The 144,179-nt window shown below is 43.9% G+C and overlaps 2 protein-coding genes and 2 pseudogenes across 4 annotated transcripts; 2 read left to right on the top strand and 2 right to left on the bottom strand.

The window, feature by feature from the left end:
- Positions 1-36,106: 36,106 nt before the first annotated feature.
- On the top strand, positions 36,107-105,985 carry SNX6 (sorting nexin 6). The gene is given in 15 exon segments (XM_084874905.1): positions 36,107-36,138; positions 36,140-36,179; positions 36,181-36,237; positions 48,103-48,207; positions 53,934-54,044; positions 55,631-55,752; positions 59,090-59,213; positions 68,291-68,386; positions 70,483-70,588; positions 82,315-82,390; positions 87,236-87,275; positions 88,961-89,047; positions 98,451-98,610; positions 98,690-98,775; positions 105,291-105,985. Coding segments are annotated over 15 exon segments (1,281 nt in total). The 5' UTR covers positions 36,107-36,121; the 3' UTR covers positions 105,345-105,985.
- Positions 95,917-97,605, top strand: LOC311625320 (transcription factor BTF3 homolog 4-like; annotated as a pseudogene). Its single transcript has 2 exons — positions 95,917-96,210; positions 96,446-97,605. The product of its transcript is annotated as a transcription factor BTF3 homolog 4-like (transcript).
- Positions 105,986-132,294: 26,309 nt separating the features above from the next.
- On the bottom strand, positions 132,295-134,170 carry LOC311623689 (CYFIP-related Rac1 interactor B-like). The gene has a single exon (XM_084886065.1). The coding sequence runs from the start codon at positions 133,922-133,924 to the stop codon at positions 133,010-133,012; it is 915 nt and encodes a 304-aa protein (XP_084742191.1). The 5' UTR covers positions 133,925-134,170; the 3' UTR covers positions 132,295-133,009.
- A 2,368-nt stretch (positions 134,171-136,538) lies between these two features.
- Positions 136,539-137,330, bottom strand: LOC311612118 (DNA-directed RNA polymerase II subunit RPB3-like; annotated as a pseudogene). The gene has a single exon. The product of its transcript is annotated as a DNA-directed RNA polymerase II subunit RPB3-like (transcript).
- Positions 137,331-144,179: the final 6,849 nt, after the last annotated feature.

The following is a 144,179-nucleotide window of genomic DNA, read 5'->3' as shown; positions in this document are numbered from 1 at the left end:
TAAACTAGCCAAGATTTGGGCATGATGTTCCAGTCAGGGCAGTGTGGAGAATCAAGCCCACAACCTTGGCATATCTGGATGACGCTCTAACCAACTGAGCTACTCAGCCTGGAGTCATCTTCATTACTGACCCGTGTGCTAAGAAAAAAAAAAAGAAAGAAAGAAAAAAAGAAAAAGAAAAAAGAAAGAAAGAAAAGTGGTTTATATTAAATATAATCCCACCATGTTTCAGTTCTTAGCTTTAAACCATATTTAAACAGAATAACAAATGTTAACAGCATCTACACGATAGGTCTGGGCAGGGGAGGAACAGGGCATTCAGTTTGGGGCACATTCAAGTCACAATAATGACAGATATTCAGGTGACAAGACAATAGGTCTTGATTGAAGATGGGAACTGAATCTCTCCCTAGGTCCTAAGGTAAAGAAAGTCCCCTATGGAGGGGGACCCACAGAAGGGCGACTTTCCTAAGGGAGGGGCTGTTCTTCGAGAAGAGTCAGTCTGAACCTTGGGAGACCTCAGGCCAGAGCGGGAGGAGCAGGGTGCGCTGGAGACCCTGAAGATCCAGGGGAGTGCAGTGTCCTGGGAGGCAAAGAGGGAGAGAGGTGCACAGGGAACGAGGAAGCAACAAAGAATCTCACCCTGAGCCACTTATGGTTTTTAGTTCCAGATGCAGATTAATTCTCAGGGCCAGCCCAGGAGAGGGGCCCTCGGGCCGAGAGCGATGACAGCTGGAGTCAGATCCTCCTTCCTGAGGGGCAGGTGGAGGCCAGGCTAGAGGCACAAGGCCTCCACTCAGGTCTCCGGAGGCCAAATCCTTCAGACAGCACTGAGACAGGGTCCAAGAATAATCACCAGGAAGAGAAGTTGCTGAGGAGACCGTGAAGGGACACGCTGGGGGACAAAAGCCGAGCCAGCTAGGGCGGCCAGGGACCAAGTGGAAGAATCTGTGTCCTTGATAATATGGAGCCACTGAGTTAACCAGCTCCAAAACTGCCCACCTTCGGACTTCTTGTCACGTGACATAATAAACTTCTGTGCCAGTAAAAAGCAAGAGGCAACCTAAATCGATGAATTAAGAAAGTTTCTGAAAAGCATATTTACCAAGAACTTTTAGGAACCAAGAGAATTAAATAAAAATATCAAATAGGCGAATATAACGTAGCCACAATGACTGCAACAAACTCACTAAGCTCGTTAAATGGATCTCACACAGAGGATTATATTTGGAAGTTTACGGAGAATAAGCCTGTGAGCCAGTAACTCGGTGATTATAAAAGAGCAAAGAGAAAAACCAGAAAGGCAGGCAAAGGAAAATCTGCCATATAGGCCCTCCGTTTCTAAAGACAAGACATATAGCCGAAAACGGTTTGGCTCAGTGGATAGAGCGTCGATCTGCGGACTGAAAGGTCCCAGGTTTGATTCCGGTCAAAGGCATGTACATTGGTTGTGGGCACATCCTCAGTGGGGAGTGTGCAGCTGGTCGATGTTTCTCTCTCATCGATGTTTCTAGCTCTCTATCACTCTCCCTCTCTGTAAAAAGTAAATTATATATATATATATATATATATATATATATATATATATATATATATATTTTTTTTATTTTTTTTTTAATTATTTTTTTTTTTAAGAATATGACTATCGCTGAAACCAGTTTGGCTCAGTGGTAGAGCATCAGTCTGCAGACTGAAAGGTCCCAGGTTCGATTCCAGTCAAGGGCATATACCTTGGTTGCGGGCACATCCCCGGTAGGGGGTGTGCAAGAGGCAGCTGATCGATGACTCTCTCTCATCAATGTTTCTAGCTCTCTCTCTCTCTCCCTTCCTCTCTGTAAAAAATCAATAAAATAAAATAAAAAAAGAATATGACTATCTACCCTTATAGAATGTTTTAGCTCTCTATCCCTCTTCCTTCCTCTCTCTGGAAAATCAATAAAATATATTTTAAAAAATAAAAAATAAAGACAAGACATATAAATACATGCACACATATACATATTATTGCATGTGTATATTTGCACGAATGTGTATATACATGTGTATATGCAGTTTTGCACACATATATAGAAATATACATCTATATACATGCTATGTGTATGTGTGTATACACAAAATTTGTCCCGCATAGGAAGCACTGATGAACATATAAGCATTTCTTTTTTTTTTCTTTTTTTTTAAATATATATTTTATTGATTTTGAACAGAGAGGAAGGGAGAGAGATAAGAGAGTTAGAAACATCGATGAGAGAGAGTCATCAATCAGCTGCCTCTTGCACACCCCCTACTGGGGATGTGCCTGCAACCAAGGTATTGTACATGCCCTTGACCGGAATCGAACCCGGGACCCTTCAGTCCCCAAGCCGACGCTCTATCCATTGAGCCAAACCGGTCCCGGCAAGCATTTCTTATTACTCAGGTGGTGCACACCAGAAAAAGCAGGGTCCAGGCCACTAAAGACTAAAAAGAAGTTCGAGGTGCTCTTACCACCTAACCAGGGAACTGTTGCCACAGTAACTAGAATTAAATAGGCTTTCACAACGCACCCGTTTTCATAAGGCTTCAGGCAGTGTGAGTAACGGAGGGGAGTGCCGTAACACCGTCCCCACTGCCGTGCTTCTCTGCGTGAACTTCCCGGCAGAAGCTGCATCATCAGGGGGGGATAACTAAACCCTTTCTGTGTCTGAGAAAGGAACCCACGCACTTCAGCTCACTTCTTCAAGCCTTACCTTAGAGCTGTCTATGGACCGAGAATGGACCTACGCTCTCGTTTGCAAATTCAACTCAAACTTTCCAACTCCTTTGCTTATATTCTGTCATGACAATAGTAAACTCTGTGCTGGAGTTATGAGGAAGAAAGGGGGCCTGTTTTCCCTCCCAGATCAATAATCCGACGGTGGCCATGAAGCAGCCGGGCTCCTTCGGAGGCTGCGGCCGGGCTGCCGCGCTCCTGCGCTCGGGCCGCACGGGGCGGTGCCGGGGAGAGGAACAGCTGCACATTTCCAGCATAGTATTCCCTACATGGCGTCCAGGGACTGGGAATGGAGTTCTGGGCCTGGATGATTTATCCATTTAGTCATCGTCGTTCCATGAGAGGAAACAATAATAGGCTTTTGTTTGTGTTTCTGTGTGGAGGGTGTGAGGGGGAAAGAGGAGAAAATAGCTAAATAATGAAACCTTGGTCCTCTTTTTTCCCCCTCCCTCAAAAGAGGTCTTTATCTTCAAATTGCTATAAATATATCATGAAATAGAATATACACTGCATTGTGGCTGCTTCTAAATTATTTTTTTCACATGTTTCTGAAAAGCTTCTTTTTTCCTTCTCTATAAAAAAAAAGGTAATACATGAATATGTTCTGGTCATAAAATATTCAAGCATTACAGAAGTATGCAGATTGCAAACAAAAGCCTCCCTTCACTGCCTGGCCCAACGCCTTTCTCCCACCATTCAGGCCCTTTTGTGTAAAAAAAATTTTTAAAAAAATAAGTTCTTTTCTTGTTTTAAACTTCTATTATCCTGCTTCAGGGCAGTTTCATAACAACAGATGGCACATGGCAAGCAACAGTCAATTCAAAAATACAGACAATGCAGCAACCAGTTTGGCTCAGTGGATAGAGAGTCGGTCTGCGGACTGAAAGGTCCCAGGTTCGATTCCGGTCAAGGGCATGTACCTTGGTTGCGGGCACATCCCCAGTAGGGGGTGTGCAGGAGGCAGCTGGTCGATGTTTCTCTCTCATCGACGTTTCTATCTCTCTATCCCTCTCTCCTCCTCTCTGTAAAAAATCAATAAAATATATATATATATTTTTTTAAAATACAGACAATCAGGAACCACTGGACATGACCCTCACGGAGGTGTGTAGTCCCAGAGAGAGCCAGGAAAAACCTTACAGGGTGACTGAACCCCGGCCAGAGCAGCTCTCCTGAAAAAAGAGCACACAAAGCCGGAAATACCTGTGTCTGCTTCCACCCTGCCCCTAGCTAGTTGTCCGTGGGCAGCTTTAGTTTCCCCTGCTGTGGTGGAGGCATGATAATGGGAGCATGAGATGCCGTTCTGTGTACGAAACACCTCGCGAGCGCCTGACTCATGCTGGGTCTTTGGCAAATGTCAGTGTTCCTCCCACTTCCAGAGGAGCTTAGTTGCATCTGAAACACTTTGGTTTGTTTCTGGGGAGGGTCTAGCCGAGCCTGCGTCTCTATGGGAACATCTAGACCTCTGTTTTGCACATCGTGAAAAAGAGCATGCCTGCTCTCCCGCCAAGCTCCTCAGAACATGTCAGTGTATTACAGGTTAATTCAAGGACGATTAGAAATAGATCTGCATCGCGTTTGGTTCAGGCAGTGTACAGGGGTGGACAAAGGTAGGTTTACAGTTGTAATACAAATAATACAATAAGTAGTGATACAAGAACAAACTCTGTGTTTCACATACTCACAACTGTAAACCTACTTTTACCCACCCCGCGTATGGATTCAAGCAAGAGTGTTCAGGGTTAAGAAATCCTGATCATTCTGGGTGTCTTACTTGCCAGAATTCTGAATCATTAAATGACTGATCCAAAGAAACAAGTTGAATAGTTTGCGAACACTGGTACAAGAACATTGGGTTATTTTGTGGAATATTATTAACATGACTATTTGGGAGTTCAGATATTTTGGTTTTCATCACCAAGAAACTATTCTGCAATCACCCAATAGACAAGCCCTTAATAAGGTTAAAGTGTCTTGCAGGAGGGGAAAGATTAAGGCTTCTGGAGGAAAACAAGAGCGTTCTTCCGCGCCTATGAAGCCTAGGGTGCCCTCTACTGGTTGTCTTGCAGAAAGAAAGGTAGTTAGTGGTTTCACAGAGGACTCAAAGTTTTGAAACTGTGAATAAGAACAGACCCAGAGAGAAGGAGCCATGGGTCAGACTGTTGGACCTCAAAGGGAGGGTGGGGATGAAACGGAGAGATCAACCAAAGGACGTAAGTGCACACATATGTCCAGTGGTCAAGACAATAGGGGGTGGGGCAGGAGTGGGGTGGTGGTGGGGGATTGGAATGAGGGGTTGAGAACAAATATGTGATACCTTAATCAATAAATAAATAAATAAATAAATAAATTTTTAAGAAACTAAATACAATCTTTTTTCTCTCTCTGTACCTTCCCTATTGAGTGACCCTCTTCTGAAGGCTTATTGTTTGAAAGAGAGATCAGTGACTTTTTTTGTACCAACTTGATTCCTTAATCAGAGTGTGTCTGAGATACCATTTTAAATGGGATCAACTATGTCTGTTGTATCCTGGGTTCTAAAGTAATCTGCACTTCAGAGAATAATTGAATGGGATAAAATGGCCCAAAAATATTTAACTTGATTTTACCTTTTAAAAATATATATTTTTTGTAGCCTGAACTCGTTTCTCTTTACTAGTTTTTTATTGTTTTAATATGCCTTTATTGACCTTAGAGATAGAGAAAGGAAGAGACAGAGAGAGATCAATGTGAAGGAAATATCGATTGATTGCCTCCCACACACTCCGACTGGGGGTCAAGCCCGCAACCTGGGCATGTGCCCTGCCCTGGAATAGAACCAGCAGCCTCTTGGTTCCTGGATCAATGCTCAATCACTGAGTCACACCAGCCGGACTGTACTAGTTTTTTTAAAGTTCCTGTGAATCTAAAATAATTTCAAAACAAAAAGTTGGTTTTTTTATTCAGAGACTTTACTTTGCAACTTTAAATCATTTAATTATTTCTTTGAGCTAGTTGAACCATAAAGGAAAGAAAATGCCAATGACAAAGACAGAGAAATGTGCATCACTTGAAATTTCTCTTCTTTCTCTTTCCCTGCTTCTCCTTTTCTGGTAGCCAGGAGCCCTTCCTGATCACCCCGGAGGGAGCTGCAAGGAGCCAGCAGGAGCAGGTTTGCCACATGCACAGGCAATCGGAGCCAACTGGACTTCCAATGTGGACCACTCACTGCTTTTCGCCCATGTGCTAAAAGGCAGATCCTTATCTTTTAAAGGAATGCTACCCAGAATTCGTTTATTTTTCATGTGTCCGTGCATTCATTTACTCCAGTTATTGAGCACAATTCTGTGCTACACACTGTCTGTATGTCATGAATGTGTCACTTCTACCAGAAAGTTCTAAAATATAAATTACATTCCTTTTAACATTCTCTCTCTCTCTCTCTCCCTCTCCCTCTCTCTCTCTCTCTCTCTCTCTCTCTCTCTCTCTCTCTCTCTCTCTCTTTCTCTCTCTCTCTGTCTCCCTCTCTCTCTCCTTTCCCTCCACAGAATTCCTCTCTGTAATAAATCATAAACTCCAGAGAGCAGACTGAGGCTAGGACCCAGTCCTTCTCTTGGCTTCGCTACTGGTCCCTGAATGAAGTATGGGAACTTAGATTTCAACTTCTTTCTATTGCCCTTGATTTTCCCCCGCCACAGACACCTGCAATGGGAACTAGAAGCGGGAGGGTAGTGTCCTTCCCCACCCAGTGCTAATGCACACAAAGGGCTCTGTAAACACACACACAGCCCAGGACCCACTCTCCCTTGCCCACTGGCAGCTAGAATACCCCATCTTGCACCCATGACCTGAGAAATCTCTAAAATAAAGTAGCCTGGCCTTGATTTGACTCCTGGGCCACACCCTTGGTTATCTTGTTCCATATAAAGCAGCCAGAGAGCTTGAAACAGGGATGGGGTCTATCTCATTCCTCCTGTCCTTTCTTTCCATCTCTCCCCTTCCAGGTTGGTGGAACTGTGGGGGTTTGTGTACTACAGATTGAAAGCCACGGTTCTATTTTAAAATGCTTATTTGACAGATGAGGCTCAGAGGGGTTGTAAACTGCTGATCTGAAACTTGATGGGGACGGGGATAGTTCCCTCCCTCTGTCCTTCTTTAGTTCTTAAGGCTGGACTAATAATAAAACGCTAAAAACCGACACAAGCCTAGATTAACAGGAGAAAAACTAATTTAATGTATATACACAGGGGAATTACAATATGATGCTCAGATCATAAAACAAAGCTCAAATAAATAATCAAATCAGGCACCTCTTTAAATGTTAGGCAATGAAACAATAAATTTTTAAAAAATATATTTTATTGATTTTTTACAGAGAGGAAGAGAGAGGGATAGAGAGTTAAAAACATCGATGAGAGAGAATCATCGATCAGCTGCCTCTTGCACACCCCCTATTGGGGATGTGCCGTAACCAAGGTACATGCCCTTGACCGGAATCGAACCCGGGACCTTTCAGTCCGCAAACCGACGCTCTATCCACTGAGCCAAACCGGTTTTGGCGAAACAATAAATTTTTAAGAAATCAACAGGACAAAGACAGTCTCATTAGACTCCTTCCAATGCAATCTAGGCATAGTTTGGGTATTTGTTTCTAAGGAATCTAAACAAATTTTTGGCTTACGGGTAAGTTAGCAAAGGCAGTACAAGGTTTGCTTACATAAGCTTTGTACTCTAGATTCTTTTAACTCCGGTAATTAGGTGTCTCTGGGCCTTCAGGAGCAGGAAGGGCACCAGTCGCTTGGGGGATTCACCTCCTGGTCAGGGGACAGTGAGGTCAGGGTTTCTTCTTGCATGGGCAGTTTCTTAAGTAACTTCAATTCAAAGTGATCAATGTGACCTTGGGTCACTCCTTTGTCAGTAGAATCCCTTTCTCAGCATCACAGTTTAGTTTGACAGGATTTGAATCTTCTTTATTTTTTTTTTTTTAAATCCTATCTAATAAAAGGATAATATGCAAATTAACTGTCACTCCATCACAAAGATGGCAGCACCCATAGCCACAAGCTGGTGGTGCCCAGTCTTCTCAAACCCACCAGAGTCCCCCAGTCTCAGGAGGGCAGCACTGGGAGCCAGCAGCATGAATGGCCCGGTGGGGCCTCTGGGCCGAGAAGAGCCTCTGGGCAGCAGTCGCGGAGTGGCCAGGCCCCACACGGAGCTGCTGGCACATGGATTCCTGCGCAGGGCTACTAGTAAACAAATAAAAAACATGGTGGGTTAAGAATATCGTGCTACACCGAAACCGGTTTGGCTCAGTGGATAGAGCATCAGCCTGCGGAATGAAGGGTCCCAGGTTTGATTCCAGTCAGGGGCATGTACCTTGGTTGAGGGCACATCCCCAGTGCGCAGGAGGCAGCTCATCAATGTTTCTCTCTCATCAATGTTTCTCACTCTATATCTCTCCCTTCCTCTCTGTAAAAGATCAATAAAATATATTATTAAAAAAAAAAAAGAATATCATGCTAAGTGAAATAAGTCAGACAGAAAAAGTCAAGAACCATGTGATATCACTTGTGCCAGCCCTCAAACTCCATTAGGACAGAAGCTCTTTTGTTCAAGATCTTTTTAAATATCCTTTGTAATAAACTGGTAATCTAGTGAGTAAACCAGTTTTCTGAATTCTGTGAGCCACCTTTGCAAATTAATTGAACCCAAGAAGAGGTCATGGAAACCTCTGACTTATAGCCAGATGGTCAGAAGAACAGGTAACAACCTGGTTTTGCAATTGGCATCTGAAGTGTGAGCAGTCTTACAGGACTGAGCCCTTAACCTGTGAGATCTGATACTAACTCTAAATACACAGTGTCAGAATTGATCCTATTCTAGGACACCCAGCTGGTGTTGAAGAACTGCTTGGTGTAGAAAGAATTGGTGACAGAATCATACTCATCTAAGGATTGCATTGACATAAGAAGTATCCAAACTATAGAGAATGTTTATAAGTTTATTTGAACCAAAATAATGACAACTGCCAGGAAGCAAGATCTCAACAGATTGCGAAAATACTCCCAAGAAAGGCACTTTTGCAGCTTATTTTACACATTAGAATAAAAGGAGAAGATGTAAGGGAGGTTACGTGAAATCTGTTGGTGGTAGGTTAAGGGGCAGGAGAAAGCAAAGGGAGGGGGAATCCCTGAGAATGGATAAAAAGCAAAATGGAGAAACACGCTTCTTTTACACTGGTGGGTACAGGACAGTTAACAATTAACTTTTACAGCACATAGAGATAGTGTGCAGGCAAGAAGAAAACTGTGAAGGATTCTGTGATCTTTTGCTCTGGAATCAGCAGTTGTGCCCTGGGTTCTGGCCAAGATTACTCTGGCATTTCAAAGGTATGTTATCTTAGATGCAAAAAGCCAGTAGACACTTGAGGTAAAGGTTGACGTTTGTCAAGGAAGCTGCCGGCCTAGGATGTGACCACCTGCCATGACCCACACGGTCACTTGTGGTCTCTGAGTTTCTAAAGCCCACCGTGCAGCCTCCCCGGAGCTTGTCAGGGTTAGTATGTGGCCTCTTTTTTGTCCACAGCGGGGTCTCAGGTTCTGAGAGAAAACAAAGGACAAGATCTCTTTGGAAAGAGCTTTCCCAAATACCCTCAACTCAACACAGCCAATCCTGGAATTAATGTTACTGTGACCTGTAGCCCTATACATTTTTGACACAACTCAGATACAGGGATTTTTACATGAGAAAGTGTTATAATTTCTGAAGTCCACACAGATGGCTGGGAAATCCCTCAAAGCACTGCCCACGCAAAGAGGGAGAGCCTGGCTTAGAGTCAAAGACATAATGGGGGTCCAGAGCCATGCATTCGTTCCCAGGGGAGAGCTGAGGTAAAATGGAAGGAATTAGCGAACTTCAGATAAATATTTTTTTGAGGTAAGAACTTGTAATTCCCATAAAATTTCTCCAAAGTAAAAAAATGTTTTAAAAATAAAAAACTTAGGAGATTAATGCTACTGTTTTTTCTTGACTAATGGGTATATGTTTCAGTTTTGATTGAGTTTAAGTAAATCAGCTCTTTAAAACCAGATTACGTAACCAATGTCTTAAAAAATATTATTTACTATATGTTCATGTTGACCAAGTCACCTCAATAAAATTTAATAAAATTAAAAAATGGAAAAATATTGTTTAGATAGTTTAAACGAATGTTTAAAATGCAAACTACATTTTTAGCTTTTCTTTAAATAAATCAATAGAAGGGGGCTGGTATGAAAAAATCTTAAAGAACAAAATATTTTTAAAAGCATTTATTTTAATAAAACACCCACCCACCCATAAAATATGGGAAGATATAGTTATAGCTCATACATATTATAACTCCACAAAGTCCAACTAGGTAAATAAGTTTATCTTGAATAGGAGTGAGACCTTCAAATGGAGATATCTCAGCTGTGATGGACAAGTAGAATGGGAATTGGACTGAGTCTTTTGTAACAAGTAGTCAAAGCTGGGAAACCTATACATACAGCACGATTCTAAAAAAGAAAGGGGGAAAAAAGAAAGAACAAAGAAATAATTTTAGTCTCTAACTTTCCTACCACAGCCAATCTAGTCCCTTAATGGAGGTAGTGCTATCTTTTATACACTTACTAGAGGCCCAGTGCACAAAATTCATGCATGGGGAATGGGGTGTGTCCCTCAGCCCAGCCTGCACCCTCTCCAATCTGGGATCCCTCTCACAATCCAGGACTGCTGGCTCCCAAACTCTCACCTGCTTGCCTGCCTAATTGCCCCTAACCACTTCTGCCTGCCAGCCTGATCACCCCTTAACCACTCCCCTGCTAGCCTGATTGACACCAACTGACCTCCCCTGCTGGCCTGATCACCCTTAGCTGCCCTCCCCTGCTGGCCTGATCACCCCTAAATACCCTCCCATGCTGGCCTGGTCATCCCTGACTGCCCTCCCCTGCTTCTCTGGTCACCCCTAACTGCCCACAACTGCCTTCCTCTGCAGGCCTGGTCACCTCCAACTGCCCTCTCCTGCAGACCTGGTTGCCCCCAACTGCCCTCCCCTGTAGGCCTGGTCCCCCCGCCCCAACTGTCCTTCCCTGCAGGCCTGATCACCCCCAACTGCCCTCTCTTCCAGGCCTGGTCCCTCCCAACTGCCCTCACCTGCCCTCACCATCTTATGGCAGCCATCTTGTGTGTTGGAGGGATGGTCCATTTGCATATTAACTCTTTATTATATAGGATTGGTTTATTTCTTTTACCTCCAATTTGATTGCCACTCAGGTTTGCTCCATACCACATCATACCTGGATAGTGTGATAGCTTCCTAATTACTATCCTGCCTTTAATTCCCAGCTTCCACCACATTCATCCAACTTCCACACCACAGGTGGAATTATTCCCAAGATGCAGACTGACCATTTACTTCTCTGTTTAATATCCTCCAATGATTTAACATCCTTCAATACACCCCGTGTCAATCACAGATTATTCTAAAACATAGTGTCTTAAAACAATAATCACATATTTTTTCTCATGACTTCTATGGGTCAGGTATTTGAAAAGGGCTTGGCCAGGAAGTTCTTGCTTACGCTCTTTCCTAAGGATGCAATCAGACTTTGACTGGGGCTGCGGTTATCCTAGGCCAGGATCACAGGAGGCCCTCTGCCCATCATACAGTCTTGGATATCGGCTCATCTCAGAGTGTCCTACCAGGCTATGCATCCTTGCTGTCAGGAACAAGGACCTGCATGTCCAAGTTTTCTATTTCAGAAGTAAGAGGCAGTTTTTTATTTATATTCTCCTAAGGCCCAATAATTAGAGGTTTATAAAAACATAGCTTATCATTGGTGTGAACATTTAATAACACTGCATTTTTTGTTTCCCCCAAATGCTGCTGGTGCATCTTAGAGTTGAGAAAATACCTTATGTCAAACATATGCTCATGTCTCCTGCTTCCCATGGTCTGGTAAAGAATGTGATGACAATACATCTGCTTTTTAAAGCTGGGCTGACATCCTATTGTCTTCCAGGAACTTGTTGGCTTCCTGCTATACATACACATTTACAAAATGCATCTGCAGAGTTAAGCATTTTTAACTTTGAGAGCTTAAAGCACTTTAAGACTATGATTTCTGTAGGAAACGGATATAATATGTAATCTCTTACATGTCAAAGAAATGACCATTGATTTTTCTGGAAGAGATCATTTTTCTCTTTATATAATAACTTAAGCATATTTACTTAAGGGCTATTGTCAATCTTCATCATTACCATCATTATCATCATCAGTCAGCGGTTACAGAGTCTGCCTGTGGACTTAGGAGTCATGGGTTCAATTCCCGGTCAAGGCATGTACCTGAGTTACAGATTGGATCCCAGAATGTCTCTCTCTCTCTCTCTCTCTCTCTCTCTCTCTCTCTCTCTCTATATATATATATATATATATATATATATATATATATATCCCTCCTCCTTCCCTCTCCCCCCCCCCTTCTCTTCCCCCATCCCTCTATCTCTTCCACTTTCTCTAAAAATCAATGGAAAAAATATCCTCAAGTGAGGATTAACCAACAAACAAACAAACAAAAAAAGTCTTATTATTTGAGGAAGTGAGGACAAGAAGTTAACTAACTTGCTCAAGGAAAAACAGCACATCTGTTATTAAAATATGGTTCCTGGGACTTCTGCTTTCTGCACGATAAAGTAACAGGAACTAAATTTGCTGCCTTCCTTAAAAAACTATAAAACTGGAGAAAATGTTTGAAACAGCAGTTTCAGACATTGGACAGCAGGCAGCATAGGACTGTGATCCTTGAAGGGAAACAAAGGAGATACGCTCCTTGGCTGCCTGGAAAGAATTTCCTGGCAGCAGCACAGAGAGGGCTCCTTGAGGCAGAGCCCTGAGGTCTCCCTGAGTTGAGGAGACAGAGTTGGAAATCTGAGAAAATTCAGTGAGTAGAATTTGCAGAGCAGAGTACTAGAGAGATTAATTCGGGCTGGAGTGGGGTGGAGGGAGAGAGAGAGAGAGAGAGAGATCTAAATATCTGAAGAGGGTTCCCCTTAAGTATTCATCTTCGTACTGCTACTGGAGAAAGAACTACCAAAAAAAATCATTGCAGGAGCTCATACAGGACTAATAATGATATATTCTCAAAAACCAAACTGGAGAAACCTCGTAATCAGGTTATCAGAGTACTCAAAAGCCTGTTTATTGCCTCAGTAATAATGAGATCATTGAACCTTAAATTAAAGGCTGCTTTGGCAAAGCTTAAAAACAAGCCCCTAATGAACCAAGTTAGTTATTTAACTGTGTACCCAAACAAAGCTCAAACATATTTAAAGAAACACAAAAAAAAGTTCAGCACAGCCCAGACGATGTGGCTCAGAACCAAAAGTTCACCAATTTGATTCTGGGTCAGGGCACATGCTGGGGCTGCAGACTCAGTCCACATTAATGGGCAGCCAATCCATGTTAAGAGGCAGCCAATCAATGATTCTCACTCATCATTGTTGATTCTATCTCTTTATCCCTCTCCTCTCTTTCTAAAGTCAATAAAAACATAATTTTAAGTAAGCCCAGCACCCAGTAATATAAAATTTCACAATGTTTGCTATCTAACCAAAGCATGCAAAGAAGAAAATATAACATATTGAAGAGAAAAATCAATCAATAGAAAGAAATCCAGAAATTAAATAGATGATGTAATTAGTATATAGGGACATTAAAACATCTATACTAATAAAAGCCTAGGTCGTTCTCGTGCCCTCATGCAACACCCTCACATCATCACAAGATGGCTGCCCACATGTCATCACAAGATGGCCACCACAAGATGGCTGGCAGGGGAGGGCAGTTGAGGGCAATTGGGCCAGCAGGGAAGCAGTTTAGGTGTCAATCAGGCCAGCAGGGGAGCAGTTAGGGGGCGACCAGGCAGGCAGACAGGCGAGTGGTTAGGAGCCAGCAGTCCCAGATTGTGAGAGGGATGCCTAATTGCTGGTTTAGGCCCAGCAGTTGGACATCTCCTCAGAGGCACCAGATTGGAGAGGGTGGAAGCTGGGATGAGAGACACAACCCCAACCCCGTGCATGAATTCCATGCATCAGGCTTCTAGTCTATTATAAATATAAAGTTACTCCTTGAATTACAATGGGGTTACATCCTGATAAATCCATCATAAGTTGAAAATATTTTAAGTCAAAAATGCATTTAATACACCTAACCTACCAAATATCATAGCTTAGCCTAGCCTACCTTAAACATGTTCAGAACAATTAAATTAGCCTTAGTCCGCCAAAATGATCCAACACAATGAATATACTGTAGAGTATTGGTTATTTACCCTCATGATGGTGTGGCTGACTGAGAGCTGAAGCTCCCTGCCACTGCCTAGCATCATGAGAGTGTTATACCACCTTTCACTAGCCCAGGAAAAGATATAGTTTCTAGTGAATGTGTGTCACTTTCATATCATCATAAAGCTAGAAAATCGTAAGTTAAACCATCATGAGTCAGGGACATCTGTACTCTATATTTTCAAAATGGTAGAGAAAAGATGAGTATGATAAGGAGAGACATGGAAGATATAAAAAAGATTCAAATCTAACCTCTACAAATGGAAAACACACACACAATATTTGAGATAAAAAATACACTGGATGGTTTTACTGCAGACTATGCACTGAAGAAGAAAAAAATTGGTGAATTTGAAGACGTAGCAAAAGAAACTATCCAAGCCCTAGCTGCTCTGGCTCAGCTGATAGAGTCGTAGCCCACAGACTGAAGGGTCCCAGGTTCAATTGCAGTCAAGGGCATGTACCTCTGTTTCAGGCTTGATCCCTGGCCCTGATTGGGGTGTGTGGCGGGGGAGGCAACCAACCCATGTGTCTCTCTCACATCCTTGTTTTTTTCTCTTTCTCTCTGCTGTCTTCCTCCCTTCCACTCTCTCTAAAAATCAATGGAAAAATATACTTGGGTAAGGATTAACAGGAAAAAACAACAAAGAAACCATCCAAAATGAAATATATAGAAGAAAAAAGACTGAAAAAAATTGAACAGACCATTAGTGAGCTATGAAACACCTTTCAGGAAGCCCAATATACATTAGATCCTAATCCCAAAAGGAGGGGGAAAACTGAAAAATATTTGGCTAAATATCTGAAGAATTTCTAAATTTTATGAGCTCTATAGATCTTATGTAATAGGCTCAAAAAAATCAAGCCTAACAAACATGAAACTACACCAAAGTGTATCATAATCAATGTGTTAAAAACAATGATTTATAAAAATCTTAAAACCAGAGAGAAAAACATTTTATACAGAGAAACAAATATAAGAATGACTATATATGCCGAAACCGGTTTGGCTCAGTGGTAGAGCGTCGGTCTGCGGACTGAAAGGTCCCAGGTTTGATTCTGGTCAAGGGCATGTACATTGGTTGCAGGCACATCTCCGGTTGGGGGTGTGTAAGAGGCGGCTGGTCGATGTTTCTCTCTCGTTGACGTTTCTAGCTCTCTATCTCTCTCCCTTCCTCTCTGTAAAAAAATCAATAAAATATATTTAAAAAAGAAAAAGAAAAAAAAGAATGACTATACACTTCTCTTAAGAAACAATACAGTTGAGAAGTCAGTGGAACAATATCTTTAAATGAATGAAAGGGAAAAACACTATCAACCTAAAATACTATAATCAGCAAAAATATCTTTTAGTAACAGAGTTTTGAAATACATGAAGCCAAAAACTGAGAAAACTACAATGAGAAATAAATACAGAATTATAGTAAGATATTTCAATATCTCTCAATAATTGATGGAACAAGTAAACAAAAAGATTATGAAGGCTAGAAAGATTTGAACAACACTATTATCAATAAGACCTAGTTCACACTAACACTCTACCCAACCAAAGCAGAATACACATCGTGTCTTAAGGACACACTAGAACATTTATCAAAATAGACCATATTCTAGGCCATAAAACAAGTCTCAATATATTTTAAAAGTCAATAATGCCAGTTATGTTCTATAACCATAATAAAATTAAATTAGTAGTTAACAACAACAAAATAATTGAAAAATGTCCAAATATTTGAAACCAATCAACACACTTCTAAATAACTCATGTGTCAAAGAGGAAATCAGAGAGAAATTATAACATGTGGCTCCTTAATCTACATTTCAATTTAGTAAAACAAACTTACCCCTCAAATGCTAATTCATTACATTTCTTCAAATCCCTTCTATTTTTTCTGTCCAATCATCATGCAAGAGTAATCTTGTCATGACATATTAAGGTTTACATATGTGTTTTATTTCTGGAGACCTGTTTCATTCTTCCTAATGAGAAGTACTATGTTATAATGAGTCACCTTTGTAAACTGAATTGCAGGAGAGGAAACCCAACTCAAACTAACTTAAGTAAAAAGGATTTGTTAGAAGGATCCTGGAATAGCTCACAGAATTGAGAAATACCATGTACTTTCGTTTCCTATTGCTGCTGCACCAAATTACCACAAATATAGTGGCTTAAAATAATGTATTTTATTTTACAGTTTTGTAGGTCAGAAGTGAAGTAGAGTTTCATGGTGCTAAAATCAAGGTGGCCCAGTGTTGCGCTCCTTAGAGACTGTAGGGGAGTACATATTTTCTTGCCTTTTCCAGTTTCTAGAGGCTGGTCACATGCCTTGGCTTGTGACCTTCTTCTAGAGTCTCGCACTATCTCACGCAATTCACAATAATCTTTTCATCTCAGAATCAACTGATGAACAAACTAAATTCCGTCTACAAACTTAATTTCCCTTTGCCATGTAAGGGATGAAGACACAGATCTCTGTGGGGTCTATTTGGGGAGCATTATTCTGCCCACCGCACCATGTAGACCACTTGGAATTAGAAATGTATCATCTGTAATGAGGACAGGAAGCCTTGGGCAACCTCGCTGGAAAATGAATTTTATATGTGTAGGTGTCTTTAAAGCTGCAGGAAAAAGTAAGTTCGTGAGCACCTCCAGATCCTTTGTAGGTGCACTCAAACAAAAGGCCCATGTATCCTAGGATTGTCTTGTTATCAGTAAACTTAAATTCTACAATGGACATTCTATTTCTCATCCCTTTAAAATTTATGAAACAATGAAATGAGCCAATTGGTTCAAAGGCAATTATCAAAAACTGTGAAGACACTTTTTCAGGGGCATTTAATTTGGGCCTTGTTGAGGTACCTAGCCAGGGCCATAGTTCTTTGATTCACTCAACAGAAGCTTCAGTATAGACTCACAACATCTATGGTTTAATAGAGCCTTCCCATCCCCACTGTCTTTCTTCTCTTCTGGGGGATGAATCAGACAGCTGAGATCAAAGACAACTTATTTCCAAGGAAAGATCTCACCTCCCAACTGCTACTTCACCTTTCCCTTGTTTCCATACCGGAGGAATTAGGAGGAGGTCTCCCATGCTTACTTACTATTCACAGGGTCATTCCAGCAATTTTAAATTTTCTTTCCAAAGTTACCTGAGGTTTAGCTTTCCAATCTCAAGACCAGTTCCTCTATTCAGTGGTGGCTCAGACTTGTAATCTTCCACTCCAACTCAAGTTCTGTCATTATCTTTGATCTGCTCTTCTCCAGTGACCTTCTCCATTCAGTTTTATCTACTCTCTTCCAAGATTACTCCTGGGACCTTGCTGTCACCGGGAACGGCTACCCCACTGGAATAATAGATTCCAGCTCCCCACAGTGTTCCATTCTCCCGGCTCCCTCACTCACTCTTCCAGACCCTGTTTTAGTCTAACTGCTGTAATAAACAAATTAAAATCTCAGTATTTATATTAGTTAGCCATTGCTATCTAGTAAATCACCCAAAAGTTTATTAGGTTAAAATAACATTCGTTATGCCCTGCCAGTATGGCTCAATGGCTAAGCATTGACCTGTAAACCAGGAGATTGAAGTTTGATCCCCAGTCAGGGCATATTCCTGGGTTTCAGGCTCCATCCCCAGTGCGGGGTGTGCAGGAGACAGCCAATCAATGATTCTCTCTCATCATTGATGTTTCTATCTCTCTCTCCCTCTCCCTTACTCTCTGAAATAAATAAAAATATATTTGAGCCGAAACCGGTATGGCTCAGTGGATAGAGCGTCAGCCTGTGGACTGAAAGGTCCCAGGTTCGATTCCGGTCAAGGGCATGTACCTTGGTTGCAGGCACATCCCCAGTAGGGTGTGTGCAGGAGGCAGCTGATCGATGTTTCTGACTCTCTGTCCCTCTCCCTTCCTCTCTGTAAAAATTCAATAAAATATGTTTATATATATATATATATATATATATATATATATATATATATTAAAATCTCAGTATTTATATTAGTTAGCCATTGCTATCTAGTAAATCACCCAAATATATATATATATATATATATATATATATATATATATATTAAAATCTCAGTATTTATATTAGTTAGCCATTGCTATCTAGTAAATCACCCAAATATATATATATATATATATATATATATATATTAAAATCTCAGTATTTATATTAGTTAGCCCAGCGTTTTTCAACCACTGTTCTAGTGTGCCGCGAGATGTTGCCTGGTGTGCCGTAGGTGCAGACAAGACAAGAATTTTATAATTTTTCACTATTTTGTTTACTTAATATTTCATAATAAAGTAATTATAAAATACTTTCTTTGTGTTTATTTGATTCCTATTTAAGAGAATTACTTTATATATAGTCAATATAGGCACAGAGTTAAATTTTTTTACATTTTCTAATGGTGGTGTGCCTCGTGATTTTTTTCATGAAACAAGTGTGCCTTTGCCCAAAAAAGGTTGAAAAACACTGCCTTAGTGGTATGATTGAGGCCCAGAAGTTTCCCCAACCTTAAGCTCTTCCTCAAAGCCAAAAGCCAGCAGGTCTTCCAGGTGTAAGGCACCTAGCAGATATTGCCAGCTATGTAGAGATGTTTTGGGGTCTCATACAAAAATTTGAAAAGGTCTATACAACTTTCTCCATGCCTACTGATCTTGGAACAGAACAGATCATACTCCCTAGCCCATCTTCCTGTGTTCACTCCTCCCAGTCTCCTCCCCACCTCCACCCTTGCCTTCTCAGAAGTAGAGAATTGGGCCAAATTACCTCTTTTTAAAAAAGTATATATTTTATTGATTTTTTTTATAGAGAGGAAGAGAGAGGGATAGAGAGCTAGAAACATCGATGAGAGAGAAACATCTACCAGCTGCCTCCTGCATTGAACTGAATCGGGACCTTGTACAAACTTGATATGGGAGGGTCTCAGAAATTTGGATTAAAACTACCATCACCTGCTACAGGATTCACTGCAAGACTGAGGTTGCAGTAACTGTTCAGGCCTGGTGTGGGACAGGAGCAGGAGCTCTTGGCGTGCTGAAAGATGATCTGTGGACTGGTGGGACCCATGGTTTGGAAGCTTCTGTGAAGAGCTGTGGAGGAGACTGGCTGGACACTCAGCAATGGCGCGCCTTTTTTTTGGTCCTGGCCAGTTAGAGAGACCGCATTCCTCAGATCTTGTAAAGATAGACGTGGCTATACGACTAACTTCAACGGGATGTGAGCGAAAAGGATGCACACATGAAGACATCCTATGTTCACGGATTAGAAATCTTAATGTTGTTAGATGTCAATATTACCTAAAGCAATTTACAGATCCAACACCGCCCCTATCTAACTTCCAACAGAGTTTTTGCAGAAACAAAAAAAGATCCTAAAATTTATATGAGATCTAAATGGACCCTGACTAGCCCAAACAGTTTTGAAATAGAAGAGCAAAATTGGAGAATGCTCACCTCCTAATTTCAAGACATATTACCAGGCTACAGCAAACAAAGCACTGTGGCACTGGCATAAAGACAGACACATAGACCAATGAAACAGAAGATAGAGCACAGAAATAACCCTTCTGTGTATGGGTCAATGATTTTCAACAAAGATGCCAAGACCACTCAATGGTGAAAGGACTGGCTCTTCAACAAATGTTTTCCAGGTGAAAAAGAATGAAGTTGGACCCTTATCTTACACCATATACCAAAAACAAGCAAACAAAACAACCTCAAATTAATGAAAGACCTAAATATAAGACCTCAAACTATAAAACTCCTGCATGGGAACTGCTCTAGCTGACTTGGCTCAGTGGATAGAGCATCAGCCTGGGGACTGAAGGGTCCAGGTTCGATTCTGGACAAGGGCACATGCCTGGCTTGTGGGCTTGATCCCCAGTAGGGGGCGTGCAGGAGGCAGCCAATCAATGATTCTCTCTCATCATTGATGTTTTTATCTCTTTTTCTCTCTTCCTTCCTCTCTGAAATCAATAAAGACATATTAAAAACAGCAACAAAAACAACAACAAAAAACACCTTATGTAATTGCACTAGTTTCCTATTGCTTCTGTAACAAATTACCACAAACTTAGTTGCTTAAAAAACACAATTCATTCACTTGTTTCTCGAGGCCATCAGTCAGGGTGTTAGCAGAGCTGGTTCCTCCTGGAGACTCCAGCGGGAAATCCATTTCCTTGCCTTTTTCGCTTCAGGAGGCCACTTGCATTCCTTGGTTCACGTCTTCTTCTTCACATCACTCCACCATCTTTAATCTTCATATCTCCTACTTCCTTCTTCCTTCTTTGACCTTTTTGCCTCCCTCTTATATGAGAACTCTGGTGATTACATTTAGAACCCAGCCAGATAATCCAGGATAATCTTCCCATCTCAAGACTCTTAACTTAATTACATCTGCAAAGTTCTTTTTGCAATATAACACTCAGGTTCTGGAGATTAGAACTTGGATATCGTTGGGGGCCATTAGTCAGCAGGCTGTAGGGAGCCTACACACTTTGTCTCTCTTTTTCATATTTTCAGAGAATGATAAAGCCAAAGGAGATGGGAGACACACAATAGAAGGAAGCTGGGTCACTGAATGACTGGGTACAGCCGAGTTTCCCTACTGACCACAGTGGACTGTGAAACGAGGGAGAAAAATCTTACATTGTATTAAGCCACTGTGGTTGATTGAATTATTGCCTCAGTGCTTCCATACTCCCTGTGTCCACACTTTTGCCAAGGCCCCTTGTACTTCCTGGCCCCCTGGCTTTGGGTTTGACCATGTGACTTGCTTTGGCCAATAGCATGTGAGTGTGAGTGACAGTGTGCCTTAAGACATCACTGCACTTCTTTTGACTGCACTCATGTGTCTCTGCCATCCCAACGAGCCCAGTCTAGGTCAGCCAAACTCCAAATGATCTACAAATCTGTGCTTCATAATGAATGTTATTTTTTTTCCAAAAATAAAAATTAAAAAAAAAAATATATATATATATATATATATATATATATATATATATATATATATATATATTTGACTGGGTACAGCCGAGTTTCCCTACTGACCAAATAACAGTTTCCCTACTGTTATTTTAACCTAATAAACTTTTGGGTGATTTACTAGATAGCAATGGCTAACTCAGTGTTTTTCAACCTTTTTTGGGCAAAGGCACACTTGTTTCATGAAAAAAATCACGAGGCACACCACCATTAGAAAATGTTAAAAAATTTAACTCTGTGCCTATATTGACTATATATAAAGTAATTCTCTTGAATAGGAATCAAATAAACACAAAGAAAGTATTTTATAATTACTTTATTATGAAATATTAAGTAAACAAAATAGTGAAAAATTATAAAATTCTTGTCTTGTCTGCACCTACGGCACACCAGGAACAGCGGTTGAAAAATGCTGCACTAAGGGAAGCTAATCCTCAAGATTTCTGTCTGCCTGATGGGGATGAACTGCTAGGTTAGCAAGTGGCATCCGCCTGGACACTTCATCTCAGAATCCTAAAACTGGGCAAAAGCAAGTGTGTCTCTCTGCACCAGCGTGTGCCTCAAGTGCCTCTGCCACTCTGACCCCTTCCAGACCTAAATTCTGAGAGAAGAAATCAAGATCCATGTGTCTGTCCATGCCTCCCTCTTCTCTGGCTTCTCCTTCCCCCCCAAACCAAAAGGAGCTGGCTCTTCTGTCTCTGTCTCCACTCCAGCCTCATGACAAGGTCTCAGTGGCAGGCAAGAATATCATGTTTAGCCAAGACTGGTTTGGCTCAGTGGATAGAGCATTGGCCTGCGGAATGAAGGGTCCCAGATTCAATTCCAGTCAAGGGGATGTACCTTGGTTGTGGGCACATCCCCTGTGGGGGGGCGGGGTGCAGGAGGCAGCTGATCCATGTGTCTCTCTCATCGATGTTTCTAGCTCTCTATCCCTCTCCCTTTCCCTCTGTAAAAAATCAATAAAAATATATTTAAAAAAAAAAAAAAAAAAAGAATATCATGTTTACACTGTTAGGGAAGCTCTAACTACCATGTTCTAACTATTCCACCATCCAAGCATCCTACAAACAAGGCAAGTGACTGCTCTCCCTTGCTCTGGGACCGTAAACCTCTAGACTCAGGCCAGAGATGGAAAGCTAGAAAACAGAATTTAGGGATTTTTTTTCTTTATTTTTTGGTCTTTTGGGGGAATATTTTTATATTCAGTGTTTTCATATTTACAAAAACGAGTCCTGTTTCACTTAGTAGCAAAGCTTGGGTCCAAATGCAGTTCTGTCTGACTCAGTCTTTGCACTTGAAAAAGTCATTCTTTACATAACTTTTCTGCTCGACAGCCCTGACTTGTAATATATTTTCCAGCTTTTAAGCTCCATTTATTTCCATGTAATTAAAACTTTGCTGAGGATCTATAATATTAAGGACTCCCTCCTATGCTCCTGTTATGGTGGACTTATCTCTGTTCTCAGGAAGATTTAAATCTCTTGGGGCCTTTGCTGGTCCTGGTCCTGCGTTATCTCCACACTCAACTTTGAACTTTTTCCCTGTAATGAACCCTCCTCGAATCACTTCATTTGAGTGAGACATCTGTTTCCTATTAGAATCCTAACGAATAGGATGTATGTGACTCAACTGCTTGAACTCGTGTGGCAGATGGCTAGGTGAGTCGTGCACAACTTCCATATAGTTCAGTGTTGTTGCTGCCCAGCCCAGGAGTTACTGTCATTTCGCAGACCTCCTAGGGTCAGAACAGGTCACATGACTGAATGTGGGCAGAGAAGATGGTCCTGCTAACAGGCCTGGATCACAAAAGCTTCCTAAATCAATCCTGATGCCCTCCGTCCTTGTTCAGTAGTATCTGAGGCTCTAGGACAGGCATTCTTTTTTATAAATATACTAGAGGCCTGATGCACAAAATTCATGCACGGGAGGGGGGTCTCTCAGCCTGGCCTGATCCCCCTAACTGCTCTCCCCTGCCGGCCTGATCATCCCTAACTGCTTCTGTCTCAGCCCTGCCACCATGGTTTTGTCCAGAAGGACATCCGTAAGATCCAGTCTAACTATCCAGCATATTATCATTTTATTAGTATAGATTTTTTTTTATTGATTTCAAAGTGGAAGGGAGAGGGAGAGAGAGATAGAAACATCAATGATGAGAAAGGATCATTGATGCCCTCTACTGGGGATGGAGCCTGCAACCAGGCCATGTGCCCTGACCAAGAATTAAACCATGACCTTCTGGTTCACAGGTCAACAATCAACCACTGAACCACACTAGCCAGGCTAGGGCAGGCCTTCTTAATCATTTTGTGCTATGGATGCCTGAATCCCTTCTCGGAATTTTTTTTTTCTAATAAACTTTATTTTTTGGAATGAATTTAGAGAAATTGTAAAGATAGTGTCATAGTCCATTTGGGCTGCTATAACTAAATATCATAGGCTGGCCCTAGCCAGTTTGGTTCAGTGGATAGAATGTTGGCCTGCAGACTGAATGGTTCCATGTTTTATTCTAGTCAAGGATACATGCCTGGGTTATGAGCTTGATACGACGTAAAGGGTGTACAGGAGGCAGCAGATCAATGATTCTCTATCATCATTGTTGTTTCTATCTCTCTGTTCCTCTCCCTTCCTCTCTGGAACATTTTTTTTAAATATTGCAAAGATATGGAAACAACCTCAGTTCCATGAATGAATGAATGAATGAATGAAGAAAATATAATATAGATCTGATATGTCTATAAAAAATAACTAAATCTTGTATTGTGACACAAGGGTAGACCCTTGGGGTCATTATGCTAAGTAAAATAAGTCAGCGAGAGAGAAAGACAAGTATAGTCTCACATGTGGAATCTGAAAAAAGAAAACAAAAAATGGAGCTCCTGGATAGAGAGCACATTTCTGTAGTTGCACAGGTGAGGGGCAGGGGAAAGGTGAAATGGGATAGGAGTCAAAAAAGTGAAACAAATCCAGAAGAGCACATTTTGTGACAAACAGTTTAGAAAGCATGTTTATAAAAACCTATTGATAGCCCTGGCTGGGTAGCTCTGTTAGTTAGAGCGTTGTCTCCACACATCAAGGTTGTGGGTTTGATCCCCCATCAGGGCACATACAAAAAGCAATTACAGAATACAGAAATATCAATAGAACAACAAATCTATGCCTCCCCCCCCCCCTCTCTGTCTGTCTCTCTCTCTGTCTAAATCAATAAATTTAAAAAATTTTAATTTAAGCCGAAACCAGTTTGGCTCAGTGGATAGAGCGTCGGTCTGCGGACTGAAAGGTCCCAGGTTCGATTCCGGTCAAGGGCATGTACATTGGTTGCAGCACATCCCCGGTAGGGGGTGTGCAGGAGGCAACTGGTCGATGATTCTCTCTCATCGATGTTTCTAGCTATCTATCCCTCTCCCTTCCTCTCTGTGAAAAATCAATAAAATACATTTAAAAATTTTAATTTAAAACCTGTTAATGGTCCCACTTTTTTAAAAAATATATATTTTATTGATTTTTTACAGAGAGGAAGAGAGAGGGATAGAGAGTTAGAAACATCTATGAGAGAGAATCATCGACCAGTTGCCTCCTGCACACCCCCTACCGGGGATGTGCTGCAACCAATGTACATGCCCTTGACCAGAATCAAACCCAGGACCTTTCAGTCTGCAGGCCGACGCTCTATCCATTGAGCCAAACCGGTTTTGGCAGTCCCACTTTTTTAAAGCTGCAGTGCCTCACTCACTGTTGCACAAGAGATTGCACGATCCAATTACCAAATTGAAATTTTATTCAGAACTCATCTGGTGATTGGGGTGGAGGAGAGGCATATCTGTCAGCATAGTGGATGTAATGGTCAGTTTTAGGGTTTATTATCTATTAGCTGACCAAAATAATAAAGGATCTAGCTCTAAAAGTTAATGTGATATGATTAAGAGAAGACATATTTCAACTCCTAAGATTTCAGTCTTCCAAGGATGAAAACATACAATATTGATGGCAGTCCACTGTGAGTAGAGGGAGTATCCAAAAATGATTAGAAGTTGCTAAGTTTGGTTTTGGGAGTCAGTCACCTTTCCTGGAGACATCTTGAGTCATCAGCATTCTTTGCAGACCAGAACTTCAAAAAAAAACCACTTCAGCTTTCAAAATATAGGGAAAAGAGGAAGTGAAAAAGCTTCTCACACAAAAGAAAGAAGGAGGGGGAACCCTAGAGAAGTAGTAGAATAAATTATATTTTTATTCTGAAAGTAGAAATTCTTAACTGGGAAAAGCAATAACTTACATGCTGCATAGAATCCAATAATTTTGTAAAATATCTAAAAATCCTCTTTTGCTATGAGCTAATAAAAAAAAAAATAGCTTCCTTTCATGTTGCACAAAAAAAATGTGTTCTTGAAAATTTTAGTAAAAATCTAATTTTTTGGAAATTAAATATTTTAGAAATTAAATATTTTAGAAATTAAATAATTTTGGAAATTAAATATTTTATTTTATTTTTTTAATCAATCTTTATTGTTCATATTGTTACAAAGGTTCCTCATTTCTTCCCCCCTCCACCAGGTTCCCACCCCACCCTCCGCCCCCTCCCCATCCCCCATTGTCCTCATCCATAGGTGCAGTTTATGTTCAGTCTCTTCCTCCCTCCCTTTCCCCGATAGTAAATCCCTTTTCAGATAGTAAATCAATTACTTAGCATTTTCTCATATCAATAATACCACCACATGCCAATGATACATTTCACACAAAAGACATTTCCAAATAGGTCAACCAGCCTCATCCAGGCCCCACCCAAGGCACTCACAGATCAACACCCCAGCCCTATACTAACTCAACATACTGTATCCAGATCCAAGCCTTCATCATTTGATTCAGCAGACCCTCAAGTTCCCGCAAAAGTTTCCAGCCATGTCTGAGAGGCAGCCGTGGGGCAGGGGCAGGAGAGGAGCGAGCTGTTCCGGGCCTGGCTGGAAATTAAATATTTTAGATGTTAGAAAGTTTTCTGTCTTTTAAAAAAATCACATTGATCTCTGGGTAGAATTCTCACAGTAGGGTTCTTAGTCTGCTCCACTGAATCTAGAATGCAAATGTAGTCAGATTTTATTTCAAATAACTTAAAGATTTGAGTTCTTGTTGACAAATCTGTTTTGTTCATCTGTGCCGGAAACCAATCATTGTCTCACTGATAGAAAGAGGCTGGTCAACCTTGAAGCTCTGAAAGGTCAGAGCCAACCACACCCTATCTAATTGAGACAATACCGTAGTAACTGAGGCAACTTCCCCATCTTATAATCACGTAAATCCTTACTGATATGATAATCTGCTTATCACCTGCCTAAGGGCTATGGGTGTTTCCCAAAGCTGCTTAAGGGTAATGGGTGTGTCCCATAGCAGCCTCAATAAAAGGGATAGCAAGGCCAGAGAGTCTTCCCACTAGAGGTTGACTCCCGCCTGGCCCCCCATTTGTCCCAAATTAACTCTTTTCTAGTCTCTCTCTTCATTTTAGTGTGTGGCCTCCTCCAAACACTGGACCCTGAGTGGGCCCTAATCACGTGGGTCGTGTTAAGGATTCCCACACATCTGATTTGGTTCATTAACCGAAATCAAGAACTTTCAATCTAATAACTGACTAGAAAAATTGTGGATATTTGAAAATAACAAGGAGAAACGAAGATGGCAGCATAGGAAAACACCTAACTGCAGCCTCACACAACAATTTAAAAAAATACAACTAAAATACAAAATGGACATTATCCAGAACTACAGAAAAGTTGACTGACTGGAAATTCTACAACTAGAAGGAAAGAAAACCAGAAGGAAAAGCAGAGGAGCTAGCTGTAAAAGCCTAAGGTATGGAGACATGGTGCACGCGTGGGGAGAGGAAGGAGTTGGAGAGGAGGGGACAGCTGAGTGCTGGCTGGCTTTCCCTAGCGGGAAGGAGATAAAAGCTCTGGACTGTGCTGAACCCCAGTTCCGACTGCACTGAACCCCAGTTCTGGGTGAGACCCTGGGGACCCAGGCTCATACAGAGGGAATCTGGGCTGTAAGGCGAAAACTCAGGGGAGCGGCAAAAGGCAGAGTTCCGGAGGCGTGCACGAGAAGGCACGCAAAGGACGGACTGTTGACTGTGCGGCTGGATTGCCCTGGCGGGAAGGAGACAAAAGCTCCAGACTGCTCTGAACTCCACTTCCAACCCCACTTCCAACTGAACTGAACCCCAGTTGTGGGCTCGTTGGGGGAGAGACTAGACTGTCTGGTAGCAGGCGAAACTTGAGGGCACCTTTCTCTCAGAGGTGCTTGCAGCGAGTACCTAAGGAAAATGAGGAACACTGAGACTCAGGAATCTCATAGGGAGGGGCTGAGGGAAGCCAAGGCTGTAGGGTCCACCCTGAAACTTCGCCCCATCCAAGCTGAACACAGAGGCTTTTGCAATTTTCCCAATCTAGTCAAATAAGGCTGTCTCCCGGCATAGACACAGCTGATCCTCACAGCCAATTGGCCTGGAGGTCAGTTCCTTCCAGTGATACCAACAACAATCAAAACTTAATTACAATAAAGCTGTACACACAGTTCACAAAGGGGTGCACCAAGATTGTCCACCTCAGGTAATTGGGAGGCTGACCCACTGAACCATATAGGACACCTTAGCACACAAAGCCACCCTACCAACTCAGGGAAGCAGAGAAAATGCCGAGACAAGGAAACAGATCACAAACGAAAGAAATGGGGTATAACAAACAACTAGATATAGAGTTCAAAACCACGGTTATAAGGTTTTTCAAGAATTTCCTAGAAAAGGCCAATAAAATAAATGAGACCTATGAGGATACGAAAAGGGATCAACTAGAAATAAAGAATACACTGTCTGAAATAAAAAATATTATACAGAGTCCTAATGGAAGATCACAAGAATCAAGTCAAAGATTTGGAACACAAAGAGCCAGAGGACACTCCTATGCAGAAGCAAGAAGAAAAGAGAATCCAGAAAGTTGAAAATAATGTAAGAAACCTCTGGGACAACTTCAAGCGAACCAACATCGGAATTATGGGGGCTCTAGAAGAAGAGAGAGAGCAAGATACCGAAAACATATTGGAAAAAATAGTGACAGAAAACTTCCCCCACCTGGGGAAAGAAATAGACTTACAAGTCCAAGAAGCGCACAGAACTCCAAACAAAAGGAATCCAAAGAGGACCACACCAAGACACATCATAATTGAAATTCCAAGAGCAAAAGACAAAGAGAGAATATTAAAAGCAGCAAGAGCAAAGCAGGTAGTTACCTATAAAGGAGCACCCATAGGATTGTCAGCTGATTTCTCAACAGAAACCATGCAGGCCAGACGGGAATGGCAAGAAATATTCAAGGTGATGAATAACAAGAACCTACAGCCAAAAGTACTCTACCCTGCAAAGCTATCACTCAGAATCAAAGGCCAGATAAAAAGTTTCACAAATAAAAAAAAGCTAAAGGAGTTCATCACCACCAAATCAGAATTATATGAAGTGCTGAAGGGGGTTCTTTAGGAAGAGGAAGAAGATAAAGATAAAAATTATGAACAACAAATACGTAACTATCAACAAGTGAATCTAATAACCAAGGGAATTAAAAAACCTGATGAACAATATTAACTGTTGAATATAATAGAATCAGAGGTATGGAAGGGGAGTGAACTAACAATTCTCGGGGAAAGGGGGAGTGGTGGATGCGGGAAGAGACTGAACATAAACTGTGCACCTATGGATGAGGACAACGGGGGTGGGGAAAGGGCAGAGGGTGGGGTGGGAACCTGGTGGAGGGGGGGAAAATGAGTAACTTTTGTAATAATATGAACAATAAAGATTGATTTAAAATGGGGGGAAATAAATAAATAAATATGAAAAAAAAAATAACGAAAAAAAAGAAAAATTGTGGATATTTACTAGTATGGAATCTTGGGATGGTCTGGGTCCTTCTTGGCATTATCACTAAAATAGAAGCCTAAAGGACAAAAAGACAGATAGATCTAGGTACATTAAATTTAAAATTTGCGACCTGAGCAGCATAGCACAGTGGTTAAGGGTCAACCTATGAACCATGCCTGGGTTGCAGGCTTGATCCCCAGTGTGGGGTGTGCAGAAGGCAGCTGATCAATGGTTATATCTCATCATTGATGAATCTACCTCTTTCTCCCTCTCCCTTCCTCTCTGAAGTCAATATATATATATATATATATATATATATATATATATATATATATATATATATATTTTAATTTGTGCATGTCAACACATCATAACCTAAAATTAAAAAGCAAAGTTACTTAAAAGCATCTTTAAAAACCTAAAAGCATCTTTATTCTTAATATATAAAGAGCTTTCAAAAGCAACAGATGGTGGCTCAGGAAGTCATCAATCGCATCCAGAAACTTCACAAAAAGTGCAATCTGGTTCCCACTGATGAAATAACAGTTTATTACACAGCAACGTCTGAAGGAAATTATCTGAGCACCATTATCGAAAGCCACATGGAGTTCATATTTGCCACCATAAAAGCTTCCTTGAAACCATATCCAGTCCCTAACATCAGATAAAATCCTTATTCAAGAAAAAATGCAGTTAAAGGGGCCTAACAAGAAAATTACACTCACCAGGGGATCCTCCACACCAGGCCCTGCCTGTGCATATGTCACTCTTCACATTTGTGCAAATGGCAGTGACCAAGGTGGAGTACTGCTTCTGGGAAATCCAAAAGGCGATGATCACTTAGACCTCCTAAAGCTGACGAGTGTTGTTACTAGCATTTTTGGTGTGAAAAGTACAGAGCTGGCGCTCTTTCACGGGGAAACAGATACAAAACCAAACCGACTGACTGAGTCTTAGAGGAGAGATGCTGTGTGTGACGGCAGGACCAGCTCCCTCTGTGATTGACAGTCCTGGTACTCTTCCCTGCCAGCATAGCAGCTACGGCTCCTGGATGCAAACCCACAAGAGTGTTTAATGGGAACAGTGGGCACCCTCCTGCTGGAAAACCCTCCTGGGCAGAACGGACTCACCTAGGAAGGCCTCCTTGTGAAGCAGCCGAGATGTTTGCCCTTTGCAGCAGGAAGCTAAAGCTAAAGCTGTTTCTGAATGAGACTCAAATGGATGAAATTACAGAAGAAATTCCCCTGAAGATTTTGAGCACAAGGACTGTGTATGTTTCAGTATTTCCAACAACGGCTGGCTTCTAACTTTTTTTTTTTTTTAATATATATTTTATTGGTTTTTCACAGAGAGGAAGGGAGAGGGATAGAGAGCTAGAAACATCGATGAGAGAGAAACATCGACCAGCTGCCTCCTGCACACTCCGTACCGGAGATGTGCCCGCAACCAATGTACATGCCCTTGACTGGAATCGAACCTGGGACCTTTCAGTCCGCAGGCCGACTCTCTATCCACTGAGCCAAATCGATTTCGGCTGGCTTCTAACTTTCTGTTATCAGTGTGGTTCAATCAACCTTTCCTTACACACACACACACACACACACACACACACACTTACATATTCATATATTGAAAATATTCCTTTCAGGTGCATTTGGTCTAAATGTCCTGCTTTTGGTCTAAATGAGACGTGATATTGGTTCATCAAGTAACTTGAAACCTCACAGCAATATTCATATTTAACCTTAAGCACCTAGTAGTCATGTTGGAAGAAAGTTGCAATGTTACCTCAGCACTGCAGCTTATTTCTGTATTTGAATTCCTTACGTATAGAGGGAGAAAGTGGCATAATGTTTATCCTTCTGTGGTCTTTTAAAACCTTGAAGAAATAGATAATTATCTGGATTTCCTTGGATAATTTGATGGAATATGTTGTTCCATTAAAGCAAGAAAAATAAACAAGCTTTCTCAGATTAAAAAAAAAAAAAGCAACAGATGATTATTTTTTTTAATATATATTTTATTGATTTTTCACAGAGAGGAAGGGAGAGAGATAGAGAATTAGAAACATCCATGAGAGAGAGTCATAGATCAGCTGCTTCTTGCACACCCCCTACTGGGGATGTGCCCGCAACCAAGGTACATGCCCTTGACCGGAATCGAACCCAGGACCCTTCAGTCCCCAAGCCGACGCTCTATCCATTGAGCCAAACCGGTTTCGGCAGATGATTATCTTTAGTGGATTATCAGTGATTCATTTTGCATTGTACCTAACAGATTTAGTGTTAGAGAACATGTCTTTGTTGATTGCTATTATAGAGACACTGATGGCTTTTTCACCCACATGCATTTCCCTTTGTCTCCTTCCTGGAATCTCCAGTTTTACCCAAGTGTCCATATTCTTCCAAGAAGCATTGTGGTTTGGGGAAGCTAGCCCCCGTCCCAGTCCCAGCAATAATTCCTGACTGGTCTAAGGTTTAGACTCTAAGCCAACTATTTTCAACCTTTTCCATCTCATGGCGCACATAAACTAATTAATAAAGTCACCGGATGGCTAGTGTTATGCTGGTTGTGTCTGCTTTTTCATTTGACAATCTAAGGGAAAAGACGTCAGAGCCCCTGACTGAAAACTCAGGTATTGCATGTTTTTAAAATTCTTATAGCATATCACTTGAAAATTGCTGCTCTAACTTAATCTTATTTATAACCAGTCCCCTTTAAAGGTAGGCATGAGATCCAGTATTAGACTGAGATATGAAAGGTCTACAGGAGAGATGGAAGTTTTCTAAGCAATTTTTTTTTTCTACTTGTGGATATTATGTCCCAACTAGAGGCCCAGTGCATGAAGATTTGTGCAAGCATAGGCATTCCTCCCCCTGGCTGCCAGCACCGCCTTTGCTCCAGCTGAAGCTGCCTTTCCGCCTGCCTTCCACCTCTCCCCTTGAGGTGTCAATTTTCATATTCCCTCCTTATTGGCTATGGGTGCCTCCATCTTTGTTGCAGAATTATGGTCAATTTGCATATTCTGTCTTTATTAGCTAGGATGTGAAACCTAAAGTTGCCATAGTCATCCTGGATCGTGAGGAATATCAGCTTTAGAATGAGGTGGTCACTGAAGATAGCAAATTGGAGAGTTGGAAGGCATCAGGTCTTTGATGGCACCAGGAATCTACTGATTGTACTATTCCCATAGACTTCTTATTTTTTTTTTACTTTCTTATTGTGAGACTAGAGGCCTGGTGCACTGGAAGGGTAGCGGGGGGGAGGGGGTGGGGGGGTCCCCTCAGCCCAGCCTGCGCCCTCTTGCAGTCCAAGACCCCTCAGGGGATATCCATCTGCTAGCTTGGGCCCAATCCCAGATCAGGCCTAAGCTGGCAGTCAGACGTCCCTCTGGCAGTCCAGGACACCCCGCTCCATACCGCCCACCTGCTCGCTACTCCTTACTGCGTGGCTCGCTGCTCCTTAGCACTTCTGCAGAGGCGGGAGAGACTCATGCCACTGCCACTGCCACTGTGCTCACCAGCCATGAGCCCGGCTGCTGGCTCAACAGCACTCCCCCTGTGGGAGCACACTGACCATCAGGGAGAAGCTCCTGCATTGAGCATCTGCGCCCTGGTGGTGAGTCACATCATAGCAACCGTTCATTCCGCCATTCAATTGATTTACATATTAGGGTTTTATTATATAGGATAATAAATTTCCTTACTACTCAAGTTTATTTGAATTGACTCTTTTGTTACTTGGCATTAGGCATCCTAAATAATATAGCACATCCTGGAAAAAATGAAGTTCTGTGATCTTCCTGTAGAGAATTTTGTAGCATAACACCCAGGAAGAAGGAAGAAAAATTAGGACCCAAGGTCATCCAAAATAGAATAGGGTCTCCTAGAATTTGAGAATGTGAGGAACTGATAAAAATATGTCTTGGTAAAAACTTCTTTGATCAGAACATGATAAAAAGTTTTCCTCTCCATGTAATTAAATAATTACTATTTCTTTTTTCTTTTTTTTTTTTTAAATATATTTTATTGATTTTTTACAGAGAGGAAGAAAGAGGGATAGAGAGTTAGAAACATCAATGAGAGAGAGTCATCGATCAGCTGCCTCCCGCACACCCCCCACTGGGGATATGCCCGCAACCAAGGTACATGCCCCTGACCGGAATCGAACCCGGGACCCTTCAGTCCCCAAGCCGACACTCTATCCATTCAGCCAAACCGGTCCCGGCAAAATAATTACTATTTCAAACTTGCCCTTGACCGGAATCGAACCTGGGACCCTTCAGTCCGCAGGCTGATGTTCTATCCACTGGGCCAAACCGGTTTCAGCCCAATACATTTGTTTTTGAAGCATACTGTTGGTAAACTATTCGCAATTATAGCATTTTACGTTCATGTAGCTAAATCTTTGAAGTAATCAGATTGTGACTCAACATATTTTGCTTTTAAAATTTATATAAAAGTAAGTAATTTTATAGAGATCTATCAAAACAAGATAAAAATTGATTATTTGGTTAAAGGTGTTAGAGGAGTGGTTCAGCTTTAATATCTTCTTGTTTTATTTTATAAGTAGTAGAAAAATCTGTTATGTGAGTTTAGATCAATTTATTTTGATATTCCTTAATTGTAACTGGCTTTTTGATAGCTGTTAGTATTGGTTACTAATAATTCCTTTTTATAATTCAGAAAAGATAGCTTGAGACCTTTGTTCAGAAAGGAAGGCTCAGGTATTAAAGAACTACTTAATTATTTCAAGGTTGGGTTCTCTACTCATGAGTTTTCAGCTATTGATTTTAATGGCAGCAACTACTATATGTCTTATTAGATCATTTTAGTTGGCTCCACATATTTTAAATAATTTTTCATAACTAGTAATTTTTAAATTTAGCATTTGGGAATTTCAATGTTTCTGGGAGATGTTTCCGGACATGGCTTAAAAATTTAAATTTAAAGCCCTTACTTCAGCCGAGACCGGTTTGGCTCAATGGATAGAGCGTCGGCTTGGGGACTGAAGGGTCCCGGGTTCGATTCCGGTCAAGGGCATGTACCTTGGTTGCGGGCATATCCCCAGTAGGGGGTGTGCAAGAGGCAGCTGATCGATGACTCTCTCTCATCGATGTTTCTAACTCTCTATCTCTCTCCCTTTCTCTCTGTACAAAATCAATAAAATATATTTAAAGCCCTTACTTCATTATCAGAGAGGCCTTTGAGGTGGTCCTATGTGACCCTTCTTGACCTTTGTCCACAAGGACACACTGACCCTCCTATCATTTGTACACAGTAATGTAGCACCACTCTTCTCTCTCCATCCAGGAAGTGGAGCTTTGTAGGCATTATCTTCAATCCAGAAATAGGTCATTAGGACATATTGGCTTTTTTGTGTGTGTGTGAATGAATTTGGTTTTATTAAAGTTTAAAACATGACTCAACTAAACATTGTAATAAATATCCTGAAATTGCCTCGGTGGTTGAGCATTGACCTATGTATAAACCACGCGGTCACGGTTTGATTCCCGGTGAGGGCACATGCCTGGATTGAGGGCTTGATCCCCAGTAGGGACTGTGCAGGAGGCAGCCGATAGATGATGCTCCTCTCATATCATTGATGTTTCTACCTCTCTCTCCCCATATTGGCATTTTTTATAAGCAACAAATTACTGGAACATTCCTTCTGACATTTCCTCACACTACACCGATTCTGAATGATGCTTCGTGACTCCCAATGGAAAACACTACTCTAGTACCCAATGCACTGGGTAACAATAAACAAAAGACAAAAAAAATAAAGTCATCCCCCTTATATTGGAAAATAACCCTTTTGGGGCAGTAACTTAATCTCTCTATGCCTCATTTCTCCTTATATACAAAATAAAAGCTAGAAATTCTCATGAAAGAATTAGTAAATTTAATATTCTCTTGAGAGCTTCCATTCAATAGGATAGAACAAGGGGTCTGGAAAAAAGAGAAAATAAAATGTGGAGGGCCTGTAATCATTGGCTGAGGAGTTAGATTTTTACATATGGAGACTTGTGAAGATTATTGAACAAGGCAGTCGTGTAATCATCAATAGCATTTGTATCTAGGGAGAAAACTGGCAGCAGTGTGTAGAATGGAGGAAAGAGATATGGAAATAAATTTTTTTAAAAAGTTAAGAGAATTTTTGCAAAGATCCAAAGGAGATATGGTGAGGGTAATTGCTGTGGAAGAGCGTTGTGGGGAGAAATGGGACCAGTTTAAGTAACAGCAGATGATCAATTACAGAAACAATAGCATTTGGTTCCTAGATGGTGTGATGAAGGAGAGGCAGGATCTGCATTGGACCTTTTGAGATTTCTAGCTTTAACATCTAAAGACGCCATTAATTGAGTGGAAGCACAGGATTGCTGGTGTGTGTGTATGTACGTAAAATGGTCCTATGTTAAGGAATGGTTCTGCCGTGTGAGACCACACAGCCCGACAGCGGGAGTAGGTGTGGGGCATTTCTGGGCGTCGAGGACAGGAGCGCTCGTTTTTATAGTGCTCAGCCATCAGCGCCCAGCCTCTCAGGCAGTCATTTATTACCTTGCCGGCAGTAAAAACTTGATTACTGCCTGACGGCTCACTGTGTTAAAGCCCTTGGTTCCCACAACTTCTCCCGCAAAATATTAATTGTGATAATTAATTATCCTGAGGCACAAGACAAAGATTGGATGACTTATTGCGGCTTCCGGAGGGCGGAGGGCGCTGGCTTGGTTTTCGGCCACAGGCCTCAGGGAAAGGGAACTGGACAGCTCCCCAAGGGGCCTCCAGCCCTTCCCGGTCCGGAGCCCCCCCAGTCCTCCAGCCGTTCCCTCCTCCGCAGTGAGTCTAGGCCTGCGGGGGCGCCGACCTCCGGCAGGAAGCCCCGCCTCCCTTCCTCCCGGCTCGCAGACCCCAGCCCCTGCGCCGATGGGCGGGGCTTCCATGATGCCCCGCCCCCTTACTAGCCCCGCCCCTCCCGCCGCCGTGGGCTTCCCCCGGCCCGCGGTGCGGAGCGCGCCTGCGCCAGCCCTCGCCTCGGAGCAGCCATGATGGTGGGTGTTCTCTAGCGGCGCCGAGCCCCCGGCGCGCGGTGGGGGCCGTGGGCGCGGGGCGGGCTTGGGGGGGCCCCCCGCCGGCCTGGCACTAATGTCTCCCTTTGTGTCTCCCTCACTCCGTCCTTCCCCCGGGCGCGCCGGGCCCCTCCGACCCCGCAGGAAGGCCTGGACGACGGCCCCGACTTCCTCTCGGAGGAGGACCGCGGAGTAAGTTCTGTCTCCTGGTTCGCGGGACCCTCCCTCCCCCGCCGGGTCCCGGGCCGTGGGACGCGGAAGGGTCCCGGGTCGCGCGCCCGCCACCCCTCCCTCGCCGGCCTCCTCTCAGCCTCCTCGCCGCCCGCGCCCCGCCCTTCTGCAGCCCTTCCTCCCTCGGGGACGCTCGGTCCTGATTTCCTAGGGACCGGCCGCCCCCGTCTGTCCCCGCCCCGACGCGGACCCTGCGGCGGGCGGGCCTCCCCCAGCCCGGGCCGGGGCGCGGGTGAGGCATTGGGGGTCGGAGCTGGACCCCTCCCCCCGCCACTTTGGGGGGCTATGAAAACCCATGCTCAGACCTTCCCGGCGGCACCCCCTCCTTTTCCCCGGGTGGACCTCCCAAACCCGCTCCCGCCCACCCTCCTTTCTCCCTAAGAAAGGGAATAAACAGTACGGGCTCGTCTAAATCATTCTTTGCGAGAGATGCTTAAGTCACCGAATCTTAACTCTCTTCCACTACCCTACCAGATTTTGCAAAGTGCTTGTAAGCACTTTTCTTAATGCCCCCCCCCCCAAAAAAAATACACCCTTTTCAAAGTTAACCTTGTTTTGAAGTGAATTGCATTCCGCTTCAGAAAGGACCTTAGGGTTCCGATTTCTCCCATTTGCCTTTGCTGAAGGGCGGTAATCTTTATAGTGCCTTGTACAAGGGAACACTTGAAAAACATTGATTATATGATGATTGCAACTCAGCAAGGTTCCGCAGTTCATTCGCGTTTGACAGAGCCTGCACTTTAGTTTTCCATTTTGATTTTACCTATTCATCTTAGGTAATGTGAGAGTCACGTCTGTTAGTCGATTTTTGGCAGGTGATAAAGTTTTTTTTAGAATATTACTGGGGTTTTTTAGTAGTAGGTAGCATTTGCTGATGACTTTTATAAAGCTTTTGAATGATAAGAAATGCAGAAGGTGCTGCATACTTTTGATAGATGAATTAATCAATTGCTCAGTTTACACAAAAGATGCATTTAAAACTTTTAGTGCAAAAGGCTCATGTAGGATCTCTGGTTATTTCTAAAAGTTGTAGTTTGATTAATTTTAAAATGTGTGTGTAAATGTGTATATGTATCTTCTAGGATAAGATAGTGGAGTTAGATGACCACTTATATATTGGATTTTTTAAGATATGTTTATATGTTTTTATTTTAGAGCCAGAGGAAGGGAGAGGAGGGAGAAAGATGGAAACATCTATGCATCAAATATTCATTGGCTGCCTCCTGCACGCCCCCTGCTGGGGATGGAGCCTGCAACCCTGGCATGTTCCCTATGGGACTATTTTCAAATATAAAGTATATGGCCTTGCCGAAACCGGTTTGGCTCAGTGGTAGAGCATCGGTCTGCGGACTGAAAGGTCCCAGGTTCGATTCTGGTCAAGGGCATGTACATTGGTTGCGGGCACATCCCCGGTAGGGGGTGTGCAAGAGGCAACTGGTCGATGTTTCTCATCGACGTTTCTGGCTCTCTATCTCTCTCCCTTCCTCTCTGAAAAATCAATAAAATATATTTTTTTTAATAAAAATTAAAAAATAAAGTATATGGCCTTTTACTTCTTTAGATAACAACTTCATCATAGTTTTGTGGTCTACCAGGAAAAGCAAACGATTTGCTTCCTTGTAAAAATCTGACTAATGTTCAGTAAAAGTTTCAATTTTTTAGTATTTATATTAGTATTTTCCAGTGTGTATTTGTGTTCCTGGCTTTAGCCTTTGGTAAGATTTGCTTATAGAACTGGAACCACTTAAGTATTGTGTCCAAAACTTTTTTCATGTATTATAAAATTAAAGGTAGAGAAGGACAAAGAGCATGCCTGACCAAGAGGCTCTCGTAGAATCTTGTAGATGAAAATAGAAAAACATTACCATGAATTAGAAAGCACTTATAATGCCATGATGAATATGGATGTATGTCCAGTTCTTCCTTATTTTTGTCCTGTGGAATTGATAAATCATAACAATAATAATAATAGTTGGGTACTGTGTTAAAGCACTGTCGAGGCATTGTCTCATTATATTACCTCATTTATCCTTGTGAAGTGTTTAGTGTTTTACGGATGAGAAATCTGAACCTTAGAGAAAGTAATAGTCTCAGGTCACGTGGCCAGGATAGGAGGGGGAGAGGTGGACTTCCAGCCCATGTTTCTGACATCAGATACAGTGCATGTATTTCTCAGAGTGGCCCTGAAACACTTTCATCAGAATCGCCAAGGGTGTTTGAAAAACAAGTTTCTGAGTCTGTGCCCTCATAAGTCAGTCTCTTGAGGGGGGAGAAGGACAGAAAACTACTTTTTAAACAAGAACCCAAGAATATTCCATGGTATAGCTACATAAAGTTACCCTACTGTTTCCTCATTTCAGGAATAGAACTATGTAGCCTTTTAAATTTCTTTATGTTGTACTTGTTCTGATAGAAATAGATTGCCATAACCAGAATTTTTAGACATTGCACCTATGATTTGGATTACCTTGTTCAGCCTTTTAATAGTCTTGAGAGAGAAAAAGCATGAAGTGCATATTTGATACAAATTGCAGAGGGGACATCACAGATTCAAAAATAATAATGTAAGCATTTCATACAAAGCTGCAAGTAAGCAAAATTAAAGTTTTTAAATATATTTTTAAGCAGCCTTAAGTTTCATCATGATATTTGAAATAGAAGAGAATCTTACAGCCATAAAAAAATATTATTTTGTAGAAACTCAAAAAAAGACTTTAAAAATAACACAATAATAAAAATAATTAGCCACATGAATTTTTTTTAGCCATGGCTCTACATAATAGGGGATTTTTGATTTTTCACAAATGAAGGCCTTTTAAATTTAACATTGTATAGTAAAGAAATGAGCCCTTTGAACTTGACATATTTGCTCTGATGTGCTTGTTAAATAAAAGCAGTGGATGTCTGTGTGATGACATAATTCTCTCAGCACTTGATTTGAATTTAAATAATATGTTTATTGTTTCAAAATTACTTCAGGTGGAGTATCTGCACCTCTCCTGGACTCCTAGCTTTGTTCCTCCCTCTATATTTCTTCATAATGTTATCATTTTCCAATCACGCAGGCAAGAAATCTGAACCATATCCTCCACCCCCATATCAGAACAGTCACTGCGGCGAGCTAATTTCACCTCTGAAATGTTGTGTATCCTATCTTCCAAATGTTGTGTGTCCTATCTTTCATTTGCATGGCCCCAATGAAGGTCTCTGCTATTTCTTGCCTGGATTGTGGCAGTACCTGTCATTGGTCTGTCTACAGTCTTATTACTTTTCAATCCAGCCTTCACATTACTTCTAGTTACTTAACGAAAATAATTAGATCACATAGCACCACTAACCAAAAACGTGGACCCAATTCTTGTTGCAACAAGATCCAAACTCCTTAAGCTAGCTTTAAACACCATTCATAACCCTTTAAGGCTGGCTTCATTTCTCAGTATGTCCCTCCAGTACACACACTCTAGGCATAGTCCCATCTACTTGTCACTGCCCAAGCATATTTCTCTGTACTTTATTGTTTTTTGTTTTTATTTTTAACATGTTTTTATTGATTTCAGAGAGGAAGGGGGAGAGAGAGAGACAGAAACATCAATGATGAGAGAGAACCATTGATTGGCTGCCTCTTGCACGCTCCCTAGTGGGAACCAAGCCCGAAACCTGGGTATGTGCCCTTGATAGAAATCGAACCCAGGACCATTCAATCCATATGCTGACACTCTGTCCACTGAGCCAAAACAGCTACGACTGCACTTTCTTGTTTTTGTCTAGATTTTTTTTTTAATTTTTTATTGATTGTATTTTTGTTTTTTTACTGGTTTTAGAGGAAAGGAGATGGAGAGAAATATTGATTTTTGTTGTTCTACTTATTTATGCATTCATTGGTTGATTCTTTTTTTTTAAATATATTTTATTGATGTTTTTCACAGAGAGGAAAGGGACAGAGTTAGAAACATCGATGAGAGAGAAACATCAATCAGCTGCCTCCTGTACACCCCACATGCCCTTGACCAGAATCGAACCTGGGACTGAATGACGCTCTATCCACTGAGCCCAACCAGTTTCGGCCATTGGTTGATTTTTTTTTTTTCTTTTTAATATATTTTATTGATTTTTTACAGAGAGGAAGGGAGAGAGATAGAGAGCTAGAAACGTCGATGAGAGAGAAACATCGATCAGCTGCCTCCTGCACACCCCCCCCGGGGATGTGCCCGCAACCAATGTACATGCCCTTGACCGGAATTGAACCTGGGACCTTTCAGTCCGCAGACCGACGCTCTACCGCTGAGCCAAACCGGTTTCGGCGGTTGATTCTTGTAGGTGCCCTGACCTGGGATCGAACCCTCACCCTGGCGTGTCTGGATGGCGCTTGAACCAACTGAGCTATCCCATCAGGGTTGTCTACACTTTAATGCCTGCTTTATGCATGTTTTTCGGTGTTGTGGAATAGTTTATTTTTTTTCCTTATCCCCCCCTTTTTTTTTTCACTTGAAACTTGATTTATCTTTCAAGACTTGGTCCAGATATCTATATTTTCTTTTGTACCTGCACAGCATTTAGCTTGAACACATTCTACGTTTGTTGATAGTTATTTTAGGTAAAAATGTGACATAGATTGTGTTGGCAGAGGATAAGAAGATGAATGTTGGCAGAGAAAAGGAGAAAGTTTTTGCCCTGAGACCATCAGTGTAATGAGGAACTTACGAGAAAGTACAAATGAGAAAGTGCTTAACTTTGTTGAAGGGGGAGTAGTGAAGATCTAATGATAACTACATTTACGGCTTGCCAGGGACTTTAATATATTGATTCGATTCTCATTCCTGTGAAGTAGCTGCTATTATTATTCCTATTTTGGAAAGTAAACTGGGGTTCACAATTAGTTTGCCCAAGGTCACATAGCCAGTATGAGCTGGATTCAAACTCAGGCAGCCTAACTTTAAGTCCTGGGGTAACCACTATGCCATCACCTAAAGAAGCTAATCCTTAAATGTCTATCAGGAATTTTGTGGAAAACTTGCTAACATATGTAGATAATTTGGTCCCACCTGGAGCACTTGTTCTTACCGGAAGCAGGGTAGATATGGATATTACAGGTAGAGTGTAAAGGACATAATGATAAAGGCTCCAAGCAATGGGAAGTCCTGAGGATGTTAACCTGGGAAAGACCTATGCCCAGGTGAAGTTAGCATTGTAAATACTCTGATACTTGGAGGGGGCAGGAGGGGATGGGGAGAGGATATTGACTCCTTTCAGAAACCAGTCAATAGATCATTGCAGTAGTAGTCCAAATGAGGTGGAACTAAGGCCGGGGGGGGCGGGGGGGGGGGGGACGGGGATACAAAGAGACATTTAGGAGATAGAATTGACAAGGCATCATGACTAAATAAATACATGGGCTGGGCAGAAGGAGAAAATGAATATATATGGAAGAACAGAGTTAGGAGATAATAAGTTTGATTTCAGATATGTTAGCTTTCAAGTGCCTATGAGGCATCTAATCTCTTACCTGCTAAACAAGAATGTCAGGTCTGTATGGGTGAGGATTCTATCTTTTCTTTGCTCTATTCCTAGCACCTAGGACAGTGGCTGACACATTGAAGACACTGGGTTGCTTAATAAGTGAAAACATCCAGGTGGATATGGCTGGTTGGTAACTTGAAATTATGATTGGGAATTTAAAATATGTCTGAGTTGAAGATAATAATTTAGGAGTTATTAGTCAAGAATGGCTGCCCTGCCCAGTTGGCATGGCTCAGTAGTTGAGCCAGGAGGTCACAGTTCGATTCCCAATCAGGGCAAGATCCCCAGTATGGGGTGTGCAGGAGGCAGCCAATCAATGATTCTCATCATTGATGTTTCTATCCCTCTTTCTTTCTGAAATCAATAAAAATATAATTTTTTAAAAATGGCTGCCCTGGCCAATTTGGCTCAATAGATAGAGCATTGGCCTGCAGACTGAAGCATCCTGGGTTCATTTCTGGTCAAGGGCAGGTACCTCAGTTGCAGGCTCCATCCCCCCCCTCCCACCCACCCGCCAATGGGGGGTGCAGAAGTGTGCAGGAGGCAACCAATCAATGTGTCTCTCTCAATATTTCTCTGTCTCTCCCCCTCTCTTACATTCTCTCTGAAAATCAGTGGAAAAATATTCTTGGGTAAGGACTAACAACAACAAAAAGAATAGCTGAAATTGCCAAGGTCAAATAGCACCCAGGGGAAACTAACATTTAAAACCCAGGAGAAGTGGATAATTGGTGGAGCTGAAGGGAGTAAGAGCATAATGAGAGGAGCCCCGGGAAGTTAAAAGAGTAGCCCTAGCCAGTTTTGTTCAGTGGATAGAGCCTCAGCCTGCAGACCAAAGGATCCTGGGTTCAACTCCAGGCAAGGGCAGGTACCTCTGTTGCAGGCTCCTCCCTGGCCCAGGCCCTAGTCAGGGCGTGTGCAGAAGTCAACCAATCAGTATGTTTCTCTCACATCAATATTTCTGTCTCTCTCTTCCACTCTCTAAAATCAAGGGGAAAATATACTCAGGTGAGGGTTGAAAAAAAGGAAAAAGAGTAAAAAAAAAATCAATGGAAAATATCCTCAGGTGAGGATTTTAAAAAGAGTTGTAAAGAAGTGGCCAGAATGATCACCAAGGCAAATACTGCAGGGAAGTCAAGAAAACTGAAAAATACTGGATTTGGATATTAAGTACTCAGTATGTGAAGAAGGTTTTGTGAGACCAAGGCTACCTTGACTAGAAGAGCAGTGTGGATGAGCAGGTCCTGGAGCAGACATGAAGATTGAATGCTCAGGTGGACAAACATTTTGGCCCTCCACAGGACAGCACTTCTGAGAATGTGGAGAAGACGGTGAGGCTAGCTTTTTTTGTAGAAAGGTTTATTGGTGCATCTAAGGGAAAAACAGCTGCTAGTGTTTATTTCTTTGGAATGTGGAAGGTAAGATCACTTGTTGAGAAATTTCATAAAAGTTTGGAGTAGTTGCTGAAGGAAATCAGAAGGGAAGCTAAGCAGATCTCGGAATTGTCCAAAAGTTTGAAGGGCCTAATGCAATATGGAGACCATTAATTTGTAGTTGGATCAGTATAAACAATTATGAGTTTTGTCTGGCCACACTTAACAGCTCAAAAAGAAAAGAAAGTTGCCTTGGCTGGTGTGACTCAGTTTGTTGAGCGTTGTCCCATGCACCAAAAGGTCTCCAGTTCTATTCCCAGTCAGGGCACATGCCCAAGTTTTGGGTTTGTTCCCCGGTCAGAGTACGTACCATCTGGGTGCATACCAAAGGCAACCAGGTGTGTACCAGAGGCAACCACTTGGTGTTTCTCTTTGTCTCACCCCCTCCATCTCTTCTTGTTGTCTCCCTCCCTCTCCCTCTTTCTGGAAAGGAAGGGGAAGGGGAAGGGATCAGCAGATCCTGAGTTTGGAAATTTGCAAGGCAGATATGGCACAAGAGCAATTTGAGTTGACAGGAGCAGTAAGAAAGGTATTGGAAAAATATTTGTGACATAGGGAGTGGATTGGAAAAGTAAGGAAGCAGCAAGGGGGCTAACAGACTGGAAATATATGGAGGAAATATATGGAAAAGTCACAGGACTGGAGGGATTGATAACATCAGATTATATACAGTAAAAATGGTGGGAGAGCGATTTATTACATAATTAGAGGCCCATTGCACAATATTCATGCACTGGGGGGGGGGGGGGGCGTCCCTCAACCCGGCCAGTACCCTCTCCAATCCAGGACCCCTCAAGGGATGTCTGACTGCCGGTTTAGGCCTGATCCCCCCTAACTGCTCTCCCCAGCTGGCCTGATTGCCGCTAACCATCTCTGCCTCAGCCCCACCACCATGGCTTTGTCCGGAAGAAGCTCGTCCAGAAAATATCTGATCTAATTAACGTATTACCTTTTTATTAGTATAAATATTGTCTTCCTCACTACTAGAAATTTCTTGAAGGCAAGGTTTTTTTTTTCTTCACCTCATATCCTCCACCTAAGGCCTGGGACAGTGGTTTGCATGTAAGTGCTAAAAAAAAAAAAAAAAAAAAAAAAAAAAGTTTATTGAATAAATGCATATTAGTATGTTGTCTAAAGAGTAAAGGTTTATGTGCCTACTACCAGTAATACAACTTTAACCTGGAAGGAATGCAAAGCAAGACACCATTAGTACTACTCTAGTAATGTTTTATTGTTTCTGGTATGGTCTAGTTGCAAATCCCAGTTGCAAATTATGACTTTTCACTATCCACCTTCAGCACCTCAAAATGTAAAAAAAGTTGATGGTTGAATTGACCCTATATGTATTAACTAGAGGCCTGGTGCACGAAATTTGTGTATGGGGGCTAGGGGAGTGTCCCGCAGCCCAGCCTGCACCCTCTCCAATCTGGGATCCCTCAAGGGATGTCCAGCTGCCCATTTAGGCCCAATCCCCTTAAACGGGCAGTTGGACTTCCTTCTCACAATCCAGGACTGCTAGCTCCCAACTGCTCCTTTGCCTGCCTTCCTGATTTCCCCTAACCACTTCAGCCTGCCAGTCTGATCACCCCCTAACCACTCCCATGCCTGATTGATGTCTAACTGCTCCCCTACTAGCCTGTTTGCCCCCAACTTCCATCCTCTGCCGGCCTGGTCACCCCTAACTTCCCTCTCCTGCAGCCTTGATTGCCCCCAACTGCCTTTCCTTGCAGGCCTGGTTCCCCCCTCCCCCCCCAACTGCCCTCCCCTGCTGGCCATATTGTGGTGGCCATCTTATGTCTACATGGGGGCAGCCATATTGTGTGTTGGAATGATGATCAATCTGTATCTTACTCTTTTATTACAATACATAGGATAGAGGCCTGGTGCACGGGTGGGAGCCAGCTGGTTTGCCCTGAAGAGTGTTCTGGATCAGGGTGGGGTTCCCTTGGGGTGTGGGGTGGCCTGGGCGAGGGGCCTGTGGTGGTTTGCACACCAGCCACGCCCCCTAGCTACTCAAGTGGAGGCCCTGGTATATGAAATTTATTTACCTTCTGCAATTGAAACTTTGCAGCCTGGAGCGGAGCCAAGCCTCCTGCTTGCTCCTTGGCTGCTGGCATTTCTTTTTTTTTTTTCTTTCTTTTTTTTTTTAAATATATTTTATTGATTTTTGTACAGAGAGGAAGGGAGAGAGTTAGAAACATCGATGAGAGAGAGTCATCGATCAGCTGCCTCTTGCACACCCCCTACTGGGGATGTGCCCGCAACCAAGGTACATGCCCTTGACCGGAATCGAACCCGGGGTCCTTCAGTCCCCAAGCCGACGCTCTATCCATTGAGCCAAACCGGTCCGGCGGCTGCTGCCATTTCTGTTTTGACTTGTTTACCTTCTATCATTGAAACTTTGTGGCCTTGAGTGGAGGCCTGGGCCCAGCCAGTGTGTGTGGAAAGCTTGGCTTCCTCCGTTGCCGGGGAAACCCAAGCCTTCCTACTGCTCTCTGTGGCTATAGCCATCTTGGTTGAGTTTATTTGCATACTTGCTCTGATTGGCTTGTGGGTGTGTGGCTAGCCCTGCTCCCCCCTCTCCAGTCAACCCTCCACCGCAGCTGGTAGCTACCAACCCCATCACTGTTTCCTCCCTATGCACACTGGCACAACCTTGGCTAGCATGGTGCTGCCTGCTCACTGATCCTGCCCCCCTGACCACCAGTCATTCTGCTGTTCAGATGATTTGCATATTATGCTTTTATTATATAGGATTTTTAAAAATATGATTGTAATCCTAAAGTACAAACAATTTTGTTTCCAGCATTTTTTCCAATTACATTATAAATGAAATTTGAAATGCTAATGACTAAGTGAGATTGACAAAGTAAGTTCTAGGTTTTACAACTAGAGTATTTGAAGTAGGCTAGATAATTAGACTTTAAATACTTCATATCTTTGCATCTGGCTGAGATTTATTTTCTCTCTTTTTTTTTTAAATATATTTTTATTGATTTTTTTACAGAGAGGAAGGGGGAGGGATAGAGAGCTAGAAACGTCCATGAGAGAGAAACATCGACCAGCTGCCTCTTGCACACCCCCTACCGAGGATATGCCCGCAACCAACGTACATGCTCCTGACCGGAATCGAACCTGGGACCTTTCAGTCCGCAGACCGACGCTCTACCGCTGAGCCAAACTGGTTTTGGCTATTTTCTCTTTTAATGTATTTGATTCTTTTATAAGTCTCCAAACTTCCCAACCATGTTAGAATGCTTATTTGTTTAAAGCAGAAGAAAAATTAATGAAACTTAAGAATTGTTAGTGGAGCCAGAACCAGTTTGGCTCAGTGGATGGAGCGTCAGCCTGTGGACTGAAGGGTCCCAGGTTCGATTCCGGTCAAGGGCATGTACCTTGGTTGCGAGCACATCCCCAGTAGGGGGTGTGCAGGAGGCAGCTGATTGATATTTCTCTCTCATCAATGTTTCTGACTCTCTCTCTCTCCCTTCCTCTCTGTAAAAAAAATCAGTAAAACATATAAATAAATAAAAAACTAGAAAAAAAAATAAAATAAAAAGAATTGTTAGTGGAGCCCTGGCCGGGTAGCTCAGTGAGCTGGAATGTCGTCCCATACGCTAAAAAAAAAAAAGTTGCAGGTTTGATTTCCAACCAAGGCACATACCTAGGTTTCAGGTTCGATCCCAGGTCGGTGTGTACAGGAGGCAGCCAATCAGTGTTTCTCTCCCTGTTTCTAAGAATCGATTTAAACACACACACACACACACACACACACACACACACACACACGTCATTGGATGAGGATTTAAAAAAAAAATAGACAAGTAAATGGAGAACATATGCAATTTTAATGTATTAAAGCTTGCAGAGTAAGATGTGAAATTATATAACAGGAGTTATTGAGTGGTGTATGTTAGCATTTTTTAGCACTTTTCATAATATATTTCGTGGATGTGAGGGCGATCTGGCTGCGACATCTGTCACCCCTTTGAGCGCCAGGGTTGATTCGGCTGATCTGGCTGGCTAGGCGGGTGTCCCCCTCCTCCCTCACCGATCCATGTGCGTCCCTCCCGAAGCTGCGCGCTCGGTCGAAGAGGACGACTTTCCCCCAAGAGGAGAGGACCGGTCTTCGGTCAAGGGTATACGAGTAGCTGCGCTCCCCTGCTAGAACCTCCAAACAAGCTCTCAAGGTCCATAATATATTTCGTAATATATTTAACTATACTTAATAGTCTCATTGTGTATTCCTGAATTAAAATAAGTAATAGTGTTTGGCTCAGTGGATAAAACATCAGTCTGCGGACTGCGGATACCGGGTTCGATTCTGATCAAGGTCATGTACATTGGCTTCGGGCACCTCCCCAGTAGGGGTTGAGCAGGAGGCAGCTGGTCGATGTTTCTCTCTCATCGATGTTTCTAGCTCTCTATCCCTCTCCCTTCCTCTCTAAAAAAATCAATAAAAATATATTAAAAATAAAATAAGTAATAGAGTTAAAATTATTGGCCATTATTTTTATTATTTTTCATGTTCTAAAAGTGGGTACATTCCTTAATTTTAAAACATTTGAAACTTAATGAAACATCTTGGAAGATAGTTTGCTTTTGGGGTAAAACTAAAGAATCAATTATAGTTAATACATTAACTCATAAAGAGCATAGTTGAATGGTATAGATGAAAAGTAGTTAGGATAATAGCATACCCAAAGTAAATGCCCAAAATGTATGTAGATTAAATGAAATTGAGTATTTTTTAAATATAAAAGTCTTTTGTTACTTTAGTTTTGTTTTTGCATTATCTAATTATCTGGAAGAAGAATGAAATCATATAAAAGCCCACTGAATTTTTATTAAAAAAGGTGTTATTTTCTTTTTCTAGCTTAAAGCAATAAATGTAGATCTTCAAAGCGATGCTGCTCTGCAAGTGGACATTTCTGATGCTCTTAGTGAAAGAGATAAAGTAAAATTCACTGTTCACACAAAGGTAAATGTGATTTTATGCTTGTATTATTTTAGGTATTTATTGTACTAACGTTACATATAAAATAATATATTGACTAGAACTTTAATTTTGAACATAGAACGAAATTGTGTGTGTGTGTGTGTGTGTGTTTTGTAGGTTTTTTGTTTTGTTTATAATTCACTGGTGCTATTTTAACAAAAATGTTTTAGAAAAATTATTTTTTTTTAATTTATTGTTGAAAGTATTACATATGTCTCCTTTTTTTTCCTCCCCATTGATCTCTCCCACCCTCCAGCACATGCCCTCACCCCACTACTGTCTGTGTCCATTGGCTATACTTATATGCATGCATCAAGTCCTTTGGTTGATCTCTTACACCCCCACCCCCACCCCTGCCTTCCCCCTGAGCTTTGACAGTCTGTTTGATGCTTCTGTTTCTCTTTATCTATTTTTTAAACATTTTTAATGATTTCAGAGGAGAGAGAGAGTAACATTGATCAACTGCCTCCTACAAACCTCACACCGAGAATCAAGCCTGCAACCTGGGCATGTGTCCCTGACTGGAATTGAACCAGGGACCTTTCAGTCCGCAGGCCGACGCCAAACCATCTAGGGCTCTGTATCTATTTTCGTTTATCAGTTTATATGTTGTTCATTATATTCCACAAATGAGTGAGATCATGTGATATGTATCTTTCTCTGCCTGGCTTATTTCACTTAGCATAGGGCTCTCTAGGTCCATCCTAGGATTGCAAATGGTAAGAGTTCTTTCTTTTTTACAGCAGCATAGTATTCAATTGTGTAGATGTACCACAGTTTTTTAAACCAGTCATCTGCTGATATGCACTTAGGCTGTTTCCAAATCTTAGCTATTGTAAATTGTGCTGCTATGAACATAGGGGTGCATATATTCTTTCTGATTGGTGTTTCTAAGTTCTTGGGATATATTCGTAGAAGTGGGATTACTGGGTCAAATGGGAGTTCCATTTTTATTTTTTTGAGGTAACTCCATACTGTTTTCCATAGTGGCTGCATTAGTCTGCATTCCCACCAGCAGTGTACCAGGGTTCCTTTTTCTCTATATCCTCACCAGCACTTGTTTGTTGATTTGTTGATGATAGCCATTCTGACAGGTGTGAGACGGTACCTCATCATCGTTTTGATTTGCATCTTTTGGATGATTAGTGACTTTGAGCATTCTTTCCTATGTCTGTTGGCCTATATGTCCACTTTCAAAAAGTGGTCCTTTGCCCATTTTTTATTGGATTGTTTGTCTTTTGTTAAGTTGTATGAGTTCCCTATATATTTTGGAGATTAACACCTTATCTAATATAACATTGGCAAATATGTTCTCCTAAGCAGTCGGCTCTCTTGTTTTGTTGAGGGTTTCTTTTGCGGTGCAGAAGCTTTTTATTTTTATATACTTGCATTTGTTTATTTTATCTTAGTTTCCATTGTCTTAGGAGATATGTCAGTAAAGATACTGCTATGACATATGTCTGATATTTTGCTGCCTATGGATTCTTCTAAGATTTTTATGATTTCCTGTCTTACATTTAAGTCTTATCCATTTTGAGTTTATTTTTGTGTATGGTATAAGTTGGTGGTCAAGTTTCAAATTTTTGCATGTATCTAATTTTCCCAGCACCATTTTTTGAAGAGACTCTCTTGACTCCATTGTATGCTATTGCCTCCTTTGTCAAATATTAATTGAGCATAATGGCTTGAGTCGATTTCTGGGTTCTCTGTTCTGTTTCATTGGTATGTCTGTTCTTGTGCCAGTACCAAGCAGGTTTTTTGTTGTTGTTGTTGTTGTTGTTTGTTTTTGTTTTTTTTATTGATTTTTTACAGAGAGGAAGAGATAGGGATAGAGAGTTAGAAACATCCATGAGAGAATCATCTATCGGCTGCCTCCTGCACAGCCCATACTGGGGATGTGCCCGCAACCAAAGCACATGCCATTGACCGGAATCGAACCCAGGACCCTTTAATCTGCAGGCTGACACTTTATCCACTGAGCCAAACCGGTTTTGGCAGTACCAGGCAGTTTTGAGGACAATGGCTTTGTAGCATAGCTTGATATCTGGTATTGTGATCCTCCAACTTTGTTCTCCTTTCTTGGGATTGCTGCAGTTATTCAGGGTCTTTTTTATTCCATATAAATTTTTCCAGAGTTTTTTCTAGCTCTGTAAAATATGCTGTTGGTATTTTAATGGGAATTGCATTGAATCTATAGATTGCTTTGGGTAGTATGGACATTTTAATGATGTTGATTCTACCAATCCACAAACACGGTATATTGTTCCACTTGTTTATATCTTGCTCCATCTTTTTTCAGTGTCCTGTAGTTTTCGGAGTACAGGTTTTTTACCTCCTTAGTTAAATTTATTCCTAGGTATCTTAATTTTTTTATTGCAATGGTAAATGGAATTGTGTTGTGTGTGTTTTTAGGAAATATATTTTTTAAAGATTAACATTAAGAATAAGTCATAAAAAGAATGAAATCTTAATATTTGCAGCAGCATGGATGGACCTAGAAGGTATTGTGCTAAATCAGTGGTTGGCAAACCTTAGCTCACGAGCCACATGCGGCTCTTTGACCCCTTGAGTGTGGCTCTTCCACAAAATACCATTTGCGGGCACTCACACGTACAATACGATTGAAATTTTTTGGCCCATGTGCAAAAGTCAGTTTTCTGCCTGGGCGAGTCTATTTTGAAGAAGTGGCTCTCAAAAGAAATTTCAGCCGAAACCGGTTTGGCTCAGTGGATAGAGCGTTGGCCTGCGGTCCCAAGTTTGATTCCAAGGCATATACCTTGGTTGGGGGCAAGTCCCCAGTAGGGGTTGTGTAAGAGGCAGCTGATCGATGATTCTCTCTCATCGATGCTTCTAACTCTATCCCTCTCTCTTCCTCTCTGTAAAAAATCAATAATTTTTTTTTTTAAATTTCAATTGTTGTATTGTTGATATTTGGCTCTGTTGACTAATGAGTTTGCCGACTTGTGTGCTAAATGAAATAAGTCAGAGAAATAAGTCACGTATGATTTCACTTATATGTGAAATCTAAAGAAAAAAAATAAATAAAAATTGAGAGAGACTCATAAACACAGAGAACAAAATGAAGGTTGCCAGAGGGAATGAATGTTGAGGACCTCTGTGAAAAGGTGAAGGGATTAAGTACAAATTGGTAGTTACAAAATAGTCATGGGGATGTAAAAGTACAGCATAGGGAAACTATAATAATAAAAGCGTAATATGCTAATTAGACCAGACAGCCGGACAACCTTCCAGATGAAGCCGGGGCTTCAAGGGCCGAGCCCCTTGCACGAATTTCATGCATTGGGCCTTTAGTGTAGTCAATAATATTGTAATAAACGTGTATGATACCAGGTGGGCACTAAAAATATATACTTTGTAAAATATATATGATTGTTTAACCACTATGATATACACTCGAGACTAATATAAAATAACAATGAATATAAACAGTAATTGAAAAATGAAATTTAAAGTTCTTTTTTTTTTCTTTCTTTCTTTAAAGGAGGCACAGTGTGCAATTCTGCTATATGCTAAGAATATTTAGTGCATAGCACTAAGAAAATCCACTATATGAATTGCATGAGTAGTCAAAACCAAGTGACTCACAGTGATAAGCAGACACTATAAAAATAATGACTTTTTTCTCCCTAAAGAGACAACAACATTTCTAAGATTTTAACTGGGTTGCAATCTTGCATTGTATTTGGTACACTTAAGAATTTGCTGAGGAGTTTGCCAGCATTATTTATATAAATATAATTTCTCAACATTATTTATATAAATCATGTTTGTGGAAGGAACTAAAACATACATGTCTATATCTAATTAGAAATCTTTTACACAATTTTTTAATCATGTGTTATTTTTCAAAGATATTTTTATTGATTTCAGAGAGGAAGGGAGAGGGAGAGGGAGAGAGAGATAGGAAACATCAGTGATGAGAGAGAATATTGATCAGCTGCCTCCTGCAGACCCCACACTGGAGACTGAGCCCCCAACCTGGGCTTTGTGCCCTGATGGGGAATCAGACCGTAACCTAGTTCATAGGTCGACGCTCAACCATTGAATCACACTGGCCGGGTGAGTTTTACACAGACTATGAAAGGTAACTTACACCCTAGCCTAGTGGCCAGTTAGTTGGAGCATAGTTCCATATGCACCAAAAGGTTTCAGGTTTGATCCCCAGTCAGGTTTGATCCCAGTTGGGAGGCAACAGATTGATGCTTCTTCCTCTGGTGTCTCCTTCCCTCCCTTTCCACACCCCTCTATTTCTTTCTTTGAAAAAAAAAAAAAAAATCAATAAAAACATATCCTCGGGTATGGAATTAAAAGTGATTTACAACATAAGTCGTTGAAAAAAAACAAAACAATGGCATTTGCATAGAGATGGAGCTTGGAGTAAAATTCTGAGTGTTTGGCCGAAACCGGTTTGTCTCAGTGGTAGAGCGTTGGTCTGTGGACTGAAAGGTCCCGGGTTCGATTCCGGTCAAGGGCATGTACGGTGGGGGGGGGGGGGGGGGGGGTTCAGGAGGCGGCCGGTCGATGTTTCTCTCTCATCAACGTTTCTGGCTATCTCTCTCCCTTCCTCTCTGTAAAAAATCAATAAAATATATTTTTAAAAAAATAAAAATAAAACAGGGATGGAACTTTATCTTTAAAAAAAAAAATTCTGAGTGTTTGAATATGTAGACACAGTGCACACATATTATGCTAATAGAAGAACTTCCATAAGCAAACACCTCTCAATTGTCATTGACATGTAGTAGAGTCTGTGATGGTAAAGGGTCAACATGATGTTTCCCACATTAGTCTGTACTTCCTGCGAAAAGGTGTGTTCTGAATGTGATTTATTCACTTCACTCCTTTGGCGACCTATTGTGAAAAGAGAAGAGATATATAAGATATTACTGTAGAATCATCAAATTAGGGTCTTCAGGCCAAATCTAGCTTACCTCCTGTTTTTATAAATAAAGTTTTATTGGAATACACATACACACAAAAATGAATTATAGGACCTAGACATAATGCAAATTTAATTTTCTCTAGACTTTTATTAATGTACTAGAGGTCCAGTGCATGAAATGAGAGGAGAGGCCCTCAGCCCAGCCTGCATCCTCTTGCAATCTGGGACCACTGGCTCCCTAACTGCACGCCTCCCTGGATGATCACCCCTAACCACTTGCCTCCCTGCCTGATCACCCCTAACCACTCGTCTTGCCTGCCTGATCCCCCTAACCAGGCATCTTGCCTGCCTGATTGCCCCTAACTGCCTCTGCCTGCCTGCCTGATTGCCACTAACCACTCTGCCTGCCTCATCACCCCTAACCACTTGCCTGCCTACCTGATCACTCTTAACCGCTCACTGGGGGTGGGGCCAGCCAAGATTATGGGCTGTGGTCATTCTGGTCTCTGGTCGGTCATTCTGGTTGTTCCGCTGTTTCAGTCACTGGGCTTTTATTATATAGGACTCTGTCAGTGTTGTTTTTCATTTTGTTGTATTCCTTTAGTTAATCAAATTTCTGTCCTATATTTTAATTTACATTTCAGCTTCCAGACACATTTTCAGATTGTAGATCTATTTCCTTTTATTTGCATAGTTGAATTTGATATATAGTAATAGAATAACTTTTTAAATAAAGATGAAATGTTTATTTAAAGCTTTTTAGTGTAATTTTTATTTTTATTCAAGAGAATTTCTGTCTTTGCAGAGTTCATTGCCAAATTTTAAACAAAATGAGTTTTCTGTCGTTCGACAACATGAGGAATTTATCTGGCTTCATGATTCCTTTGTTGAAAATGAAGACTATGCAGGTTACATTGTAAGTGTTGAGGTTCCATTTTAATCTTATTTTTAGGAGTGTTTTAGATACTTTGTGTTGAAATCTTATTTAGCATTTTTAATGAACTAATGTAATTTTCAAAAATTGCCAGTTACAAAACTAATTGGTTACCACCTTTAATTCTGAATTGTCTTGTTTAGGAGTATGGGAGTGTGGATATGTTATGCTACCTCATTTAAACTTTAATTCTTACTATATATTGAAATTGTAACAGGCTTATCCTAGGGATTCATTAAGGAAGTATTACAAACCATACTAGTTTTGAATCCTTAGGTAGGTAGGTTAAATTTTGAGTTGGAGGCTGTTTAAGAGATTATCTAATCTATATATGGATCATATGTTGTACCTCAGCTGTTAACCACACTCAAATGCCATTGAAATCATCCTGACCTGATTCCATCTTCATTCTCATGACCACTCCTTAGTTATTTGCTCCTCTTTTTACACTTGGCAGTACATTCTTTTGGGGGTTGTTGTTGTTGTTATTTACAATTGCCAGTTTATATTATAGAAAGCATACAACTCAGGAACCACCAAACGGAAGACATCTAGAGGACAACCTATGGGGAAGTGGGGTGGGCACAGCTTTCAGGCCTTCTCCAGGTACCCCTCTTCCCCCTTCCCAGCATGTCAGTTATGTTCACCAACCTGGAAGCTCCTCTTCTCTTCCTGTCCTATTTCCACCTTTTTCCCCTCTCATCTTGTCTTATGGCATTTTCGTATTACTGTCTCCTTCACTCCTCAAAGATCAAGACTGGACATATTTTCTTATGTCCATTGCTCAGCATCATTCCTGGCACTTAGTAGATGCTATGTGCAAGCATGAACAAACATGTGCTTGACTATACTTGATGCTTCTTTCCCTATTGTTTTCCTTGATATAATCATTTTCTAGCACTCTTTTTTTTTTTTTTTTTTTAATTTTTCTTCCTCGTATCTTACCTGCTCTCTTTAATTTCCATCATTTCCCCTTAACAGTTCTTTTAGGCCCTTCCTCCTTTTTTCTTATATCCTTTCTTGAATTATATTTCTCTTCTTGTTAAGGTAAGTGCTTACTTATCCCCTTACTGTGAGTGAATAGAATGAGATTAGTGTGTCCTGTTCTCTTCCTGTTTTTAAGCCAGTGTTTTCTCTTTTCTGGCTAGTACACTGCTCCAATCCAGGAACCCACTTTAACATCCCTTGCTTGATCTTACTGTTAGCATTCATTAATTTTTAAAAACACAGGATAGGATAAAGGTACTTTGAATTCATTAATTTAAAATATATATTTGTATTTAATTATACCATTTACATACTTTTGAAAATGATATGCATATTTGCTATACATATTTATTTAGTGTGTGATCAGAGCTTAAAGTACCTATACAAACTACTGTTCTAATACTAGAAAATAATGCCCTGCTATATTTCTTTCTTGGTATAAATGGTTTCAAGGATTTGAATTTCTAGGCCTAATAAAATTCTCTAACCTGACTTGGGATATTACTGGTGCCCTCTTCTCATTTACAAAATCTTTTATGGTAGCTATAGTGGTTAAAGTTAGTGATTTGGTTCTATTACAGATCCCACCAGCACCACCAAGACCTGATTTTGATGCTTCAAGGGAAAAACTACAGAAGCTTGGAGAAGGAGAAGGGTCCATGACGAAGGAGGAATTCACAAAGATGAAACAGGAACTGGAAGCGTATGTGATTTTTGTTGCTTCTGTTAATTGTGCTTGTTTTAATGCCCTTTTTAATTTTATTTATTTTTGTGTGTGTGCGCTCTCCAATATTCCTTCCTTTTAATCATTTCACCATAGTGATCCTTTCTGGAAGATGCAAGCTTAAGTCACACAACCAGTGTTAACAGTCATGATCAGAGCCTACAGGAAAATTATAGAATAATTATCTATATTGTAAAATTCTTTAAATTACTGGTTCAAACAGAACTGAAAATTAGTAATGGAGGGTTCAAAAGTTTATGAAAAATAATGACTTTTTAAACCAAAATAAACTTTTGTTTTTTATTTATAAGGTCTTAGTCATTAGCAACCTGGTGATTTTTTTTAAAATATGTTTTTATTGATAGGAAGGGAAAGAGAGAGAGAAATATCAGTGATGAGAATCATTGATCGGCTGCCTCTTGCACACCCCCCATAGGGGATCGAACCTGTAAGCCAGGCATGTGTCCTTCACCAGACTTGAACTAGGACCCTTCAGTCTGCAGGCCAGCATTCTGTCCACTGAGCCAAATCAGCTAGGGCAACCTGGTGATCTTTTTCGATATGTATATACTAACAAAATTTCTGTTTCTCATAGAAGTATGCCCTGAGCATACTTCTAAAAAAGAATATCCTATTCTTTTTTAAGTGTGTGTGCATGTGAGAGACAGATTTTCCCCTCTTCTCTGCCTATTTTCCCCTCAGTCTCTGGCTGAAGAGACTAAAATAGGAGGAAAGTAACAAAAAGGTAGTTTAAAAAATGTTTTTTGGCTCAGTGGATAGAGCGTCGGCCTGCGGACTGGGGAGACCCGGGTTCGATTCTAGTCAGGGGCATATACCTTGGTTGCGGGCCCATCCCCTGTGGGGGCCGTGCAGGAAGCAGCTGATTGATGTTTCTCTTTCATCGATGTTTCTGGTTCTCTCTCTCTCTCCCTTCTTCTCCGTAAAAAGGTCAATAAAATATATTTAGGGGGGAAAAATGTTTTTCGTTATATGATAATTAGTTCCATATATACTAGAAATGTATTAAATCTTTGAAAATTTGAGATACTTTCTTTTTTTAAAAATTGTTATTTAGAGAGGAAGGGTGAAAGAGAGAAACATCAATGATGAGAGGGAATCATTGGTTGGCTGCCTCCTACATGCCCCACACACCTTCACATGTGCCCAGGCTGGGAATCGAACTGTGATCTCCTGGTTCATAGGTCAGCACTCAACCACTAAGCCATGCTGGCTGGGCTTTCCATTTCATTTTTAGCATATTTGTTGAAAATACAAAATACTTTCCCTTTTATTAAATATTTGAATTAATTTTGGATTTGCTGTATATTGTTTTTCTGTATTTTGAGAATTTTACAAGGAAATAATTTTCCTTGCATTGTCATCCCCCTCATCATTCTTTTTCTGGTTATTTCTCCCCTTCATGCTTTTCCTTTCTCCTCTTCCACTTAGATTCAGTTATAAGCCTATTTTCACACTGCTGCTAGAGTCCTTTTCAGAATACTAAATTCTTGACAAGATGAAATGCAAAGTAGTTCTTCTTTGTCAAACTGTATGGTGACAGATATTTTAAGAATTCTGTCAATGCTGGGTGCAAGCAATAGTCTGATAAAAGTTACATAGTTTTATAGTTTATAAGACTGAAAACTGGAAATTAGCAGAGTACATTAATATTGAAGAATCTGTGGTTTTCCAGTGGCCCTGATCATGATTCTTTTGTGGTCTGGTTAGGGGTTGGATAACAGAGAACCTTGGGTTTATTCTACTGCTACCTCCATCCTCTGCATCCTTCTTTTTTGTCTTCACTGAATGACTACCCTCACAGAGATCAAACTTCTCCCAACCTTGGTCCTGCTGGTTTGCTGGTATGTAAAACTTATCCTCCTTGCACGTAGTTGAAGCAAGAATATTGGTTCTTTTCCTTACGTGTTGTGGTGGGTTTTTTTTTTCCAAACTGACATGTATTACTGTATGATCGCTGTGATTCACTGATATTAAAATATTTTAAACACAGTTCTCCTATGTAATGGTAAAAAGTAGTCTCTCTATGGTGTGTTTCTTTCTTGTGTTTCTAGGTAATTAGAAGAAAATATGTATTAATGTTGAAAATATGCTCAGATTTGGGTTTTGATATTTTTTTTGTATGGAGTTGTTTAAAAGTAGTAATTAAATCTAGAAATTGAATCAGTAAAATTATACCAATAATTTGTAGTATACTTTCTCTGAAGCTGAAAACAAATACCCCTATAGTTCAACTTGCATAGGAAGAAAGGTTCATAAAACCAAAAATATTAACATTTAATTTTATTTTTTTATTTTTTAAATCTTTATTGTTCATATTATTACAAATGTTCCTCATTTTTTTCCCCTCTGTTGCTCCCCAAGGAAATAATTTCCCCACCAAGTTCCCACCCCACCCTCTGCCCTTTCCCCAGCCCCCGTTGTCCTCATCCATAGGTGCACAGTTTATGTTCAGTCTCTTCCCGCAACGCCCCCCGACTCTCTTTTTCCCCAAGAATCATCAGTTCACTCCCCTTCCATACCTCTGATTCTATTATATTCACCAGTTAATATTGTTCATCAGATTTTTTTTAATTCCCTTGTTTTTTAGATTCACTTGTTGATAGTTACGTATTTGTTGTTCATAACATTTAATTTTAATAAATATTACTAACTACCGTGTTTCCCCGGAAATAAGACATCCTCCGAAAATCAGACCTACTTACAGGTTTCCTTCTGAGTGAAATATAGGGCATCCCCCAAAAATAAGGCCCCCCCTAGGCTAAACATGAGATATTTGGTCCACTGATTCTGAAAGAAATGGAGTCACAAGAAATTCACCAGGAAATTCAGGAATTGGATTGTTATGATGATGTTCCAGAAGATGATGACATGATTGTCATTGAATAAATGAGTAAATTCTTGATACTGTAGGATTCACAGTTTGTCTGGTTTGTGTTGACAACTACCGTACTACCGTACCGTATACAGGTAATAAATTTCCTTTATTTTCATTTAACAATAAATGTGTACCGTATTCTTCTTCATGGAAAAATAAGACATCCCCTGAAAATAAGACCTAGCGCATCTTTGGGAGCAAAAATTAATATAAGACACTGTCTTATCTTCGGGGAAACAGGGTAGCATGAAGTCTTTTCAGAGCTGGGTTTTATATTAACAGTTCAACTAAGACCTTTGTTACTTGGATTATATCTCTAATTTTGCATTTAGAATAATTTAAAGCTTATTTGCTGAAAATATGCAGATGATTTTCTAAATGATGCAGTGTTTTACCTTTAATTTTGTGTATTGTTTCTAGTGAATACTTGGCAATATTCAAGAAGACTGTGGCAATGCATGAAGTATTCCTGTGTCGTGTGGCAGCACATCCTATTTTGAGAAAAGATTTAAATTTCCATGTCTTCTTGGAATATAATCAAGATGTGAGTATTTATTAAAGTAGTGATCAAGGCTTATTTTTAAAGAATCATTGGAAAAGGCAGGGAATAGTTTTAAAAGGCTTATGGTCTTCTTTTATAATGTTATTATTTTTCAAGAAAGGCAGTTTAAAGTGACACTTTTTCAATGGCAGGGCAGTATTTTCAGTAGAACTTGAGTAGATTAATTGAAGAAATGACAGTATATCATGTCACTACATGAGACATTGATTTTCATCCTAAATTGTGAACTTCTTAAGAAATAAGGTTAGCCTGGCCTTATTACTACTTCAGCTTCCCTACCTCCCCTCTTCCCCCCCCCCCCCCCCCATTTTCATGAAATATCTTTTCCATCCCTTTACTTTCAGTCTTTGTATATTTTTCAATCTGAAGTGAGTCTTGCAGACAGCATATGTAAGGGTCTTATTTTATTACCATTTCAACCACTCTGTATCTTTTAATTGGAGCACTTACTCCATCTAAAGTAGTGTTGATAGATATGTAGCTTTTGCCATTTATTATTATTATTATTATTATTATTATTGGTCCTTACCTGAGGATATTTTTTCCATTGTTTTTTTAGAAAAGGGGAGAGAGAGAGAAAGAAACATTGATGTGAGAGAGACACATCAACTGGTTGCCTCCCACATGTGCCCTGACTGGGCCAGGGATGGAAACCTGCAAGCCAGGTATGTCCTGTTAACCAGGAATTGAACCTGAAATCCTTCCATCTCAGGGCCAATGCTCATTGCTTCTCAGCCTTTTGGCTAAGATCAAGTGTAGTGTCAGGGCCAATGCTCTAACCACTCAGAAAACCAACCAGGACTATTATTTATATTTTTTTATCCTTTTTTTTCCTTCTTGAAAAAGTCCCTTTAACATCCTATATAGTAATCCTATATAATAAAGGGCTAATATGCAAATCGAACAGAACAACTGGTTGCTATGACATGCACTGACCACCAGGAGGCAGACGCTCAATGCAGAAGCTGCCCCCTGGTGGTCAGTGTGCTCCCACAGGGAGAGTGTCACTCAGCCAGAAGCTGGACTCATGGCTGGTGAGCACAATGGTGGTGGTGGGAGCCTTTCCCACCTCCATGGCAGAGCTAAGACTGCCTAAGGGAGCAGGCCTAAGCCATTAATCGACATCCCCTGAGGGCTTCCAGACTGAGAGAGTGCAGGCCGGGCTGAGAGGATCCCACTCCAAGGACACGAATTTCATGCACCGGGCCTCTAGTTTCTTAAAATACTGGTTTGGTGGTGATGAACTCCTTTGGATTTTTCTCTTTTTTTCTTTCTTTCTTTCTTTTTTTTTTTTTTTTTTTTTTTTTTTTTTAATATATTTTATTGATTTTTTACAGAGAGGAAGGAAGAAGATAGAGAGTTAGAAACATCGATGAGAGACATCGTTCAGCTGCCTCCTGCACCCCTTGTATATGTGCGCATACAAGGGCATGTGCCCACAACTAAGGTACATGCCCTTGAACGGAATCGAACCTGGGACCTTTCGGTCCGCAGGCCAATGCTCTAGCCACTGAGCCAAACCGGTTTCGGCTCCTTTAGATTTTTCTATCTGGGAAATTATATATATATTGATAATTCTGTCTCCCTCTCCCTTCCTCTCTGAAATCAATAAAAATATTTTTTTTAAAAAAAAGAAACATCAATGATGAGAGAGAATCATTGATCTGCTGCCTCCTGCATGCCTCCCACTGGGGATCAATCCTGCAAGCTGTGACCTCTTGGTTCATATGTTGACACTCCAGCTGAGCTGGGAAAGCTCTTTATCTCTCCTTGGATTCTAAATGATAAGTTTGCTAGGTAGAGTAATCTTGGTTGTTAGGTCCTTGCTTTTTATCACTTTGTGAGTATTTCGTGCCAGTCCCTTCTGGCCTGCAAAGTTTCTGTTGAGAAATCAGCTGACAATTTTATGGGAGCTCACTTAGCTAACTAACTGCTTTTCTCTTGCTGCTTTCATGATTCTCTCTTTGGCATGACCAGTGTGTCAGTGGTTGAGTTTCAGCCCATGAACAAGGAAGTCACAGTTTGATTCCCCATCAGAGCACATGCCCAGGTTGTGAGCTCAGTCCCTAGTAGGGGGCCTGCAGGAGGCAGCTAATCAATGCCTCTCTCTCATCAATGTTCCTATTTCTTTGTCCCTCTCCCTCTCTCTAAAATCAATAAAAATATATTTTTAAAAAAGACTCTTTATCTTTAACCTTTAGCATTTTAATTATATGTCTTAGTTTGGGCCTCTTTGGGTTCATCTTGTTTGGGACTCTGTGTTTCCCAGGCTTGGATATCTATTTCCTTTTCCAGGTGAGGGAAGTTTTCTGTCATTATTCAGATAGGTTTTCAGTTCCTTGCTCTGTCTCTGCTCCTTCCGGTACCTCTATAATGCAAATGTTGTTACACTTGATTTTGACCTAGAGGCCCCTTTAATTATCCTCAAATTTTTTTAATTCTTTTTTGCTGGTCTAATTGGGTGTTTTCTGCTACCTTATCTTCCAAGTCACTGATTCGATCCTCTGCTTCACTGTTAATTCCCTATAATATGCTCTTCATTTCAGTTACTGCATTCTTCAGTTCTGACTGGTTCTTTTTTTTATGATTTCTATGTTCTTTTTATGCTATTGAAGTTCTCACTAAGTTTTTGAGCATTCTTATAATCCTTACTAAATGCCCAGTGCACAAATTCGTGCACCTTGAAAGGAACAGTGGGCACAAGGGTGGGTCTCAGCCCATCCTCCATGCCACGCCCAACCCCTTGCGCCACTGGCCCCGGTCCCCCGTCTGCCAGCAGCCCCATTTCCACCACTCCATGTGCTGACGGCACCAGCCCACCACAGCCAATGCCCACTATATTCCATGCACACTCCCTGGTGGTCAGTGCATATCATAGCAGCCAGTTGTTTGGTTGTTCTGCCATTCAGTCTATTTGCATATATATATATATAGATAACCATTGTTTAGAACTATGTACCAAGTCTATTGCTTGCCTTTATTTCATTCAGTTCTCTTTCTGGAGATTTTTCCTGTTCTCTCATTTGGGGCATGTTTCTTTGTCTCCCTTTATATATATATATATATATATATATATATATATATATTTTTTTTTTTTTTTTTTTTTTTTTTTTTTTTTTTACAGAGAGGAAGGGAGAGAGATAGAGAGCTAGAAATGTTGATGAGAAACACCAACCAGCTGCCTCTTGCACACCCCCTACCGGGGATGTGCCCCCAACCAACGTACATGCCCCTGACCGGAATCGAACCTGGGACCTTTCAGTCTGCAGACCGACGCTCTACCACTGAGCCAAACCGGTTTCGGCTGTCTCCCCTTTTATATCTCCTGGTCTTGGTAGAAAGGCCTTGTGTGGTAGATGTCCTGGCAGCCCAGTGGTGCAGTCTCCTGGTCACCTGAGCCAGGTGTCCGGGTATGTCCCTTGTGTGGATGATGTGTGTCCTCCTCTGGTAGTTGAGCCTTATTTGCTGTTTGGAGGGTTGACCCTCTGGCTGAATGGTTGTAAGGATGGCAATGACTATAATGGAGGAGCTGTTGGTTCGGGGGCTGAGATTGCATAGCAGAATTCACTTTAGTAGGGCTTCAGTGCCTGCTCAGTCTGCTCTTTGGCTGTGTCGTTTGTGGAGGTAGTTGGGTTGGGTGCTGTGGTTTGGTTGGAAGATGACCACCAGGTGTGTTAGTTCTGTGGCACTTGAGGTGTAGGCCAAGGTCAGCTGCTACCTCTGCCCTGCCCAGGGCCATCTTGTATGAGCTACACAGTGACCTCCGATGGTTGCCACTTATCTTCATTGGAAGTGCCTGGGAGAGGCTACCTTTTGAACCAAGTTTGGCTACTGCTCATGCTGGGCTTGGGGCTACTTAGTAAGAAGTATAGGGCACACTGAGGCCAAATGCTGCTTGTTTGTGGTTCACGAACCTTTGAGAGATTTTTTTTGAAATTCTGCTGCATGAGCCAAGACAGGCTGTTTGTATGGAAAAGCCACTGGCAGTAGCTTGAGTGGGCCCACAAGTTGGACGGGGCGGGCTCTCAATGAATCACCAGGACCCTATGAACAATGTTAGCCCGGTTGATGGGTATCCAAATACTACTAGCCCTGCACCCAAATCCTAGCACCAATAGCTCTCTGCGGGGCCTGGCCGCTCCACGTGCTGCCCAGAGACCCATCCGCGCCCAGCCTGGCCAGAGGCCCATTCGTGGCTGGGAAATGCAAATGACTTCCCTCCCTGTTCTCAGGAACTCTGATAAAGGGCTTCCTTTCTCTTTCTCAGCCAGCTTTCACCCCTGTGCCTACGCCACCAGCCCCTCCTGCCACCAGCCCCTCCTGTCACACTCTCCTCCACCCCATCCACCCTCTGGCCAACTGGATTTAACCTTGCCTGGGAGTTTGGGGCCACTCGACTGTTCAACTCACTGGTTCCTTCTCTTATACAAGCGTTCCGCGCCCCGGCCTGGCCAGAAGCCCTCCGTGTCCAGGAGCAGAACAATTACCTTGTTGAAACAGTGACAAAGCAAGCATTCCACCGGGCCACTCACGCTGCCCGCTCTCAATGGCCGCCCCCCTGAGACTGGGGGACTCCGTCAGGGCTGAGAGGACTGGGCACTGCCATCGTGTGGCTATGGGCGCCGTCATCTTTGTGAGGGAGTGATGGTTAACTTGCATATTGCCCTTTTATTAAATAGTATGACGGCAGCCTTTGTCTACAGAAAGAGGGTTCAGCAAAGGAGCAATGGCTTCTGCCAGCACTTCTGTCTTGGAGAAAGCTGTCCTAGTATTGTGGATTCCAAACATAGCCTTCTGTCCTGTAGCTCTTTTTTTCCCTATTCCCATTTTAGTTGTTCTTTGTTAATTCTCACCTGAGGATATTTTTCCATTGACTTTTTTTTTTTTTAGAGTAGAAAGGAGGGAGAGGAGACATGGATGTGAGAGAAGTCACATCGATTGGTTGCTTTCCACTTGCGCCCCAACCAGGGCTGGAAATTGAACCTACAACCCAGGTTCATTCCCTTCACCTGGAATCAAACTCTTGACCCTTCAAGTTCACAGGCTGACACTCTGACCAATGAGCCACACCGGCCAGGGCAATATAGTTGTTCTTTGCCCTCTCCTGCATTTTGACTTTGTTAGCAACCCTTTTGTCTTTTCTTCTTTCTTACCTAGTCTAGATGCCTGCTCCATTATTTATAAGGTTATGACTTTAGACAGTTCTTTCCCATATTTCTTGAAAGCTTATTTCAGTTCAGAGCAGTTCCTCTTGATCAGATTTTCACCGTGTTCATTGGGAATGGAAGCGAATCTGAAATCAAGTCCCTGACCTTCCTATATCTCCCACAATCCTCACCCACCCTCGCAGCCACACTCATTTATTAACTTTCTTTTTTTTCTTTTTTACATCTTCCTCTCCAATCTGGATGCCTTTTATTTCTTTTGCTTGTCTAACTACCCTGGCTAAACCCTACAGTACAATGTTAAATAGAAATGGCAAGAGTAGAGACCCTCGTTTTGTCTGTCTTAGGAGGAAAGCATTCACCATTAAATAATGTTAGCTGTGGGTTTTCATAAATGTCCTTTAGCAAGTGGAAGAAGCTCCTTCTTTTCCTAGTTTGTGAGTGTTTTTATCATGAAAAAAAAATCTCTTGAGATGCTCATGTGGTTTTTGTCTTTAATTATATTAATGTGGTATATTACATTGTGCTTTTCTATTTTGACTAAGATACCTTTCTAGCTATGCTGGATCCCATGTACTTCCTGATCTTTGGAATCTCTTCTAAGTTTCCTCTTTTTTTTTTTTTTTTTTTTTTTTTTTAGTTTCCTCTTAACTCTGTGGCTACAGTATCCTTCACAACCTTTTTTCTCCATATACCCATTCGTTTAAATCTGATACTTCCGCCGGGACCGGTTTGGCTCAATGGATAGAGCGTCAGCTTGGGGACTGAAGGGTCCCGGGTTCGATTCCAGTTAAGGGCATGTACCTTGGTTGCGGGCATATCCCCAGTAGGGGGTGTGCAAGAGGCAGCTGATCGATGACTCTGTCTCATCGATGTTTCTAACTCTGTATCTCTCTCCCTTCCTCTCTGTACAAAATCAATAAAATATATTTTTAAATAAATAAATAAATAAATAAATAAATAAATAAATCTGTTGCTTCCAAGTTTCCTCATTGTGTTCTCAAGTAGTCTATAAGTTCCTCTAAACTTCTGATTCCATAAATTATTCCTGAGTGATCTAATCTACTCTCTGGTTTCAGATTCTCTACTATGCTGTTAACTTATAAATCTGTATCACTCCTGAGTCCCAGCTATATTTATTAAACAGCCTTCTGAAAAGCTCCATTTAGCTGTTCTCTTGGTACTTTACACTTAGTTGAATTTTTCCTTAAACCTATGCTTCCTCTTATATTCTCTATTTCAAAGAAGGTATCTTGACCTCCCAGTTCCTTAAAACCTGAAACTTACACCCTGGCTGATGTGGCTCAGTTGGTTTGGCAGCATCCTGTGCACTGAAATGTTGCTGGTTTGATTCCCAGTCAGAGCACATGCCTCAATCTCTAGTAGGGAGTGCAGGAGGCAGCCAATCCATGTTTCTCTTTCCCCCCACCCCCTTCCCTTCTCTCTCTAAAATTCAATACAATTTTTTAAAGAAGTTTAAAAGCCTGAAAATTATCCATGACTCCTCCTATGCCCTCTTCCTATTCGAAGTCACCAAATCCCATCTGTTTTACTCCTTTACTATATTGGGAATGTGTCCACTTCTTTCAACAACCTCATCTGGGTTATTGAAGCTGCCTCTGGTCATTCAACCTTCAGTTGTTCTTTTTTTCCTCATTACCTTTCTCATCATCCAAGTTCCTTGGATGCTCTCCTAGTGTGTTAGGGATTCCTGTAATATACTCCTTATACTATATGCTTAATCATATGTTTACTCCTTGAATCCTCTGCTACACTATAAATTATTTTAAGGACAGAGACCACCTCTTACTATAGATTTGTTAATGGATTGTTAAATGAGTAAATTAATGAACTAATCAATATCCAAAAAATGCAGTTTAAAAAAATCAGTGTGTATTGGGGGGCCTAAAGATAGAGCAGTGAATTCTAACAAGGAAAGGTTACTTGAAGAGAGATGTCTTTTAATTTGAATGTTTAGTCTGAATACCAATTTTGATGGGAGGAGAGGTATCATTTCAGGTACAGAGGAAAGGTAAATTGAGTCAGATTGTTGAAAATCTTTAATAACATACTAAGGAGATTAGCCTTTATTCTCCAAACATTGTGAAACTATAAAGTTATTGAGTAAAGAAAAGAGATACTCAAAATTTGATTTTGGAAAGTTATCCCAAAGCAGCAGAATGGATTGGATTGAGATGAAAGATGTTAACTAGTACTCCAGGCAAGAGATAATGAGGACATTTACTAGGACAGAGTTAATACAAAGAACAGATATCAGACATTTGCTGGTAGAATTTGAGCTGTGAGAGAAAGAAATTGTAGATTATTTCAAGAATTTTAATGAGAGCCCTAACCGGTTTGGCTCAGTGGCTAGAGCATCAACCTGTGAACTGAAGGGTCCTGGGTTCAGTTCCGGTCAAGGGCATGTACCTTGGATCCAGGCACAACCCCTGTAGAGGGTGTGCAGGAAGCAGCTAATTGATGATTTTCTCTCAATGATGTTTCTAATTCCAGTAAAATATTTTTTAAAAGAATTTTAATGAGAGGTATGGGGTTTTAGGGAGTATATAGGAGTGTGAGACTGGTTGGATAGAGAATCATGAATAGGGACCAGGAAGAGGAAAAATTTAGAGGTTAGATTGTGGAGAGTGTACAATGAGTACTGTCTTAGACTCGTGTGGTGTGAGATTAGCATAATCTCTATGTAAGGGTAAGATAGATAGATAGATAGATAGATAGATAGATAGATAGATAGATAGAGTGTGTGTGTCCTAGCTGGTTTGGCTCAGTAGATAGAACTTTGGCCTGTGGACTGAAGGATCCCAGGTTTGATTCCAATCAAGGGCACATGCCCAGGTTGTAAGCTCGATCCCAGTAGAGGGCATGCAGGAGGCAGCTGATCAATGATTTTCTCTCTCCCTCTCCCTTTCTCTCTGAAATCAATAAAAATATTTTTTTAATGGATATGATATAGGCAGTTGGCTCTATGAATCAGAAAAAGCTGAGGGGTAGTGATAGAGATTTGTGAGTTATTTACATAAAGGTGAGTATTGAAGCCATGCCAATAGATAAGGAAGTTAGATAAGATGCTCCTTTATGGGACACCCTGATGTAGCAGGTGGTAAAGTCAGAGTTAATAGGTGCTTCTCAGTTTTGCCTTAGATAACTATTCATGCCACTCAAAGTCATCTTTTGTGTCCCTTGAACTGGAAGTTGCTGACACTGAAAACAGGGCAGTAGATGATGTTTGGATGAATTTAGAGTGAAGAATGTACAGAATAAATTTTCAGACCTTTTGCAGAAGCATATGGTGGTATATTGTTCACCAATAAATTTTACGTTTAAAAAATATATTTTATTGATTTTTTACAGAGAGGAAGGGAGAGAGAGAGCTAGAAACGTCAATGAGAGAGAAACATCGACCAGCTGCCTCCTGCACACCCCCTACTGGGGATGTGCCCGCAACCAATACACATGCCCCTGACCGGAATCGAACCCGGGACCTTTCAGTCCACAGACCGACGCTCTACCGCTGAGCCAAACCGGTTTCGGCTAAATTTTACGTTTAAAGGAACTCCTGAGTTAACATTTTAGTTGTGTTTACATTACATAGTAGTGCTAGGCAGAATAATTGCAACAGAATTATTAAATATACACTGAGAATGTAGGCCTTTTTGTAGATCAGCTGAATCTGAATCTTTGGGGTGAGGCCAAACTCTTCTTTAATTCCCTAAAGTTTGAAAATCATTAATATACATGATGAAATTGCTACTTTATTAAGTTTAAAAACTGGGATCCTTTTGAAATTGCCCTGTTGACAGCAAAGTGTAAAAGAGGCGTTATTGTCCATTTGTAATTTTTTAAAATGCTAACTTCTACTTACCTTTCTTTCAGTTGAGTGTGCGAGGAAAAAATAAAAAAGAGAAACTTGAAGATTTCTTTAAAAACATGGTTAAATCAGCAGATGGAGTAATTGTTTCAGGAGTAAAGGTAAAATTTTATTTGATTAATAGGAGTATTTAAGAATTTACTCCCTTTTTAAAATATATATATATTTTATTGATTTCAGAAAGAACAGATGCTCTTCAGTAGGATAAGAATTTATTCCTTTTAAACGGAAGCTGGATTGAAAATTTATATGTGTAGAAGATTATATTTGAGTAAAAGATAAATTTGGGCAGTAGATTCCTTAGCCCTAGGAAATTGGACCCCCTACCTTGGATACACTCTTTAGAGCTTCCTTCTCCAAGAGCCCTTTGCAGGTCCAAGGGGATTTGCCCACCTGAAGCCCACGCCCCTTCCTCCAGACCAGACAGTGCTCCAGTTATCTAGAACCCTAGATATCTTTGGCCGAATTCCAAGCCTACCTTCAGGTCCTGCATGGGCTTTTTCCCCGAGTCCATCCTCCAGTGGGTAGACAGTGGTGCTGGTGTGTGTACTCTATGGGTGGTCAAGGGGTGACTATAGAACAGCTGAGTAGAGGGAAGGCACAGGGGAGAAAATCAGTATACAGGATGGACTGTTCAGCCACATGCACAAGAAATCTCTGTGGATACCCTGCAGAGCTGCAGGGTGGGACATAAATGTGGCTCAGCAGTTGAGCATCAGCCCAGGAACCAAGAGATAACTGGTTCGATTCCTGGTCAGGGCACATGCCTGGGTGTGGGCTCAATCGCAGTAGAGATGTGTACAGGAGGCAGCCGATTGATGATGTTCCTCTTTCATTTTCATCAATGTTTCTATCTCTCTATCCCTCTCCCTTCCACTATAATTAATTAATTAATTAAAGAAAAGGTTTATCTTTCAAAATAAAAATAAAAAAGGACTCCTTCCATTTGTACACTAGCCCTTGGCTTTACAAATGTTAGGAGCAGTCCAGGACTCAGATTGAGAATTAGAAGAGTTAAGTTGATGTTTTGGTTTTGTCTCATAGTAGCTATATGATCTTGAGAAAAATCTCTTTCTCTGAATCTATTTCCCATTTTCAAATGCAGTTAATAATACCTCCTGTCTCACAGGATTGTTAGAAAGACTGAATGAGATAATATGTGTAAAAATACTTATAAAGTTAATTATTTACCTACATAACACCTAAATTTTTCTTAATGGTATCCTAGAATGATACAAGACTTAATTTGTCTGAAGATTCTTACCATTAAAATATAAGAGTAAAATGCTTATATTACCCTATCAAGCAATTACTAAGCTATAAATAAGGCTGCTTTGACATCATTATCTGTTTTATAGATTCATCTACAATAAAATTTAGGTGTAAAGTACTACAATATTTATTTGATTTATATTTTGATTTTTCAAAGATAGGTCAATTGATATGTTGTTAACATTTACAATGTGGTCTTCGATAGCCCACATTTTCTTATTTAATCTTCACTACAATTCTGCAAGTTAATGTTATCCCCATTTTTACAGTTAGGAGAACTGGTACACATGAATTACAGATTTAAATGTTATTTTGTCAGTATTAACTTTGGCTTCTACTTTTCTGTTGATGTGGATCTTGAATTACATCATTTCAACTGGTGCTTTTTCAGTAAACAATGGACATTTTAGAAGAGAGGAAAGTACTGTTAATTTTTGTTTTTATGTTTAACTTTGCTTAAAAAAAATAAAAAATAAAAATTGAAGACAGTGGTTGATATAATTGCTCCCAGCCTTCTGAAATGGCCTATAATACACATAATAGACCAAGAGAAATAGACTTATCCATCAGAATTTTTTTTTCTTTTTTCCTTTTCTTAAAAAACAATTGGTCACTCCCACTGACAATAATGCATTTGTTGGAGTGTAAAGGCAGAGCATGAGTAGGAACACGTTTCAGAGAACCATAGGGGGAGCTCTAAGCCTTCAGCTGCAAAACCATAGGAGATCTCTTACTTGATAGATAGAAATTCATGCTTATTAAAGTCTGAACTTGTTGGTGAAATCAATATAACGTCTGATTATTAAGGATAGGATACTGTTTTACTAATGACCTTTTGTGATTATAATAATGATAACAAAATGGTTTTTATATTACACTAAAGCAAACAATTGAAAAAAGTTCATATTTTCTTTTGATTCTATAGGATGTAGATGATTTCTTTGAGCATGAACGAACATTCCTTTTAGAATATCATAACCGAGTTAAAGATGCCTCTGCTAAATCTGATAGGATGACAAGATCCCACAAAAGTAAGGTTTTACTTATGTTATTTACAGTTGGTAAAAGTCTTGTTATAGAGCGGCATTTCTTAGACTGTGGTCTATGAAGCCTTGGTTCTGAGACCCTTTTTAGTAAGTCTGTGATGTCAAACCATTTTCATAATAATACTATGATGCCTTTTGCCTTTTTCATCATGTTGATGTGTTTGTTTGTTTTTTGTTTTGTTTTTTAATGCCTTTGACCAGAATCGAACCTGGGACCCTGTGGTCCACAGACTGACGTTCTATCCACTGAGCCAAACCAGCTAGGTCAACATTTATATTCATAATGCAAAAGTCATCCTGTATAATAAAAGTGTAATATGCAATTTGACCAAACGGCAGAATGACCTGTTGGCGGGGGTCGGGGGCCAGGGCCGGGGCCGGTGAACAGGCGGCGCCAGGCCAGCCAAGGCACATGCCAGCGTGCAGAGGAAGGGGACGGTGATGGGGGGAGCGGGAAGGGGGAAGGGCCAGCCTACCACAGAGGAAGGTCAGACTGTGGGCCTAAGCCGTCAGATATCCCCTGAAGGCTCCTGGACTGCGAGAGGGCACAGGCCTGGCTGAGGCAACGCCCTTCCCCCCTGCCCAAGTACATGAATTTTCATGCACCAGGCCTCTAGTGATGAATAAAATTGCTGGTACCTTAGCACAAATTAAGGCAGTGGCATCAGACTACTAATAATAATCACTTACATGAGCCATTTTATGTAAGTATTTGTATAGACCTATGCTTTCATTTCTCTTGGGTAATATCTAATTCTTTCCCTCAAAATTCATTTAAGAATGTCCTTGAGCCGAAACCGGTTTGGCTCAGTGGATAGAGCGTCGGCTTGGGGACTGAAGGGTCCCGGGTTCGATTCCGGTCAAGGGCATGTACCTTGGTTGCAGGCATATCCCCAGTAGGGGGTGTGCGAGGGGCAGCTGATCGATGACTCTCTCTCATCAATGTTTCTAACTCTCTATCTCTTTCCCTTCCTCTCTGTACAAAATCAATAAAATATATTTAAAAAAAGAAAAAGAAAAAGAATGTTCTTGAGTACACTTCTTTTTTTCATGCTTTATGTAGTAAAATGGGAGCTATGCATAAAGCACTTTGTATACTGAAGTATGATGGTTCTTTCTATTAAAGCATTTTAATAATTGACTTGCAACTGACCTACTTTTTTCATAAAACACCACTTTTACTTAAAAGAATGGCCGACAGATTATGATTATTCAGACTTTAGTGTTTGTTAGACGTTTTCTTAAAAATTCACTGAGTCTATCACTGTAAGGAAAACAACTGACAGTATTTGTGGACAATGATAAAAGTCAAGCTTTTCAGCAATAATTAGAAGTTCAGAAAACTTGTTCTCATTACCATGAGTTGCATAACAATAATTAAAAACTTGTCTGAAATTCCATTCTTGATTTTTACAAAATGTTTAAAAGTTGCCGTGTTCTTCATTTGCTTCTATGGTGTGTTCTATTTTATGTCTATTTCGCTATATCAGTTATATTTTAAAAGCCAATAAAAATAATTGCTAAGATTTTGAAAAAAATAAAGACTTGTCTGAGATTAATGATATTAGTGAATATTTTTGATATTGTACACTGAAATATGTCAACTTTCAAGTATGTCAAGATTTACATCATTTAACCGAAACCAGTTTGGGTCAGTGGATAGAGCATCAGCCTGCAGACTGAAAGGTCCCAGGTTCAATTCCAGTCAAGGACATGTGCCTTGGTTGCAGGCACATTCCCGATGGGGGGTGCTGATCGGTGATTCTCTCTCATCGATGTTTCTAACTCTCTATCCCTCTCTCTTCCTCTCTGCAAAAAAAATCAATAAAATATATATTTTTTTAAAAAGACATCATTTTTTGCCGGGACCGGTTTGGCTCAATGAATAGAGCGTTGGCTTGGGGACTGAAGGGTCCCGGGTTCGATTCCGGGCAAGGACATGTACCTTGCTTGCGGGCAGATCCCCAGTAGGGGGTGTGCAAGAGGCAGTGGATCGATGACTCTCATCGATGTTTCTAACTCTCTCTCTCCCTTCCTCTCTGTACAAAACCAATAAAATATATTTTTTTAAAAAACAGATTTTATAAAGACATCATTTTTTGTTTAATAAATCTTTATTGTTTAAATTATTTTTTTTAAATATATTTTATTGATTTTTTACAGAGAGGAAGGGAGAGAGATAGAGAGCTAGAAACGTCGATGAGAAAGAAACATCAACCAGCTGCCTCTTGCACACCCCCACCGGGGATGTGCCCGCAACCAACGTACATGCCCCTGACCGGAATCGAACCCGGGGCCTTTCAGTCCGAAGACCGACGCTCTACCACGGTTTCGGCTGTTGTTCAAATTATTACAAATGTGTTCCTCTCCCTCCCCCACTCAATTGCTCCCCTCCACCAGGTTCCCACCCCACCCTCTGTCCTTTCCCCATCCCCCATTGTCCTCAACCATAGGTGCACAGTTTTTGTTCCGTCTCTTCCCTCACCCCCACACCCCTTTTCCCCCGAGAATCGTCAGTCCACTCCCCTTCCATTCCTCTGATCCCATTATATTCACCAGTTAATATTGTTCATCAGATTTTTTAATTCCCTTGGTTTTTAGATTCACTTGTTGATAGTTGCGTATTTGTTGTTCATAATTTTTCTTTATCTTCTTCCTCTTCCTAAATAACTCCCTTCAGCAATTCATATAATTCTGGTTTGGCGGTGATGAACTCTTTCAGCTTTTTTTTATTTGTGAAGCTCTTTATCTGTCCTTTGATTCTGAGTGATAGCTTTGCTGGGTAGAGTATTTTTGGCTGTAGGTTCTTACTATTCATCACCTTGAATATTTCTTGCCATTTCTGTCTGGCCTGCATGATTTCTGTTGAGAAATCAGCTGACAATCGTATGGGTGCTCCTTTATAGGTAACTACCTGCTTTTCTCTTGCTGCTTTTAATATTCTCTCTTTGTCTTTTGCTCTTGGAATTTTAATTATGATGTGTCTTGGTGTGGTCCTCCTTGGGTTCTGCAGGCTTCTTGGGCTTGTAAGTCTATTTCTTTCCCCAGGTGGGGGAAGTTTTCTGTCACTATTTCTTCCAGTATTCTTTCAGTATCTTGCTCTCTCTCTCCTTCTGGGATCCCCATAATTCTGATGTTGGTTCGCTTGAAATTGTCCCAGAGGTTTCTTAACACTATCTTCAACTTTCTGGATTCTCTTATCTTCTTGGTTCTGTGGAGGAGTGCCCTCTGGCTCTTTGTGTTCTAAATCTTTGTCTTGATTCTTGCAATCTTCCATTCTGCTTTTAGGACTCTGTATAATATTTTTTATTTCAGACAATGTTTTCTTCATTTCTAGTTGATCCCTTATTATTTCTAGTTGCTCTCTTTTCATATCCTCATTTATTTTATCGGCCTTTTTTTTAGGATATTCTTGAATAACCTCATAACTGTAGTTTTGAACTCAATGTCCAATCTTTTCTTTTCCTCCATCTCCTTCCTTTGTGTCTTTCCTCTTGTCTGCATTTTAATTGTTTCCCTGATTTGATGGAATAGTTTTGTGTGCTAGGTGTTCTGGTAGAGCCCAGTAGCACAGCCTTTCCAGTTACCTGCGGTGGACAGTCTTGGTGTAGCCCTTTGTTGGCTGTGTGTGCAGTCTTGTTGTTAAGCCTTGCTTATTGTTAATACCGTGTTTCCCCGAAAATAAGACATCCTCCAAAAATAAGACCTAGTGCATCTTTGGGAGAAAAAATTAATATAAGACACTGTCTTATTTTCAGGGAAACAGGGTAACACTGGGAAGCGTTGATCTCCAAGCCAATTGGCTGTGAGTATCAGCAGTGTCTCAGCTAGGAGGGCTTCTGTACTCCACTTGGATGGGGTGGGGTCTTGGGGTGGCGCAGACAATCTTTGGTTCCCTGTCAGTCTTGCCTTAGAAAAGTCCTGTTCATGGTGAGTTTTGGAAGATTGGTTGCAGGTGCACGCACCTCTTTGGTAAAGGCACAGACAAGCTTTGGATTCCGGCCAGTCTCTCCTTAGAGAAAGCCAGCCTCTGGGAGAGCTTCTGTGCTCAGCTTGGATGGGGCAGAGTCTCGGGTTGGTGAAGACAAGCTTTGTTTTCCCTTGGGCTCCTCCCCAAGTCCCGCAGTAATGGCCTCTGGCCTCTCTCCGAGAGATCTCTGCCCGCTGCCTGACAGTCTGGCCTCTCCCTGTCTGGGGCTGTCTATCAGAGCAATAGGGTGATTCTGTTTTTCTCTCGAACAAGGAAGCCAGCCAAGCGTTAGCTGTCCGCCCTCTCTGTGCGCCTGGAGTAAGTCAGTAGCGAACTCAGTCCGGCCCTTCCTCTCCTCACGCCGGGAGTAAGCCAGCACCTTTTCACTCGCACAGTTCTCCGCACCTTCACAGTTTCTGAGGTTCAGCGTGCCTTCTCTCTCCTTCCCAGATGGCAGAGCCTCCTCTCAGCCAGCCGTCTGGTGCTTCAGGGCAATGCCTCCCCTGTTTTCCAGTTCTAAATTCAAATTTGTTGTGGTAGGCTGCATTCGGGTGTCTACCCTATTCCGCCATCTTGGTTTCTCTCAAGAGCCAAGACATCATTTATTGAACCGATACTTCCTAAATGTATAATGTTATAAAATTGTGTGTGTAAACGATCCATTCAAAATGCAAGATAGGCTAATGGTTTTTAGCAGCTTTATTGATGTATAATTGATATCAGTAAGATGCAAAGTTGAAAGTATGCAATTTGATAAGTTTTGACATGTTTGAAATCATCACTAGAGTAAAATTAAAATGAACATATCTATCACCATCAAAACTTTCTTTGTGACCCTTCGTAATCCCTCTGTCCCACTCATGTATCCAGGCAATCACTGTCTTGCTTTTTGTCTCTATAGATTAGTTTGAATTTCAAGTGGAATAATACACTTTATTGTCTAGCTTTGAAATTCAACAAAATTATTTTGAAATTCATCTATGTTGTGCATATCAATAGTTTTGCAGAGTGATATTCCATTTTATGGATATATTATGATTGTTTATCTACATAGCTGTTGGTGAACATTCGAGTTGTTACTAGCTTTTGGCTATTGTGAATAAAGCTTACATGAGCCATTTTATGTAAGTATTTGTATAGACCTATGCTTTCATTTCTCTTGGGCAATATCTAGAAATAGAATGGCTGGATCATGTAGTGAAGTATAACTTTTTTAAAAAATGCCAAACTCGCCAAAGCCGGTTTGGCTCAGTAGTAGAGCGTCGGTCTGCAGACTTAAAGGTCCCGGGTTCAATTTCGGTCGGGGGCATGTGCCTTGGTGGCGGGCACATCCCTGATGGGGGGTGTGCAGGAGGCAGCTGGTCGGTGTTACTCTCTCATCGATGTTTCTGGCTCTCTGTCTCTCTCCCTTCCTCTCTGTAAAAAAAAAAAAAAAAAAAAAAAAAAAATCAATAAAATATATATTTTTTTTTAATGACAAACTTGCCAAAACCGGTTTGGCTCAGTGGATAGAGCGTAGGTCTGCGAACTGAAAGGTCCCAGGTTTGCCAAAACCAGTTTGGCTCAGTGGATAGAGCATCGGTCTGTGGACTGGAAGGTCCCAGGTTCGATTCCGGTCAAGGGCATGTACATTGGTTGTGGACATGTCCCCAGTAGGGGGCGTGCAGGAGGCAGCTGGTCGATGTTTCTCTCTCATCGATGTTTCTAGCTCTCTATCCCTCTCCCTTCCTCTCTGTGAAAAAATCAATAAAATATATTTAAAAAAAAAAAAAAAAAAATGAAAGGTCCCAGGTTTGATTCTGGTCAAGGGCGTGTATCTTGGTTGCTAATCGATGTTTCTGTCTCATCATTGTTTCTAACTTTCTGTTCCTCTCCCTTCCTCTCTGTGAAAAACCAATAAAATACATTTTAAAATAAAAATTTTTTTAAATTAAAATGCCAAACTTTTTCCCAAAATGATTATACAATTTTACATTTCTATCAGCTGTGTGTGAGAGTTATTCTTCATTCTTGTTAAGAAGGATAATCAGGCCCTATCTGGTCTGGCTCAATGGATAGGGCATCACCCTGCAGACTGAATTGGTCCCAGGTTCGATTCTGGTCAAGGGCACAAGTCCGGGTTGCAGTTTTGGACCCCAGTAGGGGGCATGCAGGAGGCAGCCGATCAATGATTCTCATCATTGATGTTTCTATCTCTCCCTCTCCCTTCCTCTCTGAAATCAATTTTTTAAAAATTTATTTTAAAGAAGGATGATCAGTCTTTTTAATTTTAGCCATTCTAATAAATATAGTGTTGTATCTTTTTTTTCATTTTTTTATTGAAGTATTATTTGTGTACATATCTTTCCAATTCCCCCCACTCCCATACATGCCCTCCCTCCCCAGAGTTTTGCGTCCATTGGTTATGCTTATATGCATGCATACAAGTCCTTTGGTTGATCTCTTATCTCCCCCATATCTCCCTCCCCTCCCCACTATAATTTGATAGTCTGTTGCTTTACTGTCTCTGTAACTATCTTTTTATTCATCGGTTTATAATGTTCCTTATTATCCATAAATGAGTGAGATCAGCCAAAACCGGTTTGGCTCAGTGGATAGAGCGTCGGCCTGCGGACTGAAGGGTCCCGGGTTCGATTCTGGTCAAGGGCATGTACCGTGGTTGCAGGCACATCCCCAGTAGGGGGCATGCAAGAGGCAGCTGATCGATGACTCTCATCAATGTTTCTAACTCTCTACTCTGTATCTCTCTCCCTTCCTCTCTGTAAAAAAATCAATAAAGTATATATTTTTTTTAAATGAGTGAGATCATGTGGTGTTTTTCTTTCATTGACTGAGTGAGATCATGTGGTGTTTTTCTTTCATTGACTGGCTTATTTCACTCAGCATAATGTTCTCCAATTCCATCCAGCTTGCTGCAAATGATGAGAATTCCTTCTTTTTATGGCAGCACAGTATTCCATTGTGTAGATGTACCATAGTTTTTTAATCCAATCATCTGCTGACGGGCACCTAGGCTGTTTCCAAATCCTAGCTATTGTAAATTGTGCTGCTATGAATATAGAGGTGCCTATATCCTTTTTGATTGGTGTTTCTGGTTTCTTAGGATATATTCCTAGGAGTGGGATTACTGGGTCAAATGGGAGTTCTATTTTCAGTTTTTTAGGAAGCTCCATACTGTTCTCCACAGTGGCTGCACCAGTCTGCATTCCCACCAGCAGTGCATGAGGGTTCCTTTTTTTCCGCAACCTCGCCAACACTTGTCATTTGTTGATTTGTTGTTGATAGCCATTATGACAAGTGTGAGATGGTACCGCATTGTTGTTTTGATTTGCATCTCTCGGATAATTAATGACTTTGAGCATGTTTTCATGTGCCTTTTGGCCTTTCTTCTGTCTTCTTTTGAAAAGATTCTATTTAAGTCCATTGCCCATTTTTTATATATTTTTTTTAATTGATTTTTTACAGAGAGGAAGAGATAGGGATAGAGAGTTAGAAACATCGATGAGAGAGAAACATCGATCAGCTGCCTCTTGCACACTCCCTACTGGGGATGTGCCCACAACCAAGGTACATGCCCTTGACCGGAATCAAACCTGGGACCTTTCAGTCCGCAGGCAGGCGCTCTATCCACTGAGCCAAACCGGTTTCGGCCCATTTTTTAATTGGATCATTTAGCTTCCTTTTATTAAGTTGTATAAGATGTCTGTAGATGTTGGAGATTAAACCTTTATCAGTGATAACATTTGCAAATATGTTCTCCCATACAGTGGGCTTTCTTGTTGTTTATATAGTGTTGTTTTGGTGTGGTTTTAATTTGCATTTTTCTAATAACCAGTGATTTTAAACATCTTTTCTTGTATAAGTTCTCCAATTTTATTCCTCTTTATAAAAGCTATTTTGGCCCTCGTTGGTTTGACCCGGTGGATAGAGCGTCGGCCCAGACTACAGGGTCCCAGCTTCACTTCCAGTCACGGACAGATGCCCCGGTTGCAGGCTGAAGTGCAGGAGGCAGCCAATCGATGGTTCTTTCTCTTATTGATGTTTCTATCTCTCCCTCTCCCTTCCTCTCTGAAATCAATAAAAATATTTTTAAGGTTCTTTGGTCCCTCTAGGTAGTTCATATTTTCATACAGATTTTAAAATCACCTTGTCACTTACTACAAAAAATGCCAGCTAATATTATAATTGGAATTGTATAGAATCTATAGATCAATTTGGAGAGGATTGACATTTTTTTATTGATCTTCTATACATTAATATGGCATACTTTCCATTTAGTTAGGTCTCTAAATTCTTCCAACAATGTTTTATAGTTTCCATTGTACAGATCTTATACATCTTTAGATTGATCCTTGATTATTTCTGGATGCTTTGTAAATTATGTGTTTTTTTACCTTTCAGTTTTTGTTTTTTGCTAATGTTTAAAAATACAATGTATTTTCAATATTGATCTTATATCTTTCAACCTTAAATAAATTCACTAGTTCTAGTAACTATTTTATAGATTCCTTAGTATTCTCTATATAGATGATCATCTGCTAATAAAAATAATTACATTTCCTTTCCAGTTTAGATGCCATTTCCTTCTTTTCTTTGCACCATTGTACATTGTACTGTAGTATACCTTCCACTCCAGTGCTGATGGAAGTGTTGAGGGCAGGCATCTTTACCTTGATCCTTATCTTCTTGGGATATTTGGTCTTAAACCATTAATTGTGAAGTTAGGTGTACATTTCCTAGATGACTCTTTTTAGGTTGAGAAAATTCTCCAAAGTTACTAGTTTTCTGAGTGGGTTTTTAAAAAATATTTTTTTATCTATTTCAGAGAGGGAGATAGAAACATCAATGATGAGAGAATCATTGATTGGCTGTCTCCTGCACTCCCTCCTACTGGGAACTGAGCCTGCAACTGGGGCATCTGTTTGTGTGTGTTTTTTGTTTGTTTTTTGGGGTTTTTTATTGTATTTTATTGATTTTTTACAGAGAGGAAGAGAGAGGGATAGAGAGTTAGAAACATCGATGAGAGAGAATCATCCATCAGCTGCCTCCTGCACCCCCCCACTGGGGATGTGCCTGCAACCAAGGCACATGCCCTTGACCGGAATCAAACCTGGGACCCTTCAGTCCGCAGGCAGGCGCTCTATCCACTGAGCCAAACCGGTTTCGGCTGGGGCATCTGTTCTTAACTAGAATTGTCACCCCATGCCGGCATCCAGCCACAACCCAGGCATGTTGATCAGGAATCGAACCAGATTTCTGGTTCATAGGCCAATGCTCATCCATTGAGCTACACTGGTCAGGTCAAAGTTTCTTTATAAAAGTTAAATTTTAGTCTTATGGGTTTAATTTTTTTGTTTGTTTTTAGTGTTTTGTTTTTAATTTTTGTTTAATCCTCACCTGAGAATATTTTTCCATTGATTTTTAGAGAGAGTGGAAGAGAGGGCAAGAGACAGAGAGAGGGAAACATCGATGTGAGAGGGATACATTGATCGGTTGCCTTCCGTATGTACCCCGACCAGGGCTGGGTATTGAGCCTACAGCTAAGGTATGTGCTTTTGACCGGAATCAAACCTGTGACCCGAGCAGCCAGCTTGGCAGGTGAGAGAAGCTGATAGAGTTTAACTCTTCCTAAAGCGACCCCGGGCGCCTCTCCTTTTTGGAGAGGCCCGTCGGGTGTTCGCTGACCCCGGGCGCACGGTAAGGGGCCGAGGGAAGGTCCGTACTGACTCTGCTTCAGGAGTGGAAGCCAAGAAAAGGTTTTCAGTCCCTCCGCTCTCCCGGAAAGCACAAGATTCAGAGCTCGCTTTTAATCCTGGTTTCTCCACGGACTGTGGGACCTTGAGTTATTTAGTAGCTTCCGAATAGTGGATGCCCAGTGTGTTCCTGGGACTTTGTGTTTATTATTCCATGTGAGTCTCACAGCAGCCCTGGGAGGGGGTGGTGGTACCCCCGTTCTGCACCGAGGCTACGAGGCGGGGGCGTGGGAAGGCTCGCGGGCTCGAGATTCAGAGAGCCTCCTTTTGCATCCTGGCTCCATTACTTGTTTTTTTGTGTGACCTTGGGCAAGTTAAATTGTTTATATTGCAAAAATTGAATGATGTACCTATTTTAAAAGTTTGTTGTGAGGTTTGCCAGGACCGGTTTGGCTCAATGGATAGAGCGTCGGCTTGGGGACTGAAGGGTCCCAGGTTCAATTCTGGTCAAGGGCATGTACCTTGGTTGCAGGCATATCCCCAGTAGGGGTGTGCAAGAGGCAGCTGATCAATGACTCTCTCATCGATGTTTCTAACTCTCTATCTCTCTCCCTTCCTCTCTGTATAAAAATCAATAAAATATATATTTTTTTTTAAATAAAAAAATAAAAAAAATAAAAACCTGGGACCATTCAATCCATAGGCCAACGCTCTTATCCACTAAGTCAAACCAGCTAGGGCTAATGTAATTTTAAATGATATAATAAAGTATAATGTAAGGATTACTGTTTCATTAGGGAATAAACACAGTAAACCCTTGTAAAAATGCATAGACAAGTTAAGTGATATACGTATATGTCCAAGGTCATGTAGCTGGTGAGTTTGAAAGATGGGCTTGGGCCCTAAGCAGTTTGGTTGGTTCTAGGTCCAGCCTCTTAACCATAGCATTCTACTCTCCTTTCTCTGAACCCAATAGAAGCATCTGTTCTACATAATCTTTTCTCACAAGTGCATTGTCCTGTGGAACAAGCCCTAGGAAGAGTGTTGTGCTAAAGTTTGGTACTTTGCTTCTAGTACCCAAGAATAATGGTGGCACCATTTATCTAGTTTCCCAAGGTCATAATTTCCTCTCCTACATCAGGTCTACTGTTTATAAATCCTCCCTGTTACCTTTCCTAAATATCCTTTAGCTTTGTTAGTTCCTCTGTGCTCTCACTGTTCCCACTATCTTGATCCTGGCCCTCAGTTTCTAGTTTGGTTACTCCATTTTCTGTGTCTCTGCACTTCTAGTCTTTATTCTAGGAAGCAGTATCTTTTTTTATTTTTTTGTTAATCCTCACCCAAGAATATTTATTTTTTCTGTTTTTTCTTTTTTCTTTTTTTATTTTTTTTGAGAGAGAGAAACATCCATTGGTTGCCTTCCAAAAACACTCCTACTGGGACCAGGGATTGAGCCTGCAACTGGCACATGCCCTTCAGGCCACAGGCTGATGCTCTATCCGCTGAACCAACCTGGCTAGGGTAACAGTATTTTTTAAAAACTGACATCTTTATCAGGTTGATGTACTACTACTATGGCTATAAAATGTTTAATGGCATCCATTCTATAGAATGCAGACTCTATGATGGTTTAACCTTTTTTCCTAAGATGCTTCCTGTTAATTTTTTCATCTTCAATTTCCCTCTGTACCCTTCAGTGCCATAGTCCCAGAAGGCTTTCTGATTATACGATGTTCTTTTATGCCTCTCTGGCCTTGATCCATGCTCTTCCCTTTTTACTTGAAATTATCTTCCTTACACATTACCTGGTAAAGATTTGTTCATCCCACAAGCGCAAACTCATTCTGCAGAGTCTGTAAATCCTTCTCTGACTTACTCAGGTGAAATCATCTGTTTCTACTGCTACCAAAGTAGTTTGTATCTCCTTCTAATGTAATATTCATCGTATTGTATTATGGCTATCTCCTATTACATTGTTTGGCAGGTAGATGCTCAGTATTTTTGAATTAAAGAATAAATATATTAAATTCTTGAACCTTTTTCCATAGGTGCTGCAGACGATTACAATAGAATTGGTTCTTCATTATATGCTTTAGGAACTCAGGATTCTACAGATATATGCAAGTAAGGATTCTGATTTTTTTAAAACAGTAAACATAAATAAAACAAGCAGTTTGTTGTCAGGCTGTGCACACACAATATTTCAGACCCAGTAGACATTTTAGAATATTTTTCTCAAAACACATTGATAACAAGGAGCTTCTCTAAGTCCGTGTCAATTTTTAAAATCTGGAAAATAAAAATGGACCTTAGTGTATATATTTTTTAACTTTACAAAGTTTCACTTGATGAAAATGGGCTGGTGTGTATGTATAAGGGTGAAATGGAGAGACATATTATATGTCAAAATATTCTTAGGTTTTGATAATGTTTGTTAAAAATTAAAAATGCTGTTTGGAATTACATACATGTATTTCATAGGAGGCCATATTGACTTTTTTTTTATTTTTTTATTTTAGAGGGAGGGAGGGAGGGAGAAAGAAACATTGATGTGAGAGAGAAACGTTGATTTGTTGCCTCCCGCATGTACCCTGACCAAGAATCTAATCCATTACCTTTCAGTATACAGGATGACTTTCCAAACAACTGAGCCACACCTCCAAAGCCAGATTGACTTTGTTTTTTAATCCTCACCTTCGGACATGCTTAGAAGGAGGGAGGGAGACAGACATATAAAAGTGAGAATTTAGAAACATTGATTGGAGGCTGCCTTTCTTATGTGTCCTGACTAACCATCAACCTTTCAGTGCGCAAGATAACGGATGCTTAACCAACTGAGCCACTCTGGCGGGCCCAAATTGACTTTTTTTTTTTTAATATATATATTTTATTGATTTTACACAGAGAAGAATTGAGAGGGCTAGAGAGTTAGAAACGTCGATGAGAGAGAAACATCGACCAGCTGCCTCTTGCACACCCCCTATTGGGGATGTGCCCGCAACCAAGGTACAGGCCCTTGACCGGAATCGAACCTGGGACCTTTCAGTCTGTAGGCTGACGCTCTATCCACTGAGCCAAACCGGTCGTGGCCCAAATTGACATTTTTTTAAATATATACACTTTTTTTTATTTTCAGAGAGGAAGAGAGAGATAGAAACATCAATAAGACAAAATTATTGATTGGCTGCCTCCTGCCTGCCCCCCTACTGGGAAGGGTGGAGCCCACAACCCGAGCATGTGCCCTTGGCCAGAATCGAACCTGGGACCCCTCAGTCCGAAGGGTAATGCTACATCCATTGAGCAAAACCAGCTAGGGAACCAAATTGACGTTTAAAGTGAAATTTAATGCTATCAGTTTGTACTTTTTAAAGAGACTGGCTGTTCTAATTTTTATAATTTTGTGAATATTAAGGCAGTCAGATGAGGAAGGTGTTTGCATGTTAGTGTAAAATCACCCTCTGGAAGTTTGCCTACACACAGCTATCCTTTATATAGAATGCTAGTTTTTCACTTTAATTTTAATCTGACAGGATTTAATTTAGTTGCTCCTACAATATTGTTTTAACCCAACTCTTCGGTGAAAAATAATTCACTTCTTTTTAAACGTTAAGTGAGAAACTATATTCATTGTTCATGACTTTCTCTAAACCACATCCTTGAACTTTTCCTCTAACGTAGCTTCTCAGTAGACATGTAAGATGCAAGTTTTTCAGCAAAACAAGGTACCGTAGTTTATACTACTATTTAACATGCTTGTGTTCCCAAAGAGTTAGTTCTTAATTCTTTAATAACATGGAGAAAAAAAAAAGGGCAACCTTGCCCAGTGTTATCTGACATAAACCTGTCAAAGCAAGTTCTTTGAAGTAAAGTGACCGTTCATGAAATGGTGTTTTAGCTTTCAGTAGTATTTGCCCTAATGCAATTATAGTGCCATCGATAGCTACCTATTTTACAGGATACCCTTTAATAGTTTTGCATTGGTTTTTTTTTTAATTGGTGGTAAGAGGATGTTTAGTTAAAAGTAAAAGTGGCCTAAACCGGTTTGGCTCAGTGGATAGAGCGTCGGCCTGCAGACTGAAGTGTCCTAGGTTCGATTCCGGTCAAGGGCATGTACATTGGTTGCGGGCACGTCCCCAGTGGGGGGTGTGCAGGAGGCAGCTGGTCAATGTTTCTCTCTCATCGATGTTTCTGGCTCTCTATCCTATCCCCCTCCCTTTCTCTCGGTAAAGAATCAATAAAATGAGGAGAACCCAAGATGGCTGCACAGGTAAACACCTAGCTGCAGCCGCACACAACAATTTCAATAAAATACAACTAAAATATAAAGTGGACATTACCCAGAACTACAGGAAAGTCGACTGACTGGAAATTCTACAACGAGAAGCAAGGAGAAAACCAGAAGGAAGCACGGAGGAGCTGTAAAAGCCTAAGGTACGGAGACACGCGGCGCGCGGAGAGGACGGAACCGGAGAGGAGGGAGGCCGAGTGCCTGGCTGGCGTTCCCTAGCAGGAAGGAGATAAAAGCTCCAACTCTGCTGGGCCCCAGTTTCAACTGCTCTGAACCCCAGTTCTAGGCCAGACCCCGGGGACCCAGGCTCATCCAGAGGGAGCTGGGCTGCGAGGCGGAACCCCGGGGGAGCGGCGAAAGGAGGTCCCAGAGGCGCGCACATTGAGCGCAGAGAAGGGCCGGCCGGCTGTGCCGCGGGATTGTCCTGGTGGGAAGGAGACAGGCTCCAGACTATTCTGAACGCCACCTCCAACTCCACTTCCAACTGAACTGAACCCCAATACCGAGCTCATTGGGGGAGAACATAGACTGTTTGGTAGCAGGCGAAAATCAAGGGCACCTTTCTCACAGAGGCGCTTGCAACGAGTACTGAAGGACCCTGGGGATTTCTAAGACTCAGGAACCGCATAGGGCGGGGCTGACGGAAGCCAAAACTGTAGGCTCCACCCTGAAACCCCGCCCCATCAGGGAAACTGCGAAAATGCCAAGACGAAATAGATCACAAACGAAAGAAATGGAGGACAAAAAGCGACTGGATATAGAGTTCAAATCTGCGCTTATAAGGCTTTTCAAGAATTTCCTAGAAAAGATCGATAAGACCTATGAGGATATGAAAAGAGATCAACTAGAATTAATAAGGAATGAACAAGAAATGATAAGGGATCAACAAGAAATAAAGAATACATTGTCTGAAATAAAAAATATTATACAGAGTCCTAAAAACAGAATGGAAGATCGCAAGAATCAAGTCAAAGATTTGGAACATAAAGAGCCAGAAGACACTCCTCCGCAGAAGCTAGAAGGCAAGAGAATCCAGAAAATTGAAGATAATATAAGAAACTTCTGGGACAACTTCAAGCGAACCAACATCAGAATTATGGGGGTCCCAGAAGATGAGAGCAAGATATCAAAAACATACTGAAAGAAATAGTGACAGAAAACTTCCCCCACCTGGTGAAAGAATTAGACTTACAAGTCCAGGAAGCGCACAGAACTCCAAACAAAAGGAATCCAAAGAGGACCACACCAAGACAAATCATAATTAAAATTCCTAGAGCAGCCGGGACCGGTTTGGCTCAGTGAATAGAGCGTCAGCCTGCGGACTGAAAGGTCCCGGGTTCGATTCCGGGCAAGGGCATGTACCTTGGTTGCGGGCACATCCCCAGTAGGGGGTGTGCAAGAGGAAGCCAATCGATGATTCTCTCTCATCGATGTTTCTAACTCTCTATCCCTCTCTCTTCCTCTCTGTGAAAAATCAATAAAATATATTTAAAAAAAAAAAATTCCTAGAGCAAAAGTCAAAGAGAGAATATTAAAAGCAGCAAGAGCAAAGCAGGTAGTTACCTATAAAGGAGCACCTATATGATTGTCAGCTGATTTCTCAACAGAAACCATGCAGGCCAGACGGGAATGGCAAGAAATATTCAAGGTGATGAATAGTAAAAACCTACAGCCAAAAATAAGCTACCCAGCAAAGCTATCACTCAGAATCGAAGGCCAGATAAAGAGCTTCACTAATAAAAAAAAGCTAAAGGAGTTCATCACCACCAAACCAGAATTATATGACTTGCTGAAGGGGGTTCTTTCAGAAGAGAAAGTAAACAAAGATAAAAATTATGAATAACAAATATGTAACTATCAACAAGTGAATCTAAAAACCAAGGAAATTTTTTTAAAAATCTGATGAACAATATTAACTGTTGAATATAATAGAATCAGAGGTATGGAAGGGGAGTGAACTGACGATTCTTGGGGAAAAGGGGAGAGGTGGGTGTGGGAAGAGACAACATAAACTGTGCACCTATGGATGAGGACAATAGGAGTGGGGAAAGGGTAGAGGGTGGGTGGGAACCTGGTGGAGAGCAGCAATGGAGCGGGGGGGAAGGAACATTTGTAATAATAACAATAAAAATTTATTTAAAAAAATAAGAATCAATAAAATATATTTTTTTAAAAAGAATATCAATAGAGCCAAAACCAGTTTGGCTCAGTGGATAGAGCGTCGGTCTGCGGACTGGAAGGTCCCAGGTTCGATTCCGGTCAAGGGCATGTACATTGGTTGCGGGCACATCCCTGATGTGGGGTGTGCAAGAGGCAGCTGGTCGATGTCTCTCTTCCATCAATGTTTCTAGCTCTCTAGTTCTCTCCTCTCCCTTCCTCTCTGTAAAAAATCAATAAAATATATTTAAAAAGAATATCAATACAAAGTTTTTAGGTTTTATTGTATGGCTTAGACTGTTACCTTAAAATGGGAAGATTTTCTGTAATAAATTTCAAGTAATTTGTTATTGGTGGAAGCACAAAGATATTTGTTAAATGAAGATAATAAGACCATTAAATATTACTCTAATGAGACAGGAATGTTCATTATTCATTTTATTTAGGGTATTATGTATTCTCTGAACATTTGAAATAGAAAATTATTTAAAGGTAGCTTCTGATGAAATATTTTTCTCTTCCAGATTTTTTCTCAAAGTTTCAGAACTGTTTGATAAAACGAGAGTAAGTACTATTAATTAATCTTTGATAATCCAAATATCTGCATATTGTTGTGTTTAACTTATTTAGCTTTATTGAGGAAGAGGAGTTATACTTCAAAAGGATTAAGAAACAGATTTAGATTTTTTTATTATGGCCTTTTGGTATTTATGTAGATGTCTGTATTCTATCAGAAAATATGTTTATTATGAAGACTGGGTTTATTTTTATGAAGAATGGTCCTTTACTGGGGCTTTGTAAGCTAGAAGAAAGTTAGATTCATTGTCCCTTGACCAAGACTATATTGCTTTTGATCACCCTTGACACATTGGTTTAAAGTGAGTTGTGTCATATATACAACTGCAACCCTAACTGGTTTGACTCAGTGGATATAGCATCGGCCTGCAGACTGAAGGGTCCTGGGTTTGATTCCAGTCAAGGGCACATGCCCAGGTTGAGGACTCGATCCCCAGTAGGGGGCATGCAGGAGGCAAGTGATCAATGATTCTCTTTCATCATTGATGTTTCTATCTCTCTCTCCTTCTCCCTTCCTCTCTGAAATCAATAAAAGTATATTTTTTTAAAAGATGTACAGTTTAAAAATATATATATACATACAACTACAGAAGGTTTCATTCATGATAGTAGTAATTTAATAATGACATAATCTTGGTTTTCAAGGATCAGTTCTAGATACAATATATTTAACATTTTTATCACTTGGTAGAATAGTGAAAATATTTATCTGAGAGTGGTAGTGTTTAGTTCATTGTAGAAATCTGATTTCAACATGACCTTTTTAATTCAGTGATAATGTAGTAGAGACAAGTAAAAGAAGATCTTTTCTCACAAAGAAAAAAGTTTTTAAATATCTAAATGTTGTTATACTGGGGTCCATATAGCCCATTATTCTGCCCTTGATATTTGTATAAGAGAACATTTTCTGGAAAGATAGGTTTTTTGTGTGTGTGCATTTACATCATAAGAATAGGGATCTGGCCGAAACCGGTTTGGCTCAATGGATAGAGCGTCGGCTTGGGGACTGAAGGGACCCGGGTTCGATTCCGGTCAAGGGCATGTACCTTGGTTGCGGGCATATCCCCAGTGGGGGGTGTGCAAGAGGCAGCTGATCGATGACTCTCTCTCATCGATGTTTCTAACTCTCTATCTCTCTCCCTTCCTCTCTGTACAAAATCAATAAAATATATTAAAAAAAAAAAAAAAAGAATAGGGATCTGTGTCATTCTTACTACTGTATAGTATGCTATTGCAAGAATATACTAAATTTATCTGTTCTATTGTTGGTAGAACATTGGATAGTTTCTAGTTTGGAGCTCTTTACAAATGGTACTGCTGAGACCATTCTTGTGTTGAACATAGTGCACATTTCTGTTGGGTGTACACAACTAGAAGGGGAATTAGTGGGTCCCAGGGTATCCATGTGAAAAGATTTTGTAGATACTGCCAAAACATTTCCCTAAGTGATTGTATCAGTTTACATCCCCACCAGAAAGAATGAGCATTGGATTGCTGCGCAAGCTTGTAATACTTGGTACTGTTCTATTTTAGCTATTCTGGTAGATGTGCAGGGTTTTTTAACTTTAACTATAGTTATTTATACCTTTAATTATTTACAGTAATTAAGAAAGAAAACATTGAATGTAGAATATAAGTGATGAATAAATGCCAATTTTCTTCCCCTTTCTCAGAAAATAGAAGCACGAGTGTCTGCTGACGAGGACCTCAAACTTTCGGACCTTTTAAAATATTACTTAAGAGAATCTCAAGCTGCTAAGGTAACTTTTATTGTTGATTAGGGTGGTTTGGGTTTTTTTGTTGTTGTTTTTGTTTGTTTGGTTAGTTGTTGTTGTTTTTTTTTTGTGTGTGTGTGTGTGTGTGTGTGTTTTATATTTTTATTGATTTCAAAGAGGAAGGGAGAGAGAGAGAGAGAGAGAGAAACGTCAATGATGAGAGAAAATCATTGATTGGCTGCCTCCAGCACTCGTCCTACTGGTGATAACCCTGGAACCCAGGACCCTTCAGTCTGCAGGCCGATGTTCTATCCTCTGAGCCAAACCAGCTAGAGCTGTTGATTGTGTGTGTTTTTTAAATGAACTATTTAACAAAAAGCCATTTCTTTAAAGTTGTTAGACTTAAGATTGTCAAAGATGATTTATATCTTGAGTTTAAATTATATTTTCCTTTCTTCCTTTCTTTAATTGATTGATTTGAGAGAGAGAAAAGGAGAGAGAAACATGCATTTGTTTTTCCACTTATTTATGCATTCGTTGATTGATTCTTTTGGGATTCGAACCCACAGCCTTGGCTTATCATAGCAACACTCTAACCATCTGAAATACCTGGTCAGGGCTAAAGTATGTTTTCAGGTCTGATTTTTAGAAATTGTAAGTCAGGGGTAAATAAAAATGTATATGAATTTGGTATACTTATTCTGGAAAAATGTCTGCAAAGACAAAAGTAAAACCCTCAAATAGTCCAGCAGGCGTGGCTCAATGGTTGAGCTTCAACCGATGAACCAGGAGGTCACAGTTCAATTCTCAGCCAGGGCACATGCCAGGGTTGCAGGTTTGATCCCCAGTAGGGGGCATACAGGAACAACTGGTCAATTATTCTCTCTCATCATTGATGCTTCTGTCTCTCTCTCTCTCTCTCTCTCTCTCTCTCTCTCTCTCTCTCTCTCTCTCTTCTTCTCTGCAATCAATAATTTTATTTTTTTTTTAATAATAGTTGTATAGCTAAAGGATTCCTAATTTGGTCTATATAAGTTTGCTATTGAAGGTGAGAGAGAGATCCATAAAACAAGGATGGGTTTTATTTTAAGGCAACTCAAGTTTCCTTTTGGAAATCTGCCTAGGTACAAGACTAAAACTCTTTTTTTTATTTTTTTTTTTTATTTTTTTTTTTTTAAATATATTTTATTGATTTTTAACAGAGAGGAAGGGAGAGAGAGAGCCAGAAACGTCAATGAGAGAGAAACATCAGCCAGCTGCCTCTTGCACACCCCCTACCGGGAATGTGCCCGCAACCAATGTACATGCCCTTGACCGGAATCGAACCTGGGACCTTTCAGCCTGCAGGCCGACGCTCTACCACTGAGCCAAACCGGCTTTGGCAAGACTAAAACTCTTACTAATCAAAAATAAGTTTAGCAAAAACATCTTAAAAGCACAGAAAAAAGGCATCGAACAAACCAACCTCAGGGGGAACAAGAGGAAAGGAGGGTGAGGGGGTAAGAGATCAACCAAAGGACTTGTATGCATGCATATCAGCATAACCCATGGACATAGTCAGTAGCAGGGGGTGAATGAGTGGGGAAAGATCATTGGGGAGAAAGGATTCATATGTAATACTTTAAACAATAAAGAATTTTTTTTTTTTTTTTTTAAAACACACAGAAAACTTAGTGACTCACATACTCCAAAATCAATGTTAATTTATCAATTGAGATATTGCACAGAAAATTCCCATTTGATCAGTGGTGCTTTGAACACCATTCTTCCATTTCTTTTTTTTTCTTTTTATTTTTTTTTTTAAATATATATTTTTATTGATATTTTACAGATAGGAGGAAGGGAGAGAGGTAGAGAGCTAGAAATGTCGATGAGAGAGAAACATCGACTAGCTGCCTCTTGCACACCCCCTACCGGGGATGTGCCCGCAACCAAGGTACATGCCCTTGACCGGAATCGAACCCGGGACCTTTCAGTCCGCAGACCGACGCTCTACCACTGAGCCAAACTGGTTTCGGCTCTCTCTCTCTCTCTCTCTCTCTCTCTCTCTCTCTCTCTCTCTCTATATATATATATATATATATATATATATTTATATTTATGTATAAATCTTTATTGTTCATGTTATTACAAAAGTTCCTCATTTTTTTCCCATTCACCAGGTTCCCACCCCACCCTCTGCCCTTTCCCCACCTCTCACTGTCCTCATCCATAGGTGCACAGTTTATGTTTAGTCTATTCCCGCACCCCCCACTCCCCTTTTCCCCGAGAATCGTCAGTTCACTCCCCTTTCATACCTCTGATTCTATTCATCAGTTAATGTTGTTCATCAGATTTTTTAATTCCCTTGGTTTTTAGATTCACTTGTTGATAGTTATGATTTTGTTGTTCATAATTTTTATCTTTATTTTCTTCCTCTTCATAGAGAACCCCCTTCAGCAATTCATATAATTCTGGTTTCGCAGTGATGAACTCCTTTAGCTTTTTTTGTATTTGTGAAGCTCTTTATCTGGCCTTTGATTCTGAGTGCACTCCTCTGGGACTGCCTTTCGCTGATCCCCTGAGTTTCCGCCTTACAGCCCAGACTCCCTCCGTATGAGCCTGGGTCCCCAGGGTCTCGCCCAGAACTGGGGTTCAGTGCTGTCGGAACTGGGGTTCAGCACAGTCCGGAGCTTTTATCTCCTTTCCGCTAGGGAACGCCAGCCAGGCACTCAGCCTCCCACTCCTCTCCGGCTCCGTCCTCTCCCCACTCATGCACCGTGTCTCCATACCTTAGGCTTTTACAGCTCCTCTGATTTTCCTTCTGGTTTTCTCTTTCCTTCTAGTTGTAGAATTTCCAGTCAGTCAACTTTCCTGGATAATGTCCATTTTATATTTTAGTTGTATTTTTTTAAATTGTTGTGTGAGGCTGCAATTAGGCGTTTACCTATGCCACCATATTGGTTTCTCCTCCTCGGACATACGTTTTTAACTGAGTAAATACCAAGGAGCACAATTGCTAGATCATATTAAAAGAGTATGTTTAGTTCTGCCAAACCATTTTCCAAAGTAGCTGTTCTATATTTTGCATTTCCGAGAGTTGCTGTTGCTTCTCATCCTTACTGGCCCGGGGTGTTGTCAGTGTGGGTTCTGGCCATTCCAAAAGGTGTGTGACGGTATCTCATTGTTCCAATTTGCATTTTCCTGACAAGTGATGTGAAGCATTTTTTCACATACTTATTTGCCATCTATGTATCTTTTTTGGTGAAGTGTCTGTTTTCAAAATTGCACTTTGGCCAATTTTTAAATATAATTCATTTCCTATTATTGAATTATAAGAGTTCTTTGGCCGAAACCGGTTTGGCTCAATGGATAGAGCGTCGGCTTGGGGACTGAAGGGACCCGGGTTCGATTCCGGTCAAGGGCATGTACCTTGGTTGCGGGCATATCCCCAGTAGGGAGTGTGCAAGAGGCAGCTGATCGATGACTCTCTCTCATCGATGTTTCTAACTCTCTATCTCTCTCCTTTCCTCTCTGTACAAAATCAATAAAATATATATATATACATATATATATATGTATATATATATATATATATATATATATATATTTTTTTTTTTTAAGAGTTCTTTGTATATTTTAGATAGCAATCCTTTAGAGCCAAACTGGTTTCGGCAGCAGAAACTTTTTAATCCTCACCCAAGGATATGTTTTTATTGATTTTTAGAGAGGGGGGAAAGGGAAAGAGAGAGAAACATCAATCAGTTGTCAATTGGGGATCAAACCTGCACCTTTTTGGTGTACAGGATGAAACTCCAAGCAACTGAGCCACTCAGCCAGGGTTGCATAGCAGAAAATTTAATTTTAAAGAACTCCACCTTAAAAAATAATAATAAATTTAAAAAATTTAAAAAAAGAACTCCACCTTATCAATTATTTCTTTCATAGATCATGCCTTGGATGATCACCAAACCCAAGATGATCTGGATTTTCTCGTACACTATCTTCTAGGTGTTTTTGTAGTTTTACCCTTTACTGTAGGTCTGTGATCTACTTTAAGTTAATCTTTGTAAAGGGTACAGGCTGTGTGTGCATTTCTTTGCATGTGAATGTCATTTTCTCCACTGCATTGCCTTTGCTCCTTTATCGAAGGTCAGTTGACTATAGATCTAACGCTGTTTTGTTCCATGGATCTACTTGTCTATCTTCTTTTTTTCCACCAATGCCACACTGTTGAGATTATTGTAGCTTTATAGTGTAAGAAATAAGGCGAGCCCCCAAATTCAGGGGTCCTGGTAGAACATAAAACACACTAGGGAGCCAGGCAGCAAGGCAAATACCTTTACTTCTACGTAGAAAGGCGCACAGCACATGACCTCGAAGCACGAGCACACAGAGCAGGCTGTCTGCTCAGCTTTTCAATCCTGATGCACATGGCCTGTCCCTCACTCTTTTTTTTTTTTTTTTTTAATACACTTTATTGATTTTTTACAGAGAGGATGGGAGAGGGATAAAGAGTTAGAAACATTGATCAGCTGCCTCCTATACACCCCTCACTGGGGATGGACGTGTCTGCAACCAAGGTACTTGCCCTTAACTGGAATCGAACCTGGGGCCCTTCAGTCCGCAGGCCGGCTGACACTCTATCCACTGAGCCAAACCGGTCAGGGCCTGTCTTGAGTGGAGCTCAGGCACACAGTCTTTCATGATTGGCTAATTTGAAGGGAGGGATTGGCTTTTGCCATTTCAAGATGGCGGCCCCCAGGGGAGCTGCAAGTCATACAGCCAACATGGCAGCTGTCTAAACTGTTCGACAGAAAAAATTACTTGTTTATTCTCACAGTAGTAAGGTTCCAATTTCAAGCAATGTCAGTCCTCAGAGTTTGTTCTTCTCCCTTAATATTGCATTGGTTATTCTGTCTTTGTCCTCTTCACATAAACTTTAGGATCATTTTCTTGATAACTACAAAAAAAAAGTTTTCAGCTTTTACAAATAAAGCTGATTTGAATCTGTAGCTCAAGTGGGAAAGAATTGATTTTGACAATATTGAGTCTCCCTATCCATCAACATGGAATATTTCTGCATTTACTTAATTCTTTGATTTCTTGCATCAGTTTTTTAGTTTTCCTCCTACAGGTTTTGCATATATTTTGTTAGATCGATACCTAAGTATTTTATTTTCTGGAGTGCTAATGGTATTGTATTTTTAATTTCAAATTTTACTTGTTCATTACTGGTATGTAAGATAGCAGTTGACTTTTGTTTATTAATGTTGTATCCTACAACCTTATTATTTATATTTATTAGTTCAGGAGAGGTTTTTTTTATGTTTTTCTTTTATCAGATTTCTACATAAACAGTCATGTCATCTATTTATTTCTTCCAAATCTGTATACTTCTTATTTTCTTTTCTGATTGCATTAGCTAGGACTCCCAGTCGATGTTGAGAAGGAGTGATAATACTGGACATCCTTGTGTTGTTCCTAATATTAGTAGGAAAGCTTATAATTTCTCACCATTAAATCTGATATTAGTTGTAGGTTTTAGCAGATGTTTTTATCAAGTTGAGGATGTTCCTTCCGTTCCAAGTTTTCTGCGGCAGTCCATTGATTGATGACAAAGGTGCTAAGATAGTTTAGTGGAGAAAAGAAGAGACTTTGCCCTCACCAGTTTGGCTCAGTTGATAGAGCATCGGCTTATGGACTGAAGGGTCCCAGGTTCAATTCCAGTCAAGGGCATTATCTTGGTTGCAGGCACATCCCCAGTAGAAGGTGTGCAGGAGGTGGCTGGTTGATGTTTCTCTCTCATCAATGTTTCTAACTCTCTATCCCTCTCCCTTCCTCTTTGTAAAAAAATCAATAAATTATATTTTTTAAGAAAAAGAAAACATACCTTCAGATGGGAATTAAATATCCTATATAATAAAAAGCTAATATGCAAATCAACCAAACCGTGGAACAACCGGTCACTGTGATGTGCACTGACCACCAGGGAGCAGACGACGCTCAATGCAGGAGCTGCCCCTGGTGGTCAGTGCGCTCCCACTGGGGTAGCACCACTCAGCCAGAAGCCGGCTCTCAGCTGACGAGCACAGCAGCGGTGGCAGGAGCTTCTCCAGCCTCCGCGGCAGTGCTAAGGAGCCATCAATTAGCCAACCCCAGGGGCTCCCAGACTGCAAGAGGGCGCAGGCGGGCTAAGGGGACCCCCCCCCCATGTGCATGAATTTCGTGCACTGGGCCTCTAGTATATATATTCTGTATAAAACCCTAGTATACAAATCAACCAAATGGCGGAACCGCCAGTCACTATGGCGTGCACTGACCACCAGGGGGCAGATGCTCAACACAAGCTGCCTCCAGCCCACAGGCCCAGATGGGGCCGCAGCGGATGGGGCCGGCGAGTGGGGGGTGCCAGGCCAGCCAAGGCAGGTGTGAATGGGGGCCCCTGATTGCCCCGCCAGTCGCTCTGGTAGCAGGGGACAGGCCCAGCAAGCAGGTGGCGCCAGGCCAATCTGGGAACAAGTGGGGACCCTGATCACCCCACCAGTCACCCCACAGATAGCCTTGACCACCAGCCAGTGCACAAATTTCGTGCACTGGACCTCTAGTTTAGCAATAAAAAGGAAAGTACTGCCCAGCCGAAACCAGTTTGGCTCAGTGGATAGAGCGTCGGCCTGCGGACTGAAAGGTCCCGGGTTCGATTCCGGTCAAGGGCATGTACCTTGGTTGCCGGCACATCCCCAGTGGGGGGTATGCAAGAGGCCGCTGGTCGATGTTTTTCTCTCATCGTTTCTAACTCTATCCCTCTCAATTCCTCTCTGTGGAAATTCAATAATATATATATGTGTGTGTGTGTGTGTGTTTTTTTAAGGAAAGTACTGATTCATGCTGTAACAGGTGAATTTGAAACTTTATGCAAAGTTTAAAAAGCCATACAAAAGTCCATCCAGGGTACCCCCGCTCCCGCCGCTGCCGCCACCTCCCCCTTCTTTCTCTGTCTGGGCTCAGGCAGCCATCTTGCCCTTGCCGCGTGCTGGTGTGGAGGACTCTCCCTGCTTCAGATCACCAGCAGCATGAATCAGGAAAAGTTAGCCAACCTTCAGGCTCAGGTCCGGATAGGGGGCAAGGGTGCAGCTCGCAGAAAGAAGAAGGTGGTACATAGAACAGCTACAGCTGATGACAAAAAACTTCAAAATTCTCTAAAAAAATTGCTGTCCATAATATAGCTGGTATTGCCGGGACCGGGGTTTGGCTCAGTGGATAGAGCGTCGGCCTGCGGACTGAAAGGTCCTGGGTTCGATTCCGGGCAAGGGCATGTACCTTGGTTGCAGGCACATCCCCAGTGGGGGGTGTGCAAGAGGCAGCTGATCGATGATTCTCTCTCATCGATGTTTCTAACTCTCTATCCCTCTCTCTTCCTCTCTGTGAAAAATCAATAAAATATATTAAATAATAATAATATAGCTGGTATTGAAGAGGTAAATATGATTAAAGATGATGGAACAGTTATTCATTTCAACAACCCCAAAGTCCAAGCTTCCCTTTCTGCTAACACCTTTGCAATTACTGGTCATGCAGAAGCCAAACCAATCACAGAAATGCTTCCTGGAATATTAAGTCAGCTTGGTGCTGGCAGCTTAACAAGCCTTAGGAAGTTAGCTGAACAGTTCCCTCGGCAAGGGTTGGATAGCAAAGCACCAAAACCAGAAGACATTGATGAGGAAACTGATGATGTTCCAGATCTTGTAGAAAATTTTGATGAGGCATCAAAGAATGAAGCTAACTAAAATCTTTTCTGGTTTTTGGAAGTTGGCATGGACTAGATTTAACAAATCAGCTATGTGGTTCCAAAGTTTTACAAACACGGAGAACATCAACTGTTACTAGTTCAGTAATATAAATATTTTGTATATCAATAATGCTGTTTGTTCAGCATTTTCGGTCATTTGATTTTGCATTTTGCACTTCCAGGATCTATTCTTTTGGTCAAAATCCAAAGTATTAATGCAGTTTGAGGGTGTTTTGATTTTTAATTCTTGTTTGTTTGTTTGTTTGTTTGGGGTATTTTTGGTGTGTGTGTATTTTTTTGTAGGCGTGGGGGTATGTATGTACACAATGGAAATTGGGAAACAGTTATATTTATCCTCCTCTTTTCCCAGTAGAAATAAAACAAATCTTTACATTTAAAAAAAAAGAAAAAAGTCCATCCAGTGTTGCTCAGTGGTTGAGTGTCAACCTATAAACCAGGAAATCACTGTTCAATTCCTGGTCAGGGCATGCTCAGGTTTTCAGCTCCATCCCCAGTAGGGGGCGTGCAGGAGGCAGCCGATCAATGACTCTCTAATCATTGAAGCTTCTCTCTCTCCCTCTCCCTTCCTCTCTATGAAATCAATAAAAACATACTTTAAAAAAAAAAAAAAGCTATGGGGGTTAATGGAGGCATGAGTACACATATGTAATACCTTAATCAACAAAGAAATTTTTTAAAAAATATATACACAGCCGAAACCGGTTTGACTCAGTGGCTACAGCATTGGCCTGCGGACTGAAAGGTCCCGGGTTCGATTCCGGTCAAGGGCATGTGCCTTGGTTGCGGGCACATCTCCAGTAGAGAGTGTGCAGGAGGCAGCTGATCGATGTTTCTCTCTCATTGATGTTTCTAACTCTCTCTCTCTCTCTCTCCATTCCTCTCTGTAAAAAATCAATAAAATATATATATTTTTAATAAATTAATTAATAAGGGGTTTCTTTTGGGGGTGACAGCAAATCTTCTAACATTGATTGTAATAATGGTTCAGCAACTCTGTGAGCATCCTAAGAACCATTGTATTGTGCATCTGAATGAGTAAGCTATGTGGTATTTATTTTTAAAAATGCAAGATTAGTTGGCATGTGGTTTTCCCTGTATCAGTATTATCTCTAAGGACAATTAGGTGGCAGTGGTGGAAGTGGTGGAGGGGGTTGAGTATAGCTACTAGACATGTGCAGCATCTATTATTATAAAGCATTCTGTTTTTTGTGGAGGTTTTTAATTTTTTATTTTTTTAAAATATATTTTATTGATTTTTTTTACAGAGAGGAAGGGAGAGAGATAGAGAGTTAGAAACATCGATGAGAGAGAAACATCAACCAGCTGCCTCTTGCACACCCCCTACCGGGGATGTTCCCGCAACCAATGTACATGCCCTTGACCGGAATCGAACCTGGGATCTTTCAGTCCGCAGACCGACGCTTTTTTTTTCTTTTTCTTTTTTTGTCCCCACTCACCTCCCCCCAGCCTTCCCTACCCCCCACCCCCCGCCTCCAGTGTCTTGCATCTGTTGGCTGTGCTTCTATGCACGCATACAAGTCCTACAATTAATCTCTTATCCCCCTAACCCTTCCCCTACCTTCCTGCTGTAGTTTGACAGTCTGTTTGTTTCTTTGCCTCTGTCTATTTTTGTCCAACAGTTTGCATTCTGTTTTCTAGGATCTCCTCTATCGAAGATCTAGGTCACTAGTGGATTATGAAAATGCTAATAAAGCACTGGATAAAGCAAGAGCCAAAAATAAAGATGTTTTACAGGCAGAAACATCCCAACAATTATGTTGTCAGAAATTTGAAAAAATATCAGAGTCTGCAAAACAAGGTACTGTTACATTCTCCTTTAATAAGGTATGTTTTATACTAGTATGTAAATAAAATATCCTAATTTCTTCTGTTCACAGAACTTATAGATTTTAAGACAAGAAGAGTTGCAGCATTCAGAAAAAACTTAGTGGAACTGGCAGAATTGGAACTGAAACATGCAAAGGTAATGTCATAAAGGGTTAATGAGCTTAGAATTTACAAAGGAGTCAATTATAAAACTGATTCCAAAGGATACTGTAAGAACTATTACTAAATTGAAATTAAATTTTCCAAGTTTATTTCACTCATTTAAAATATTTGGTTTTAGTAATATCCTCTTACAAAGTTTTTTACAGCTCTTAAATTCTTTCTTATAGTTAATATAAAGCTTAGCGCAAACCTTACAGTAATATTTAAAAGAGAATCCTAGCCGAAACCGGTTTGGCTCAGTGGTGGAGCGTCAGTCTGCGGACTGAGGGGTCCCAGGTTCGATTCTGGTCAAGGGCATGTATGTTGGTTGCAGGCACATCTCCGGTAGTGGGTGTGCAGGAGGCGGCTGGTCGATGTTTCTCTTTCATCGATGTTTCTGGCTCTCTATCTCTCTTCCTTCCTCTCTGTAAAAAAATCAATAAATTATATTTTAAAAAATAAAAATAAATAAATAAAAGAGAATCCTAGAATTGAGAGAGATTTCTTAAGTGAAGTCATTCAAACAAAAATAATATCTATAATGACTCTGGTGGTCAGCTCTGCAAGACTGGTATCTAATATGAAAACCAGAACCTTTTTTTTTTTTTTACTAGTTGTTTAAAAAATAAATCTTTTGGCCAAAACCGGTTTGGCTCAGTGGATAGAGCGTTGGTCTGCGGACTGAAGGGTCCCAGGTTCGATTCCGGTCAAGGGCATGTACATTGGCTGCGGGAACATCCCCTGTGGGGGGGGTGCAGGAGGCAGCTGGTCGATGTCTCTCTCTCACCGATGTTTCTAGCTCTCTATCCCTCTCCCTTCCTCTCTGTAAAAAATCAATAAAAATATTTTTAAATAAATAAATAAATAAATCTGGAATCCAAGATGGCTGCTCGGGTAGGCAACTAGCCGCAGCCGCACACAACAATTTTAATAAAATACAACTAAAATATAAAATGGACATTACCCAGAACTACAGGAAAGTCGACTGACTGGAAATCCTACAACAAGAAGCAAGGAGAAAACCAGAAGGAAGCGCGGAGGAGCTGGAAAAGCCCAAGGTACGGAGACACGCGGCGCGCGCGGAGAGGAGGGAGGCCGAGTGCCTGGCGGGCGTTCCCTAGCGGAAAGGAGATAAAACTTCGACTGTGCTGGGCCCCTGACTGCTCTGAACCCCCGTTCTGGGCCAGACCCTGGGGACTCAGGCTCAGCCATAGGGAGCTGGGCTGTAAGTCGGAACCCCGGGGTAGCGGAGAAAGGAGGTCCCAGAGGCGCGCACACAGCGCGCAGAGAAGGGACGGCCGGCTGTGCCGCGGGATTGCCCTGACAGGAAGGAGACTGGGGCTCCAGACTGCTGTGAACGCCACCTCCAATCCCACTGCCAACTGAACTGAACCCCAATACCGGGCTCATTGGGGGAGAGCATAGACTGTTTGGCAGCAGGCGAAAATCGAGGGCACCTTTCTCTCAGAGGCGCCGGCAGCGAGCACTGAAGGACCCACATAGGGCGGGGCTGACGGAAGCCAAAGCTGCAGGCTCCACCCTGAAACCCCGTCCCATCTGTAACTGCGAAATGCGACAACAAAATAGATCACAAACGAAAGAAATGGAGGACAAAAAGCGTCTGGATATAGAGTTCAAATCTACGCTTATAAGGTTTTTCAAGAATTTCCTAGAAAAGATGGATAAGGCCTATGAGGATATGAAAAGAGATCAACTAGAATTAATAAGGAGTCAACAAGAAATGATAAGGGATCAACAAGAAATAAAGAATACATTGTCTGAAATAAAAAATATTCTACAGAGTCCTAAAAACAGAAGGGAAGATCGCAAGAATCAAGTCAAAGATTTGGAACATAAAGAGCCAGAAGACACTCCTCCACAGAAGCTAGAAGGCAAGAGAATCCAGAAAATTGAAGATAATGTAAGAAACCTCTGGGACAACTTCAAGCGAACCAACATCAGAATTATGGGGGTTCCAGAAGATGAGAGAGAGCAAGATATCGAAAACATACTGAAAGAAATAGTGACAGAAAACTTCCCCCACCTGGTGAAAGAATTTGACTTACAAGTCCAGGAAGCGCACAGAACTCCAAACAAAAGGAATCCAAAGAGGACCACACCGAGACACATCATTATTAAAATTCCAAGAGCAAAAGATAAAGAGAGAATATTAAAAGAAGCAAGAGCAAAGAAGGTAGTAACTTATAAAGGAGCACCTATACGATTGTCAGCTGACTTCTCAACAGAAACCATGCAGGCCAGAAGGGAATGGCAAGAAATATTCAAGGTGATGAATAGCAAGAACCTACAGCCAAAAATAAGCTACCCAGCAAAGCTATCACTCAGAATCGAAGGCCAGATAAAGAGCTTCACTAATAAAAAAAAGCTAAAGGAGTTCATCACCACCAAACCAGAATTATATGAATTGCTGAAGGGGGTTCTTTCAGAAGAGAAAGTAAACAAAGATAAAAATTATGAACAACAAATACGTAATTATCAACAAGTGAATCTAAAAACCAAGGAAATTAAAAAAATCTGATGAACAATATTAACTGTTGAATATAATAGAATCAGAGGTATGGAAGGGGAGTGAACTGACGATTCTTGGGGAAAAGGGGAGAGGGGGGCGTGGGAAGAGACTGAACATAAACTGTGTACCTATGGATGAGGACAATGGGGAGAGGGGAAAGGGCAGAGGGTGGGGTGGGAACCTGGTGGAGGAGAGCAATGGTGGGGGGTGGGGGGAAGGAACATTTGTAATAATATGAAAAATAAAAACTTATTTTAAAAAAAAAAAAAAAAAAGCAGCACATGTGGATGCCAGACCAGCCCGATTCGCAAAAAAAAATAATAAAAAATAAAAAAATCTTTTGCCTGGCTGGTTTGGCTCAGTGGATAGAGCGTCGGCCTGTAGACTGAACGGTCCCAGGTTCGATTCTGGTCAAGGGCACATGCCAGGGTTACTGGCTTGATCCCCAGTGTGGGGCATGATTCTCTCTCATCATTGATGTTTCTCTCCCTCTCCTTTCCTCTCTGAAATCAATAAAAAAAAATTTAAAAAACAAACTTTTTTTTAAATGATAAATCTTTCTGCCCTGGCCACCAGTTTCTCAGTGGTTAGAGCATTAGGCCTGAGATTGAAAGGTCGGGTTTGATTCCCAGTCAAAGGTATGGACCTGGGTCAAAGGTTCCATCCCCAGCTCTGATAGGGGTGTGTTCAGGAGGCAACTAATCAATGTCTGTCTGTCTCTCTCTCTCTCTCTCTCTCTCTCTCTCTCTCTCTCTCTGCCTTTCCCTCTCTCCCTCCCTTTTCAACTCCCCCTTCCACTTTTTCTAAAAAAACATCAATGGGGCTGAGACCGGTTTGGCTCAATGGATAGAGCGTCGGCTTGGGGACTGAAGGGTCCCGGGTTCGATTCCGGTCAAGGGCATGTACCTTGGTTTGCGGGTATATCCCCAGTAGGGGGTGTGCAAGAGGCAGCTGATCAATGACTCTCTCTCATCGATGTTTCTAACTCTACCTCTCTCCCTTCCTCTCTGTACAAAATCAATAAAATATATTATAAAAAAAAAAAAAAAAACATCAATGGGGAAAAAACTAAAATAAAAAATAAATTGAAAAAATATCCTTGGGTAAGGATTAACAAACAAAATAATCTTTCTAAACATATGCAAATATCACTTGAAAATTTTTTGATATATTTTTATTTATATCAGAGAGGAAGGGGGAGAGATAGAGACAGAGAGACAAAGGGGGGTGGGATTATGCATTGGTTGCCTCCCATACACATTCTGACCAGGGATCGAACCTGCGACCTTGGTACATGCCCTGACTGGTAGCGATGCCCTAACACCAAACCACACTGGCCAGGGCCCATCTGTAAGAACCATTAAGTGTACAGTTCAGTCGTGTTGAGTATGTTCACATTGTGCAACACATCTCTAGAACTTTTTTATTTACCGAGCATTTAATTTTTACGATGTAATTGCAGACTACATTATAGCCATTAGGGTTAGCTTGCTAGTTTTAGCCCAGAGCACTCATTTCTTTTAAAAATATGGATTTGGTTATAAAGAATTTACTATTAAACTAATTATTCCTACAAAGTGGACATTTCTAATTTGTATGAACTTCCCTTTTATATCTTCATCTAAATTTTAATGTAAAAGATTGATCCAGCCGAAACCAGTTTGGCTCAGTGGTAGAGCATCGGTCTGCGGACTGAAGGGTCCCAGGTTCGTTTCCATCAGGGGCATGTACATTGGTTGCGGACACATCCCCAGTAGGGGGTGTGCAGGAGGCAGCTGGTCGATGTTTCTCTCTCATCGACGTTTCTAGCTCTCTATCCCTCTCCCTCCTCTCTGTAAAATATCAATAAAATATACTTTAAAAAAAAAAAAAAAAGCCGGGACCGGTTTGGCTCAGCGGTAGAGCGTCGGCCTGCGGACTGAAAGGTCCCAGGTTCGATTCCGGTCAAGGGCATGTACCTTGGTTGCGGGCACATCCCCAGTGAGGGGTGTGCAAGAGGCAGCTGGTCGGTGTTTCTCTCTCATCGACGTTTCTAACTCTCTGTCCCTCTCAATTCCTCTCTGTGTAAAATCAATAAAATATTTTTAAAAAAAAATAAAATAAAAATAAAAATAAAATAAAAAAAATAAAAAAGATTGATCCAGCACCAAAGGAATCAACATTTTTAATCTAATTATAAAAGTAGGTGCCAAGCCGAAACCGGTTTGGCTCAATGGATAGAGCGTCGGCTTGGGGACTGAAAGGTCCCGGGTTCGATTCCGGTCAAGGGCATGTACATTGGTTGTGGGCACATCCCCGGTAGGGGGTGTGCAGGAGGCAGCTGATCGATGACTCTCATCGATGTTTCTAACTCTCTATCTCCCTCCCTCTCTGTATAAAATCAATAAAATATATTTTTTTTAAAAAGTAGGTGCCAGGCAAAACCGGTTTGGCTCAGTGGATAGAGCATCAGCCTGCAGACTGAAGGGTCCCGGGTTGGATTCTGGTCAAGAGCATGTACCTTGGTTTGCGTGCACATCCCCAGTAGGGGGTGTGCAAGAGGCAGCTGATGAATGGTTCTCTCTCATCGATGTTTCTAACTCTATCCCTCTCTCTTCCTTTCTGTAAAAAGTCAATAAAATGTATTTTTTTTTAAAAAAAAAAAAGTACATCCCACCTAGAAAGGCTAATTTCTGTTGTTAATCCTCACCCAAGGGTAATTTTCCACTGATTTTTAAGGAGAGGAAGAGAGAGGGAAAGACAGAGAGAAAGATTGATGTGAGAGAGACACATGGGTTGGTAGCCTCCCGCGTGTCCCTCAGTGCTCAGTCACCGCTGTCCAGTGCGGTGGCCATGAGCCTCATGTGGCTCTCCAACACCTGAGATGTGGGGAGTGCAAATGAGGGACTCAGTTTTTATTATGTTTTTTGGGGGGTGGTTTTACTTTTTTTAAATATTGATTTTTAGACGGGGAGAGAGAGAGAAGCACCAATGTGAGAGTGAAACATTGGTCAGCTGCCTCCTGTACAACCCCTACCGGGGATCAGGCCCGCCACGCGGGCATGTGCCTGACCGGAAATGGAACCCACAACCATTCGGTTCATGGGACAGCGCCCAGCCACCTGGGCCACACCGGCCTGTGCTTGTTTCCTTTTAACCAGCAGAAGGCACGGAGCTAATGGCTACAGCATTGGCATTAGCATTTAGCATCATACAGTTTTGGCATCGAATGGTGATTTTTGCCTGACTCTGATATTAATATGATGGCTGCCAAGTGGTCGTTTCCTAGTTCCATCATTCTTTACATTTCGGTTGACTTTCTACTTGAAGGAAGGGGGTTCTTTCACCCCCGTTTTATATATTATGTAACCTAAATAGTGGGATAAAAGTAGGCTTCCGTTTGTTTGTATGGAAAATAATACAAGGATTATAAGTAATAATAATGTCAGAATAAACTGTTCTTCACACACTCACCACTGTAAACCTACTTTTGCCTCGCCCTGTGCCTCACGCATCTCCAGGTTCGATGGCGGTGTGTGTGCTTTACAGATGGCACTTACTTTGTAACTTACCATTTCTGTCTAAACTGCAATAGTTAGAGTGGATGGTACAAATAGGTACTTAGGTGTGAACCTCATACAATACTTTTGTCTGAAACCTTTCCATTTTTTAAAAAGCTGTTAATGGCTATGGGATGGTGACGGGAACCTGTGTTACAGCCAGAGTGTTCGGTAGCTCGAGCTGGACACAGGGCATCCTTTCTCCCTCATCCGAATGTGCCATGATATCGGTCTTGCCGGAAGTTTAGTGCAGAGTGTAGTATGTGGAAAAGGTTCGTGAAACAAATTCTATAATTTATGTCCATTTGTGTATAATAAGTAGCTGTTTCCAAAATCCGTGCTGTCACAAATTAAAAGCTGGGCGGTTTTTCATACTTTCATTTTGAATGAGACTCTCCCAGAGTGTTTGAGCTTCATCCTTGTCTCTCCCTTCCTGTTTAGGGCAACCTACAGCTGCTGCAGAACTGCCTGGCTGTGTTAAACGGAGACACATAAGCCGCACCGCGCCGTCGGGGTTAAAGGGCTGCCTTCCTTCAGATTGTATGTTTGTTTTCTCCATGACGTCCGGCATCTCCTGCTCACTGGGAACAAAAGGAACAGCTGACACAGCGCCCCTCGCACCTCCCCTCTGAGAAAGCCCGGAGCGCGGCCGGGCGCTGCCCGCCCGCCGGCCGTGTGGGCACTGCCCACCGCCTCCCCCTGCGGCTCCGGGGCCGCGGCTGCGCCTCCTGCCTCCTCCTCTCGAAGCCCAGCTCAGCCCTTCTCCGGGAGCCTCATAACTCTGCTCATTTGTGAATGGCATTCCTCATGGCTGCCAGTCTTACTTACCTTTAAGTACTCTCTGAAGTTTAACCCTTTCAAATCTATTCTTCAAACAAGATAAAGATTGCCACTACCTTTTTTTTTAATTTTATTTTTAAGGGAACATTGTATGCCACCTAAGTTCATTCATGTATCCTGATAAAACGTCTTAATCAGACTTATTTTTAATTAATGAATATTTCTTAGAAGTTTTGGGACAGACTTTATGTAATCTTTCTAAGTATGATTTCTGAAGAAAAGCAAATGCATTAGTATGTTTGCCTTAAACTTGTAGACTTAACCAACTATTGTCAAATAAACGGTGATAACAGTGATGGCTTTTAGCTCTGTGGTCATTGCAGCACTCTGAAAGCGGGGGCAGCTCTGCTGAGTCTGCCCTCCACCATGCCCTCCGGGGCAGGCTTTGTTCTCCTGTCCTTCAGAGCGACAGGGAACCAAGTGCCCCCTCCCGGGGCAAAGCCATGGACTGCTGCTGTGCTGCTGGCTCTTCACAGAAGGTGGAATTGGGCAGAGGCCGGTTAGAGCCGCTGTTTCTAAAGTCCAGGGGCCGTGCCTTGGCCGATGTGACTCAGTGGATGGAGCTTCGGCCTTCAGACTCAGGTCACAGATTCAATTCCGGCCAAGGGCACATGCCCAGTGGGCTTGATCCCCAGTAGGGGCCATGCAAGAGGCAGCTGATCGATGGTTCTCTCCCATCATTGATGTTTCTGTGTCTCTATCCCTCTTCCTTCCTCTCTGAAATCAGTAAAGAAATATTTTTTTTAAAAATAACATCCAGGGGCCAAGAATATGGCCTGCTATGATTTCCTGCATTCCATCCTGAGCTCGCCAACAAACCAGATGACATGTACCATTGAGCCGGTAGTTGGTAGTTAAGCCCGTGTGCAGATCGGCATGGAGAGAGAGAGAGGGAAGTCTGCTATAGGAGACAACTCGCGCTGGTGGGAAAGAAGCACATGCCTGGAATAAAGTTTGGGTGCCAGAAAGGCTGCTGATTGTCAGTGGTCACATTGCAAACATGCCGGCCTTTCTAATGTGGGTGAGCGTTGTGCCGTGCCTGTGTAAGATCCGGTGGAGGGGTTGGCTTTTCCCTGTCTTCTGCGTGTTCTCCCGTTTGGAAACCACAGGCGTCTGGGCGGTCCCCGCTCTGATGAGTCCTGAAGGCCTGGCTGCACCTCAGGCTCATCCGGACGGTGCTTCCTCCACAGCCTCGCCGCTGCGCTGGGGAAGGTGTCCCTCCTTCACGCTCGGTCACCGATGCCATCTGAACTGTTGTTCTGCTGACTGAGCGGTCTGTGTGCTCCGTCCTTCCTGTCACCTTCCCCGGGGAAATGTGCCCCTGCAGTGCTCACCGAGGTGAACGAGGGACCGAGAGCCCGGGCTTCAGGTTCCTTCACGGGGTGCCCAGGGGCCTCAGGCAGGTTCACCTGACCTCTGTCTGCCTCAGCCTTTCTACCACACGAGACATACTGACCTACCTCCCAGGGGTGTTGTGAGGGTGAATAAATGTTGGTACAGCGCTGTGGACATGTGAAGGTGCTCTTTGGACATGTGAAGGTGCTTGGCAGAAATAGCAAGCACACAGCAAAAAGCTATACCTACCGACAGTTCATCTGTCTGTGCCACAGGGCCTCTGAGGGGAGCGTTGGAGTGGGCGGTGCATCCCTGGGCGGCGTGCATTGGTAGAGCGCTCGGGGTGGGGGTAGGCCGGAAGCAGCAGTGTGGGCGCAGGGGCTGGAGGGTTGCTTAATGGAGGAATGATTTGACGACCACACTTTGTAAGGGTCTTCTCACAAACAAATCCTACAAATTTGGTAAAGAATATGTAACTCCCTGAGGGCATACAAAGGAAAGATTCTACTTTGCATCTCCAGAACAAACATTTGTATCCTTGTTTTATGGATCTCTCTCACCTTCAACAGCGGACTTACATAGACCAAATTGGGAATCCTTTAGCTATACAGCTGTTATTTGAGGGTTTTTTATTTTTGCAAGTATTGTACCACACTAAGTATATCAAATTTATTTTAAAAATGTTTATATTGTACATAAAGTTTACAGAGGAAATTTTTATTTTCCCCTGACTTACAATTACTAAAAGGAGAGAAAACAAATCAGACTTGAAAACATAATTTAGCCCTGACTGCGCAGGTTAGTTGGTTAGAGTGTTGCCCTGATGAAGGGGAGAGAATCACTGATTGGCTACCTCCTGCAAGCCCGCAATGGGGATGGAGCCTGCAACCTGGGCAAGTGCCCTTGACAGGAATCGAACCCTGGACCTTTCGGTCTGCTGGCTGACACTATCCAATGAGCCAAACCAGCTAGGTCAGCTTGAGATTATCTTAAGTAATATTTTAAAAGGTCAGAAAGTTTGAGTTCCTGGTCAGCAGACATTTATGCTTCTATTTTCTGAAAAGGGGAAGAAATTGGCATTTATTCGTCACATATTCTAAACTCAGTGTTTTCTTAATTACTGTAAATAATCTATTAATGAAAGGTAATATGCTAATTAGATCAGATGTCTTCCGGACATCCTTTTTTTTTTTTTTTATTCTTTTTTGTTGGTTTTTTTTTTTTTAATATATTTTATTGATTTTTTACAGAGAGGAAGGGAGAGAGATAGAGTTAGAAACATTGATGAGAGAAAGTCATCGATCAGCTGCCTCCTGCACACCCCTCACTGGGGATGTGCCCGCAATTAAGGTACATGCGCTTGACAGGAATTGAACCCTGGACCCTTCAGTCTGCAGGCCGACACTATCCACTGAGCCAAACCAGCTTAGGCACCGGACATCCTTCTTGACCAAACCAGGCCAGAGGAGGGAAGCCCAGGTCTCGGGTGCCAGAGGAAAGCCGGTGCTAGCAGCCAGGGGAAGGGAAACCTACTCTTGCACGAATTTTCATGCATCAGGCTACTAGTTAAAGGTATAAATAACTATAGTATTCATTCCTATGTAATCTGAGTTTCCTTTTTACCAGCCTGTTACTTTTCTTTGTAACTCTGACAAAAAAAAAAAAAAGATGAGATCAGATGAATTAGTGAATTTATGGAAGAACTCTATCTACATTAGACTCAATTTCTTTGCTATAAAGAATTTCAATATTGTCCTTCAGCATCAATTGTATTTTCTCTCTGTTCATTTCAATGGCAATTGATATGCACACGTGATTTTAAAGTAATAAAGCTGGCAGTGGTAAACTAGATATTTGAAACTAATCCTCGCAGGAAGGAAACCAGAAAACATAGTCAAAATATTAACAAAATGTATTTGAAGACAGCACGGCGCAATCAACAGATGTGGTTAGTTTAAATTGGGATCAACTGGGAAGTAGCCATGTCAGATTAAAAAAGGTGAGAACTGCCGAGACCGGTTTGGCTCAGTGGACAGAGCGTCAGCTTGGGGACTGAAGGTACCCGGGTTCGATTCCGGTCAAGGGCATGTGCCTTGGTTGCGGGCATATCCCCAGTAGGGGGTGTGCAAGAGGCAGCTGATCGATGACTCTCTCTCATCAATGTTTCTGGCTCTCTGTCTCTTTCCCTTCCTCTCTGTACAAAATCAATAAAATATATTTAAAAAAAAAAAAAAAAAAAAAAAGGTGAGAACTGCCCTGGCTGGTTTGGCTCAGTGGATAGAGCCTCAGCCTGAGGACTGGAGGGTCCCAGGTTTGATTCAGGTCAAGGGCATGTACCTTGGTTGTGTGCACATTCCCAGTAGGGGATGTGCAGGAGGCAGCTGATCAATGTTTCTCTCTCATTGATGTTTCTAACTATCCTTCTACCTTCCTCTCTGTACAAAATCAATAAAATATATTAAAAAAAAAAAAAAGTGAGAACACACCCTAGCTGGTTTGGCTCAGCAGCTGGAGCATCGGCCTGTGGACTAAAGGGTCCTGGGTTCAACTCCGGGCAAGAACACATGCCTAGGTTGTGGGCTCGAACCCCAGTAGGGGGCATGAAGGAGGCAGCCAGTCAATGATTCTCTCTCATCATTGAAATAGATGATTTTCAAGGAGCCAGGGAAGGGGACCCCTTCCCTGCATGAGCCAGGAACACACTGTGCCAGAAAACAAGGAAATGCTCCAAAAGTCTGAGAACATCTCCAGAGGCAGCCGCTTCGAAGGGGCTTTCATAGGCCCGATCGCAGAACATCTGAACATCCAGATGAATAAAAACGGTGACGGCCCAGCCGGGGTGGCCGGGAGGTCACCGAGGCAGTTTGATTCCACGGAAGAACTGCCCCGCGGAGCCCAGCCAGGACTGCCGACCCAAAGAATTGTGAGCAAATAAAGGGTCATTATTTCAAATCACTGCTTCAGGGCACTTGTTACACAGCACTGGGTGACTGATACACCACCTTAACCGGGCAGTCAATGTTAACACCGCCAACACCTGAACACTGGCCTCCGGTGCCTCCAGACGTGGTGCCCGGCGGGGACACCGCATTCAGTGCTTAGGGCTGTGACAGTACAGACTCTCCTCGTTTTGTTGTGCTTCAGTTTATTCCTTTTCACAGGCATAGCGTTTTCTTGGTTATTTTTTGTGGTTTTTTAATTTTTTTTATTAAATTATTATCTTTGTACATATACCATTGCCCACCCCCTCCCATACATACCCTCCCTCCCCCGAGTTTTGTGTCCATTGGTTGTACTTAATGCATGTATACAAGTCCTTCTGTTGATCTCTTATCTCCCCCAGATCTCCCAACCCTCCCCGCTGCAATTTGACAGTCTGCTTGTTGTTTACTGTCTCTATATCTATCTTTTGGTTCTTCAGTTTATGTTCTTTTTTTTTTTTTTTTTAATTTTATTTTTTATTTTTTATTTTTTTTTTTTTTTATTTTTTTAAATCAATCTTTATTGTTCATATTATTACAAAGGTTCCTCATTTCTTCCCCCCTCCACCAGGTTCCCACCCCACCCTCCGCCCCCTCCCCATCCCCCATTGTCCTCATCCATAGGTGCACAGTTTATGTTCAGTCTCTTCCTCCCTCCCTTTCCCCGATAGTAAATCCCTTTTCAGATAGTAAATCTGTTACTTAGCATTATCTCATATCAATAATACCTCCACATGCCCAATGATACACTTCACACAAAAGACATTTCCAAATAGGTCAACCAGCCTCATCCAGGCCCCACCCAAGGCACTTACAGATCAACACCCCAGCGCTATACTAACTCAACACATCCAGATCTAAGCCTTCATCACTTGATTCAGCAGACCCTCAAGTTCCCGCAAAAGTTTCCAGCCATGTCTGAGAGGCAGCCGTGGGCAGGTACAGGCGAGGAGCGAGCTGTTTCGGGCCTGGCTGCTCCGGGCCTGGCCTCTGTTGCTCTGGTTCGTTCCACAACCAGCTGCTCCGGGTCTGGTCACTGCCGCTCCCGACCTAGTTGCTCTGGACTTGGCTGTTGCTGCTACAGGCCTGGCCGCACCCGACCCGGCTGCTCTGGGACCGGTTGCTCCGGTCCCGGCCGCTCCGGGCCTGGCCGCTCCCAGCCTGACAGCCGCTGCTCCGGGCCTGGCTGCTCCCAGCCTGGCAGCCATTGCTCCTGGCCTGGCCGCACAAGACCCGGCTGCTCCGGGCCTGGCCGCTCCCAGCCTGGCAGCCATTGCTCCTGGCCTGGCCGCACCAGACCCGGCTGCTCCGGGCCTGGCCGCTCCCAGCCTGGCAGCCGCTGCTCCTGGCCTGGCCGCACCAGACCCGGCTGTTCCGGGCCTGGCCGCTCCCAGCCTGGCAGCCGCTGCTCCTGGCCTGGCCGCACCAGACCCGGCTGCTCCGGGCCTGGCCGCTCCCAGCCTGGCAGCTGCTGCTCCGGGCCTGGCCGCACAAGACCCGGCTGCTCCGGGCCTGGCCGCTCCCAGCCTGGCAGTCGCTGCTCCGGGCCTGGCCGCACCAGACCCGGCTGCTCCGGGCCTGGACGCTCCCAGCCTGGCAGCTGCTGCTCCGGGCCTGGCCGCTCCCAGCCTGGCAGCCGCTGCTCCTGGCCTGGCCGCACCAGACCCGGCTGCTCCGGGCCTGGCCGCTCCCAGCCTGGCAGCCGCTGCTCCAGGCCTGGCCGCACCAGACCCGGCTGCTCCGGGCCTGGCCGCTCCCAGCCTGGCCGCCGCTGCTCCGGGCCTGGCCGCACCAGACCCGGCTGCTCCGGGCCTGGCCGCTCCCAGCCTGGCAGCCGCTTCTCCAGGCCTGGCCACTCCCAGCCTGGCAGCCACTGCTCCGGGCCTGGCCGCACCAGACCCGGCTGCTCCGGGCCTGGCCGCTCCCAGCCTGGCAGCCGCTGCTCCTGGCCTGGCCGCACCAGACCCGGCTGCTCCGGGCCTGGCCGCTCCCAGCCTGGCAGCCGCTGCTCCTGGCCTGGCCGCACCAGACCCGGCTGCTCCGGGCCTGGACGCTCCCAGCCTGGCAGCTGCTGCTCCGGGCCTGGCCGCTCCCAGCCTGGCAGCCGCTGCTCCGGGCCTGGCCGCACCAGACCCGGCTGCTCCGGGCCTGGCCGCTCCCAGCCTGGCAGCCGCTGCTCCGGGCCTGGCCGCACCAGACCCGGCTGCTCCGGGCCTGGCCGCTCCCAGCCTGGCAGCCGCTGCTCCGGGCCTGGCCGCACCAGACCCGGCTGCTCCGGGCCTGGCCGCTCCCAGCCTGGCAGCTGCTGCTCCGGGCCTGGCCGCTCCCAGCCTGGCAGCCGCTGCTCCGGGCCTGGCCACACCAGACCCGGCTGCTCCGGACCTGGCTACTCCCAGCCTGGCAGCTGCTGCTCCGGGCCTGGCCGCTCCTAGCCTGGCAGCCGCTGCTCCAGGCCTGGCCACACCAGACCCAGCTGCTCCGGGCCTGGCCGCTCCCAGCCTGGCCGCCGCTGCTCCGGGCCTGGCCGCACCCGACCCGGCTGCTCCGAGCCTGGCCGCTCCCAGCCTGGATTCTTCGTGGTTGTCTACTGCTGTTCTGGGCCTGGCTGCTCCCAACCCGGCTGCCAGTTTATGTTCTTTATCATCCATAAATAAGTGAGGTCATGTGGTGTTTCTCTTTCATTGACTGGCTTGTTTCACTCAGGATCATGTTCTCCAATTCCATCCAGGTTGTTTTTTGTGTTTTAATCCTCACTCCAAGATATGTTTTTTTTATTGATTTTAGAAACAAAGGGAGAGAGCGAGAGAAACGTCAATGTGAGAGAGAAATATGGATCGGTTGCCTTCCATAGATGCCCCTGCGGAGGGTGGAACCCACAACCGGGGCCTGTGCCCTGACCAGCATGGAGTCTGCCTCCTTCCTGTGTACAGGATGGTGCTCCAACCCACTGAACCACACCGGCAGGACAGTTGTTGCGTTTTTTAAAAATCAGAAGGCTAGACTGTGCCGGCCGGCGTGGCTCAATGTTTAGAGAATCTGCCGGGAGCACTGAAGGGTGGAGAGTTCCATCACCTGGGCTGCAGGTGCAACCCATGGCCCTCACATCACTGTTTCTCTCTCGCTCTTCCTTTCTCTGTTTCTGTCCCTCTCCCCCTGCCAACTTCCCTTCACTCTCTCTCTCTAAGAAAAGCAAAGCAAGAGCCCAAACCAGTCTGGCTCAGTGGATAGATCATCGGCCTGCGGACTGAAGGGTCCCAGGTTTGATCCCGGTCAAGGGCATGTACCTTGGTTGCAGGTACCTCAGTGGGGGTGTGCAGGCGGCAGCTGGTCAATGTTTCTAACTCTCTATCCTTCTCCCTTCTTCACTGTAAAAAAAAAAATTAATAAATAATCAAATTATATATTTTTTATTTTATTTTATTTTATTTTATTTTATTTTATTTTATTTTATTTTAAGGACCCTGCAGTGGTCTCTTCCATCTTGTCCAGCCGCACCGCCCTCCCCTGTCCCTCCGGGGCCTCCTGCCGGGCTTTGCCCCGGGCTCCGGCCCCTCAGGGCGCCCGCGGCCCGGGCTGTGCTCCCCTCTGGGGGCGGCCCTTCCCCTCCGGCCCTCAGGAGGGGCCCGCTGGTCCGAGGGAGGAGCCGGCGGCCTGGAGCCCCGAACCCCGGGCCGAGGGGCGGTTTCTGTCCGTCCGTTTCCCAGACGCGCCCCCTCCCGGCCCGCGTGTCCCCCCGGACGGACGCCGCGGCCGCTCTCCCGCCCCCGGTCCCGGCCCCGCGGCCCGACGGGGCCTCCGTCTGAGCCGAGCGGCCACGGGAGGGCGCCGCTCCTGGGCCCCGAGGGGAGCGGACACGGTGCGTGTGGTTCCGGGGACGGAAGGGAGAGCGAGCCCGGCCCGGCCCGCACCCTTGGGGGGTGGGGGGGCCGTGACGGCTGCGGGGCGGCGGGGGCGGCGAGCCCCGGGCCCCTCCCGGGTCGGGCCCTCGTCCCCTCGCGGCCAGCAGCGCGCAGGGCCCGGATCGGAACCCGGAGACCGGGCGCCGGCTGTCAGGCCGGGGGCGTGGCGTATGCAGATGAGCAGCGGCGCAGGGGCTGCCGGGACACGCGGCCTGCGCCCCCACGTCCCCGCACGCGGAGGTGGCAGCGCCCCCGGGGTTGCTGTGGCGACGGGCGCGGTGGGCGCTCGGGGCCTGGGGCGGCGGGGGCTTAGGGGCGTGCGGAGCGGAGTGACCGTGTGTGCAGAGTGGGTGGAGGCTGTGGGTGAGGGAGGAGGCGGGGTGTGCAACTCATACTTACCTGGCAGGGGAGACACCATGATCACGAAGGTGGTTTTCCCAGGGCGAGGCTTATCCATTGCACTCCGGATGTGCTGACCCCTGCGATTTCCCCAAATGTGGGAAACTCGACTGCATAATTTGTGGTAGTGGGGGACTGCGTTCGCGCTCTCCCCTGGCCCTCTCGGGTACAAAAATAAGAAAAGCAAGTTTAATGAAGTATGGCGTTTTGTATTACCAATTCTTCTAAAATGGGAATATTGTAGGGTTGTTCTCTTTTTAATATATTATTGAATTTATACAGAGAGGGAGAGAAGATAGAAACATCAATGAGAGTCATCGATCAACTGCCTCTTGCACACCCCCTACTGGGGATGTGTCCACAACCAAGGTACATGCCCTTGACTGGAATCGAACCTGGGACCTTTCAGTCCCCAAGCCCACGCTCTATATCCATTGAGCCAAACCGGTTTCGGCTGTAGGGTTTCATTTTACTGTTTTGTGTTGGGAGCCGAGTCCCCTGCCGACCTGAGAATCCCGGGATGGAGCCATGCCTGCTCTCCCCCACGAGTCGGGTCACTTGGGGACCTGGCAAGCAACAGTGTCCTTCGTTCTGCTGTGCGTGCAAAATTGGGATCTGCAAACATGTCCTTGAATTAACATAGCAGAATACAGCTGGATGAACTTTCCCAGGCAGCTATCTCCCTGTGTAGGTCTTAAGGAACTGGCACGTAGCCATCATGCCCTGAGAGAAGGCCATTTGGAGGAATGCCCAGCTTCAGGGTATAAAAGAGTTTGCGCCTTTAATAAACTTGCTGCGGCAGTGCCATCGAGCATTCCAGCCCTCCTGAAGCCCCGCTGTTCCTGTCCTTTTCTTTTTTCTTCTTTTTCTTTTCCTGAGCCGCCTAGCCCAATCTTCAGGACCTGCAGTACCGGCTGGTTCCGGTAGTTTTGCATTCTCTTCCCTCTCCTGGCTACTAGCTCGTTTTACCTTCTGTTTCTTATCCCCCTAGGTGCAAGTTTTCATCAGACATAAATGGAGATTCCTGGTTGTGGGTTGTTGGGTTTCCCTCAAAGTGCAGGTTGGTAGTGAGAGGTGGTGGGAAGTCCTGTCCTGCAGCAGCTGCTCATTGTGTTAGTTACCTGCAGCCAAGGCTGTCCTACCTAGAGAGCTCCTTAAAGAGGATTTCAGAGACAAATGGAGATAGAAACTCCAATGATCAGAGAGAATTATTGATCGGCTGCCTCTTACACGCCCACCCCAACCCCTACTCCCCTCACCCTCCGCTGGGGTTCAAGCCTGCACCCGGCATGTGACCTCCTGGTTCAGAGGTCCGTCCTCAACCACTGAGGCAAACCGGCAGGGCAGTCCCTATTCTTGGGAATTGGTTTTGTATAAAATTTGAGTGAAGATGGACATATTGACAAACCCAAAACTAATTTAATATATCAATAATTACCATGGTTTTGGGCACATCCCCAGTGGGGGGTGTGCAAGAGGCAGCTGATCGATGATTCTCTTTTTTTAAAAAAATATATATTTTATTGATTTTTTTACAGAGAGGAAGAGAGAGGGATAGAGAGCTAGAAACATCGATGAGAGAGAACCATGGATCAGCTGCCTCTTGCACACCCCCCACTGGGGATGTGCCCGCAACCAAGGTACATGCCCTTGACCGGAATCGAACCCAGGACCCTTCAGTCCGCAGGCTGACGCTCTATCCACTGAGCCAAACCGGTTTCGGCCGATGATTCTCATCGATGTTTCTAACTCTCTATCCCTCTCTCTTCCTCTCTCTAAAAAAAAATCAATAAAATATATTAATAATAATAATAATAATAATTACACTGAAATACACAAATAATAAATTTCTGGGGAAATAAATAATTTTATTTAATAAAATTATTTAATATTTACCTGCTCAAGTATATTTTAAAGTCTAGTATTGCCGAAACCAGTTTGGCTCAGTGGTAGTCTGCAGACTGAAAGGTCCCAGGTTCAATTCCGGTCAAGGGCATGTACATTGGTTGTGGGCACATCCCTGGTAGGGGTTGTGCAGGAGGCAGCTGGTCGATGTTTCCCTCTCATCGACGTTTCTGGCTCTCTATCTCTCTCCCTTCCTCTCTGTAAAAAATCAATAAAATATATATATTTTTTAAAATAAAAATCTAGTATTTTCCATTCACTTTTGAAATATTTCTCTTCTGATTTCAGTAGCATTTTATGTATGGGAACTTGTACAGAATTTAGATGTCAAAAATAGTTTCTATTCTTTTCTTGCTTTGTGTAGCCTTTTTGGACTCAGATTTCTTTCTTTTTTTATCAAAGTGTTTATTTTTATTTATTTATTTATTTATTTATTTATTTTAATATATTTTATTGATTTTTTACAGAGAGGAATGGAGAGGGATAGAGAGTTAGAAACATCAATCAGCTGCCTCCTGCACACCCACTACTGGCATGTGCCCGCAACCAAGGTACATGCCCTTGACTGGAATCGAACCCGGGACCCTTCAGTCCGCAGGCCGATGCTCTATCCACTGAGCCAAACCGGCCAGGGCGAAAAGTGTTTATTTTGAAATTGAAAGGGGGAAGGGAGTAACACAGAGGCAACTTTTGGCATCTTCTTTCCAGGCTATCACTTCCATTCACTCCCCAACCCAGGCCGGTAGGTGCGGGGCGCCCGGAACCAGGTGAGTGCACCCGCTGCTCGGCCTCCGGGATCACCTTTCTCCGCAGGAAGCTCAAGCTGGGAAAGCAGAGCCCGCAGGCCAGTTCGATAAGCAGGAAGGCTCGGAAGGCCTGGCCTGGGGGAGAAGGTCAGCATGAAGAGGGAGAGGACAACGATGAGGAGGGCAAGGGGGAGCAGGTGCACAGGCGCAAGGTGGTACCTCTTCCAGGTAGCGATGCCGCACGAGGAAGAGCCCAGCAGGCTGGCCGCCGTGAAGCTGGAGGAGATGATGCCCAGTGGGCCCATCGGGGTCCAGCACAGGTGTCCAGAGGAAGACAAAGACGAAGATGGCACATCAAACAGGGCTGGTATGGTGCTAGCAGCAGCACACGGCGGTCGGCCAGGGGGCAGCGCAGGCCCCCGGCTCAGGTCCTGGAGAAGGCGCGCTGCCGATCTAGTTCTCTCCCCAGTTGTGAGGGGCCAGGGCCCAGCCAGAGCCCGGAGGGGGACGGCAGCCGCCAAGGGCGCTACGGGCCCTAGTCCCCTCGGGCAGGCCCCCGCCTCGGCGCCACCCCTGCCACTGCAGCCAGGACACGTTCCAGAGGCAGCGCGGGCAGAGGGAGGGGGCCCGCCCACAGGGAAGGCGAGCGGCTCCTGGGGCTCACGGAGGAGCCAGGCCTCGGAGGCGGAGAAGAGCAGGGCGGCGGACAGCAACACCAAGCGGTCGGGGGAGAGTCTGGTTGGGCAGCACCGGGAGGTGAGGAGGAGAGGACACAAGACTTCTTTGGGCCCAGCCGATCCACCAGGGGGGAGGCCACCGGCCCAAAGAGGACCGTGGAGGCAGGCCACAGGCAGGGAGGGTGGCGATGTGACCGCCAGGAAGGGGTTATAGAGTCCCGGCCTGAAGCCCGTGGGCTGCCAGGGCCAGGAAGGAGGCCTGACAAAGACCCGACGAAAGCCCAGCTGAAAGCGAACGAAGGCGGGATTGCTGCAGGCCCCTCCCAGCGGCTCAGCCTGGCATCTGGGCGGCTCCACGCCCGGGCAGGAGGACCAGAGACAAGGTGGGCAGTCCCCGGCATGGCGGCCCCGGACAGCCTGCTGCCCGGTCTGCGGGACGCGCCCGCCAGCCGCTCCTCCTCCGGCCCCGGCCCGGCCCGGGCCCGGGCTCCCGCGGCGCCGCCCTCACCGCCTGCGGCCGGGAGCCGGCGGGCCTCCGGTCCCCGGCGTGGTGGTCCCGTCACGTCTGGACTCAGAATTTTCAGTATTTAAATACCACTTAGAGAAACCAGTTTTCGGTGAAAAACTAATTTGTCTCCCCTGTCAATTTTTAAAATATATTACTTTTATTGATTTCAGAGGAGGGAAGAGGGAGAGATAGAAGTATCAATGATGAGTCCTGACCGGTTTGGCTCAGTGGATAGAGCATCCGCCTGCGAACTGAAAGGTTCCAGGTTCGATTCTGGTCAAGGGCATGTACCTTGGTTGCGGGCACATCCCCAGTAGGGGGTGTGCAGGAGGCAGCTGATTGATGTTTTTCTCTCATCGAATTTCTACCGTGTTTCCCCGAAAATAAGACCTACTTACAGGTTTCCTTCTGAGTGAAATATAAGGCATTCCCCCAAAAATAAGGCCCCCCCCCCCAAGCTGAACATGAGAGATTTGGTCCACTGATTCTGAAAGAAATGGAGTCACAAGAAATTCACCAGGAAATTCAGGAATTGCATTGTTATAATGATGTTCCAGAAGATGATGGCATGATTGTCATTGAATAAATGAGTAAATTCTTGATACTGTAGGATTCACAGTTTGTCTGGTTTGTGTTGACAACTACCGTACTGCTGTACCGTATACAGGCAATAAATTTCCTTTATTTTCATTTAACAATAAATGTGTACCATATTCTTCTTCATGGAAAAATAAGACATCCCCTGAAAATAAAACCTAGCACATCTTTGGGAGCAAAAATTAATATAAGACACTGTCTTATTTTCGGGTAAACAGGATAACTATAGCTCTCTTCCTCTCTGTAAAAAATCAATAAAAAATATTTTTAAAAAATAAAAATAATAATCCCGGCTGGTGAGGCTCAGAGGTTGAGCATTGATCCATGATCCATGAAGTCACTGGTTCAATTCCTGACCCAGCACGTGTGGAATTTGCGGTCTAGATCAGTTTGAGGGGGGGTTTGTGATGCGGACAGCTGATTGGTGTTCCATTAATGTTCTATCTCCCTTTTCGCAATAAGTATGTATATAAATATCACTACTTAAAAAAGAAAAAACAGAAGAAGCTATTGGACGTACTGTTTCTTTCCTTGTAACCGAGAAGGCCAGGGGAGAGCGCGAACGCAGTCCCCCACTACCACAAATTATGCAGTCGAGTTTCCCACATTTGGGGAAATCGCAGGGGTCAGCACATCCGGAGTGCAATGGATAAGCCTCGCCCTGGGAAAACCACCTTCGTGATCATGGTGTCTCCCCTGCCAGGTAAGTATGAGTTGCACACCCCGCCTCCTCCCTCACCCTCAGCCTCCACCCACTCTGCACACACGGTCACTCCGCTCCGCACGCCCCTAAGCCCCCGCCGCCCCAGGCCCCGAGCGCCCACCGCGCCCGTCGCCACAGCAACCCCGGGGGCGCTGCCATCTCCGGGTGCGGGGACGTGGGGACGCAGGCCGCGTGGACCGGCAGCCCCTGCGCCGCTGCTCATCTGCATACGCCACGCCCCCGGCCTGACAGCCCGGCTCCCGGTCTCCGTGTTCCGATCCGGCCCTGCGCGCTGCTGGCCGCGAGGGGACGAGGGCCCGACCCGGGAGGGGCCCGGGGCTCGCCGCCCCCGCCGCCCCGCAGCCGTCACGGCCCCCAACCCCCCCCCCCCCCCCGAGGGTGCGGGCCGGGCCGGGCTCGCTCTCCCTTCCGTCCCCGGAACCACACGCACCGTGTCCGCTCCCCTCGGGGCCCAGCAGCGGCGCCCTCCCGTGGCCGCTCGGCTCAGACGGAGGCCCCGTCGGGCCGCGGGGCCGGGACCGGGGGCGGGAGAGCGGCCGCGGCGTCCGTCCGGGGGGACACGCGGGCCGGGAGGGGGCGCGTCTGGGAAACGGACGGACAGAAACGGCCCCTCGGCCCGGGGTTCGGGGCTCCAGGCCGCCGGCTCCTCCCTCCGGACCAGCGGGCCCCTCCTGAGGGCCGGAGGGGAAGGGCCGCCCCCAGAGGGGAGCACAGCCGGGGCCGCGGGCGCCCTGAGGGGCCGGAGCCCGGGGCAAAGCCCGGCAGGAGGCCCCGGAGGGACAGGGGAGGGCGGTGCGGCTGGACAAGATGGAAGAGACCACTGCAGGGTCCTTAAAATAAAATAAAATAAAAAATACATAATTTGATTACTTATTAATTTTTTTTTACAGAGAAGAAGGGAGAAGGATAGAGAGTTAGAAACATTGACCAGCTGCCGCCTGCACACCCCACTGAGGATTTGCCTGCAACCAAGGTACATGCCCTTGACCGGAATCGAACCTGGGACCTTTCAGTCCGCAGGCCGATGATCTATCCACTGAGCCAGACTGGTTTGGGGGTCTTCCTTTGCTTTTCTTAGAGAGAGAGAGAGAGTGAAGGGAGGTTGGCAGGGGGAGAGGGACAGAAACAGAGAAAGGAAGAGCGAGAGAGAAACAGCGATGTGAGGGCCATGGGTTCCACCTGCAGCCCAGGTGATGGAACTCTCCACCTTTCAGTGCTCCCGGCAGATTCTCTAAACATTGAGCCACGCCGGCCAGCACAGTCTAGCCTTCTGATTTTTAAAAAACGCAACAACTGTCCTGCGGTGTGGTTCAGTGGATTAGAGCACCATCCTGTACACAGGAAGGAGGCAGACTCCATTCTGGTCAGGGCACAGGCCCCGGTTGTGGGTTCCACCCTCCGCAGGGGCATCTATGGAAGGCAACCGATCCATATTTCTCTCTCACATTGACGTTTCTCTCGCTCTCTCCCTTTGTCTCTAAAATCAATAAAAAAACATATCCTGGAGTGAAGATTAAAACACAAAAAACAGCCGAAACCGGTTTGGCTCAGTGGTAGAGCGTCAGCCTGCGGACTGAAGGGTCCCAGGTTCGATTCCAGTCAAGGGCATGTCCCTTGTTTTGCAGGCACATCCCCAGAGGGGGGTGTGCAGGAGGCAGCTGATTAATGATTCTCTCGTCAATATTTCTAACTCTCTATCCCTCTCCCTCTCTGTATAAAAAATAATAAAATACGCCAAAACCGGTTTGGCTCAGTGGTAGAGCGTCAGCCTGCGGACTGAAGGGTCCCAGGTTTGATTCCGGTCAAGGGCATGTACCTTGGTTGCAGGCACATCTTCTGTGGGGGGTGTGCGGGAGGCACCTGGTCGATGTTTCTCTCTCATCGACGGTTTCTGGCTCTCTATCTCTCTCCCTTCCTCTCTGTAAAAAATCAGTAAAATATAGGAAAAAAAATAAATAAATAAAACACAAAAAACAACCTGGATGGAATTGGAGAACATGATCCTGAGTGAAACAAGCCAGTCAATGAAAGAGAAACACCACATGACCTCACTTTTAAAAAATATATATATATATTTTATTGATTTTTATACAGAGAGGAAGGGAGAGAGAGAGTTAGAAACATCAGCTGCCTCTTGCACACCCCCTACTGGGGATATGCCCGCAACCAAGGTACATGCCCTTGACCGGAATCGAACCCGGGACCCTTCAGTCCCCAAGCCAACGCTCTATCCATTGAGCCAAACCTGTCCCGGCCCACATGACCTCACTTATATATGGATAATAAAGAACATTATAAACTGAAGAACCAAAAGATAGATATAGAGACAGTACAGCAACAAGCAGACTGTCAAATTGCAGCGGGGAGGGTTGGGAGATCTGGGGGAGATAAGAGATCAACAGAAGGACTTGTATACATGCATATAAGTACAACCAATGGACACAAAACTCTGGGGAGGGAGGGTATGTATGGGAGGTGGTGGGCAATGGTATATGTACAAAGATAATAATTTAATTTAAAAAATTTTAAAAAACCACAAAAAACAACCAAGAAAACGCTATGCCTGTGAAAAGGAATAAACTGAAGCACAACAAAACGAGGAGAGTCTGTACTGTCACAGCCCTAAGCACTGAATGCGGTGTCCCCGCCGGGCACAACGTCTGGAGGCACCGGAGGCCAGTGTTCAGGTGTTGGCGGTGTTAACATTGACTGCCGGTTAAGGCGGTGTATCAGTCACCCAGTGCTGTGTAACAAGTGCCCTGAAGCAGTGATTTGAAATAATGACCCTTTATTTGCTCACAATTCTCTGGGTCGGCAGTCCTGGCTGGGCTCCGCGGGGCAGTTCTTCCGTGGAATCAAACTGCCTCGGTGACCTCCCGGCCACCCCGGCTGGGCCGTCACCGTTTTTATTCATCTGGATGTTCAGATGTTCTGCGATCGGGCCTATGAAAGCCCCTTCGAAGCGGCTGCCTCTGGAGATGTCCTCAGACTTTTGGAGCATTTCCTTGTTTTCTGGCACAGTGTGTTCCGGGCTCATGCAGGGAAGGGGTCCCCTTCCCTGGCTCCTTGAAAATCGTCTATTTATCCAAAGAGCCTGGTTCTTTCATTGGGGAACGGCATTTGGCAAGCAAGAACAGCCCAAGGCCGGGACCAGTTTGGCTCAGTGGATAGAGCGTCAGCCTGGGGACTGAAAGGTCCCAGGTTCGATTCCGGGCAAGGGCATGTACCTTGGTTGCAGGCACATACCCAGTGGGGGGTGTGCAAGAGGCAGCTGATTGATGATTCTCTCTCATCGATGTTTCTAACTCTCTATCCCTCTCCCTTCCTTTCTGTGAAAAATCAATAAAATATATTTAAAAAAAAAAAAAAAAGAACAGCCCACCGGGTGTGTTTATTGTTACACAGATCGGTCTTAGCCTCCAGGAAATACATATACTCCCTACACATGTCTAGATCTATTATAAAGAATGAGGCCCTAGCCGGTTTGGCTCAGTGGGTAGAACCTTGGCCTGCGGACTGAAGGGTCCCTGCTTCATTATGGTCAGGGTATGTACCTCCATCACAGGCTTCCGACCCTGGACACCTGGCCAGGGGCATGCGGGAGGCAACCAGCCATGTGTCTCTCTCACATGCCTGTTTCTCTCTGTCTCTCCTGCTGGAAACTGATCATTGTCAACAACCTTCATTGCTCTGGAAGGTCAGGACTAGTTCACTCACTGCTCAGTTGAAACATGGTTAGCTGAAGCACACTCCACCTCTGTTTTATGTAAATTTCTGTTCTTGGAGTGTCCTGCCCAAGGGCTGTGGGTGTATCCCACAGTCTCAGTGAAAGGGATACAAGGCCAGAGCGGCAAGTACTCTTCCCACTGGAGGTGGGCTCCCGCCTGGCCCCCAATGCTCCCAAATGGGTACTTTTCTAGTCTTTTCATTTGTGTGTGGCCTTCTCCAGAACCCGAACCCTGAACTGGAACCCTGAGCCACGCAGGACGTGAGAGGGGTTCCCACACTCTCCCCTCCCTCTCCCTCTCCCCCTTTATAAACTTCAGAGGAGAAAATATCCTTGGGTGAGGATTAAAATAATGTTAATAATAATGAGCCCCTACTGGTGTCTTCAATTCCAGTTTCCCACCTAACCCCACACCCTTCCTCCTTGCCCTCCCACCCACACTGGACGCCCAGCACCCCTGTCCTCACTGACTCCTGCAGTTCACACGGCATCTTACAGGCTTGTTATCCTCCCAAAGACGGGGAAACGAACCTACTGTAGTATTGGTTGTCAGTTCTTTTCCTTAGACTTGGAGATGCTTGTAAGTTAATATACTGGACTGAAAAGTCATTTCGGTTGTCTGTGTGTGAGTGTGTGCGTCTCTTCTATTTTCACATTTTTCCTGGACACAAGGGAGAATATTTCATATATTTACGCATTTATTTTTTTCAATGAATCATACCTAGAAATAGCAGCAAACCCGCCCTATCCTGCTCCAGGCCACAAGGCAGCCAAAGAGAAAGTAAACAACCTGGACTCCCAAACGGTGATCTCCCGCTGGGGGAAATTTTAGAAAAAGGACGGTGAGAAAATGGAGCCCGTCAATCTAACTTTAAACTACAAACTAATGTTTATTTGAACAAGAAAACTCAGAGCAGATCTCCCCAGAGTTTTCTCCCCTGGAGTCGCGCAGGGCCCAGGTCAGAACACAGAGAGAGGGGGCGCTGGGCTGTCAGGCCGGGGGCGGGGCGTATGCAGATGAGCAGGGGCGCAGGGGCTGCCGGGCCCACTCGGCCTGCGCCTCCACGTCCCCGCACCCGGAGGTGGCAGCGCCCCCGGGGTTGCTGTGGCGACGGGCGCGGTGGGCGCTCGGGGCCTGGGGCGGCGGGGGCTTAGGGGCGTGCGGAGCGGAGTGACCGTGTGTGCAGAGTGGGTGGAGGCTGAGGGTGAGGGAGGAGGCGGGGTGTGCAACTCATACTTACCTGGCAGGGGAGACACCATGATCACGAAGGTGGTTTTCCCAGGGCGAGGCTTATCCATTGCACTCCGGATGTGCTGACCCCTGCGATTTCCCCAAATGTGGGAAACTCGACTGCATAATTTGTGGTAGTGGGGGACTGCGTTCGCGCTCTCCCCTGGTTCTCTCGGTTACATAAGTCAGATAGGTATTAAAACTCTTCTGCCTGTGCTTTTCCCAAAGCTTAACCTTCTCGTCTGTACTTTCTGTGTTTCATGTATCTTTATGCAGCTTCTCAGAGTCCTTTCCAGGCCCTTAGGGGTCAGTTAACGCAGTGCGGTCTCTGCGCGCAAAAGGGCCAAGCACCTCCTTCGAGCCGGAATCGAACCAGCGACCTAAGGATGTCCGCGCACACGCCAGCCTACAGTCCTCCGCTCTACCAGCTGAGCTATCGAAGGGCGCGCCTCCAGGGCCCCTCGTTACTTTTCCTTGAGCTCAGGAGGCCCGGGCACCGGAGCGGAGCTCCCGGCCTAACCTGCCCGCGCTGGGCCCGAAGCCCGCGCTCCTTCTCTCCCCTCTCCCGGGGAGGAGGGCGGCCCCACTGCAGCGGATGCCTGCCAGCACACCGGCTGGCCTGACTTGTCTTCACTCCCACCCACCCTTTGTGGTTTTCCTCTTCTCCGCCGACTCTGCACAGAGACCCTCCGGCCCCTCTAAGGCGCCCAAATCCCTCTGCACAGCGCGCCGCTTTCCCGCTCTGCCAGCAGCTGCTGCTAAAATCTGCTGCAGCGCTTTCCTGCAGTCCCCGCGCTCCTCTGCGACCCGCTCCAACTCAGACAGGACCCGAGGGCATTTGCCCCCCCACCCCCCATTTTTGCCCTCGTCTATTCGAACTCATCTTCAAGTCACCCATCCTTTCTTGCACGTTCATAAGTGCTAAGGTGCTAAATAAGAAATGGTGGTAATGTGCATTCATAGGATGTTTCTGAGTGACAACTGTACTGCATTCAGAATGGGTGGTAACCGAACCTCGCAACGCCGCACGAAAGCGCTACGTTTTGTAGACAGAAAGCAGGTTAACGCGCTGAGCAGGAGCGGCCAGGCTGGGGGTCTCCCTGCAGCCCGGCCAGGGGCCAGGGGCCAGGGGCCAGGGTCGTGCGCCCTCTGCCGTCTCCGCTCGTGCTGCTCCCGCACGCACACGGGGCCCCCAAATGCCCTCGGGTCCTCTCTGAGTTGGAGCCGGTCGCAGAGGAACGCAGGGGCAGCAGGAAAGCGCTGGAGCAGATTTTATCAGCAGCTGCTGGCAGAGCGGGAAAGCGGCGCGCTGTGCAGAGGGATTTGGGCGCCTTAGAGGGGCCGGAGGGTCTCTGTGTAGAGTCGGCGGAGAAGAGGAAAACCACAAAGGGTGGGTGGGAGTGAAGGCAAGTCAGGCCAGCCGGTGTGCTGGCAGGCATCCGCTGCAGTGGGGCCGCCCTCCTCCCCGGGAGAGGGGAGAGGGGAGAGGGGAGAGGGGAGAGGGAGCGCGGGCGGCGCGCCCGGCTCTGCACAGGGGCTTCGGGCCCAGCGCGGGCAGGTTAGGCCGGGCGCTCCGGTGCCCGGGCCTCCTGAGCTCAAGGAAAAGTAACGAGGAGCCCTGGAGGCGCGCCCTTCGATAGCTCAGCTGGTAGAGCGGAGAACTGTAGGCTGGCGTGTGCGCGGACATCCTTAGGTCGCTGGTTCGATTCCGGCACCAAGGAGGTGCTTGGCGCTTTTGAGCGCAGAGACCGCACTTCGTTAACTGACCCCAAAGGGCCTGGAAAGGACTCAGAGAAGCTGCAAAAACCCACATAAAATACAGGAAAGCACAGACGAAAAAGTTACCCTGCTGGAAAGTCGCATGTAAGAGAACATGCCCAAAAGAGCTCTGATGTCTGATATTTGTAACGAGAAGGCCAGGGGAGAGCGCGAACGCAGTCCCCCACTACCACAAATTATGCAGTCGAGTTTCCCACATTTGGGGAAATCGCAGGGGTCAGCACATCCGGAGTGCAATGGATAAGCCTCGCCCTGGGAAAACCACCTTCGTGATCATGGTGTCTCCCCTGCCAGGTAAGTATGAGTTGCACACCCCGCCTCCTCCCTCACCCCCGCGCTCGACCCACTCTTCACACACGGTCACTCCGCTCCGCACGCCCCTAAGCCCCCGCCGCCACAGAACCCGAGCGCCCACCGCGCCCGTCGCCACAGCAACCCCGGGGGCGCTGCCATATCCGGGTGGGGGGTCGTGGAGGCGCAGGTCTTGTGGACCGGCAGCCCCTGCGCCGCTGCTCATCTGCATACGCCACGCCCCCGGCCTGACAGCCCGGCGCCCGGTCTCCGGGTTCCGATCCGGCCCTGCGCGCTGCTGGCCGCGAGGGGACGAGGGCCCGACCCGGGAGGGGCCCGGGGCTCGCCGCCCCCGCCGCCCCGCAGCCGTCACGGCCCCCAACCCCCCCCCCCCCCCCCCCCCCCCCCCCGAGGGTGCGGGCCGGCCGGGCTCGCTCTCCCTTCCGTCCCCGGAACCACACGCACGGTGTCCGCTCCCCTCGGGGCCCAGCAGCGGCGCCCTCCCGTGGCCGCTCGGCTCAGACGGAGGCCCCGTCGGGCCGCGGGGCCGGGACCGGGGGCGGGAGAGCGGCCGCGGCGTCCGTCCGGGGGGACACGCGGGCCGGGAGGGGGCGCGTCTGGGAAACGGACGGACAGAAACGGCCCCTGGGCCTGGGGTTCGGGGCTCCAGGCCGCCGGCTCCTCCCTCCGGACCAGCGGGCCCCTCCTGAGGGCCGGAGGGGAAGGGCCGCCCCCAGAGGGAGCACGGAGCCCGGGCCGCGGGCGCCCTGAGGGGCCGGAGCCCGGGGCAAAGCCCGGCAGGAGGCCCCGGAGGGACAGGGGAGGGCGGTGCGGCTGGACAAGATGGAAGAGACGGAGAAATGGCAGATCCTGTTTGTTTGGTTGTTTCAGGAAGTTTCCTTCCTCCGGGTGTATTTCCTGGAAACAAAGGGACCTCTTACCTAAACCCCAACACCATGATCAAAATCGATAAATGAACCTGGTACCATATTTTTCTCATTTACTCTGCAGACATTATTCCGTTTTCTTTTTTTTTTTTTTTTTTTTTTTTTAAATAAATTTTTATTGTTCATATTATTACAAGTGTTCCTTTTCCGCCCCCTTCCCACCCCACCCTCTGCCCTTTCCCCAACCCCCATTGTCCTCATCCATAGGTGCACAGTTTATGTTCAGTCTCTTCCCACATTCCCCTGTCCCCTTTTCCCCAAGAATCATCAGTTCACTCCCCTTCCATACCTCTGATTCTATTATATTCAACAGTTAATATTGTCCCTCAGATTTTTTTTTTTTAATTTCCTTGGTTTTTAGATTCACTTGTTGATAGTTACGTATTTGTTGTTCATATTTTTATCTTTATTTACTTTCTCTTCTGAAAGAACCCCCTTCAGCAATTCATATAATTCTGGTTTGGTGGTGATGAACTCCTTTAGCTTTTTTTTATTAGTGAAGCTCTTTATCTGACCTTCGATTCTGAGTGATAGCTTTGCTGGGTAGAGTATTTTTGGCTGTAGGTTCTTGCTATTCATCACCTTGAATATTTCTTGCCATTCCCGTCTGGCCTGCATGGTTTCTGTTGAGAAATCAGCTGACAATCGTATAGGTGCTCCTTTATAGGTAACCACCTGCTTAGCTCTTGCTGCTTTTAATATTCTCTCTTTGTCCTTTGCTCTTGGAATCTTAATTATGATTTGTCTTGGTGTGGTCCTCTTTGGATTCCTCTTATTTGGAGTTCTGTGTGCTTCCTGGACTTGTAAGTCCAATTCTTTCCCCAGGTGGGGGAAGTTTTCTGTCACTATTTCTTTCAGTATGTTTTCGATATCTTGCTCTCTCTCATCTTCTGGGACCCCCATGATTCTGATGTTGGATCGTTTGAAGTTGTCCCAGAGGTTTCTTACATTATCTTCAATTTTCTGGATTCTCTTGCCTTCTAGCTTCTGTGGAGGAGTGTCTTCTGGCTCTTTATGTTCCAAATCTTTGACTTGATTCTTGCGATCTTCCCTTCTGTTTTTAGGACTCTGTAGAATATTTTTTATTTCAGACAATGTATTCTTTATTTCTTGTTGATCCCTTAGCATTTCTTGTTGATCCCTTTTCATATCCTCATAGGTCTCATTTATTTTATCGGCCTTTTCTAGGAGTCTCTTGAAAAACCCTATAAGTGTGGTTTTGAACTCTATATCCAGTCGCTTTTTGTCCTCCATTTCTTTCCTTTGTGATCTATTTGGTTTAGGCATTTTCGCAGGCAGCTTTCCTGATGGGGCGGCGTTTCAGGGTGGAGCCTACAGCCTCGGCTTCCGTCAGCCCCGCCCTATGCGACTCCTGAGACTCAGGGTCCTTCAGTACTTGTTGCAAGCGCCTCTGAGAGAAAGGTGCCCTCGATTTTCGCCTGCTACCAAACAGTGTAAGCTCTCCCGCAATGGGCCCGAAACTGGGGTTCAGTTCAGTTGGAAGTGGAGTTGGAGGTGGCGTTCACAGCAGTCTGGAGCCCCAGTCTCCTTCCCGTCAGGGCAATCCCGCGGCACAGCCGGCCGGCCCTTCTCTGGGGGCAGTGAGTGCGCCTCCGGGACCTCCTTTCTCCGCTTCCCCGGGGTTCCGACTTACAGCCCAGCTCCCTATGGCTGAGCCTGAGTCCCCGGGTTCTGGCCCAGAACTGGGGTTCAGAGCAGTCGGGGGCCCAGCACAGTCGGAGTTTTATCTCCTTTCCGCTAGGGAACGCCCGCCAGGCACTCGGCCTCCCTCCTCTCCGGCTCCGTCCTCTCTGCGCGCCGTGTGTCTCCAGTACCTTAGGCTTTTACAGCTCCTCCGCGCTTCCTTCTGGTTTTCTCCTTGCTTCTTGTTGTAGGATTTCCAGTCAGTCGACTTTCCTGTAGTTCTGGGTAATGTCCATTTTATATTTTAGTTGTATTTATTAAAATTGTTGTGTGCGGCTGCGGCTAGTTGCCTACCCGAGCAGCCATCTTGGATTCTCCATTATTCCGTTTTCATCCATTGTCCTTACAACGCCCTTTCTAGCAAAGGAACACTCAAAACCACGGATTCCATTCAGACTTGTTGGCCCTTGAACCTACTTTAACCTGAAACAGGGCCCCGGCTGTTCTTTGTAGGCATTTTCTGAGACTAGAAGCCAGTTATCCAGTAGGAAAGCCTTCCACCTGGGTTTGTCCTGTTTCCTCACAATCACGGAAACAAAGACTACATACGTGATGTTGTGACTGTTGAGGGCTGGCTTGGGTCCCTCCAGAGACATGGTTTGAAGTCCTGACCCCGGTACCTCTGAATTCGACCTCACTTGGAAATAAGATCTTTTTATTTTATTTTATTTTATTTTATTTTATTTTATTTATTTTTATTGATTTTGTACAGAGAGGAAGGGAGAGAGATAGAGAGATAGAAACATCGATGAGAGAGAGTCATCGATCAGCTGGCTCCTGCACACCGCCCCCCCCCCCCCCCCCCCCGCTGGGGATATGCCCGCAACCAAGGTACATGCCCCTGACCGGAATCGAACCCGGGACCCTTCAGTCCCCAAGCTGATGCTCTATCCATTGAACCAAACCGGTTTTGGCTTTTTTTTTTTTTTTAATCAATCTTTATTGTTCATATTATTACAAAGGTTCCTCATATCTTCCCTCCTCCACCAGGCTCCCACCCCACCCTGCACCCCCTCCCCACCCCCCATTGTCCTCATCCTTAGGTGCACAGTTTATGTTCAGTCTCTTCCGGCTTCCACCACTCCCCCTTTCCCAGAGAACTGTCAGTCCACTCCCCTCCCGTATCTCTGACTCTACTACAGTCAACAGCTAATATTGTTCATCAGGTTTTTCAATCTCCTTTTTTTGTTGTTGTTGTGGTGGTTTTTTTAATTAATAAATTTTTACACTTCTAAGAATAAATTTTAAAATCTAATAATTTTAAACCTTGTTTTTTCTGCCCTGGGAACTGAGAAGCAAACTTGTTTACATGTTAACTTGCCCTTAGGCTATCAAAAGGTGTAGCCATTCAAATGTAAATGGACACATTGTTTAAACGTAGCTACTGGTTGGAATTGTTCTGGGTGGGAATTAAAATTAAGGTGTTAGCTTTAAAACCTCTTTTTGGCAAGAAAGCTTAAACTTTCAGAACTTTAAAATTTTCAGATAGTAAATCAGTGACTTAGCATTTTCTCAAATCAATAATACCTCCACATGCCCAAGGATACACTTCACACAAAAGACATTTCCAAATAGATCCACCAACCTCATCCAGACCCCACACAAGGCACTCACAGATCAACACCCCAGCGCTATAATAACTCAACACATCCAGATCTAAGCCTTCCTCATTTGATTCAGCAGACCCTCAAGTTCCCCCAAAAGTTTCCAGCCATGTCTGAGAGGCAGCCGTGGGCAGGGACAGGCGAGGAGCGAGCTGTTCCGGGCCTGGTTGCTCTGGGCCTGGCCTCTGTTGCTCTGGTCCACTCCACAACCAACTGCTCCGGGTCTGACCACTGCCGCTCCCAGCCTGGCTGCTGCTGCTTCGGGCCTGGCTGTTTCCAACCTGGCTGCTTCCGGGCCCGGCTGCTGCTGCTCTGGGCCTGGGTGCTCCTGGCCTGGCCACCTTGGGCTTGGCCGCCTCCCGCCCCAGGCCTGACTGCCACTGCCCCAGGTCTGGCTGCTCCAGGCCTGGCTGCTGCTGCTCTGGTTCTGGCTGCTGTTGCTCTGGGGCCCGGCTGCTACTGCCCTGGGCCTGGCCACTCTAGGCCTGGCCGCCGCCGCTCCAACGTTCTGTCTCTTTTTTTTTTTTTTTTTTAAACACATTTATGTTGCAATGTTGGCTGCTGAGTTGAGTTCTGTCTTAGTGTTCGATTTTTCAAGATCTTCTTTGTATTGTTTCTTAAGTAATTTTACTATCTTTTGCTATAACTTGATTTCTTCACATTGAAAACTTTTTCAGTTTCTTCCTCCTCATCCTGGAAGCTCAGCAGGCTGGCCTGCGGCCTCCTGAGCGGCTTCAGCCTGTTGCCGGTGTCGGTGCCGCCCAGGAAGCAGCCCCTGGCCTCAGCTCCGTGGCCCGAGATCAGCAGTCGAGGGCCCAGCGGCACCCGCCGCCCCCTTGGGGCCCTGTCGCCTGGCTCCTTGCCAGCGCCAGGCTGGCCGGTGTCCGGCAGCAGCTCCTGCTCCTCATCGAATTCCTCCCAGTCTGGAGCTTTTTTCTCCTTCCCGCTAGGGGAGTCTAGCATCAGAGTCAACAGACTGTCCTGTGCGCGACTCTGGGGGCTCTGCCCCTCGCTGCTTCCCTGGGACTCTGCCTCACAGCCCTGTCTCCCTCTGTTTGAGCCTGGGTCCCCAGGGTCTGGCCTAGAACTTTGGTTCAGAGCAGTCAGAACTGGGGCTCAGCACAGCCGGAGCTTTTGTTTCCTTCCCCGCTAGGGCAATCCAGAATCAGAGTCAACATTCCGTCCTCTGCGCCCAATGTGCGCGACTCCGGGGGCTCCGCTTTTCTCTGCTCCCCTGGGATTCCGCCTCACGGCTCTGTCTCCTCCTGCCTGAGCCTGGGTCCCCAGGGTCTGGCCCAGAACTGGGGCTCAGCATTGCCGGTTCTGGGGTTCAGCCCAGTCCAGGGCTTTTATTTCCTTCCTGCTAGAGAACGCCGGGCAGGCACCCAGCCTTCTCCTCTCCGGCTCTGTCCTCTCCACGCACGCAGCATGTCTCCGTACCTTAGGCTTTTACAGCTCCTCTGATTTTCTTTCTGGTTTTCTCTTTCCTTCTTGTTGTAGAATTTTCAGTCAGTCGACTACCTGTAGCTCTGGGCAATGTCCATTTTTTTTTTTTTTTTTTTTTTAGAAAAATGAAAGCTGACTTTTATTTTATCAACAGCCATTCTTTAAACATGAACATGCATACGTAATACTCTACGCACACATCACAGTTTTAACGTTAGTTAATAAAGGTTAAACACACAACATACATCCTTACAAAAAGGTCAAAATGCAAACTTAAAACTTTAAACAACAGTCTTACTAATTTAAAAAAAGTTTTTGTGTTGGGTACCATCTGTACAACACAATTAATTTAAACATTTTCATTTGGCTGCACATGGAAAAAGCGGCAGTAGAAAATAAAGTCATTGAGGGTTTTAAATAGCAGAGTAGGCAGTTTCGCCATGCAGGAGAAGCAATATTAAATATTAGTTTTCAAAAAAAATCCACATTTAAAAATATTTAGTTCAAGTCACAGAATTTCTCTCAGTGGAGACCCCAATGCGATGCATGATTAGCTGCCTCAGGCGGCCTGTCTGAAAGGCAACCCCTCCAGGGTATAGCTTGACAGATTTTGGCACAGAAAAGAAGTCTTAAGAACAAGAACATGATTAAAAAAGAGGGCAGAGGGACAGAGGAAGAAATAAAGCGGGAGTAAATGAGAGAGTAATTGCAATCACTAAAAACTGCATCCGCGGTCACCGCAGGCGCTCGCTCCGGAGTGTCATTGCAGCATGGATTTGATTTGCTTGGAGGTAGTCTCATCGTTCAAATGTTTTGTTGTTTACCTGAGAGCATTGAGAAGACCTTCTACACTATTAGGAGGCTGGTCCTTAAGAACTTTGATACAACCTTTCATATCAATTTTTGAGGTTTTAGCAAATGCTCCCACTGGATGTACATGGTCATAGAGAATGATGACGCCCACCATTACCCTCAAGCAGAACGACACGGTCTCTTCGTTTGTAAACCTGCTTCTGTATTCCGGCGTTTCCAGCATGACTCTGCACACGCTGGCCATGGTGCTCAGACAGTCCGTGGTGTTTTCTATGGGTAAGTTCTTATTCTCTGATACAAACTTTGTTGTGGCATCACTTAAGGTCTTCAGCATCGGCGTTGCCTCGGCATAAAACAAAGACATTCGATTTGCCAGCTCATTGTTTACTTCATTTTCTCCTTCTGCTGGAACGTTATTAATCCGCATTCGACTCAATGTTCTTCTATAATAGCTGAAATCATTCTGTATGGCAGGATTTGTCATCTTGAGTTCATCAAACCGGAGTGTGAAGTGAAGGATTTCTGCGAACTGCTTAGCGAGAGCCTGCTCTCGCTCTAGGTGCTGGGTGGGAGAGTATGGGGTACTTGTCAAGGCTCCCAGAAGGCCTCTTAATGCTGCTTCTAACCTCTGAGAAAATTCATAAAATTTCTTTAATTTGCCTACTAGTGGGACAACCGCACCCCATGCCTTCTCTTGTAACTTCTCATCCGCTGGATGCTGGATGGCCTCTCGTATTTCATGGCCAGCTCCTCTGTATGACTGCAAGTCCTCCAAGATGCCTTCTGCATCTTTTAACACTACATTCACCTGATTATAAATTTCCTTCTCGGACTCTGTAGGCTGGGCATTTTCAAAATCAAGGAAAAAATTTGGCCCCTGCTCAAGGTCTGTGCATGTCAAAACTTTAAGAAGATTCCCCATGTTAAGGTACCTTCAGCCAGTGCTGGTGATTCTGCCCTCGTCCCTCTACCCCGCCGGCGCTCGAGCCGCCGGCGCTCGAGCCTCCGGCGCTCAGCCCCGCTCCTCCGCCCTCCGCGGGCGGGCGCGGCGGCTCCTCGGCGGCGCTAGGGGAAGCCGCGGGCCCGGCGCGGGGCGGCGGCGGCGGCGGCCGGACCGGAAGCCCCTCCGCACCTGCCCCTGTGGCGGAGCCGCGACGAGCCAGGCGGCGGCGGCCTGGGCAATGTCCATTTTATATTTTAGTTGTATTCCATTGAAATTGTTGTGTGCGGCTGCGGTTAGGTGTTTACCTGTGCAGCCATCTTGGATCCTCCTCCCCACTCTCTCCGGAAAAAAGATCTTTGCAGACACAGCCAAGTTAAGGTGAGGTCGCCAGAGTGGTCCCTAATCCACTAGGACACGGTTATCCCCAGAGAGGAAAACGCCATGTAAAGACAGAGGCGCATAGCCTGGCTGGTGGGGCTCCGTGGTTGTGTGTGTGAACGAAAGGAGCCACATGCTAACCTGACAAGCTCAGGGGAGGCCTGCGTGGCAGTCTTGCAAACTCAAAGACCTAAAATCACCACAAAAGATGGTTTGAAAATTAAGTGGTGAGGACATCACTCTGGATCTCGTGGCTCAATAGCAAACAGGTTACAGTGAGTAGTCATGTCCTGGGCCGACATTTTCCCTGACAAAGATCAACTTAGATCTTTTTTTTTTTTTAATATATTTTATTGATTTTATACAGAGAGGAAGGGAGAGGAATAGAGAGTTAGAAACATCATCGATCAGCTGCCTCTTGCACACCCCCCACTGAGGATATGCTCGCAACCAAGGTACATGCCCTTGACCGGAATGGAACCCGGGACCTTTCAGTCCCCAAGCCGACGCTCTATCCATTGAGCCAAACCGGTCCCAGCAACTTAGATCTTCTTTACTGAGCCCATTTGCCTTCTTGCCTCTGTGAGATATCTGTGAGATGTCTAGTTAACTTGTAACTTCCCTTTCTCTGGAGCCCTTAGGGCACAACCAAATGTGGTGGGCGCCAGGACAGATGCTTCAAATTCCTTCTTTATCATGTTATTTGTCCTGCACTCACCTATGTAAGCGCCCATCATGTTACTTTTTATTCAATCCCAGGAGTTTCCCACCGCTTTGCTTTATCCTGACTCCTTAATCCGTCACCAATGAATTTAATGTAACCCACCTATGTCCCTCCTTTGATTCCCATGTATAAATAGAAATGTAACCCACCATTCTTCAGAGCTTTATCTCAATTCATTGAGGTTCTGCTTCCAGCATATGTCAACAGTTTGGCTCAAATAAACTCTCTAAAATTCTTTACAGGTTTCAGTGTTTTTTTCGTTAACATGTGTTGACCTATGAACGTGGAGGTCATAGGTTCAATTCCCATCAGGGCACATGCTGGGGTTGTGGGCTTGATCCCCAGTGTGGGATGTGCAGGAGGCAGTTGATCCATGATTCTCTATCATCATGGATGCTTCTATCCCTTGCTCCCTCTCCCTGCCCCTCTGAAAGTAAGCAAAAAATACATATATATATATATATTTTTTTTTAAATAAAGATATAATAAAGGGGGAAAAATAAAAAATCCCTGGTTAAAGAAGAGGACGATGAAGAAGAAAAAGGAGAAGAAAGAGACACACAGAACTCCATGTGATGACAGAAACAATGACTGCAGTGATGTAACCACAAGCCCAGGATTGCCTGTCGTCCCTAGAAGCTGGGAAGAGGCACGGAGAGATTCTACCCAAGTCCTAGTGGGAGCATGGCCCTGCCGACACCTTGATTTTGGATCCCAGCTTCCAGAACTGTGAGAGAACAGAACCTGTTGTTTTAAACTACGCAGTTTGTGGTGGAGGCTTACCCTAGAGTTAACGAGGGTTCAGACCAAGCGAGAAAGCCAGCATCACAGAAAGCAAGCCGTAATCTTCAAGCTGGTGGATGGTCTTACCTTCTGTGTGTGTTTGTTTGCTTGCTTTTTTTTTTTTATTGGTAGAGAATGAAATACAGGGTTTATGGCGGCAGGGATTGGGGGGGGGGGGGGGGTGAGCAGCCAGGGTCTAAAGACATTTGGGAATTTGAGCGAAGTATAGGCTGACCAAAGGCAGGGCCTGGGCGTGTAGGCGGCCTGAATGAGACTTCTACCACTCAATTCTAACACAGAAAGCTAAGGTACCACTGTGAAATGCTAACTTCCACACAGAAAGTAAGTCAAGAACTGAAATGACCAAAAGAGGAGGGTCTAGCGCAGTGGTTTTCAGCAGGGAAGCAGTACGACCTCTACAAGCGGACCAGGGGGAAGGGGAGATCAGCCGTCAGCGGGCGGGGCCGGGGGTGCTGCGTGCTCAGTGAAGTACTGTCCTGCCTCAAACACCAGGGGCTCCCCGTAATCTACCTGGGACCAAGGGAGGATGGGGCCACCCTGCCCCTCCGCTACCTCTCCAGTGGGTGCTGGTGGCTTGCCAGGAAGTTAAGTGCAGCTGTGGGGACTCCTGGAGCCGGGAGCGCCTCGGGAGGCCTGCACGCGGCTGCTGCTCGGATCCTTTTCCGCTCGGGCGCGCGTGAGCTGCGGCTAATTTATGGTGAGGACGCCCCTCTGGATCTCGTGGCTCAACTGGGTCTGTAAGTCACTCAGCTTCTTCTTCAACCCACGGAGGGCTGAGAGGACGCTGGTGTCACGGCGCAGAGAGCCACGTGGTAGGAAAACCTCCCCGGCTTGCCACTGGGGTCAAAGGGAGCCTGGGACTCATCTTCATCCAGCTCCGAGTACTCGCTCTTTGGACACTCCTCTGGCTTGGGGTACCCTGAGCGCCTCAGGGCATTGTTGGGATCCTATTCCAAAGCCACCCTGCAGGCGGGTTGGGTTCCCCTGAGCATGCTCCTTGCCAAAGCCCCTCTTGGCACAGGCGCCGGAGTCCCAGCTCCCGGCCCTCCCGCAGCTGGGCGATGAGGCTGTCTTCCTGGCCCACAGGGTCACTGGGGTCGTTATCCGGTCCCGGGATGTCCCTGGAAGGCCCCGGGGGGTGAGGTCTGCAGACGCACGTGGAGACTGAGCCCCGCCGAGCACTGGGCAGAACTCCTCGGGAGCACAGCAGCCGGTCCACCAGTCCTCGCTAGTGAGGGGTCAACCCAAGCCCGTGAGCGATGAACTCGTCGTGAAGGACCGAGGAGTTGGAGTCCATCTGAACCCAGTCAATGGCTACTATGGGCCCCTCGGCGACGAAGACCCTCCGATAGAACTGGCCACCGCTAGGTCGGTGTTCTCCGTGACGACCTTGATATCCTCCGCGGTGAGCTCGGTGACGCGCACGGTGGGCTGGCTGCACACGGCATCGCGCTCCCCGGAACGGCGGGCCGCCGGCATCAACCCTGCAGCGCCCCTGCCTTCTGGTTTTTTTAAAAATGCATCACCTGCCGAAACCGGTTTGGCTCAGTGGTAGAGCGTCGGTCTGCGGACTGAAGGGTCCCAGGTTCGATTCCGGTCAAGGGCATGTACCTTGGTTGCGGGCACATTCCCGGTAGGGGGTGTGCAAGAGGCAGCTGGTCGGTGTTTCTCTCTCACCGACGTTTCTAGCTCTCTATCTCTCTCCCTTCCTCTCTGTAAGGAAATCAATAAAATATAGTTTAAAAAAAATAAATAAAAAAATGCAACGCCTGCTTTGGCAGGTGTGGCTCAGGTGGTTGGAGAGACATCCTGCACACCCGAAAGGTTGCGGGTTTGATTCCCGGTCAGGGCACATGCCAAGGTTACAAGTTTGATCCCAGGTTGGGGCACAAACGGGAGGCGACTGATCCAATTTTCTCTCTCTCTCTCTCTCTCCTCCCCCTCAAATCGCCCCCCCCAATTCCTCATTAATAAACATATCCTTGGATGAGGATTTTAAAAAACACACACAAAAAAGTAACACCTGTGAAGCACAATGAACTGAAGCACAACAAAACGAGGAGAGTCCGTACTTTACTGTCACAGCCCTAAGCATTGAATGCGGTGTCCCCGCCGGGCACCACGTCTGGAGGCCCCGGAGGCCAGTGTTCAGGTGTTGGCGGTGTTAACATTGACTGCCCGGTTAAGGTGGTGTATCAGTCACCCAGTGCTGTGTAACCAAGTGCCTTGAAGCAGTGATTTGAAATAATGACCCTTTATTTGCTCACAATTCTTTGGATCGGCAATCCTGGCCGGGCTCCGCGGGGCAGCTGGTTCTCCGGGTCTCCGGTCTCCAGTGGAATCTCTCAAACAGCGGCAGCCAGCAGGGGCCCGGGCGGTCTCTGAGGGACCTTAGCTGACCTGGTTCGTCTTCATCCAAAGACTGACCCAGGCTTCCTCCAACAGCTAACCCAGCCTTCTTCCCATGGGGGCTGCGGGCCGGTCAGCAAGTGGGAGCAAGCCCCAGGGAGAACATGCTTTCAACCTTCTGCTTGCCTCACATTTGCTGCTGTTCCATTAGCACAGCAAGCCACAGAGCCCAGTCCGGGGTCGCCTGGGAGGGCAACGCAGAAGCACATGGGTGCATGGGGCCGGCTGCAGCCGTCTGCCTCTGGAGGTGTTTACCAGGTTTGCCCTTGTGATTAATAAGTGACTTGTGTGGAGATAATTTTTTTTAATATATATTTTTATTCATTTTTTACAGAGAAGAAGGGAGAGGGATAGAGAGTTAGAAATATCAATGTGAGAGAATCATCGACCAGCTGCCTCTTGCACACTCCCTACTGAGGATGTGCCCGCAACCAAGGTACATGCCCTTGACCAGAATCGAACCTGGGGCCTGTCAGTCGCAGGCTGACGCTCTATCCGGTTTCGGCATGTGGAGATAATTTGAAGATAATTTGTAAATATCCTGTTCCTCAGCAACCTTTATCATGATAGTCAAGTTGCCAAATCTTTCTTCTCTAACTAGAGGCCAGGAGCACAAAATTCATGCTTAGGGGTGGGAGGGGAGGGGCCCTTCAGCCCAGCCTGCAGTCTCTCCAATCCGGGACCCCTGGGGGATTGGGCCTAAACCGGCAGTCAGACATCCCTCTCACAATCCAGGACCACTGACTCCTAACCGTTCACCTGCCTGCCTGCCTGATGGCCCCCAACCACCTCTGCTTAAACCCCCACCTGCCTGGCAGCCATCTCTGCCTCACCCCTCAGCTGCTGCATCTTTCTCCAGAAGAACGTCCGGGAGGTCATTCGGCTTCCGGTCTAGTTAGCATATTACACTTTTATTATTATAGATTCAGTCATTCATTCTACATTTATTGGTGGTGTACAATTAATATGGACTCATGGCTGTTATTCGGTACTTTATAATCCACCACCATTTTTTTTTTTAATTTTTAAAAAATATATTTTATTGATTTTTTTTGCCCCCCTCCCTCCCTCCCATACATACTCTCCCTCCCCAGAGTTTTCTGTCCATTGGTTGCACTTATATGCATGTACACAAGTCCTTCGGTTGATCTATTATCTCCCCCAGATCTTCCTCCCCTCCCCACTGTAATTTGACAGTCTGCCTGTTGCTTTACTGTCTCTGTATCTGTCTCTTGGTTCATCAGTTTATAATGTTCTTTATCATCCACAAATGAGTGAGGTCATGTGGTGTTTCTCTTTCATTGATTGGCTTATTTCACTCAGCATGATGTTCTCCAATTCCATCCAGGTTGCTGCAAATGATGAGAATTCCTTCTTTTTTATGGAAGCATAGTATTCCATTATGTAGATGTACCACAGTTTTTGGATCCAATCATCTGCTGATGGGCACCTAGGCTGTTTCCAAATTCTGGCTATTGTAGATTGTGCTGCTATGAACATAGGGGTGCATATATCCTTTCTGATTGGTGTTTCTAGTTTCTTGGGATATATTCCTAGGAGTGGGATTATTGGGTCAAATGGGAGTTCCATTTTCAGTTTTTTGAGGAAACTCCACACTGTTCTCCACAGTGGTTGCACCAGTCTGCATTCCCACCAGCAGTGCACGAGGGTTCCTTTTTCTCCGCAACCTCGCCAACACTTGTCGTTTGTTGATTTGTTGATGTTGGCCATTCTGACAGGTGTGAGATGGTACCGCATTGTTGTTTTGATTTGCACCTCTCGGACAATTAGTGACTTTGAGCATGTTTTCATGTGCCTTTTGGCCTTCCTTCTGTCTTCTTTTGAAAATATTCTATTTAGCCGGGACCGGTTTGGCTCAGTGGATAGAGTGCCGGCCTGGGGACTGAAAGGTCCTGGGTTCGATTCCGGTCAAGGGCATGTACCTTGGTTGCAGGCACATCCCCAGTAGGGGGTGTGCAAGAGGCAGCTGATCGATGATTCTCTCTCATCGATGTTTCTAACTCTCTATCCCTCTCTCTTCCTCTCTGTTAAAAATCAATAAAATATATTTAAAAAAAAAAAAAGAAAAAAAGAGAAAATATTCTATTTAGGTCCATTGCCCATTTTTTAATTGGATCATTCGTCTTCCTTTTATTTAGTTGTATAAGCTGTCTGTAAATGTTGGAGATTAAACCTTTATCAGTGGTATTATTTGCAAATATGTTCTCCCACACCGTGGGCTTTCTTGTTGTTTTGTTGATGGTTTCTTTTGCTGTAAAAAACTTTTTATTTTGATGTAGTCCCATTTGTTTATTTTCTCTTTAGCTTCCATTGCCCTAGGGGCAGTATCAGTGAAGAAGTTTTTTTGGCATACGTCTGAGATTTTGCTGCCTGTGGATGCTTCTAGTATTTTTATGGTTTCCCGTCTGATGTTTAAGTCCTGTATCCATTTTGAGTTTATTTTTGTGTATGGTGTAAGTTGGTGATCTAGTTTCATTCTTTTGCATGTGTCTGTCCAATTTTCCCAACACCATTTATTGAAAAAACTGTCTTGACTCCATTGTATATTCGTGCCTCAAATATTAATTGAGCATAGTGATTTGGGTTGATATTTGGGTTCTTGATTCTATTCCATTGATCTATATGTCTGTTCTTGTGCCAGTACCAGGCTGTTTTGAGAACAGTGGCTTTGTAATATAGTTTGAAGTTTGGTATTGAGATCCCTCCTACTTTACTCTTCTTTCTCAGGACTGCTGTGGCTATTCGGGGTCTTTTATTGTTCCAAATGAACTTTTGGAGAGTTCTTTCTAGGTCAGTGAAATATGTCGTTGGTATTTTAATGGGAAGTGCGTTGAACCTATAGATTGCTTTAGGAAGTATGGACATTTTGATGATGTTGATTCTACCAATTCATGAACATGGTATGTTCTTCCATCTCCTTACATCTTCCTCTATCTCTTTTTTCAGTGTCGTGTAGTTTTCCGCAAATAGTTCCTTTACTTCCTTAGTTAAATTTATTCCTAGGTATCTTAATTTTTTTGGTGCGATGGTAAATGGAATTGCTTTTTTAGTCTCTGTTTCTGTAGTTTCACTGTTGGTGTATAGAAATGCCATGGATTTCTTTTTTTTAAAAAATATTTTTTTTATTGATTTTATACAGAGAGGAAGGGAGAGATAGAGAGTCAGAAACATCGACGAGAGAGTCATCGATCAGCTGCCTCTTGCACACCCCCCACTGGGGATATGCCCGCAACCAAGGTACATGCCCTTAACCGGAATCGAACCCAGGACTCCTCAGTCCCCAAGCCGACGCTCTATCCATTGAGCCAAACCAGTCCTGGCGCCATGGATTTCTTGGCATTAATTTTGTATCCTGCTACATTGCCAAATTCATTTATTAAGTCAATTAGTTTTTTAATGAAGTCTTTTGGGTTTTTTATGTACAATATCATGTCATCTGCAAATAAGGATAACTTTACTTCTTCTTTTCCAATTTGGATGCCTTTTATTTCCTCCTCTTGTCTAATTGCAATGGCTAGTACTTCCAGTACTATGTCAAACAGGAGTGGCGAGATTGGGCATCCCTGTCTTGTTCCTCTTCTTAGAGGGAATGGTTTTAGTTTTTGCCCATTGAGCATGATGTTGGCTGTGGGTTTATCATATATAGCTTTTATTATGTTGAGGTATGATCCTTGTACTCCCACCTTGTTAAGAGTTTTTATCAGGAAAGGGTGTTGGATTTTATCAAATGCTTTTTCTGCATCAATTGATATGACTATATGATTTTTATCTTTCAATTTATTTATGTGATGTATCACGTTTATTGATTTGCGGATATTGTACCATCCTTGCATTCCTGGAATAAATCCTACTTGGTCATGGTGTGTGATCTTTGTGATGTTCTTCTGGAGTCGATTTGCTAGAATTTTGTTGAGAATCCACCACCGTTTTTATTCATCTGGATGTTCAAATGTTCTGCGATCAGGCCTATGAAAGCCCCTTCGAAGCGGCTGCCTCTGGAGATGTCCTCAGACTTTTGGAGCATTTCCTTGTTTTCTGGCACAGTGTGTTCCGGGCTCATCCAGGAAAGGGGTCCCCTTCCCTGGCTCCTTGAAAATCGTCTATTTCTCCAAAGAGCCTGGTTCTTTCATTGGGGAACAGCATTTGGGAAGCAAGAACAGCCCACCGGGTGTGTTTATTGTTACACGGATCGGTCTTAGTCTCCAGGAAATACATATACTCCCTACACATGTCTAGATCTTTTAAAAAGAATGAGGCCCTAGCCAGTTTGGCTCAGTGGGTAGAACCTTGGCCTACGGACTGAAGGGTCCCTGCTTCATTATGGTCAGGGCATGTACCTCCATCCAGGCTTCCGGCCCTGGACCCCTGGCCAGGGGCATGCGGGAGGCAACCAGCCATGTGTCTCTCTCAAATCAGTGTTTCTCTCTCCCTCCCCCTCTCCCTCCCCCTCTTTCTTTCTTTCTTTTCTTTCTTTCTTTCTTTCTTTCTTTCTTTCTTTCTTTCTTTCTTTTTGATGCCACATAGATTTTTTTAATGCTAGCATTTTTTTTGTCAGATCAATGTTACATTAACTTGAATATAGTTGCATTTAAAAAATATATATTTTATTGATTTTTCACAGAGAGGAAGAGAGAGGGATAGAGAGTTAGAAACATCGATGTGAGAGAAACATCAATCAGCTGCCTCTTGCACACCCCCTACTGGGGATGTGCCCACAACCAACGTACATGCCCTGACTGGAATTGAACCTGGGACCTTTCAGTCTGTAGGCTGACGCTCTATCTACTGAGCCAAACCAGTTTAGGCATAGTTGCATTTTTAATTATGAAACAAGTTATAGACAAACCTTATAAGCAGGGTTTTGGTTATTTTACACAGTCAAATTGTAATTCCAATTACAGACATTCACATTTGGATATTCTTTAGCTACTGAATAATGGCTATATATTGGTGAGGAAAAGAATTAATAATACTTTCTAGTTATGACATTTATCAATGACAACTTTCAATTAATTAGGTCAAAAACAGGTTGGCCATATTGTGTTTACAAATAAATATATCACTATGGTTGTTGTAGGGATATGTGTGTACATATTTTTCAGGTAGCATTGAACCCAAGTTGACTTTAAAAGGAAATCAATTAGCTGAAACCTGTTTGGCTCAATGGATAGAGCATCAGCCTGCGTACTGAAGGGTCCCGGGTTCGATTCCGGTCAAGGGCATGTACGTGGGATATGGGCACATCCCCAGTAGGAGGCATGCAAGAGGCAGCTGATCGATGATTCTCTCTCATCGATGTTTCTAACTCTCTATCTCCTTTCCTCTCTGTAAATTCAATAAAATATATTTTAAAAAATAATAATAAAAGGAAGTCTAATTGTACCATGCATCATCAGGGTGTCTTTATATAATGCTTTAATGTCTAATAAAGCTTAAAGTTCTAGTCCATTGGAGTAAGCAGTCTTTGAGTGTGTTTAGCCATGGAAAATGGGTTACAGAGTGTGTCTCAACTGCTTATTTTTCAGTAACTTTTAGATCCATGTTTCTAAACTGAATTCAGGAGAGCACAAGGGGGAGCTCTAAGCTTCTCTACCCTCACCGAGGGACAATCCCTCCCCCAGCCGTGGTACTGACGTGTTCCAATCACAGGGCTTCTTTCCTGTCCATCCCCACCCCTTCCCTGCAGAACTAACTTCTGGATGAACTGCTGAGAGAATCACACTCTACTCTTTCTCATCCTGCCCTGCCTTCCCCACCCTCCTTGGAGGTGGGAAAGGGGGACAAGGAGAAGGAGAGTCCCTACCGAGTGACAAGACAACGCAAGCTGGGTGACAGGATGAGAAACCAACAACTAATGAAATTAAATCAAGAGGGAATTTGTTGTAACAAAAAGAATAC

Source organism: Pipistrellus hanaki (assembly GCF_964339955.1).
Source record: "Pipistrellus hanaki genome assembly, chromosome: 1".
Classification (NCBI taxonomy): Eukaryota; Metazoa; Chordata; class Mammalia; order Chiroptera; family Vespertilionidae; genus Pipistrellus; species Pipistrellus hanaki.
Note: the sequence above shows the minus strand (reverse complement) of the source record. Positions and strands in the feature narration are given on the sequence as shown.

Excerpts from the sequence above, each read along its gene's own strand:
- LOC311623689 (XM_084886065.1), bottom strand. The coding sequence starts at position 133,924 with ATGGGGAATCTTCTTAAAGTTTTGACATGCACAGACCTTGAGCAGGGG.